Raw genomic sequence first — 121,896 nt, 5'->3', positions numbered from 1 at the left:
CAGAAAAAAAGGCATAATTAATGTAGAATATGATCTAAATAATGAGTTGTTCTGACTCTAGTTAACACAACACATTCCTAAAGAATGTGTGTTTAACCCTTTTTGCTGTAATCAATTCTCAGAATGTTTGAATAAGTTTTCTATAAATAAAAACTGTAATAATTATTAACAGTATTTTCAGATTTGTGATTAGGATGATGCATTGCGCCTCTACTTTATAAAAGTCAGTACAGAGGAGTTGACCTGGATACATACAGGTATTCAGCTTTCAGTCTAGTACTGATTAGATAGTATTGAAAAATCGTTTGGTTTCTGTTGGTGAAACCAATATGTTTTCAAAGATAAATGCCTTTATGTTCTTTAGGCTATTTAATGTTTCACTGTATAATTTCACTGTTAAAGGTGAGCACACGCCTCTTAAGAACCTGCCACAGAAATGTTTGTCATGCTTTCATTTAACTATTTCACATTGACATACCCTTTCCTTTAACAAAAGTTTTATTTATTTTCAAACATGGAATACAAGCTTAAGAGTACATTGCAGGTAGGTTATACTAGATGGTATGGTTTGGAGCATAAATCAACAGATTAAATACAGTAATATGCTCTAAAAGAAAAAGCAGCAATATCTTTGCAGAGATGGCATGGCAAAGAGAGCCGTGAATATGCAATTTGGTATATGTTTAAGACTTGTCAATGTAGAAAAGAGAGATAATGCAAAAAGAGCAAAAGAGGAATGTTTCAAAGACGATTAGAGGAGAGGGAGGAAGAAGGCTTAGAGAGGAGGTGGGTAGCCAGCCGGGTAGAGGAGAGGGAGAGAGAAGTAAAAGAGAGGGGGTGGGTAGCTGGCTGGGTAGGGGTGAGGGAGGGAGAAGGAATAGAGAAGAGGTGGGTAGCCAGCTGGTTAGAGGAGAGAGAGGGAGAAGGAATAGAGAGTGGGTGAGTAGCCAGCCGGGTAGAGGAGATGGTGAGAGAAGTAAAAGAGAGGGGGTGGGTAGCTGGCTGGGTAGGGGAGAGGGAGGGAGAAGGAATAGAGAAGAGGTGGGTAGCCAGCTGGTTAGAGGAGAGGGAGGGAGAAGGAATAGAGAGTGGGTGAGTAGCCAGCCGGGTAGATGAAAGGGAGGGAGTAGGAAAAGAGAGGAGGTAGGTAGCCGACTGGGAAGATGAGAGGGAGGGAGTAGGAAAAGAGAGGGGGTGGGTAGCCAGCTGGTTAGAGGAGAGGGAGGGAGAAGGAATAGAGAGTGGGTGGGTAGCCAGCCGGATAGATGAGAGGGAGGGAGTAGGAAAAGAGAGGGGGTGGGTAGCCGGCCGGGTAGAGGAGAGGGAGGGAGAAGGAAAAGAGAGGGGGTGGGTAGCTGGCCGGGTAGAGGAGAGGGAGGGAGAAGGAAAAAAGAGTGGGTGGGTAGCCGGCTGGGTAGAGGAGAGGGAGGGAGAAGTGAAAGAGAGTGGGTGGGTAGCCGGCTGGGTAGAGGAGAGGGAGGGAGAAGGGAAAGAGAGGGGGGGGTGGGTAGCCAGTTGGGTAGGGGAGTGGGATGGATGGAGAAGGGGTAGAGAGGAGGAGGGTAGCTGGCCTGGTAGGGGAGAGGGAGGGAGAAAGGGTAGAGAGGGGGTGGCTAGCTGGCCGGATAGGGGAGACGGAGGGAGAAGGGGTAGAGAGGGGGTAGGCAGCTGGCCAGGTGGAGGAGAGGGAGGGAGAAGGGGTAGAGAGGAGGTGGGTAGCCGGCTCATAAAAGAAGGAAGGAAAAAGGGGTAGAGAGGAGGTGGTTAGCCAGCATGGTAGATGAAGGGAAAGGAGAAGGGGTAAAGAGGAGGTAGGTGTCATATCAGAGAGAGAGAGAGCAATGATTGATTAAGGTTAGGGTTATAGTTCAACCATGGAGACCATGTTTGTAAGAATTTTGAGTGTTGCTCAAATTTTAATTTTAATTTTAATTTCTCATTAACCATGGTTCCCGTGATCCTCTGTTCCACTTCTGACATGCTGCTAAAATGATTAAAGATACCAATTTCCTCTTTGACCTCGTCAGGTCCAAATTAGGTTTGTGGAGCTGGGCTTACCAGGGACTTTTGGCTAGTGGTTTGTTAAAAGAGAAGTATGGGAATTTTTTTATTTTTTATTTAGACTTACCTAGGTGGATGCAGCATCGGTGCAATGCTGCATCTGTCCCCCACTGGCTCTAAGGCTGAGAACCGAGCAATCAAACACCGCTAGTGAGTATACAGTGCAAATGCAGGTGCAATACAACTCGAAATAATAATTAATAATAAAAGTAAAATCTAAGTGCAATGTCCATTAACAGCCACTAGGTGTCTCCAACCAAGTGCGAATCTTCCTATAAATTCCAACATAAATAGGTGAATATTCCCGCGTCTTCTTTCACCAACATTAAAGCACACACCCTACTCAGCAGAACTGTATGACCCCCATTACAGTTAGTTATAAAAGGCAAGTTGGGGATACCACTCTCAATAGTACTTATACCAGGCACAGAAACGAATCACAATAGCCACCAGTGTTTAGTGAACCCTCATGATTTCAGATACAATTTCAATAAGGAAAGGAAGAACAGATGCTTCTCATAGTGCAGTATGTAAAATTTATTAGACTACACGCATAAAAGTACACTTATAGTACAGACCAGGGGGGGGGAACCTTTTTTCTGCCGAGGGCCATTTGGGTATTTTTAAAATCATTTGGGGGCCGTACACAATTATCAACTTAAAAATGTGCCGGTTATATTTGGTCAAGCATTTCATTAACTCACCCCTAATGTGATGGCTGCAACTGCTTCTCTTTGGTGAGGTGTGTGATGTTAGCTGGTAATGATGATGTTGCTACTGGCAACTAGTTTTCCAGGTTTGCCCCCCCTTAATGCAGAGTGATTAGTGCCCCCATCAATACAGAGTGATTAGTGCCCCAATCAATGCAGAGTGATTAGTGCCCCAATCAATGCAGAGTGATTAGTGCCCCCCATTAATGCAGAGTGATTAGTGCCCCCATCAATTCAGAGTGATTAGTGCCCCCCATCAATGCAGAGTGATTAGTGCCCCCATCAATGTAGAGGGATTAGCGCCCCCCATCAATGCAGAGTGATTAGCGCCCCCCATCAATGCAGAGTGATTAGCGCCCCCCATCAATGCAGAGTGATTAGCGCCCCCCATCAATGCAGAGTGATTAGTGCCCCCCATCAATGCAGAGTGCATGGGGATTAGAGCACCTCCTGATTACACACAGAGCATGGTTCTTCTACTTACCCGGCGTGGGCGCTCTCATACGAAGTCATGCCTCCTGGACCAACTCCTATGGTAGACACCACCACTGTGCTGTCTATCATAGGTAGGAGGTGTGACTTTGTATTACAGCAGCCACGCCGGGTAAGCAGAGGAACCCGTTCTGTGTGTAATCAGGAGGTGCTCCCCCTCCCCTTCCCCTCCGGAGGCAGCCCAATTGCAGGGCCGGAACAGATGGCTTCGGGGGCTGCATATGGCCCGCGGGCCATAGGTTCCCCACCCCTGGTATAGACGATCAAATAAGGCCTGTTAAATAGCAAGGATGCCAATTTGCGTTCCACCTGCGTTTCAAAGATGGCAGAAGTGACAAGTCATGCAAATCCCAACCAATGCATTTCGTCAGCAGCGTCTGACATCATCAGGGATCAAACACTGCTAACCGTTCGTTTCTCTGAGCGCCCTGAACAGGGAGCTGGTGACTGTAAGTCACTGCTCGCTGCTCTGCCCCCTCCAGCACCAACTGGAGTGCTGGGCTGTGGAGAGGGCAGGAGTGGTCGGCTCAGGCTTTCAGTGGCTTGCTGAGAGGCTGAGCCAAGTGCTGGTCCAGGCATGTGGGCGGATCCTGACTATATAGTTGCGATCTTTACTGAGCCTGGACCGCCTATGTGATATCAGCTGACAGCAGGTCTCAGCCCGCTGTCTGCTGAAAACAGGTCACAGGAGTACAGAACAATCTGCACTCCTGTGATCCACAGGAGAAGTACAGCCAATTGAGCTTTGGCTGTACTTCTCCATTAATTTTAATGCAAATCTTATTGTATACTCGTATTCATAACTAGCACATCTGCCTAGCACCACTAGGGTCATTGGTTCAAATCCCAATCCCACAACACTACCTGCCTGGAGTTTGCATGTTCTCCCTGTGCGTGCGAGGGATTTCTCTGGGTAGGGTACTCTGGTCTCCTCCTACACTCCAAAGACATCTAGGTATAATAATTGTCTCATGTCCTAATTGGCCCTAGTATGTGTATGTATGAATGTGAGCTAGGGACCTTAGATTGTGAGCTCCTTGAGGGTAAGGGACTGATGTCAATGTACAATATATACATTATATTACCAAAAGTATTGGGACACCTGCCTTTACATGCACATGAACTTTAATGGCATCCCAGTCTTAGTCTGTAGGTTTCAATATTGAGTTGGCCCACCCTTTGCAGCTATAACAGCTTCAACTCTTCTGGGAAGGCTGTCCACAAGTTTTAGGAGTGTGTCTATGGGAATGTTTGACCATTCTTCCAGAAGCGCATTTGTGAGGTCAGGCACTGATGTTGGATGATGTTGGACGGGAACACCTGAACGTACACAGTCTGCGCTCTAATTTATCCCAAGAGTATTCTATCGGGTTGAGGTCAGGACTCTGTGCAGGCCAGTCAAGTTCATCCACCCCAAACTAAGTCATCCATGTTTTTATGGACCTTGCTTTGTGCGCTGGTGTGCAGTCATGTTGGAACAGGAAGGGCCAACCCCAAACTGTTCCCACAAAGTTGGGAGCATTAAATTGTAGTCACCTTATAAATCTTGTGGAAAGCCTTCCCAGAAGAGTTGAAGCTGTCATAGCTGCAAAGGGTGGGCCAACTCAGTATTGAACCCTACGGACTAAGACTGGGATGCCATTAAAGTCCATGTGTGTAAAGGCAGGCATCCCAATACGTTTCGTAATATAGTGTATGTATAAAGCTTTGCGTAAATTGACAGCGCTATATTAAGTACCTGAAATAAATAAAATAGAATAAATAACTTCTGGGATGTTGGGCATTGCCACCAGATATGAAACAGTGTGCCCTGGGCTCCCCATCCTCTGGATACACAGGGGGGGGGGGGGGGATGGAAATACAAAAGACGTTGCTGATACAGCACACATTAAATCTAGCTTTATTTGTATTGTCTAATGTGTTTCTAATAACATAATAATAATTTCTGTTTGTAATAATTCCATCCTCAGACTGACTGCAACTTGTGAAAGCAGCAACAGAAAAACCCGGGAATAATGGCTTTAGCTCCTGATAAGGTAACAGTTTCAGTCTAATAATGAATTTTCTGGTAGCTTTCAGTATTAGAGCAAATTATCCACTAGGACTTGAGTCAACAGGCTTTTGTTCCCTTCAAGTGGGTTATGTATTTCCATACAAGTCTATAGGAATGTAAGGCAGGCCATACACGATGCAAATTTCGAACGATCCGTCGATCGATAAACTAAAGCGGCGCTCATGTACAGCATGTGAGTATACCATCAATGAGATTCGAAAATCGTACTTCCAAACACTATTTTTTATGCCAGTATGGGAAGTGATGCAATGTTATTTTGACCTTTTAACCACACCTCTACTGTCATACCAACTCTATTCACAACACGTGATGTTTCTTATGTAGTAAATGATTTAAGAAAGGTCCATTCAACATGCACAGACATTTGTGTTTATTCCACTTTACTTGAAGACATGTTGGCACCTCAGCAGACTTTGCTGTAACCTATAGTATTTCCTGCATTATTATCATTATATGGTGAATATATATGTATATGGTTATATATAGAACAATAGTTTGTGTGTTGTTGTTTATTTCGTTATTTTTTCCTTCCGGTTCAGGAATAATGCACAGTTGTGTTTTGCTTGGTCAAATCATACAACTCCCCCATTAATGATACGAAATTTGGCCAATTTTCACAAAAAAACTCAACATGTTGGATCAGTCAATTTCAGCTATCGTACGAAAATCGCATGTCATACATACCACACTAATGATACGAAAAACAAACGATTTTACTTTCAATTTGTATTTTAGTTCGAAATTCGCATTGTGTATGGCCTGCCTAAAACCCACTTATAGAAGATCAAAATGAGGACAAATGAACCTGTCAATGAATTCTGAAGTACCTTAGAAGTGTGTCAAACTGAGGCTTGCGAGACTTGCCCAAAACCCATTGACACAGGCTTTATATATAATCAAAAAATAATTGCGCTAGGACACAAACATAATTATAAATGGTGCAAAGTCCAAAAAGAGCAAATTCTGAGCAGCTGGCACAATGTCCTATTGGTAAAGGATAATCGTACAAATTCAAATAAAATAGCCACGCTAAAAAAATATAGATTCCAATTGATCCCCCAGTGAGATGAAATCAAAATGATATGAAGGTTAAACCGTTGGTGTATCCATCACCAGGAAAGTAGGAAACATGCAGCCTCTTACCAGACGGTCCAGATATACAGCATTCAAAACAAGATAAATCAAGTGGAGCAGACATCAATCGCAGATGATCCAATCAAACCAGCAAGCGAGTGCAATCCAACTGGGCAACATGAACATCAATTGCTTTGGTATTAGAGTCCAGTGAAATGGACCCAACAAATGGATTGATCCTCGTTGTGAATATAAAAGAACAATAAAAAGATCATTGCGCAGACATCCTTTTAGAGTTTTATTAAAACATTGCAGAAGTCTGCACACAAGGTACATGAATTCCAAAGGCAAAAAAAAACCATATAAGTGACAGGCGGTATAAGTTTGTTTCATCCAAAAACATGGCCGACCTCCAGTAGCATGCCAGTGTCATGTGGTTAAGCTCCTCCCAACATGTTTCGTCACAATTGACATCATCAAGGGGCTTTATATAGCTCTTATAGTCTACAAGATATTGGTTTCTATCTGTGTCCCCAATTAGGGGGATTTTCCCTAACTTTCTGTGTGATTATTGGGACGGAAAATAAGGAACGATTTCTCCAATTGGAGGTCATTGGAACATGTGTTTTAATGGAAGATGTGCCCTTAAATAACAATGTAAGAGGGAATTGCCTTTAATTTGGAGAGATTTCCTTCACCTTATGCCTATTACTCTGAAGGTGAGGGGATATCTCCCTGATAGGACACAGACAGCAAATCAAAGCTTGAATAAGTATTATCCATTCTTTACTCTATCCAAAACAAAAAAAAAGTTTGGATTAGAGATACATATTAAAGTGATACTAAACACACACAGTTTAATTTTACATAGTCCCCTCAATTTCTGTATATAGATTATGGCACTGTAATTATTTTAATAAAAAACAACATCTTTAGTACCTTTTTCTAATCAATATACAGATGTCACATGACCCAGATCTATCCCAGCCTGTCTGCTCAGAAACATAGGCAGGATGAGCTTCTAGTCTCTTGCTACTGATCACATGTTAAAAAAAAAACACAGCCTTTGGGATTCAGATAAAAAATAAATTAACATCCATAAACTGTTTTAAATTGTTATACAAATATATATTTGAAATCAAATCCTTATTATTTCTTGGCAATAATTAGACACATGCAGAACGGAAAAATTTGTTTTGTTTTGGATAAATTCCTTAGGTTACTAATTTGATTTCATGGATTTGTTTCAGAATTCGTTTTGTTGGTTTATTCAGTTTCTAACAAATTCCAAATTTTTACAACGATTAGAATTTGAATCGGTGAAAAATTGATTGACCGATCCGAATTCTGTGTGAAGAATAGCTGGTTGTTAAAGAGTGGGCCAGCAAGCTGGCCGCCACATCCTTAACAACTGATGACTCATCAGCTGTCTGTGGGTTTCCCCACTAACAGCTGAATGTAAACAAAAGAATGCTGGCAATGAAAAATAAATGAAAAAAAAAAAAACAGTGTGGGGTCCCCCCTATTCATACCAGGCCCTTCGGCCTCCCCAAAATTTATATCAGTCCCTTATCTGATCATGCAGCCTAGCAGGTCAGGAAAGGGAGGGTTGAGTTTTTGGGAGTGGCCTGGTATAGTTAAGGAGGAGGGGCGGGGCGCTTGCCTGCACCCCCCCCCCCCGTTTCCATACCTTCCGGGCTGCATGCTTGGATAAGGGTCTGGTATGGATTTTGTAGGGGACCCTACGCCATTTTTATTTTTACATTTTGGCATGCTGTTTTTTTTTTTTTCTTTATTTTTCATTGCCAGCATTCTTTTGTTTACATTCAGCTGTCAGTGGGGAAACCCGCTGACCGCTGATGAGTCATCAGCTGTTAAGGACATGACTGCCCCCTCCCTGTCCCGCTCCTTAACAACCAGCTATTCTTCACACAGATTTCAGATTGGTTGATACATTTTCCACCGATTCGAATTTGAATTGTTTGGAAAATTTGGTTAGAAAGAAAATTAACTAAATACATTTTAATGAACTTTGTTACTATTGGTATTTGGAAGTTCGGATAAATCTAAATCTCCAAATAACCAAAAATTCATTTGAATTAAGATTCGGACTGACACAAATTGCACATGACTAGCAATAACATGGTGTGGGCGGATTTCTGCCAGTCACAAGAGTCACACCCCTCCAGCCTGTGTTTTAGAATAAGAGGGAGATTAAGCCTCCATTAATCTACATGTAACATCCCAACCCCATTGTGTTTAGCTGGTTAGTGGGCATGGAGAAGGAGGGAGGGAGTGGGCTGTCATTTACCACTGTGTATACACCCACATGTGTGACTCTACATGGGCTGCTCAGATGTGATAGGGAGTAAATGCTCAGGGTGGAAATACACTAAAAACTGAGCATGTGCAGAGCTGCCAACACTGCTCTGCAAAATCCTTAGCTGAATTGGGAACAAAGTCAGTTAGCCAATTAGGAGAGGGGGGGGCGGGGTCGAGCAGGAGCTCCGTGTCTGAATGGACACACGGAGCTGCAGCTCGGCTCGGGTGCCCCCATAGCAAGCTGCTTGCTGTGGGGGCATTTAACAGGAGGGAGGGGCTAGGAGAAGCAAAGAGGGACCCGAGAAGAGGAGGATCCGGGCTGCTCTTGGCAAAACCAACTGCACAGAGGGGGTAAGTATAACATGTTTGTTATTTAAAAAAAATGAGACTTTACAATCACTTTAACTCCGATTATATGCCAAAAACTTTAATGTCAGTTTTGTTGGTGGACTGACCTTTTGAACTGCTTTTATAGCAGAGAAGATGTAACGATAAAGAAAGAACGCCAGCAGAAGGCTTCGTTAATGAGGGTTGGGAAAGGAAAGTGTAAATACATTTCCTGCTGTCTGCTCTGGCAAACACTACTCAACTGAAGAGGAATGGTCCCCTGAATTCTGCTGTGAAACTGACACTTCCAGGATTGTTGATCACCTTGGTCCCCCACAGATCTCACTGGTTGACCCTGCTGACCTCCACATCCTTGTTGTATCCTGCAGTGAGTGGGGGTCAGAGGGTGGAACCAATAGGAGCTGGAGGGGACACAGGAGACTGACATTCCTAGAAGTAGTAGAAGTTCAATTCTTCTTGTTACACGGTATTTGTCTTGGAATTTCCATAATTCATGACAGGGTCACTTTATTTAAGCAATATGCATAAAAACACATAAATGCTTTGTTCCTATATCAGTTTGTAACATTTGCATACCTGTAATGTTCATTGTGTGATACATACACTATGGTACCAAAAGTATTGGGGTGCCTGCTTTTACACACACATAAACTATAATGGCATCCCAGTCTTAGTCCGTAGGGTTCAATATTGAGTTGGCCCTCCCTTTTCGACTATACCGCTTCAACTCTTCTGGGAAGGCTGTCCACAAGTTTTAGGAGTGTGTCTATGGGAATGTTTGATCATTCTTCCAGAAGCGTATTTGTGAGGTCAGGCACTGATGTGGACGAGAAGACCTGTCTCAAAGTCTCTGCTCGAATTCATAGAAGCATGCTGTGATTGGACAGGTTGAGGATCGGGTTGAGGTCAGGACACTGTGCAGACCAGTCAAGTTCCTCCACCCCAAACTCGCTCATCCATGTCTTTATGGACCTTGCTTTGTGCACTGGTCCAAATCATTTGGTGGATGGGGTGGGCCAACTCAATACTGAACCCTTAGGACTAAGACTGGGATGTCATTAAAGTTCACAGGCGTGTAAAGGCAGGCATCCCAATACTATTGGTAATATAGTGTAGCTTTAGTCCTAAAGCTTAAAATACATGACATAAGGGAATTAGCGCACATTTAAGTTATTATGTATGTGTGTATTTTTTTTCAGAGTGGGAATACACAGTTGCATTATGCTGCCCATGCTGGCAACTTGGAGGCAGTACTCAGCCTGCTGCAGCAGGGATATGACATTTTGGCCCGAAATGCGGTAAGCATGTGTTTGAAAATGCTAGTCACTTAAAACGGAATGTTTTATGGTGTTAGAATGCATTTTAAATAGGGCTCCTGGCTTGAAAGTAAAAACGATCAGAGACTATGTAGCCACTGATCACTTTGACAGTGCAGGTGGCATGGTTTCCCCCTCTTACTGGGAGCCGCAGACCACAACTGCCCACTTCAGGATGGAGAGCAAGGGGGGACCCAGTCACATCCATAAAATAACAAAGAAGGTGCAGCGCTAGGAAGGCAAGTAATATCAGTCCAATAATGCTTGTAAAAAGGTCAGTTGATCAGGCAAAGAAGTAACACCACCACCAACATACCACCAACCACACTGCCTCTTACCATCCGACTGATTGTATCAAAGCCTTTAAAGTATCCCACAGCGGACTCAACCAATACTCCAATGGTACAGATGGTATCTCCAAAATCCAGGGGAGGACAATCGATAGATACCTCAGAGATAGAGAGAAGACTCACAGAGTAGTACGTTCAAACCTTTCAAATTTTATTCATAAAAACGAGGTAGTACACTCACATTATGCAGAGCAGCATCAGTGTTTGAATGTCCGGTTTGCAAACCGAAAAGATGGCCGCTGTGTCCTGGGGGGAAGACGTCGCACATCCCAGTCCCACCCAATGCGTTTTGTCAGCGATGACGTCGTCAGGGGCGGCATCCATGCCTCTATCTCCCCTGTACTAAAAGAAACTGGATGCAACAATGATGTCTCCGCTTCTGGTTTCAGATGCTCCATGGTACAGCCAGGGGAGCATCTAACTGAGCAGATCTGTGCTTGGTTAGATGCTGTCACCTGGCAAGTGCTATCACATGGGATTTTTCTAACCCCCTTGTTATAGCAAAGTAAAAATTACATAAATAAATATATAAATAGTAGAAAAAAATAAACTTATAATAAAATATATTTTAGAAAATTTGTGGTAACCGCCGTTGCCCCGCACATACCCAAAAATGCACACCAAGGGTGTCATGTGTATATAAACCGCGGTGGCACCACAAGTGTGATATATTGCCTCAAATGTCAGAGTAAGAGCAATATTTCTCATACAAAAGGTCCTGGTTAACTCTAAACTGATGAGCCATAAGGGCTTTTAGATTGTCACCTATGGAGATTTTTGAGTACCATAGTTTTTTGCGATGTCACGGGTGCAATATCATTCAAAAGGGAAAGTTCAGCTTTAACCACTTAAGCCCCGGAGGATTTGGCTGCTCAAAGACCAGGGCCTATTTTGGGATTCGGCAATGCGTGATTTTAATGGACAATTGCGCGGTCGTGCCACGCTGTACCCAAATGAAATTGACGTCCTTTTTTCCCCACAAACAGAGCTTTCTTTTGGTTGTATTTTATCACCTGTGCGATTTTTACTTTTTGCGCTATAAACAAAAAAAGAGCGACAATTTTGAAAAAATAACAATATTTTTCAAATTTTTTTTATATGAAATCCCCCCCCCCCCAAAAAAATGTATAAATCAACATTTTTTAACATTTTAAGCCAATTTGTTTTCTGCTACATATTTTTGGTGAAAAAAATCGCAATAAGCATATTTTGATTGGTTTGCGCAAAAGTTATTGTTTTACTAACTAAGGGAAAGATTTATGTCATTTTTATTGTTTTTTTCTTTAACTAGTAATGGCGGTGATCTGCGATTTTTTTTGCGGGACTGCGACTTTGCAGCGGACAGATCTAGCCCCTTGACTGACATTTTTGACACTTGGGGGTACCAGTTACATTACTACAGTAATCAGTGCTATACATATGCACTGTTACTGTAAAAATGACACTGGCAGGGAAGGGGTTAACTTTATTAGACATCCAGGGGTTAAGTGGCATGCTTCTAACTGTAAAGGGGCGTGGCTTTTGATGTAACCACAGAGACATACGATCCTACATAGCAGGATCGTATGATCTCTGCAGTTACACCAGGGAGAATGACAGGCGGCTTCGCCGCCTGCCTTTCTCCCTCTCCAGCGGGAGATCGCGAGTGACCGGCGGACATCGGAGCCGCCGGTCACTCGCGCTGGGATGGCAGTGAACGAGCGGGGGCGGGAGCGTGCCTCCGGCGGCGTGCGCTCGCCCCCTATTGGCTCGCGGGCGAGTGACGTACCCATACATCACTTTGCCCAGGGGGGGCTGACTGCCGCAGTATATGTACTTGCAGCGGTCGGCAAGTGGTTAAGTCCTTCTCCCCCCCTCCTCTACCACATTTAGCATGTCATTTTTTTGGTGGAACGGGTACCTAGTTTTACAGGTAAATGCTCAAACTTCCGCTTAGATCAGACCGAGTGTAAGTTTGCCCCCTCGGTTCACCCACAGCTTTCTGGGATACGTCACAAGTCCTAAAAGGCTGCAGGACCATTTACAAAGTGCAGTACGGCTAGCGGCAGTAGGAAGCCGGTTGTGAAGCTGTCATAGTCGGCTTCCCACACTAAAGATGCTGACACAGGGAACCAGGAGACTAAAAAAAACTAGCCTAGGTGAAGACAGCACTGGATCCCTGGGCAGGTTAGGATTTGTAGCTATTGACTTTATTTTTATTTTTTCTAAAGTGAAGAACCTTTTTAACCACTTGCCGACCGTGCTATAGCAAAATTATGGCTACAGTGTGATAAGCCAGTTCTGGGAGGGCATCATATGATGTCCTCCCGTGATCATGCCCCCCTACATACCCAACACGCTTTGTGATCGCTGTTTCCTTCAGAGACAGATGATCACAGATCAGGTAAAGAGCCAATCACAGCGGCTCTTTAGCATGTGATCAGCTGTGTCCAATCACAGCTGATCAAGATGTAATTACACTTGCCAGTTATCTGATTTTATTTCCTCACGCTGGTAGCAAGAGGAGAGGAGAGAGCCAGTAACCGGCTAGTGTGAAAGGGGACATCTGTATAGATTATCAGGGCACTGATAAACAATGTCTTTATTATCAGTGCCCATAAGTGCTGCCTATCAGTGCCCATCAGTGCTGCCTATAAGTGCCCATCAGTACTACCTATTAGTGCCCATCAGTGCTGCAAATCACTGCTGTCATTCAGTGCTGCCAATCAGTGCTCATCAGTGCTGCCAATCAGTGCCCATCAGTGCTGCCTATTAGTGCCCATCAGTGCCCATGAGTGCCACCTCATTAGTGCAGCCTATCAGTGCTTCCTCACCAGTGCCCATTAGTGCCACCTCATCAGTGCAGCCTACCAGTGCCACCTCATTAGTGCAGCCCATCAGTGCTGCCTCATCATTGCCCATCAGTGCAGCCTATAATTACCCATCAGTGGTGCCTCATCAGTGCCCATCAGTGCAGCCTAATCAGCACACATCAGTAAAGAAGATAAATCACCTGTTTGCAAAATTTTATAAAAGAAACTAAGAAAATGCTTTTTTTTTTTACATTTTTGGTCTTTTTTCGTTTGTTTAGCAAAAGATAAAAACCCAGTGGTGATTAAATACCACCATAAGGAAGCTCTATGTGTGTAAAAAAAAATTATACAAGTTTAATATGGGTACAGTGCTGCATGACAATTATTATTCAAAGTGCAACAGTACTGAAAGCTGGAAATTTGCCTGGGCAGGAAGTGGGTAAAAGTGCCCAGTAGGCAAGTGGTTAACAAATGCAAAAACTGAAGCCCTAATGCAAAAACTGAAAAAAAATGGCTCTGGTAGAAAGGTGGTTAAACATAAAGCAGACAAAAAAGTGTAAAAAAAAAAAGAAATAAGAGGGGCCGACTCGATGGACTACTTGGTCTTTTTCTGCCATCACTTTCGTGTTTCTAAAGTATAACATCGCTTTCATTTAATAAACCCAAGTCTCTTCAGGTCTTTTATATATTGTAGGTGTTTTGGTAGACTTTATGCAATCTTCTATCTCTTCCTGTCTGGTGGTTACTTGCATTAGCATATGCATTTCAGTGACTTCCTCTTTCACAAGTGCTAAATAATTAAATCTGCCTGCTAGAAATACATGAGTTTGAGTGTTGTAGTAAGAGAAAATCAGCTAGCCAATCACATGAGCAGAATAGGACATTTCTGGGGATTTTCTAACTTTATAGGATGCTTTTAGTCAGGGCTGCTGTTAGAAATATTGGAGCCCCGTACAGCCTATACTTTATCAAGACAATATTTCCACTAAAAATACACTAAAATCATTATATATATATATATATATATATATATATATATATATATATATATATTTATTTACAATATGTTATTTTTTTACAGGACAGGGAAGCCAGCAGCACTGTGGTAAGGGGGGAGGGGGTGGCACAGTGATAGGGGCGCACACGGGGAGGGAGGGATCAGAAGCAGGCAGAATAAGGAGGCGGGATCGGTGTCAGAGAAACAATTACAATAACGATGCCCTGTGTCTGTGTCTCTCCCTCCAGCAGCTGAAAGCTGGCAAGAGGGGGGGAGAAACTGGCTTTCAGCTGCTGCACGCAGAGGGCCGCACAGGGCTTCCTTCTGTAATTGGCCCTCTGCCCGACCACACTGATTCCATGTGCTGTTTGGGCCCCCCTGTGTGCCCAGGCCCCCTACTGGAGGACTGGTGGTCCCCCCCTATCAGCGGCCCTGCTTTTGGTTGTCAGCAGAATTTAAAGCTGGCTGTAACTTGAAATTTTTGAAATTATAACAGCACTGAAATACAAAGTGGTTTGTTAGCAGTTCTATATGCTATATGTATGTTTTTGCTAACTGCATTTTTTATAGCAAGTCGGAGATTCAAGACAGGTACAAATGTGTGCATGTACAGCTTACAAGCATGTCTTCGCTGAAATGAAGGTAGCTGGCAGCAAACCATTATGATCTGCAATCAATCTTTTAGGGCCGGTTTAGACTGGTGCGATGCGGGAAACCCTGCGAATCCAGTCGCACCTGAATCGCCGGCAGTTCACACTGCCCTCTGCGAACCACTGAGGGTGTCAATACAAAGGTAATGACACCCCCAGATCGGTTCGTAGATCGCAGTGTGAACTGTGAATTCGGACTGGATTCGGCTGCATAAGTGTGAACAGCCATGCGATCCAATTCTGGTGTGGACAATAAAAAGAGGTCCTGCAAGGGTTTGGGCCAAACGCAATGCGAATTCAGCCATACAGTTTGTATGGCTGAATTCACATCGCACAGATGTAATAATCATAATTGGTAAAAGTAAAATGCATGTTTACGTATTAAGTGCCGATTCACCCTGGTGCGATGCCAGACATCGCATGTGATCTGCACAGCAAAACGATGCGAATCACATGTGATGTCTGGCATCGCACCAGTGTGAACCGGCACTTAATCCGTAAACATGCATTTTACTTTTACCAATTATGATTATTATTAAAATAAAAAAATAATCAGTTCATTACAAATATTTTATCTTTTATCTAACATTTGACAAAACGGAAAATTGTTATCAAATACTTACCGTAATTTTCCTTTCCTGATGGACTCCATGGCAGCTTACGTGTGGGTTAGTCCCGCCTCCTCCTACCTCATAGGACCCTACTCCCATAAATTTTTACTCCGTGCCAGAGGCCGTGTTCCATAAATAGCCTACTCCAGCAGATGGGAGGGGACTCCAGCTGCCATGGAGTCCATCAGGAAAGGAAAATTACGGTAAGTATTTGATAACAATTTTCCGTTTTCCTGACAGACTCCATGGCAGCTTACGTGTGGGAAATAACTAGCCAAACACACAAGGGTGGGAAACTGCTGGACAAAAGAAATTTATTTGCACCATCAACAGACAGTACTTGCAAACCAAAGTTAACAGAAGACAATGAAGCTGGCTCAATACAATAATGAGTCATTAAAGTGTTAATGGAAGACCATGATGCCGCCTTGCATATTACTTCAGGGGCCACATGACAAGAAGCCGCCCAGGACGTGGACACCCCTCTTGTCGAATGCGCGGTCACCGCTTCTGGAGGAGCCAAGCCCTTAGCCTTATATGCCCATTGGATGGTCTGAACAATCCATGCCGCTATGGATCTTGAAGAGGCCCGCAAGCCCTTGTTCTTTCCGTGAAGGAGAACAAATAGATAATCTGAACGCCTGAAGGAAGCTGTTGCATCCAGGTACAGTCTCAGAATTGCACCCACATCTAATGGTTGTGTATCCGAATCATCTGACGATTTGAATGTTGGAAGGACAATCTCCTGGTTCTCGTGGAAAACAGAGACCACCTTGGGGTGTGATCCCAACATGGGGATAAGAACCACACGATCTGGGAAGAAGGTCAGGAATGGTTCTTTGCAACCCAGAGAACTAATCTCGGAGACTCTTTTAGCCGAGGTGACGGCAACTAAGAAGGCCGATATCAGAGACAGATCTTTAATGGAGAGTTGCTCCGTGCGACTTCTTCTGACGTCAGAAAGGAAGTTCAAGACGAGTGGAAGATCCCATTTAGGGAACCTTGGCTTCCTCTGTTGCCTGAGTCTGGAAGCTCCCCGAAAGAGTTGACGAACAAGGGGATGAGACGCCCAAGAAGTTCCTGTGAAGGCCGAAATAGCAGAAACTTGCACACGTAGTGAGCTAACGGATAATGGTAGGTCCAGTCCCGACTGCAGGAAACCAAGAATATGCTGGATATTCAGGTCATTGCATGACCCCCCTTTCTTGGTAACGAAATCCATGAACTTGGACCAGATCCTTCCGTAGACCTTGTTAGTGCCCGCTCTTCTGGCACTTAAGAGAGTAGAAATTGCCCCACTCGGGCAACCTAACGCCTCCAGCCTTTCCCTCTCAAAAACCATGCCTTCAGGTGCAGATGAGCCGGGCATGGGTGTAGAGTTGCTCCCTGGGACAGAAGGTCCGGCCTGATGGGTAGAGGAACTGGATCCCGAAAACTGAGGAGCATCAGCAGTGGAAACCATGGCCTGTTCGGCCAGTATGGGGCTATTGTTAGCACTTCCACATCTTCCATCCTGAGTCTCCCCAGGAACCGGAGAATGACAGGAACTGGGGGAAAGGCATATGCCCTGTGGAATCTCCAATGGTCTGTCAGAGCATCCGTCCCAAAGGCTTGGGGACAACGGAACCTCACATAATACTTCGGAAGCTTGTGATTGCATGGAGATGCAAATAGATCCACTTCCGGGTGAAATTCCAGAGAAGTGAGCCACTGGAAGACATCGTTGTGAAGGCTCCATTCGTTGTTGTCCAAGCGGACTCTTGAGAGGAAGTCCGCTTGAACATTCTGTACCCCTGGAAGAAACACTGCAGTGAGGTTGACCAGGTGTTTCTGGGCCCAATATAAGATTGGATCTACCTCCTTCAACAGGGAGCAACTGCGAGTGCCTCCTTGTCGCTTCACATAGGAAACCGCGGTCGTATTGTCCATCCTCAGGATCACAGAAGTCCCTTCTATTAGGTGACGGAATGCTTTCAGAGCGCAGAACGCGGCTCGCAATTCTAGAGTATTTGACACTACCCTGTGAGCTTGGAAATCCCAGCTGCCCTGGGCTATCTCTGTCTGACAGAGGGCACCCCATCCGGTGTTGCTGGCATCCGTGTTAACTGTGATCCAAGAGATGGACATGATGGAATGGCAATTGAGGAGATTTTTGCTCTGCAGCCACCATGGAAGGTTCTCCCACATTGATGATGTTATGCGAATGAGGTGATTTTAAACTCCTGGACGCCACTGATGGAGAAACCCCACTTGGAAAGGCTGTGGAGTCGTGGCTACCATGGTCCCAACCACTCTTAGACACTGAGATGCTCGAAGATGAGTGGCCGCCATAGCTAGGCGTACCTTGTCCCTGACTACCGGGATCTTCTCGAGGGGCAAAGAAATTGTGCCTTGACTTGTGTCGAACTGAGCTCCCAGAAATATTAACGACTGGGTAGGCTCCAGGTGGCTCTTCTCCATGTTCAGTAACCAGCCGAACTCGCGAAGAGTGGCTATTACCTGAAACCTGTGTACCAGAAGTTGTTCTCGGTCTTGTGACAGCAGGAGCAGGTCGTCCAGATAATGGTGTAGACGGACGCCTTTGGTCCTGATCAAAGCCACCACTGCTAGTAAGACCTTTGAGAATACCCGCGGCGATGTAGTAAGCCAGAGACAGACAAACTGTAGATGATTCTGATCTACTGCGAATCGTAGGAACTTCTGGTAATCTGCTGCCACTGGCACATGGAAATAGGCGTCCTTGAGGTCGATTGACACAAGCCAGTCTGCCGGTTGTATTGCTTGACGGATGGACTTGAATTTCTCCTTCTTGATAAAAGAGTTCAGGTGCGTGAGGTCTATGACCGGTCTCCAAGCACCGCTCTTTTTCTGAACCAAGAAGAGAGGGGAGTATAGAACCTGGAACTTCTCGTTGGTTGGAACTGGAACCACTGCGCCTTGAGCCACCAACAGATCTACGTAAGACAGAAGGCCTTGTCTTTTCTCTTCTGACTGTGGCAATGAGGTTGGAATGAACCTCAGTCTGGGCGGACTGCACAATTTCCAGGAATGGCCTGTTGATACTGTCTTGACGACCCAGAAGTCGTTTATCGAGGCTGCCCAGACGTGTTGGAAGCGTAGTAGCTGAGCCCCGACTTGCTCCGCCTGGGCAGACACAACGTCAAAAAGACTTCGGGGCATCCGGACCACCAGAAGACCCTCCTCTGGGTGCTTTCTGTCCTGAAGGCTGCGGTCTTCTCCAGTTCTTTCGGAATTGACGGCCAGGCTTATATAGGCGGGCATCCCTTGAGCGATCAGCCCCTTGCCTGGGCTGAGACCTCTTCTGGTCCAGCAAGCTATCCTGGGGAAGGAACCCAGACTTACCACCTGTGGCACAGGAAATGGCGCTTTCTAACTTGTTGCTGAATAGGGAGGACCCCTCAAATGGAATTCGGCACCAGGCCTGTTTTGACGCAGGATCGGCCAACCAAGGACGTAACCAAAGAGCCCGTTTTGCAGTAACCAATGAAAGCATCACCCGTGCCGCAAGGCGGACCATGTCTAGGGAGGCCTCCCCCAAAAAAGCCGCCACCAGCCTAAGCTCATGTATTGGCGAATTTCTTGCGACTTCTTCCGACACGCTTCTGAGTGTTGTGTCCACACTGTCTGTCTACACCTCCATTGCTTTAGACAGGGCTGCGAGAGCCAATGCTGGCTTGCATGCCATTCCTGCTGACACATAGATGCGCTTGAGGTCTGAATCAATGCGTCTCTCAAGGCCATCCTTAAAGGTGACTGTGTCTTCAAGCGGAAGGGTGACATGACGCACCAGACGCATCAGTGCTGCATCCACCAGAGGTGCAGATTCCAGGTGTTTAACCTCTTCCGTTTTAAATGGGTACATTTTATTCATTTTGGAGAGTAGAGAGTTTTTTCTCTCTGTGCAGCCCCATTCGTCTGTAATGATTTCGCCGACCTCCCCTAACAGGGGAAAGAAAGGGCGTTCCTTTTTGAGGTGCTTAAAATACTTCTTCTGTTTAGAGGGTGACTCTACCGGCTCATCCCACTTCATGGCTTCCTTCACAGCTTTAACCAAGGAGGGAACCATGGCAAAGTCAAAACCCGCACCAGGGTCGTCTGCTTCAAGCTCACCCTCAGAGTAGTCAGATGAGGAGTGACTGTGCTGGGAAGGCCCAGGGATATGAATATTTTCACCAGCCGGAGTACTCGCCATCCTGGGGGAGGAAGTTCCAGCACGAGCAGGATCCAAGGTTTTTAAGGACTCCTTAACTACTCGCCTGACCAGCGACTCCATCTGCTGGTTGCTGTCTTCCCTTTCGTTTGCAGCATGTGCAAAACAGGGCTCACAGAGCGACTTTCCATCAGGCACCTGTGCCCCACATCCCCAGCAGGATCTTTTGTCAGAGTAGCGGTGTCCTGAAGTAGCTCCAGACTCTTCACCATGTCGCCTAGAGGACGATCGATGGCGCCTGGAACTTGATGATGAATGCCGCGTTTGCGACCTGGGAGGATCTTTATCTTCACGGGCTGAGTGACGTCTTTCAGACCTAGAAGGGCTTTAGGAAAGAAAATAAAGACTCAACAAAACAGCAGAAAAACCCCCCAAACATTACAGGTAGAGGAATAAAACCAATCTTACCTGTAATGTAAGGGCTGGCCATCAGGGGGCGGTGAGACATCCATATCACTTTAGGAAACTGCAAGAGATCATGAATGAGTGACATGCAGAAAGCAGGCAGGAAGCCTATTCAGCATAATCACAGCCATCTCTCACCCTAAAAAGATTCCTGCAGAGCACGGGGAAGCCGCTGGAAACACTGCTGAACAAACCCACAGATAGCTCAAACTGACAGCTATTTGAATTTGCTACTGGAATGTTGTCACCGCCCCCCTCCCCCCACCTGTGCAAACCAAGCCTCGATTCAGATCGAGCCTGGAAGGCACCGCCCCCCCCACCTGTGTGAACCAAGCCTCGATTCAGATCGAGCCTGGAAGACACCAGGAAGCAGTGGAGCGGAGGGGAAGGACGTGGAATGGAACACCATGCATCCCACAGCCAAACTAGACCCCAGGGAGAGATAAGTAACAAACAACAGGAGAATATACACAAACAAACTGCTGCCATAGAATGTAAAGCAGGGTACATCACCACTTCCACGACCAGACCTTGGACCATACGGACACCGCGGCTGCACACACGATGGGGCGTATTAATGGGCCTCCCGCTAATAGCTGGGACGATTGGCCAAATGTTGCTTTGCCTGCCATTGGCCAGGTTTGTAAGCTCTTCTGACAACTGACTCCACGCCGATGTCCTACCCTGCTAATAGCTAGGGCGTGCTAGACATGAAGGGGACACCACTCGATCCAACGTGCAGACCGCCAGGCCTGAATCGGGAATCTTCATGAGGTAAGATTTGACCATAATCCTTTCAGGAGGAGGACAAAAAAGGAACACGGCCTCTGGCACGGAGTAAAAATTTATGGGAGTAGGGTCCTATGAGGTAGGAGGAGGCGGGACTAACCCACACGTAAGCTGCCATGGAGTCTGTCAGGAAATTAGCTTTTTTTTTTGCTTAAATTCTTTTTAAAACAAATTCCAAAAATATCCATTAAACCAAAACAAAAAAAAATCACATAATGCAGTTTACCAGTTCTTAGAATTGTGGCCGCTTTTGTTTTCTTTTTACAAGCTTTTTTTTTACAATCTGGTGATCCTGCCCAGGACACACTTCTGTCACTTACTTATTTGTATCTATAGAGGAGCAACATTGTCACCCCAGGAAAGGAATTTTTTAGAACTGCAGAACACCTCCTCCTCTATACATCTTCATAACATAACAGGAGGTGTTCTGTAGTCCAGGGAAAGAACTGGGAACAATGCTAACTGTTAAGAGTTCAGTACAGTCAGAAAGCATGGGAAGATCTCAGCTCTAAAGATCAACCAGTATTTTCTTTTTTTTTTAATCAATCTGATATAACAAAATTCTTTCAACTGGATACAAAATGGGTCAAATAAGAGACATTCATTGTTGGGGTTTAAATACACTTTAACCCAGCCTTTTTCAACCAGGGTGCCCAGGCACCCTGGGGTGCCTTGAGGTTTCTTCAGGGGTGCCTTGGCAAAATGCCCAAAAATTGTATACAAGCCAGCATGTGGATAAAGCCTGCCTTTTAGTTAAACAAGGCCATTATGAACCATTACAACCTTCTAGCCTCAAGCATCCTAATGACCAATGGCATCACCAGTTGAAAAGGAGGATGTCAGTTGCCTGCACAACATTCTTGTTTGACCCTCCCCTGCCCCTCTATATCAGCTTTGAGGGCACCTTAGTGGGGTGTTGGAGAAAAACTCAGGGAGAAGAGAAACATTGGAATACTAGTCAGAACCAGTTTGCAAAAGTGTAATTGCTTTAGAAGAATAAATCACCTCTAACGTTGGGTGGTCCTACATGTGTGGATGTTTTTGCATTATACAAAACTATTAGAATCATTTTTACATTTTAGAATGGGGTGCCTCAAAACTGTCCATGATTTTGAAAGGGTGCCTTAAGACTGTCCATGATTTTGAAAGGGTGCCTTGATTTAAAAAAGGTTGAGAAACACTGCTTTAACCACCTCCCACCCGTTCACTGCACATACAGTGCCTTGCGAAAGCATTCGGCCCCCTTGAACTTTGAAGCCTGAAATGTGGCAAAAGGTTGCAAACATAAAGATATAAAACTGTATTTTTTTGTGAAGAATCAACAAGTGGGACACAATCATGAAGTGGAACGAAATTTATTGGATATTTCAAACTTTGTTAACAAATAAAAAGTTGAAAAATTGGGCGTGCAAAATTATTCAGCCCCTTTACTTTCAGTGCAGCAAACTCTCTCCAGAAGTTCAGTGAGGATCTCTGAATGATCCAATGTTGACCTAAATGACTAATGATGATAAATAGAATCCACCTGTGTGTAATCAAGTCTCCGTATAAATGCACCTGCACTGTGATAGTCTCAGAGGTCCGTTTAAAGTGCAGAGAGCATCATGAAGAACAAGGAACACACCAGGCAGGTCCGAGATACTGTTGTGGAGAAGTTTAAAGCCGGATTTGGATACAAAAAGAGATGCAGCCAAGAGGCCCATGATCACTCTGGATGAAGTGCAGAGATCTACAACTGAGGTGGGAGACTCTGTCCATAGGACAACAATCAGTCGTATACTGCACAAATCTGGCCTTTATGGAAGAGTGGCCAGAAGAAAGCCATTTCTTAAAGATATCCATAAAAAGTGTTGTTTAAAGTTTGCCACAAGCCACCTGGGAGACACACCAAACATGTGGAAGAAGGTGCTCTGGTCAGATGAAACCAAAATCAAACTTTTTGGCAACAATGCAAAACGTTATGTTTGACGTAAAAGCAACACAGCTCATCACCCTGAACACATCATCCCCACTGTCAAACATGGTGGTGGCAGCATCATGGTTTGGGCCTGCTTTTCTTCAGCAGGGACAGGGAAGATGGTTAAAATTGATGGGAAGATGGATGGAGCCAAATACAGGACCATTCTGGAAGAAAACCTGATGGAGTCTGCAAAAGACCTGAGACTGGGACGGAGATTTGTCTTCCAACAAGACAATGATCCAAAACATAAAGCAAAATCTACAATGGAATGGTTCACAAATAAACATATCCAGGTGTAAGAATGGCCAAGTCAAAGTCCAGTCCTGAATCCAATCGAGAATTTGTGGAAAGAACTGAAAACTGCTGTTCACAATCGCTCTCCATCCAACCTCACTGAGCTCGAGCTGTTTTGCAAGGAGGAATGGGCAAAAATTTCAGTCTCTCGATGTGCAAAACTGATAGAGACATACCCCAAGCGACTTATAGCTGTAATCGCAGCAAAAGGTGGCGCTACAAAGTATTAACTTAAAGGGGCGGAATAATTTTGCACGCCCAATTTGTCAGTTTTTTATTTGTTAAAAAAGTTTGAAATATCCAATAAATTTCGTTCCACTTCATGATTGTGTGCCACTTGTTGTTGATTCTTCACAAAAAATGACAGTTTTATATCTTTATGTTTGAAGCCTGAAATGTGGCAAAAGGTCACAAAGTTCAAGGGGGCAGAATACTTTCGCAAGGCACTGTATAGGGCCGGGTGGGAGCTTCCTCTTCTGAGTGGATGTTCCTGAACGTCCTTCAGAAGAAGGGAGATCGCATGGCCACACGTGGTATAGCCATACTCAGGAAGAGTAGCAGAATTCATTTTGGGGTGTAATTGCAAGTTTGCAAGCAGAAAATATTGTTTTGGTTTTTTTTTTCCCAAATTTTCGCTTTTATCGCAAAAAAACAAAACAAAAACCCAGTGTTGAATAAATAGCATGACTAAGTAATTGTCACTCAAAGTGCAAGAGCACTGGAAGCTGAGAATTGGTCTGGAAAGGAAGGGGGTGAAAGTGCCCAGTATTGAGGTGGTTAATTGATCATCCTATTCCTTACAGACAGCATTCAAGAACTGGATAATAAAGAGGATGCATAGAAGTGTAGATGTGATCCAATTGCCCTCAGGCACTATGCTGCCTTTTGCTAACATTCACACAAGAGCTTTTATGGGCATGCAGAATGGAGGATCGGAGCGTGGCCAAATGCTAGCAGCACTGTTTATCTTGGCCAAGGGAATAATAGCAGCATACATGTTTTTTCCAACCGGTTTGGTCCCTAAAAACGGATCTAAGGCACAAATACTCACTAGGCTCCAACGTTCTGATGCTCACAAGGTCCCTCGCTTGAGCCGATATCTTCTCCCTAGCTTCCTACAGGTGTCAGTCTTTTGATTGGCTGTGGCGGGATGACGTCACTTCTGCACATGCACAGGAGTGCACTCATCCTGACACACTGGCAGTCTGCTTGAATGTGAACTGAGCTGCGCATGCACAGCTCAATGTATACTCTGAAGGGGGTTGCAAACAGGCAGGTAAGTGGATGTTTTTGCAGAAGAGACATTGCATGTGTCTTCTGCAATAAAGAGCCTGTCGGTTGACAGTTGTTCATTTTTTGGCTTTAGCTCCATGTTAAAGGCATTGTCTGCTGAAACCATAGATAAGAGTTTATTGCCTAACCGGACTAAAAGCAGGTGGTCAGTGACTGCCATCTCATGTCAATGGGTACCATAGGCAATCAGACTCTTTCAGCATTAAGCAGAATTAGCCTATAAACTTGCATCACGCTTTTGCTTTTTTAGCTTAATTTAGTCATTTTAATTTTGTATGCCCGGATAATATAATATTATCATAACAATATACAGTATAATAATAATAATTTATTTTTTGGGAGATTGATCTTATCATTTGCAAAATGTATAATATAATCAGCATTGTAACTTATCCTCGTCTATCATTATTTTGCTTTGTATATAAGTACTGTACATTATATTCTATACAGAGTGGCCTAACTCCTTTACATTCTGCGGCTTTTGGAGGAGATCTGAATGTACTTGAAAAGCTTCTTTCCAAGGCTCCTGATGCGATAAATGTCCAAAATATTAAGGTATAACTGGAAATGATGTCAGCAAAATTGAAGCAAGCCTATTTTAGAAATGGAGTTTAACTAGTTTTGTTTTACTAACTTCTATTTTCCTACTCTAACTAACATAATTAATCTCTATATCTATTGTAAATATTGAAATATCTGATTAGTTTCTCATAAGCATGTCCAAAAATGTCTCAATTACTAAAGTACATACTAGCATGACGGAATTGGAGCTGAACCCCAGGAAGGTAAAGAAAAAATATTCCCCCCCCCCAAAATAAATAAAATAATAATAATAATAATGATATATTTATTTATTATGTACTTTATATTACATTAGAGACTAGTTTAAAAAAATCGATATAAATTTTAAATGCAACTAGTTTAAGTAGCTGGATTTGACTTGATATCTTCCCATCTTAACACCGTGCTCAGTGGCAGTACTAGGGGCCAGTCGGGTGTGTTGCATGCAAATGTGCTGACAGGGAACATGCTGACTGGCGGAAAGAGCACAGCAAGCAGAGAGATGATTTTATCTTTCTTTTCAGTGGCGGCCCGTGCATAGGGGGCGCCAGGGCGCCGCCCCCCTACCCCTAAAAAAAAAGAAAAAAACAAAAACAAAACGAACAAATAAAGTTGTTCAAAAAAAAAAAATTGGGTTCGCCGGCCTGAACCCAAGGAACTGGTGGCTGGGGGGGGTGGGGTTACGTCCCAGAAGAGGCGCCGATTGGCTGCCTTCTGGGGGGGTAGGGGGTATCCTGGGCGCAAGTCTTTGCGGTTGGACACCCCCACTTTCTGATATCCTGGCTGTGATTGGTCCAGTCTACAGCCTGGACCAATCATCATCCAGGATATCGCTGACGTCGCAATGGGGGCGGTGCCGGTGCGTGCGTCAGTCACTCACCGTCACCGCCACTCGGAGAAGAGGAGAAGCAGCCCGCCGGTTCCCGCCGCCGAGACGACGAGGGAGAAGGACCCGCCGCAGAAGAGGAGGAAGAAGCTGAGCCGCGCCGCCGCCAGGTAAGTTTGAACGGAGCAGGCCGCCCGCCGGTTCCCGCCGCCAAGACGAGGGAGAAGGACCCGCCGCAGAAGAGGAAGAAGCTGAGCCGCCCCGCCGCCAGGTAAGTTTTAAGGGAGCACGCACGCTGACACTCTGCATCGATTGGGGGGCAATGTTGGCACTCTGCAATCATTGGGGGGCAATGCTGGCACTCTGCAATCATTGGGGGACAATGCTGTGGCACTCTGCAATCATTGGGGGACAAAGCTGTGGCGCTCTGCAATCATTGGGGTACAATGCTGTGGCACTCTGCAATCATTGGGGGACAAAGCTGTGGCACTCTGCAATTATTGGGGGACAAAGCGGTGGCGCTCTGCAATCATTGGGGGACAATGCTGTGGCGCTCTGCAATCATTGGGGGACAATGCTGTGGCGCTCTGCAATCATTGGGGGACAATGTGCTGTGGCGCTCTGCAATCATTGGGGGACAAAGCTGTGGCGCTCTGCAATCATTGGGGGACAATGCTGGCGCTCTGCAATCATTGGGGGACAAAGCTGTGGCGCTCTGCAATCATTGGGGGACAATGCTGGCGCTCTGCAATCATTGGGGGACAATGCTGGCGCTCTGCAATCATTGGGGGACAATGCTGTGGCACTCTGCAATCATTGGGGGACAAAGCTGTGGCACTCTGCAATCATTGGGGGACAAAGCTGTGGCGCTCTGCAATCATTGGGGGACAATGCTGTGGCGCTCTGCAATCATTGGGGGACAATGCTGTGGCGCTCTGCAGTGATTGGGGACAATGCTGTGGCGCTCTGCATTGAAAGGGGCTCGCACGCTGAACTCTGCTTTGATGGGGGCACGGAACAGTTGCATTGAAGGGGGCACGCACGCTGAACTCTGCATTGTGGGGGCACAGCACAGTGTTCATTGCATTGAAGGGGGCACAGCACAGTTGCATTGAAGGGGGCATGCACGCTGAACTCTGCATTGTTGGGGCACAGCACAGAGTTCATTGCATTGAAGGGGGCACAGTGTTTATTGCATTGAAGGGGGCACAGCACAGTGTTTATTGCATTGAAGGGGGCACAGCACAGTGTTTATTGCATTGAAGGGGGCACAGCACAGTTGCATTGAAGGGGCATGCACGCTGAACTCTGCATTCTGGGGGCACAGCACAGTGTTCATTGCATTGAAGGGGGCACAGCACAGTTGCATTGAAGGGGCATGCACGCTGAACTCTGCATTGTGGGGGCACAGCACAGTGTTCATTGCATTGAAGGGGGCACAGCACAGTTGCATTGAAGGGGGCATGCACGCTGAACTCTGCATTGTTGGGGCACAGCACAGTGTTTATTGCATTGAAGGGGGCACAGCACAGTGTTTATTGCATTGAAGGGGGCACAGCACAGTGTTTATTGCATTGAAGGGGGCACAGCACAGTGTTTATTGCATTGAAGGGGGCACAGCACAGTGTTTATTGCATTGAAGGGGGCACAGCACAGTGTTCATTGCATTGAAGGGGGCACAGCACAGTGTTCATTGCATTGAAGGGGGCACAGCACAGTGTTTATTGCATTGAAGGGGGCACAGCACAGTGTTTATTGCATTGAAGGGGGCACAGCACAGTGTTTATTGCATTGAAGGGGGCACAGCACAGTGTTGCATTGAAGGGGGCATGCACGCTGAACTCTGCATTGTTGGGGCACAGCACAGTGTTCATTGCATTGAAGGGGGCATAGCACAGTGTTTATTGCATTGAAGGGGGCACAGCACAGTGTTTATTGCATTGAAGGGGGCACAGCACATTGTTCATTGCATTGAAGGGGGCACAGCACAGTTGCATTGAAGGGGGCATGCACGCTGAACTCTGCATTGTGGGGGCACAGCACAGTGTTTATTGCATTGAAGGGGGCATAGCACAGTGTTTATTGCATTGAAGGGGGCACAGCACAGTGTTTATTGCATTGAAGGGGGCACAGCACAATGTTCATTGCATTGAAGGGGTCACGCATGCTGAACTCTGCATTGAAGGGGGCATGTACACTGGTCTCTGCATTGAAAGGGGGCATGTACGCTGGTCAATGCATTGAAAGGGGGCATATACCATCTCCTGTACCATGACCTGTGACATGCCTATACCATATCTGTGCCATGCCTATACCACCACCTGTGCCATGCCTGTACCATCACCTATGCCATGCCTATACCATCACCTGTGCCATGCCTGTACCATCACCTATGCCATGCCTATACCATCACCTGTGCCATGCCTGTACCATGACTTCAAAGTCACGCAATTTTTTACTGCGTTTTTTGACGCGAAGCAATACCTATTACATTTTTCTTTTTGCGCCCCCCAAAAAATTTTGAGCACCAGCCGCCACTGTTTCTGTTGTGGCTCCTTCTTCATTGTCTAATCACAGACTGGGGGCAGAGAGGGGGTTACAGAGAAAAGTCAAGTCACCAATCTGCCCCTGCTATCTAGTAGGGCGGTGTAAATCTCAGGACTGGCTGAACAAAAATTACAAATACTTTGGTTTATATCATGTATATCACTATAAAGCAATAATAAACACAGTGCTCAAAATCAATCTTCATAAAAAAAAAAAAAGATACTCTGTTCAAATGGAAATACATAGAAATCATGGTAAATTGAATATATAAAATGTGCTTCAAAATGACTGCAAATGGTCCAATAAACAGAAAAAGTCAGGAGAAGAACAGCATTGGTGTTGTATTAGTAAGACCCCTTTCACACTGTCCGCTTCATCAGCAGACTCTGTTTTTCTCAGCAGAGGATCGATCCGCCATTCCGCCGCTGAGCAGGCGGATGGCAGCTCTGTCTTTGTGCTGTGTGCAGAGACAGAGCTGTCAAGTCCCCGCTGTTCTCTATGGGGGAATCGAATGAGGAAACCGCCTGTCCGTTCTCATACGATCCCATCTGATCCGACAGACAGATGGAAAACAGGGTTTCCATCCATCCGGATTTGACAGACAGGATCGGATGGCAGCGGAGACATGTCCGCTGACATCCGCTGCCTTATAGAGATGCATGGGGCATCCGTTCAGATCTGCCTAAAAAACTGACAGGCGGATGTGATCGGTCCGCATGTGTAAAAGGGGCCTAACTGATTTTAATGATGTTTTTTTTTTTTTTTTTTTTGTATCTTGCAATGATGATCAACTCATTTTTCATTCTTCAAGTATAACTAAAGGCAAAACTTTATTTTTTTTGGTTTTGAATAGAGTGGAGAGGGATTAGAACACCTGTCAGGATTTTATTGCTGTCTGTGCCACTGTTAGGATATTCATCATGTTTACAATTAAACTCCCACACTTTGGGTTGTCTCCAGAAAAGTACTAGAGGGAAAATCTTTCTTTCTCTTACGTCCTCCGACAGTCGCCGCCCCTTCCCAAGTCTTCACCAATGGGTATTGACCTTTTCTCCGCAGGAGTAGCTAGGCACAAGATTTGTTAATAACAAAAGCTTTTAGCATAGACACACCCCTAGGGGCTGTCCCCTTAGTCAATACCTCCCTGCACCAGCATTCCCAACTCAGTTTGATCTTGCCTAGCTTAGGAGTAGCAGGCTTTCCTGTGCTGGGGCTTCAGTCTCAGCCTTCTACCCTTTTTTTGATTTTATTTCAAGTATTTTTCTTTCTTTACTAGCTGTTGTTTTGTCAGCTTTAGTTTAGGGATCTTCAGATGAAGATGATCATGCGGAGCTGGGTCTCGGACTGGCCGCCCTGGATCCCAGGGCTGAGGGCCAGATGGATCCCCAGCCTGCCATCGAGCGTTCAGCTATGGTTCGCCCTGGCGCTATGAACGACCCATCCCTGTTCGCTGCAGGGATGCTGCCTGTGAGGTGGCTACCTCACTGGACGCCATTCTGCGGTCTCGTGCTGCAGTCCACTGCGTTCTGGCTGCGGCACTCCCTGTCATCCTGATAGCGGTTTGTCGCTTGAGACGGCTCCCCACGCCATCCGGTACGGTAAGCACCTTTTCTATGTGGGGGCCTCTGTCTGGGGTGTCAGTCTGCTGTACTGTGTGTCCCCTCATGTCTGTGTAGTGGGCTCCCTGATGTATCCCTGCGGGGTTATTATTTATTCACTGTAGTGAGGTGGGGACCCCTCCCTTTCATATGTCACCTTGTGTGTTATGAGTGCAGACATGTATGTGCGGTGACCGCTACGGCTGAGCACCGCGCGGTCCGCCATTTTCACTGTGTGTGACATGTTGGCTTCACCCTGGGCCTTGTACAGGGTTGCAGTGCGGTGCTTTTGGCGCCTATCGCCGACATTTTTGGTGTGTGGCGGGCCGCTCGATCCGAGCACATGTCGGCGGCCATTTTCTAGAAGCCTCCATTGATTCCTATGGGAATCCATTTTCCCTGAGCCAGCAGCAGTGTTATAGTTCAGCCTATCTCTGGAACAGCGATCAGTGGCAATGCTCTGCGAGCTCTGCAGGTGATTTCTCCATGATTCAGCTGTATTCTGCCCCTGTGGGGATCGGTGCTGGTTGTGGGCTTTGCGGTGGGCTGCGCTCGCCGCAGCGCTTAAAGGGCCAGTACCTTTTTGTTCCACACTTGTTTATTGACATGGATTCTCTGGATAACTGGTTCCCCCAGCCTGGTGGGGGACCCTGGGTCTGCTGAACCCCTGCTGTGCTTTACTTGGCCGCTGTAGTGACATTTTTGGTGTCATGGATGGGGGTGCTGATGGCTGAACGTTCTGCATAGTAGCGGGCCAGGTTGTCTATCTCCTCTGTTTCAGATGGTGATGTGGCTGCTGTGACTGGCTTGCCCTTTTCAGGGTCTCGCTCAGCTCTGGCCCTTTTGGGGTCTGGAGGGGAGGCAGAGGTTGAAGGGGTTGATGCGTCTCCCCCAGGCTCGCCTGAAGAGCTTGCGCTCATGGATGTGCTGCTCCCTCCCATGAAAGATCATCCTTTAGGATACATAGAACCCGCTAGTTGGCGCGGGTTTTTTCCCTGCCCTGCTGCATTTAATCACGCTGTGATTGAACAATGGCGCAAATAAAAAAAAAAAGCCCTTATTTCAATTTTACGCTGCTTCACCCTGTTGCGCCCTCCACGGAGGAGCGCTTGTGTGTGGCACCCCAGGTGGCACAGGGTTTCACCTGTTGGCCAGGGTTACCCTGGTTTCCACTGAAGGATACCCCGGTTTTCCGGGATCCTACGGACGGGAGGTTGGGGTCTCTTGCCCGCCATGCTTATATGGTGGCGGGCTCTATGCTCGAACCTATTTCGCTTCTGTCATGGTGGCTCAAGCAGGGACCGCATGGACTGAGGGGCTCTGGCGCACCCTTGTGTCTGCTGCTGCACCGCCAGCTGCGCTGGCTATGGTAGTCCTGCTCCATCAGGGGTCATGTACTTTTGCGATGCGGCCTTGCATGAGGCCCCTCTCGCTGTCTACCATCGACTGATCTGGCTGATGCGTTGGTCGACTGACCAATTGTCACGGAAAACGGTGGATGGTTTTCTCTGTGCTGGGTCTCGCCTTTTTTGGCGAGGCTTTGGATACTCTGGTGAATGGAGTCACTGGGGGCAAGAGCTCTCACGTCCTTTCGCGGCGAGCGGGGCCCCGCATTTGGACCCTCTCAGGGGTCTTTTTCGTGCCCTTAAGTCGCAGTCCAGGGGTAGACCCTTCGTAAGGCCAAGGTGGCCTGAAGGAGCCTTGGGCGGGTAGCGAGAGTCTGGCTGCGCCGGCTCTGCGCCCCATTCCGCTTCTGCCTGAAGGGACGCCCTCACCCACTTCTGGGGTGGGGGAACGTTTGTGCGTTTTTCCTCCAGCCTTGGCTGTCCCGGGACAGGTGGGTTCAGGAAATCGTTCGAATGAGATACAAGATCGGACAGGTTTTTTTCCTCAATTCTTCGGCTGTCTCCTGGGCGCATGCAGGATCTCCTGGCCCAGGGGGTGGTGGTCCCGGTGCCTCACCGGGTCAGGTTTCGGGGGTTTTTACTCCAATTTGCTCACTGTGCCCAGTAAGGAGGGCAAAGTACGTCCGATCCTGGACTTATAAGCTCTGAACCGCTTCGTGCATGTTCGGGAGTTTTGCGTGGAATCCCTGCGCTCGGTGGGGTTGCCCTGTGCCCGGGGGGATTCCTGGCCTTTGTCGGCCTGTTGGATGCGTGCCTGCGCATCCCCATTTTCGAAGGTCGCCAAAAGGGGCCTTCAGTTCGCCATTATGGAGGACCGTTGCCGGTTCGTGGCGTTGCCTTTCGGTCTCGCTTCGGCTCCACGGCTTCTTACCAATTGCTGGCACCTGTTCTGGGCCTGTTGAGAGCCCAGGGCGTTGCGGTCTTGGGTTATCTGGATGATCTCCTGTTTAGATCGAGTGTCAGTCAGGGCCTGCGGAACGCCCTGTCCACTACGGTACAGGCGCTTCAGGAGTTCGGTTGGACCATCAACGTTCCGAAGTCGACGCTGTCTCCTGCGTTTCGCTTTCCCTATCGGGGAATGGTTCTGGACTCTGCTCATGCTAGAGTGTTCCTGCCGGAGGGAGAACTCTGGACTATTCAGAATGAGGTCAGGTCCCTCCGGGACACCCGTTCCTTCTCACTCAGGACCTGTATGCGGTGCCTGGGGTTAGTGGTCTCGGCCTTCGAGGCGATTCCCTTTGATCGGGGTTCACACGCGGTCTCCCCAAGGGGAGATTCTGGCCAAGTGGAGAATGCGTCCTCAGTCTTGGGATCTGAGGGTTTCGTTGAGCGCCGAACCAGAGGAGCTCTTCTGTGGTGGCTCCAGTCCCCGGCTGTGTCGGGGGGCAAGTCTTTTCATCCGTTGCTATGGACGGTGCTCACCGCGGCTGCCAGTCTGTCGGGCTGGGGTGGTGTTCTGGGCATCCTGTTTGCCCAGGGAACTTGGTAGGAGGGGAGATCCTCCCTTCCGATCAGCAATCTGGACTTGGGAGCGATACAGCTTTGCCTTCTCCAGTGGTCGGAACGACTTCAGGGCCGTATGGTTCGGGTTCAGATGGACTATGCCACCGCGGTGGCTTACGTCGACCACCAAGGGGGCACCAGGTGTGCCCGAGCGGCCCAGGAAGTGCCTGACATTCTGTCCTGGGCCGGACCTCACGTCCCGGCGTTCTCGACAGTTCACATTCCGGGGGTGGGGAACTGGCAGGTCGGTTATCTGAGCCGCCAGACCCTGGACCAGGGGGATTGGTCCCCACACCCGGAAATCTTTCAGATGCTGTGCGCGAGGTGAGGATCCCCGGATGTGGATCTGTTTCGTGTCTCGGCTGAACAACCTGGGGGAAAGGTTTGTGGCAAGCACGCGCGATCCTCGGGCGGCCGCCTCGGACGCATTGGTGGCACTTTGGCATCAGTATCGGCTGATGTATGCCTTTCCTCCACTTCAGTTGCGATCCTGGCTCCTTCACGGGTTGGCCTAAAAATCGCACGTGGTGTTTCTGATGGCACCGGACTGGCCTCGCCGGTCCTGGCACATGGACATCGTTCATCTGGCTGTCGTGCCTCCGTGGCGCCTGCCACTGCGGGAAGCCCTTCTGTCTTGTTGACCGATCTTCCTTCCTGCTTTACAGTCGCTGGCTGTAACGTCCTGGCTGTTGGAAGCCAGATCCTGTGGACGGGGGTCTCTCCCCTGCGGTCCTTCCTTCTCTACTCACGGCTAAAAAGCCTTGTCTGGTAACGTTTATTACCGTGCTTGGAAAGCGTACTTTGCCTGGTATGTGTCCAGGGGATTCTCCCCTCGCTCATGCTCGGTGTCGAGAGTGTTGGCTTTCCTTCAGACTGGTGTGGTCCAGCTTTTGGCGCTGGCCCCGATAACGGGCCAGGTTTCTGCACTGGCTGTTCTTTTTCGGCGCCCTATGGCGTCTCATTCCTCATTCGCACCTTTGTTCGAGGTGTGCGTCTTTTGGCCCCTCCTCGGAGGGGGCCCTTACCTCCGTGGGACCTGGACTTGGTTCTGTCCATGTTGCAGCGTGTCCCCTTTGGCAACTTCAAGGGGATATCGTTTGTCTCTGCTGTCTGAAAAGATTGCCTTTTTTAGTGGCGATCACTTCGGATCGCATGGTGTCAGAGTTGGCGGCGTTGTCCTGCCGTTCTCCCTACTCGGTGGTTCACAAGGGTAAGGTGGTCTTGCGACCTCACCCGTCCTTCCTCCCTAAGGTGGCTCTTGCTTTCACCTTGTTGAGGACATAGTCGTGCCTTCGCTCTGTGCGAAGCCCGTGCATCCTAGGGGGTTGCTTTGCATTCCTTGGATGTTGTCGGGGCGCTCAGGGTTCCCCCTGTCGTCCGCTATTTCTTTTCGCGAGTCGGATTCCCTCCTTGTACTTCCTGAGGGTCCTCGGAAGGGCATGGCGGCGTCTGCAGCGACCATTGCCAAATGGATCTGACAGTCCATTGTTCTGGCCTATACTTGCAGGAACGGGTTCCACCCTTCCCTGTTAAGGCGCACTCTACCAGATCTCTGAGTACGTCTTGGGCCTTCCGGCTTCGGGCCTTGGTGCCCCTGGTGTGCGAGGCTGCGACTTGGTCGTCCGTGCACACTTTCTCCACTTTTTATAAGGTGGATGTTCAGGCATCGGCCGATGCCTCCTTTGGCCGTAAGGTTCTCAGTGCGGCAGTGCCTTAGGGACCCTTGTTTTTTGGGTCCTTGGCTGTTGGGGTGTTTTACCCCTGGGTTACTTGTTTTTCCTGGGTTGTTGCTCCTGTTGAGCACGTTTTTCCTGTTGCCCAGTTGGTTCTCTTACTGTGGGTAAGGTTCCTTTCTCTGATGTGGGTACTGCGTTGCTTTTTCTGCGGCTGCGTCTCCCACCCCTCAGGTCTACACTGCTTTGGGACGTCCCATTGGTGAAGACTTGGGAAGGGGCGGCGACTGTCGGAGGACGTAAGAGAAAACGGAATTTTTGTAAAATCTTACCGTAAAATTCCTTTCTCTGAGTCCTCCGGCTGTCGCCACCCCCGCCCCTCTTTTGGGGTTTTTGTGTACTCTTACTGCTATGCTACCAAACTGAGTTGGGAATGCTGGTGCAGGGAGGTATTGACTAAGGGGACAGCCCCTAGGGGTGTGTCTATGCTAAAAGCTTTTTTTATTAACAAATCTTGTGCCTAGCTACTCCTGCGGACAAAGGTCAATACCCATTGGTGAAGACTTGGGAAGGGGCGGCGACTGTCGGAGGACTCAGAGAAAGGAATTTTACGGTAAGATTTTACAAAAATTCCGTTATTGGGGTACTAGTTCTGGTGACCTGGGGGTCCCCAAGGAATTCTCTTAATTTGCAGGGATTTCCTCTCACTTCCTGTTTGGCTATGGGGCAGGAAGTGAAGAAAAATCTCCCCAATGAGACACAGATGGCTGATAAAAAATCTGATAAACCTCCCTTGCTCGATCCAAAATGAAAAAGAAAAGTTTTGCCTATAGTTCCACTTTAACTGCTTTAAATTCTCTACAACCTTGTGTATATTTTGCAATTCTTTGCTATCATTTTCCTTTTCTTTAAAGTTTAATAATCATGTTACTCTTTTCATTTATTTATTCTTCTTGTTTATTGCTGTAGTTTTCCTATTTTGCTGCAAATTTTAAAATGTTTCTATGTTTTAGGGTTCATCCCTTCTTCATGAAGCCATTCAAGGTGAAAGCTTAGCAGTTGTCAATTTCCTACTCGATAAAGGAGCTGACGCAAATCTGCAGGATACGGTGTGTGAGTTCAAACTACTCAAAATCCAATAAAACTATTTATTTTTATTTATTTATTAATGTAATGCAAGCCATTTATGGCCAAGCAGAGAAAATAATATGACCAGTGCATATTTTACTTGTAATAATCAGACCAGTTAGAGAAGTTTCTTATGATGATGAATGATTTCAAAATTGTTTGAAAACCTTAGCGAAAAAGTTGATCACAGACAAAAATGACTCAAGCTGCGATTGCGCCACACATTTTAAATTGACAATTTTAGGTGCTGTCGTTTTTTACCATTTTATAGGTGTGCACAATTTTAAATCTTGGCATGTTTGGTATCTATTTAATCAACAGAACATCCTCTTTTATATTTTATCAAAAAATGTGTATTATATTTTGTTTAGTGTTATTATTATTTTTTAGTGTTTGTGTACACTAATATTCCTTTAAGTGTATTTTTACCTAAATATGAGGTAAACGGCTTTCATGCGAAATAAAAAATTGCAACAACAACCATTTTATTCTTCAGGGCCTATGCTTTCAGATAATATATATATTGTTTGGGGGTTCTAAGTAATTTTCTAGCAAGCATGGCTGATTTTACCATGGCAAATGGTTATATACAGGATATCTCATAAATATCTAAAGGATAAAAAGGATTGCTCAGAAAACATTTCTCCATAATTATGAGGTACTGGTCATAAATGTACCCAGTAAGATAGAGTTGTGATTAAGACTTGATTCACACCTGTGCAGTTTGCGTTTGGGTATTTCTGCAGTGCTTTTTTGCTGTGCGTTTTTGCACACATGATGTTACTGCGATTTTGCCATGATTTGTGCTTTGCATTTTATATATTAATATTAAAATATAAAATTAAAATATTTTCTATTTTAATATATATTATATATTTTTCTGGCTCTGCTTCCGTATAAATAATAATTACAGGGGCTCCTTGGCTCACTTCACAAGCTCAAACTAAAACTATGTATAAACATGTACAGTGGAGGATAAGGATATCCTGCTTCTTTCTAAAGTATGGAAGCATAAGCACATATTGACCTAACTTTGTGTTTGGTCTCAGTGCAGAAGTGCAGACCCTGTTGGGTGGTGGAAGAAAGGTGTACGACATGGCTTCAATGTATATCAATTATTTTATAATGATTTTATATTGTGTAAAATTAGAGATATAAACAGTACTTTAGATCAGTGTTTCTCAACCTTTTTTTAGTTGGGGCGCCCTTCAAAAGTATTTTCAGTCTTGAGGCACCCCTGCCCAAGGTTTGATTCACGTTACTGTGTATCGCAGAACACGTGCAGAATCGTGCTCGTTCCTGACACACAGACAAATGCTCTGCTCTTTAGGGGTGCCTTTAATTCCTAATGGCACCCCACACTTTGGCAAACATGGGGTGCTTTGGGTGAGGCACAAGTTAAAGGGTCAAGGACTTCTTTCCCTACATTTCTGCTGGTAGGGAAGCCCATTGAAGCCCTACACGCAGAACACATACAAAACACAGGGCTTGTTCACATGTCAGTTTGGAGGGGCAGTAAAATCACATGGTTGAGCTGTCTTTACTACCCTCAGCTGCTCCCCCTTTAGCTGCAGAGGCAGCATCTGGGGATGTACACATGTGGTGGCTGCAGCTGGTGGTATACCCAGGGTGAATGGGGCTGCACTGCAACCACCCTGCAACTGTGTGCATGGTTGCGGTGTGGTGGTGCTGCATTTCCGGGCTTAAAACAGGAGGCGAGAAGCAACATATTGCCTCTTTACCACCTGCCAAATGCCTCTGAAAAGTGATCTAAGCAAGGATTGATTTTCAAAGGAGTATCAGCCCTTGCTGCTATCAGAAACAAGCCCTAAAAAGCAGTTCTGACAGTACAGGAATGGGGGTTCAGGATTAAAAATAACATACATACACACACACATATATATACAAAAATACATACACACACATATATATACAAAAATACATACACACACAAATACAAAAAAATGTACAAACACACATGCATACACACATATACAGACACATGCACACACACACACGTACAAACACACATGTACAAACACACAAACACACACTTACAAATGCACACACATGCATAAACATGTATACATGCACACATCCAGACACATGCGCGCACACACATACAAACACATATACAAACACACACATACATACAAATGCACACACATGCATACACACACAAACACATGTACAAATACAAACATATGTATACATGCACACATACAGACACATGTACACACACACACATGCATACACATGTATACATGCACACATATAGACTCATACAAACACATGTACAAACACACAGACACACATGCACATGTGTACACACACACACACACACACACACAAACTTTAAAAGTTCTAGTACAATACTAGTACATTCTAGTACAATAATAGAGTAATTCTAGTACAATACCTTTCCTCACACAGCCGGGTACTGCACTGTAGGGGGAAGCAGAGAGCACAGCACACTCCCCCTCCCTTTACTTTCACTTTCCTGAGGCTGACGGAGCTCCTTCACAGCGCCGATGTACAGTTCGGCAGGGGATCGGGAGATCAGGCTCATCTGACAGCCCTTCTCTACCATGATCCTGCGGCACACCTGAGGACCTCTGGCGGCACACCGGTTGAGAAAGGCTGCTTTAGATAATCCTTTTTCAACCAGGGTGCCCAGGCACCCTGGTGTGCCTTGAGGTTTGTTCAGGGGTGCCTTGGCAAAATGCCTAAAATTTGCCTAAAAATGTATACTAGTCAGCAAATGGATCAAGCCTGCCTTTTAAGGTACACAAAACCAAAGGTTTTTTTGTGCACCATTTCAACCTTCCAGCCACTGGCATCCTAAGAACAAGTGATATCATCAGTGTTGATCGCCTGCACAGCATCCTTGTTTGACCCCCCCCCCCTGCCCCTCTCTATCAACACTGAGGTAACATTAGCTGAGTGATGGAGAGAAACTGAGGGAGAGGAGAAACACTTGAATACTAGTCGGTACTAGTGTGCAAAAGTGTATTTGCTTTGGAAGAATAAATCCCCTCTAATGTTTGGTGTTCTGTGTATATCAATGCTGCCTCAATGTACAACTATAAGAATAGTTTTTTATATTTTAGAATGGGGTGCCTCATGACTGGCCATAATTTTAAAGGGTGCCTTGACTGAAAAAAAAGGTCGAGAAACCCTGCTTTAGATAATAATAGTACTTTTGGACTTCTTAAGAGATGCTTGAATGCTTAGAAGAGTCGTTACTACATGTTACAGTGTCTGTAAAGTCATACATATGTTATGTTAATTTTGCAGCGTGGCAATACTCCTTTACATTTGGCTGCGTCATTAAAATCTGCTGGTAATTCCTCTAACATGTGCCAGGCTTTACTGAGAAAAGGAGCAAATCCTACAATACAAAACCAGGTAAGAATCCATCCTGTAGTAAGAGGAGGTCTTATTCACTATTTGCATTATTTACTTCTTTCATTTTTTAATTATTTCTTTACTACCTTCAATTACAACGTGCAATTAAAGCCCAACAGTCATTAGCGAACGCGGTCTATCTCTCCAAACCCAATCTTTAGTATGACGCAAAGCTCCCCTTCCCCAAAGGCTTTAAATCCAGGTGTCCAATGGCGCCGCAGCTGTCTCAGCCAAACAGGTGGGTGAGCCGCGGACCGCCAAGGGATTCGTTGATATCGCTGGACAGAGATGGGACTCAGATAAGTATAAGGGGTGGTGGGGAGGCTGCTTTACACAGAAGGCTTTTTATCTTAATGCATAGAATGCATTAAGATAAAAAAACCTTCTGACTTAATGACTCCTTTAATAATATTATATAATATCTTATATTATATTACACAAACCATAATTGGTGCCACTTAAGAGCCGGTTCACACTACCAGAAAGTCGCCTCATAAGGGGCGACTTGTTAGCGCGACTTCAGCGCGACTTTAGCGCAACTTGTGAATTATTTTAAGCAACTTATATGATAGACAACTTTGTACGACTTTGTATTTGGCCAATCAGAATATGATGTGTTGTGACCTAATTCCCCTTTTCTGTTTTTTTTCCCTCATTGCCCACCAATGCCACGTATCAGTGTCCACCAGCGCCACTGCCCACCAGTGCAACATATCAGTGTCCACCAGCGCCACTGCCCACCAGTGCAACATATCAGTATCCACCAGTGCCACGTATGTCTCCACCAGTGCCACTGCCCACCAGTGCCACTGCCCACCAGTGCCACGTATGTGTCCACCAGTGCCACTGCCCACCAGTGCCACGTATCAGTGTCCACCAGTGCCACTGCCAAACAGTGCCACGTATCAGTGTCCACCAGTGCCATTGCCCACCAGTGCCACGTATCAGAGCCACGAATCAGTGTCCACCAGTGCCACATATCAGTGCCACGTATCAGTGAAATGAATCAGTGTACACCAGTGCCATGTATCAGTGCCACGAATCAGTGTCCACCAGTGCCACATATCATTGCCATGTATCAGTGCCACGAATCAGTGTCCACCTGTGCCACGTATCAGTGCCACGAATCAGTGTCCACCAGTGCCACATATCAGTGCCACTAATCAGTGTCCACCAGTGCCACGTATCAGTGCCACGTATCAGTGCCACGAATCAGTGTCCACCAGTGCCACATATCAGTGCCACGTATCAGTGCCATGAATCAGTGTCCACCAGTGCCACATATCAGTGGCATGTGTCAGTGCCACGAATCAGTGTCCACCAGTGCCACGTATCAGTGCCATGCATCAGTGCCATGTATCAGTGTCCACCAGTGCCACATATCAGTGCCACGAATCAGTGTCCACCAGTGCCACATATCAGTGCCATGTATCAGTGCCACCAGTGTTCACCAGTGCCATGTATCAGTGTCCACCAGTGCCACTGCCCATCAGTGCCACGAATCAGTGTTCACCAGTGCCACGTATCAGTGTCCACCAGTGCCACTGCCCACCAGTGCCACTTATCTGTGTCCACCAGTGCCACTCACACAGACCAGGCAGAGATAATGGTATATATGAACTGTAGGCATGGCTGCCATGTGGGGAATGCCTGGCTAATTTTCCTTCTTCTTCCTGGAAAGTCGGATCACAGTCGCTTGACAAAACATAAGGATCCAACTTGGAGGCGACTCCCATTGAAGTCTATTGGGACAAGTCGGATACAAGTCGCCTCAAAGTAGTACAGGACCCTTTTCTGAAGTCGGAGCGACTTCAGTAGTGCATATTAAGACGGCTCTCATTGATTTACATTGCATTTGTTATGACAAGCGACTTGGGGCGACTTGAGGGCACACAAGTCGCCTGACAAGTCGCGGCAGTGTGAATGGAGTCTAAATGGCTTTACAGAATTTTTACACCAAGATCCCTAAAGGAAATATAAACCCAATCACTCAAATCTCAAATAAGATTCTATAAGGATCTATTCACATTAGCGCGTTTTAAAAGTCATACATTATTCAGTGCGACTTTGTAGTGCTACTTTGATTCGTCTTTCAGTTTAGTCTTTGATCCAACTTTACATTCAATGGATCTAAGTCGCATCAAAAATCGCAGCAAAGTAGTGCAGAGACCTTTACAAAGTCCCTGCAACTTTAAAGTGTACCAATTTGAACAGGTGCCTTTAAAAAGAATGGGGTGCGACTTGTCATATGACTTTGATGTCCAACGTTGCATGACAAATGGCACAAGTGTATGGAGCCTTAAAATGTTAATGCCACTTTAAAAGTAAATTTGACTCTTTAGATCCAAATACTACATTTAACCACTTTACCACCGGAGGATTTTGCTGTCTTACGTCCAGGCCACTTTTTGCGATTCGGCACTGTGCGACTTTAATTGACAATTGCGCGGTCATGCAACGCCGTTCGCAAACAAAATTTACGTCTTTTTTTTCCCCACAAACAGAGCTTTCTTTTCGGGGTATTTGATCACCTGTGCGATTTTCATTTTTTGTGATATTAATAAAAAAAAGCGACAATTTCGAAAAAATAACAATATTTTTCTACTTTGACAGTTAAAAAATATCCAATATATTCACTTTTTGTCATATATTTAGGCTCTGTTCACATGTAGGCGTTTTGGGGCATTTTTGGGGAGTTTTTCTGCTCTAGGATCAGCTCTCAAAGCGCCCAACAAGACAAATCCTATTAATTTCAATGGCCCCTGTTCACATCTGAGCGTTTTGACGCTGTTAGGCTCCGTTCACATCTAGGCGTTTTGGGACGTTTTTGGGGAGTTTTTCTGCTCTAGGATCAGCTCTCAAAACGCCCGACAAGACAAATCCTATTCATTTCAATGGCCCCTGTTCACATCTGAGCGTTTTGACGCTGTAAGCAAAACGCCCAACGCTCAAAAAAGTACATGAGCTTCTTTTTGGGCAGATTACAGGCGTTTTCCATTGGTATCTATTCAATCAAAAAAACGCCTGCACAAAAAACGCCCGTAAATCGCGGTAAAATCGCGGTAAAAATCACGCAAAAACGCTACGCTCAGGTGTGAATGTAGCCTTAAGCCAAATAGTATTTAGCTACATCTTTGACAAAAAAATTCTCAATGAGCGTATTTTTAACCGCTTTGAGACCGGAAGATTTTACCCCATTCCTGACCAGGCCATATTTTGCGATTCGGCACTGCGTTACTTTAAACGGACAATTGCACGGTCATGCAACGCTGTACCCAAATTAATTTATGTCCCTTTTTCCCCCACAAATAGAGTTTTCTTTTGGTGGTATTTGATCACCTGTGCGATTTTTACTTTTTGCGCTATAAACAAAAAAAGAGCGACAATTTTGAAAAAATAACAATATTTTTTACATTTTTATTTGAATTTGCCCCCCCAAAAAATGTAAAAATAGAAATTTTTTAACATTTCAGGCCAATTTGTTTTATGCTACATATTTTTGGTAAAAAAAATCTCAATAAACGTATTTTGATTGATTTGCGCAAAAGTTATCGCAGCTACTAACTACGGGAAATTTATGTAATTTTTATTGTTTTTTTTTTTTAACTAGTAATGGCGGCGATCTGAGATTTTTTTTTTGTGGGTCTGCGACATTGCGGCGAACAGATCGGACCCTTGACTGACATTTTTGACACTTTTGGGGGTACCAGTGACATTACTACAGTAATCAGTGCTATACATATGCACTGTTACTGTAAAAATGACACTGGCAGGGAAGGAGTTAACTTTTATTGGTGACCAAGGGGTTAATGTATGCCTGGTGCTTACTAACGTGTGTGGGGGGGAGGGGACTATGTGACACAGGCACAGATCGCAGGTTCAGCTATGCTGAATCCTGCAATCTGACCCTGCCTGTCACTTAGGAGATCCGCCCGCTTTGTTTTGTCAGAATATTTATACTGCTCTGAATATAACAGTGTCTATTTATTTCAATAAGCAAAGATCTGTAATGTAGGAGAATCTCCACTTATTTCCACAAATCAATATGTAGCGAATTCTTTTTATTGATTAATTTCTTTTTAAAAGCATATACCAATCTTAGTGAAAACAGTCTACAGTAGGGAATATATAAGTATATTTATTCACAAGACATGTATTCACAATAAATGATCAGACTTGAGATGACACAAAAAGATAACTTTACATAAAATACAAACTTCAAACAATAAATGCAATGTGATTTGTAGCTCAATAATGAAAGTAAAAATAAAGCAAGATTACATGTTTCCCCAGGTATAGTAATAAACCATAAATTAATATTCTATATAATCAGACCACAATTGTCTGCGAATTGTGCAGCCGAAAGTCACTCCACTGCAGATGGAGCGAGAATAGGCCAAGCAAAATGGTAGACTAATACGCTAATAATGCGCTAAATCTGATATTACAGTAATAAAAATGTATAGAAACAAAAATCAGCTTTTTAGAGAAAAATCTACATGGTTCATACAGCTGGGATTGTAATCTCATTACCCTTAAATATGCAATGTAAAACATGTAAGGAAGGAAATAAATGATAGTAAATATTAATCAAATAAAACAGCAAGGTATATTTACCATATTTAAAATGGCTGCTAGCTTAGAATGGTCATTACCAGAGTCCTTAAGATGGCTGCCTTCCCAAAATGGTGGCCAGTTAGGGAGGAGTTTCGTTTGGCGTCCTTCAAAGTTTCAGATGAATGATGGAGCAAGATGGAGTCTGTATAGATGAGTATATGTATGGATGCGAGTAGTGTGTATGTTGTATGTGTAATGAATGTTGTGTAATGGAATGTGTTGTGTCTCTCTCTCATCTGGGCTTCCCTTTTTATATTGTATTGAACAAAAGGGCTGTAAAATTACCATAAGTCAAACCCAGAGGGAGGAACATTATCCCCATTGGTTGAGATAACTTATCCATTAACTGGTGAGGTCATTGGGTGACACCTCTTAACCAGTATATATTGGATATTTAAAACTATATCATAATTTCTCCATTTAAGAATATCATAAAAACAACATAATAATCTATCCATACTCTCATTGATTACATGTACATTTAATATCTCCATCATGCATCTAGGCAAGGAATGAATCTGGTAACACCATCATATAATTAAAGAGGAAGTAAACCCTCCTCTGTAACTTGTACCTATAGGTAAGCCTATGATAAGGCTTACCTATAGGTACTGTAAATATCTCCTAAACATGTACCGTTTAGGAGATATTTACCTTACATGCAGCCAGTGACGTTACTGACGCATGCGCTCTGAAGGAATGGCCGCTCGTGCCGTTCCTTCAGAGCTCCGTGCCGTGACCATTGGTTCCCGCGCGCGTGCGCGGGAGTGACGTCACTGCGGCACCGGCCAATCAGATGGCCGGATGCCGCGATCCCGGAAGATGGGCGACTGGACATGTCGTCCGTCATACAGGTAAGCGGACGGCACGGCGGGGGCTCGTTCTAGGGTAAGTATTTCATAATAAGCTAGTATGCGATGCATACTAGCTCATTATGTGTTTCTCTTGCAGGTTGCAAAAAGAAAAAAAAAATTTTGTTGGGGGTTTACAACCTCTTTAATATATATATCTATATATATTGGAAATGACTGTCTAAACCAAAGACTTCACTTAGCATCAGTCACCAAAGATGGCAGTATTGTATTGCTCTCAGATTCAGTATATAGCAATATAACAAATAAACTTTGAACCTTATATTGACAAAGAGCCTATAATCCCAGACCTTCTAGACTAGACTTCTGGCAAGGTCAGAAAAGTTTTATGATATTACAAAGGTTTACTGAAGCCTTTCTAGACATGCAGAGATCAATATCACTTAAAGCTAGAATTTAGCAAGAATGAAACAACTATAATATATAACGTTTTCCTACATATCTATGTATGTTATTCATATATTTATTTAATTGTTAATATTCTGTTACATAGGATTATAATACATCTTTAAATCTTATTTTTCTAAATGAGTTTAAACACAGAATACTTGACCAGTGTTTTATGGTCCCACACACAGATAAGATTACCTTGGTATAGCGTCAGCTAGACTTTATCTAAAGAAAGTCAACAGGCTATCTATTTATTTAACAGCATGTCTGTGTAAACCTTTTAAAAATCTCCTGAATAGACACTTTTTGCCTAAAAAGAGGTTTGACCTTTCATTAACCTAACAATATGGATGTCACTGCTCTGCTCAAAATTTCTATATAAAACAGAATATGACATATTTCCATTTTTTTTTTTAACCTCCCCAATAATCCTGACAGTTTACACAAGCGGGCGGATTTCCACACTCGATCCCCGACGATCGGGGAAGAGCAGCGGTGATCATCGCCGCTCCTCCCCTGGCCCGCCGCCCACAAGGGGAGGAGTCCAGCAACATAGGTCTATGTCGCTGGACGATAACGAGCTACTTTGCCGCAGTACGGTCAACGAGACCAGTCGGCAAATGGTTAAATAATACTTGGTGATCCTGCCATTAAAATCCTTGTTCAAAGACTTTCTGTCAACAACACTTTGTCCCTGTCTACTAGTTGTGCTCTTGTATTGTCACACAGTCACATGAGCTTCCAATGGAGACTTTAAAGCAGTGGTGGTCAACTTTCTTGATATAGCTCAAAGATGTCCCTTGACATCACCAAAGGGCCGCACATAAAATTCAGTGAATATTCAGTATCAAAAACAGCAGATACACAACAAGATATGACCAAAGGTTATTGACATGACACAAGAGCTGGTCATGCTACAAACATGGTCAGAGACTACCGGCATGCTACAGGATATGGTCAGAGAGTATGGACATGCTACAAATGATGGTCAAGGACTTTAAACATGGTAAAAGAGTTGTTGAAAATTAGGGACATGCTTCAGGAGTCAGACTTTGGCGACACAGAGTAGTGGTCACATGAGCCCGGAGGGCCACACAAATAGTTCCAAAGGGCTGCATATGGCCCCTGGGCCCCAGGTTGGGCGCAAGGGCTTTAAAGTGTTAGAGAAACCCACATTATATGTTTGTTATGTGTTCACATTCACACAGCATATCTAGAAATAATTGTAAAAATATCTGTCCTTTCTAGTTGTTTCTTTGGAGCAGGATTAGGCTTGGTTCACACTGCTGTGATGGCAAAGTCGGATGACTTTGCCCTGCGACATCCTTCCGACTTGACTCGACTTGGATGCTATTTAGGAGCCTGTACAAGGACTGAAATTGCATCAAATCAGACCAAAGTAGTGCAGGAACTTTTTCTAAAGTTGGAGCGACTTGTGTAACATCAGTTTAGATGACTCTCATAGGGAAACATTGAATTTAAGCTGTCATGTGGACTTGGGGTCTTACAAAATTGAGCCTTAGGCCCCATTCACACACTTCGTCCGTCGGACGGACTCCGTTTATCTCAGTAGGGGATCGATATGCCGATCCCCCACTGAGCAGGAGGATGATAGCTGTTCTCCTCACTGTGTGCGGAGACACAGCTGTCAGTTCCCCATACATCTCTATGGGGAAATCGGATGGGAACGGACCGTTGGTCCGTTCTCATCCAATCCCATCCGATCCGCTGGATGGATGGAAAATAGGGTTTCCATCCGCCCAGATTTGACAGATCGGATCAGATCGGATGTCAGCGGACATGTCTCTGCTGACATCCGATGCCCCATAGGGATGTATGGGGGGACCGTTCAGATCCGCAAAAAAAACGGACAGGCAGATCTGAACGGTCCGCCTGTGTGAAAGGGGCCTTATAGAGGACACTGAAGGCAGCTTCTTTTGCTTGAACAAATATCTATATGTGAATCTAGGAGACAGTGAGGGAGCTTTTTTTGTAAGTGAATTAACATATAATGTACCACCAAAGATTTGAGAACTTTAACTCTTCATTAGGACAGACAGCCCAACACTTCTAGTTTACAACTGACAATGAAGATCTGCCTGCACTCTATTAACAGGATTAATTATGGAAAACATAACTCATAAGCCTTTTACTTCACATTATATAGAAGGGGAGAGCTGAATAAAATTTTCAGCAAGTAAAAATTAAGCAACAATTTTTTATTATTTTTTAAAATGATACTATGTGAATGGAAACATGTGACAGATGATAAGGTAAGTCCTATACCAATTTTTGCTGCAAAAGTGGAAATACACTTTAAGTGGCCATTTCAGCATAGATCGCATAGGCATATTGCAGTGTTGTCACCCCCTGGAAACCCACTCTGCATGCTAGCAAGCTGAATGAAAAAAAAAAAAAATCTAATTGTGTATGGTCACATTAAATTTCATTCATTGATGGGTTATGTCTACCTAAACAGACAAACGTGGTTATCGGCTTTACAAATATCCCTGCCTTGTTCTGTTTTGTGTAATGTCTAATCCTTAGACCCAAACTACAAAAACTCTAACATATTTAAATTGTGTGGGGTGACAAATATCTGTGCCCCCTTACTGACTCTTTATAAGGGAAAGTTAACTTATGAACATTCAACATATATGAATAATACACCTACCCCTTCCTCTCTTATCAGCTTCATAAGATGTCATGTACCAGAAGTTCTAAGTAATAAGTGGGCCACAATGCCTCTGTCTTCTTCTTTTATGTTTTGGCATACCCAGGGCCGTAGATAAGAGGGTACCACCAGTCCTCCTGTACGGGGCCCAGGTGTGAATCGGATGTGGGCAGGGAGGGTGATCGCTGGGGCAGGGGGGCAATTACTGGAACTATTCCCCTGTATGGCTTTCTCTGCAGCACCTGAAATCTGGCTTCTTCTCCTCTCCCTCCCGTTGGCTTTCAGCTGTAGCAGAGGGAGCCATACAAAGGATCAGTTCTATTAATGCCCCCGCCACAACGATTACTCTCCCTGTTCACCATACATTTTCTCCTGCTGCCCAGACCCCCCTGTGTGCCCCCCATCCCCACAGCACTGCTGGCTTCCCTCCTCTTCTTCCCGCTGGCAGCTGCAAGCACACAATAGGGTCCTTCAAGCTTGAGAGTGGGGAAAGGGTTAGGTATGTCTTATTTACCAGCTCTTCCTTTCCTGAATGAACACAATGAGTGATCAATACCGATCACCCACTATGTTCATTCATAACTGCATCATTGAGTGTGTGGGGCCCGTGTCAGGTTGTCTGTATGGGCAGCAGCCCTGGGCATACCTCCCAAATTTTGGACTTCAGAATGAGGGACACTTGAGGGAGGAAATGACCTGCGGCACGTGTAGCTCATGCCAAATCAGCACTTAATCATAATGCTTAAGTTTTGATTTGGCATGATATGCGTTACCTGGAAACTCTGCATTGCCCTACTGTGTTCTGTGGAGGTGTTTTTATATGAAGAATGTTTTAATAAAGGTGATTTTACTGTATGTGCGGTCAACCAGATTTTCTTTCATTCCATGTCAGGCTTCAATATATTTATTTTTTGCAGCGGTATTAAGCCCCCAAAAGCAAGCATTTATTATGATGTAACTTACAATTTCTTAGATGTGATAGCTGCATTCTTTTTCTTTTTTTAGGCTTTCTTTCATTTTCATCTGGTGTTCCAGCCAGTAAGCCTGTTTTTCAAAAGAACAAGCTCTCCAGCAATATGTATCAGTTACAGAGATGAGTCAAACCATTTGACAGTAGCAGGGGTACTTACAATAATCATTTTTTTTTTATGTAAAACCTTTATCCCAAAAAAAAAAAAAAAACTGTTTGCTGTAACTGCCTATGAAGTATTAGCTGGAGTTTGGCTTCAGTTTGTTAGTGTATTTAAATCTGCTAGTACATCAGACACTTTCTTCCCCCCTGGGCTGACAATGCTGGTGCCCTCTGCTCATTCATCTAGAACAGGGGAGTCAAACTCAATTTTCTTGTGAGCCACAGCAGCATAATGGTTTCCCTCAAAGGGCTGGTTGTATCTGTAAAACTATATGTCCAGAGCATCCCACTCCCCTTACATCAAATGTCCCCCCTCCCCTCCTGCCATCAGAAGTCAAGAGTCCCTCACCCTCCCTTACATCAAAGTGCACCACCTTCTGTGGGGAAGAAGCTAATGGCGGTGTTCTATCAGATTCAGCAACCGGAAGTGACGTACGGACTAGAACAACTTAATGCACATGCGTTCCAATAGGTCTCCTAATGTGACAGAACACGAAGCAGTGGCGGACATCTTCTTACACCCACGCACGTCTTAAATTTTACATTTATTTCAGCAGTAAACTCACCTTATTTACTGAATCCCACTATTACATTTATAATATTATTGTATTCTAGTAAATATAGCGAGAAACCTGCATGAAAAAGGTGGTGGCGGCCATCTTGGTACACTTCGCACTGCTCAGCGACAAACTGATTATATAGTGAAATAGACTATTTCACTTGATCGCTGTGAAATAATCTATTTCAGTATATAAGGAGAGTTTAATGCTAAAATAAATGTAAAATTCAAGACTTACGTGGGTGTAAGAAGATGTCCGCCTCTGCTTCGTGTTCTGTCACATTAGGAACGCATTGCGTACGCGCAGTAAGTTGTGTAAGAAGATGTCCGCCTCTGCTTCGTGTTCTGTCACATTAGGAACGCATGGTGCACGCGCAGTAAGTTGTTCTCGTTCAAACATCACTTCTGGTTGCAGAATCTGATAGGTAGCGGTATTTTGATAGAACAGCAGAGCTGGGTAGTAGAAAGTGCAGAGTCTGAAGTAGGACCAAGGAGGGCTGGAGTCTGCTGAATGCTGAGACCAGGGACGGTGGCAAGAATGGGGTGCTGCAGTTTCACAGAGAGGCACAGGTTCTGTAGGAGGAGTTCTGTCTTCCTCTCCTGTACTGACCGATAAGATGGGGAGGGGGTGGGGCAGATATGAGCCTCTCCTTAGCTGCATGGAGGATTGCAGGATCTGGTGGAGGAGTTTTGTCCTCTCTGCTGGCGACTGCTGAGACAATGTGAGGGGGTTTTCGCAGCTGCAGGAGAGGTGCGAGGGCCACATAAAATGGCCTGGACATACATGTGATCTAGAACGTAAGCACTTTATACAGGAGGTATGTTACTGGCAGGATCACCAGGTGAAAACAGAGGGAAAAAGCCTAAAAAACAGATGCAGCCACCACATCTAATGATTGGTAAGCTGCAATATATTACATTTTTGGTTTTGGGTTTAATATATTATAATTTATATTAATACTTTCAAGTAATTCTTAGAAATGAAAGCGGTATTCTGATTTATTTGACCTAAGATAGCTAATTGGATGTTATCTGTTCAAAAATGTATATCAATGAGTGGTCTTGTAGGAGACTCAGATTTGCTTGTTGATTTCTAATGAAACACTCACCCTATTGTACTGCTGGCAGACAGATATCTAATGTTGCTAGACACTTACATTTTTTAACAACATTTTTTTAACAGATATGGACAGCAATGTGTGTTAGAACATGACTGGGATAAAAAAAACAGAGAAAAAATAAAATATGAATATGGGATGTTAGTTTACAAACCTAAATGATATTGTATATTACCAATTAAAAAATGCTTGAGGTGATTGTAGCCATATGAGTGCAACTGCAACAAGAACAATTGAATACTGTCCGTGATACTTTTTTTTATTTGCACTAACATTCACATTTTCTGGAAGTCTGCCTGCCCTCTATTTGTACCTTGGTTCCCTGCGGGTTTTACTGCCACAGCTCCCGGGATAGACGTCCCCCTGAGCCTTCTACCTTCAGAACCACCTTGTTCTATTTTGAGCTGATCTGTAAGTAGAAAGGTGGATTATCCTAATAATATGTAGAACTCCCCTTTTTTGTATAATTTTGCCAAACTATATTTCAATTAACTTATTTTCCATAGACATGCATCTGCTCCTGAGGAAGTGGATGTTGCTCCACGAAACACGTCAATATTTTGGATGCAGTTTGGTTTTAATCATGCATTCATATCTGGACCTCATATCTGAATTTATTTTATACTATGAATTTATTTCTTGTAATTTATTTAGGTGGATATAGTATATTTACTACAAATTGGCTCAATAATATTATATTGTCGTTTTAACTGTATTTTGCTTCTATGATATCTGCATACACTTGGAATAATAAACCTGTCATTGTATGGATTTACTATTTGACTACTTGCATGCTTCATTTTAAGTCCCAGGATGTATGTAAAGAATTAGGAATGGAGGCACATGACTCTAGATCAGCCTTTCTCAACCTTTTCAATACAGAGGAACCCTTAAAATAAATTTCTGGTCTCGGGGAACCCCTGCTAAAAATGAAAAATCTACAACTCATGACACGTTAGTGTGACAGTCAGTGGGAAGAAAGCTCCTTACTCTTGTCATCATTGGGAAGAATTCCCCCCTTACAGATAGCTAAAAGGAGCAATGGTGTCATTGGGAACTTATCTGAGAGGCAGAAATTGCCCATTGCTCAAGGAACCCCTAGCAACCTCAGGAGGAACCCTAGTGTTCCACAGAACCCTGGTTGAGAAACCCTGCTCTAGATGGTGCTCTGGGCCACAATGTTTTAAACATTCAAATTTTCAGGACAAGCTTTCAGGTGTACCACCTTCTTCAAAGTCCAAGGTGTACTATTTGTTCATTAATAGTTATACGTGTCAACTTTTAAGTCTATATGTTGTATTAAATGCTATGCTAAGGAACTGAATGTGTTTCCTCATTATTGTCTACATTGAAAACAATTACGTTTTACTGTGTAAATCTTCTTAACAGAACAAAGAGAATTTTGTATTCACCCTTCTGAGAAGAGCAGCCGCCGAGAACATTGAACTTCTGATCACACTTGCTCTGCAATACCAGACTGACCTGCTGAGCAGAAATGCCGTGAGTATTATTGAGAGCGGTATGATATTTTGAAAGTGGATTAAACAGTTCAAAGCTTTTTCCAAAGAATAAATATGGAAAGGTCATGATGCAAAGCCTATACTGAGATCATTATAAACATAACAAAAAAAAGAAATTGAATAGTAATGGATGCATTCTGTTCGGAAAAGTCCTATCTCTTTTGTCCTTTTGGTCCACCATAGCTTTTAGTACAGGCAGTTTTTTTCCCCACTATAACAGTTATGTCTTACTATACTTGTATATAATGATGTATAACTTCATAAAGTGCAGCGCTATCCCAAAATTTCATCCAAAATGCAAAACCAATCTCCAAATCCACAACTGTATTATAGTGAAGCTGCAAAAATACCACTGGACAAAAAAAAAAAAAAATCCCAGCAATGTGAATACTGCACACACCCAAAAAAGTAATATTATTTATAATAAAATAAGCAAAAACTTGTGGGTATAAACCAAGTGTCTTCCTTACCCGCTTGCCACCCGCCCACAGTAGTTGTACTGCGACCGGGCGGCAGCTCCAGCCCGGGCGATGTACCTGTACATTGCGGTTTTCTTCCAGATTCCCAGAAGCATGAGTTTGGCAGCTGATTTCTGCCAATGATTTTGGCTGAAATCAGTTGATAGGCTGTGGCCAATAACACACACAAAAAAAAACCCAGAACTCTGCGTACTACGAACAGTGATCTGGCTGTTTCTTTTTCTGACAAACAACTGGCCCACTGCCCTCACCTATTACTGGCCTTCACAGGAAGGAGCACATGGAAGTGCAACGCATGCAAAACAAAACCAAAGAAAATTCCCAGCTTAACTCACCAGCCAATCTGCAACCATCTGAATTATCCTGTCTAACAGATTGTATCAAAAACAGGTGTTTAGTTAGCACACATTTGCAAATACATGTGTAAGCTGCAGAGCCACTCCGAGGCACATAGCACATAACGCAAACTGTTAGACAGGATAATTCGGTTGGTTGCAGACTGGTTGGGGAGTTGGGCTGGGAAATGTCTTTGCTAATTCTTCTCCCTGCAAAGTTATAGCTGCCTAAATTCAAGTATATATACCATAGATTGTAGGTGCTATATCTTTCGCACAAACCAATATACACTTTTTTTTTTTCTTTACCAAAGACATGTAGCAGAGTACACTTTGGCATGTACACACATTTTGGCAGAGTACCTGAGTACCTGTCTCCAGCCCATCAGAGTACCCGAGTACCTGTCTGTAGCCCATCAAAGTACCCCGTCCCCAGGCCATCAGAGTACCTGAGTACCTGTCTCCAGTCCAGAGTACCCGAGAACTTGTCTCCAGCCCAGAGTACCCGAGAACCTGACTCCAGCCCAGAGTACCCGAGAACCTGTCTCCAGTCCAGAGTACCCGAGAACCTGTCTCCAGCCCAGAGTACCCGAGAACCTGACTCCAGCCCAGAGTACCCGAGAACCTGTCTCCAGTCCAGAGTACCCGAGAACCTGTCTCCAGCCCAGAGTACCCGAGAACCTGTCTCTAGCCCAGAGTACCCAAGTACCTATCTGCAGACCAGCCCAGAGTACCTGACTACCTATCTGCAGCGCATCAGAGTACCCGAGTACCTGTCTTCAGCCCATTACGGTACCCAAGTACCTGTCCCCAACCCATTAGAGTACCCGAGTACCTATATCCGAGTACCCAAGTACCTATCTGCAGCCCATTAGATACCCAAATACCTGTATATTAAAAAAGAATAGCGCACACATGCAAAAGAAATTACTACCAAATTTGAAGACAATCCATAAATAAAAATGGGGATTTGGTCCCACCATATGGCCATATAGTGCTCAAGCCCACCACTACGTCAAAGTACCCCATTATCAGTGGGTCCTACACTATCCATGAAAAAGAGATGAATAAAGCCTTTCTAACCCTTGGAGATAATACTCCTTGCTGGGAAAGATGTGCAAATGCACTACAGGGGACTCCTCCTATATCCACTTGATAGTGGACACCGATAGAGTACAGGTGTGTGTGGGGGGTGGGGTGGGTTGCTCAACCTTGGTAGTCTGGTCAGACCGAATACATAATAAACAAGCAAAAAATTTGGGGGAGCATACCCGTGTATTTCTAAAGCTGGTGCAGCTATGAACCAAAAGACATGTACATTAAAAAACATGTATATTAAAAAAGAATAGCGCACACATGCAAAAGAAATTACTACCAAATTTGAAGACAATCCATAAATAAAAATGGGGATTTGGTCCCACCATATGGCCATATAGTGCTCAAGCCCACCACTACGTCAAAGTACCCCATTATCAGTGGGTCCTACACTATCCATGAAAAAGAAATGAATCCAGTCTTTCTAACCCTTGGAGATAATACTCCTTGCTGGGAAAGATGTGCAAATGCACTACAGGGGACTCCTCCTATATCCACTTGATAGTGGACACCGATAGAGTACAGGTGTGTGTGGGGGGTGGGGTGGGTTGCTCAACCTTGGTAGTCTGGTCAGACCGAATACATAATGAACAAGCAAAAAATTTGGGGGAGCATACCCGTGTATTTCTAAAGCTGGTGCAGCTATGAACCAAAAGACATGTACATTAAAAAACATGTATATTAAAAAAGAATAGCGCACACATGCAAAAGAAATTACTACCAAATTTGAAGACAATCCATAAATAAAAATGGGGATTTGGTCCCACCATATGGCCATATAGTGCTCAAGCCCACCACTACGTCAAAGTACCCCATTATCAGTGGGTCCTACACTATCCATGAAAAAGAAATGAATCCAGCCTTTCTAACCCTTGGAGATAATACTCCTTGCTGGGAAAGATGTGCAAATGCACTACAGGGGACTCCTCCTATATCCACTTGATAGTGGACACCGATAGAGTACAGGTGAGTGTGGGAGGTGGGGTGGGTTGCTCAACCTCGGTAATCTGGTCAGACCGAATACATAATAAACAAGCAAAAAATTTGGGGGAGCATACCCGTGTATTTCTAAAGCTGGTGCAGCTATGGACCAAAAGACATGTATATTAAAAAAGAATAGCGCACACATGCAAAAGAAATTACTACCAAATTTGAAGACAATCCATAAATAAAAATGGGGATTTGGTCCCACCATATGGCCATATAGTGCTCAAGCCCACCACTACGTCAAAGTACCCCATTATCAGTGGGTCCTACACTATCCATGAAAAAGAGATGAATCCAGCCTTTCTAACCCTTGGAGATAATACTCCTTGCTGGGAAAGATGTGCAAATGCACTACAGGGGACTCCTCCTATATCCACTTGATAGTGGACACCGATAGAGTACAGGTGTGTGTGGGGGGTGGGGTGGGTTGCTCAACCTCGGTAGTCTGGTCAGACCGATTACATAATAAACAAGCAAAAAATTTGGGGGAGCATACCCGTGTATTTCTAAAGCTGGTGCAGCTATGAACCAAAAGACATGGATATTAAAAAAGAATAGCGCACACATGCAAAAGAAATTACTACCAAATTTGAAGACAATCCATAAATAAAAATGGGGATTTGGTCCAAGGGTTAGAAAGGCTGGATTCATCTCTTTTTCATGGATAGTGTAGGACCCACTGATAATGGGGTACTTTGACGTAGTGGTGGGCTTGAGAACTATATGGCCATATGGTGGGACCAAATCCCCATTTTTATTTATGGATTGTCTTCAAATTTGGTAGTAATTTTTTTTGCATGTGTGCGCTATTCTTTTTTAATATACATGTCTTTTGGTTCATAGCTGCACCAGCTTTAGAAATACACGGGTATGCTCCCCCAAATTTTTTGCTTGTTTATTACCCAAATACCTGTCTGCAGCCCATCAGAGTACCCAAGTTCCTTTCTGCAGCTCATCAGAGTACCTGAGTACCTATCTGCAGCCCATCAGAGAACCCGAGTACCTGTCTGCAGCCCAAAGTACCTGAGTACCTATCTGCAGCCCATCAGAATACCCAAGTACTTTTCTGCAGCCCAGAGTACCTGTCTGCAGCCCATCAGAGTACCTGAGTACCTATCTTCAGCCCATCAGAGTACCCGAGTACCTATCTGCAGTCCATGTCTCATAAATTATAGGTTGGGGTGTTTACTTTCCAAAATGGGGTAATTTATGTGGGCGTTTCCATGTCCTGGTGCTCCAGGGCCTTCAAAAGTGTGATAGGTAGGAATGAAATTAGATATGTCATTTATGCTCCTAGAAAGCCTGAAGGTGCTACTTGCATGTTGGGCCTCTGTATGTGGCTATGCTGTGACAAAGTCTCACACATGTGGTATCACCATACTCAGTAGGAGTAGTAGAATGTATTTTGGGGTGTAATTTTTGCTATGTACATGCTATTAGTTAGAAATATCTTATAAGGGGGGCGTGGCCTGGCGCAGCATGTGAGAGGACGTGTGTGAGAGGAGCTCCGCCGGACCGATATCCTTTACCGCTAATCCTGCAGCCCTCCGGGCACGATAATCCTCCCTTCACCTCCCGCACACCCACGGCACTGACCCCCGCATGTCTCCGCCGAAGAAAGGCTCTGAAGCTGCGGCAAAACTAGCTGCATTCCGGAGGCTGGAGAAGGAGGCCCCGATCCAAGATGGCGCCGGCCCGTCGCTTGTGGTGGAGGAGCCTGAGAGCCCTGCTACATCCAAGGTTTTGGAAGCGATTGCCACTTGCCAGACCATGCTGACAACTAAAATCGAGGAGGTGAAGGTAGATATATCTTTGATGCGTCAGGATATGCAGAAGCTAAGGGACAGAGTTGGTGAGGCTGAACACAGAATTAGCGAGGTGGAAGACTCCCTCCCCCCATTGCAAAGCTCCTCAGACAGGCTGCAGCAACAAGTACACCTTATCCTCCAAAAACAAGATGACATGGAGAATAGGCTGCGCCGCTGTAACCTGCGGTTCATTGGCCTCCCGGAGGGCTCTGAAGGTGCAGACCCCTCATCCTATTTGGAACAATTGCTCACTCAGACATATGGCAGAGAATCCTTTTCACCCACTTTTGTTGTGGAACGTGCACATCGCCTCTTGGGGCGTCCCCCCCCTCAGGGTGCACCCCCCCGCACATTCATCGCTAAATTCCTGAACTATCGGGACAGAGATGCCATATTACGCCTGGCCAGAGTTAAGGGGAACATTCCATTTGGAAATCACAAAATAGCGATTTTCCCCGACTTCTCTGCTGAGGTCCAGAGGCGCCGCAAGAGCTTTTTGGAGGTCAAACGCAGGCTGCGTATCAAGAATATCAAGTACTCTATGTTGTATCCGGCCCGTCTTAGAGTGGAGGGTGAGGACCGAGCTCACTTCTTTGAGGATCCGGAAGCCGCCATCTCCTGGTTAGAAGGACTGGAAGCTAGAGCCTGACCACCTTGCCCTGGCGACTTCATGATACTTTCTCCCTGATTGCCTATGCCTTACGCTGCTGCAGAGGTGGAGGGGGTTTTGTAGATCCTGCGGAACTCAAGACTTTGCATCCCCCTTCCCCCCCCCTCCCCCCTCATTTCCCTGCACTACTGCTCCTGTGTTTGACCGGCGGAGCGCCCTAGCTCCACAGATGGAACTGATTTTTCTGTTCTCTTCCTATGGATTTCCACCTGCCCATAGGCTTTGCTACCCAGCGATACACCTGTTGGTTTTCGCCCCCTACACCCGCTAAGGCGTGTGTTTGTGCCCAACTCCCCTGTTGCCCCCTGCGACTTCTGTTGGACCTGGGCCCCCGGGCCCCCTTGCTTGTCCTAGTTGTATTTTGCTGTATTTTTGCTGACTATCCTGGGGGTCCCTGGCCTCCTGATCTTGCTCTTTACCAGTCGCATGTGGGCCTGTTCTGGTTGAGGCACTTGTTTGGGAACATGCCCGCACAAGTTGGGGTTGGTGCAGGGCAGGGAGGGGGGATTGGGGTATTACCATTGTTTACAGTTTATATTTGGTACAATCTCTATACTGTTTCTGTTCTATGCACATTGACCTCAAGTAATAACTATCTGCTCTTTTGCTGCCGTTTATTACTGCTAGTGTATGACCGTGGACTTGTTAGTTCTGTGGCCTTATTGCCTGAGATCCTGGGAGCCTCCGCTCCACGCTCCGTATTACCCCTGCCATGGCCGCATTGAAATTGTTGACGTGGAATGTCAGGGGTATGCGCGATAAGATTAAACGGACGGCTGTCTTTAATGTTTTACGCCGTGTACGGGCTGATATTATAGTTCTGGTGGAGACACATTTGGAGGGCCGCGTACAACAGTCTCTCAAACGGCCCTGGGTTGGCTGGGTGCAGCACTCTGCGTATAGCTCGCACTCCAGGGGTGTGGCGCTTCTGGTGGCCAAATCGGTACATTTCCAGCTCCTAGGATCTCAGGTTGACCCAATGGGTAGATATGTCTTTCTCAAAACGTCAGTCTATGGGGAATTGATGCTGCTGATGGCTTTCTATGTGCCCCCCCCTTACTCTGCTGTGATTATTATGGAGGGACTGGCGTTTATGGCACAATGCCCGGGGGCCCCGGTGATCTGGCTGGGCGACTTTAACAATGTGATGGACTCGGGTCTGGATAGATCCGGTGGCGCCTCCCAGGCGCCGCCGGGGTCGTCCCCGACCAGGTTCTCCCGATTGTTGGAGAGCTTTGGTTTGGCCGACTCTTGGCGCAGCAAATACCCCGCTCAGCGTGCGTACTCCTGTTTCTCGGCTGCACACCATTCTATGTCACGCATTGATCTGATATTGTTGTCTCGAACCCTGCTCCCCAGGTTACTGGCGGCAGGCTTCGCCCCACGGACTCTGTCTGATCACTGCCCTTATTGGATACTGTTGTCCTTGCCCTGCAATAGACCTCCCCCGGCCTGGCGCCTGAATCCCGCCTGGCTCCCCTTGGTGTCTGATGGGAACGACATTGAGGGGACCTGGACACAATTCTTTTCTGATAATGAGGGCACTGCCTCCCCGGCTGTAGTGTGGGAGGCATTTAAACTGTTCGCCAGATCCACTATGATTTCCAAAATCAAAGCTGTTAGAGCGCGGGCTGCTGAGGAGATCTCCAGGGCAACAACAAATCTAATTGAAGCTGAACGGGCCTTTATGGCGGACCCGACTCCGACACATGAATCCCAGTATAAATTGACCTCTAAAGTCCTTTCCCAACTTGAATATGAGAAGGCGAAATCTAAGATGTTTTTTCAGAAGCAGAATCTGTTTGCACATGGAGAGCGGGCGGGGAAACTCCTCGCATATTTAGTCCATTGTGAGGATAGGCCCCCGGTAGTTATTACTTTAAAGGATGAACTGGGTAATGAGATCACTGATCCTGCTGCGGTGACACGGTGTTTCCGATCATTTTTTAGTACACTTTACACCTCTAGGGCCCCCGCTGACTGCACTGACATGCATGACTTTCTAGACTCTATTGACTTTCCCACTTTGACACCCGACCAGTTGGCGACCCTCGAGGCACCCATCTCTGTGGAGGAGATTGCAGCAGCCGTGTCCAAGTTCCCTAGATCTAAGGCCCCCGGCCTAGACGGCCTCCCGATTGAATTCTTCTCCCAATATTCGGAACTCCTTTCTCCTAAATTATTGGATTTGTTTCAATCTCTATTCAAAGATGCAACCCTACCCCCTTCTATGCGGGAGGCGCTAATTGTGCTCATCCCCAAGCCGGGCAAGGACTTACACGCCCCAGAGTCTTACCGTCCCATCTCTTTGCTCCCAGTAGACACTAAAATCCTTGCGAAAATTTTATCCCTCCGTCTTAACAAGGTGATCCTTTCACTCATACACTCGGACCAGGCCGGGTTCATGCCTGGGAGGAACACCTCATTTAACCTTCGCCGGTTATTCATGAATCTCCAGGCACAACACGACGGAATGGGTGGCAGGGTGGTGGTCTCATTGGACACGGCTAAAGCATTCGACTCGGTAGAGTGGCCATTTCTATGGACCTGCCTGGCCCGATACGGCTTTGGACCTAATTTTATTAAGTGGGTCAAACTTCTATATAGCGCCCCGGTAGCTAAGGTCCTGGCAAACGGCTGGCAGTCGACCGCCTTCCCTTTATCCCGTGGCACTCGACAGGGGTGCCCCCTCTCCCCCCTGCTGTATGCCCTGGCCGCGGAACCCCTGGCGATGGCCATTAGAGCACATCCCGGGATTCGTGGCCTACGTAAGGGACCGCTGGAGGAGAAGATCAGCATGTATGCGGATGACACTTTGTTATATTTGGAAGACTCTCGAGAATCCCTGCTCACAGCCCTTTCTTTAATTGAACGGTACGGACGATTCTCCGGTTTTCAGATAAACTGGGATAAGTCACAAATTCTCCCGCTTGACGAGAGCCCGCAGGCGATCGCCCCCGCAAACCCGGCCCTACAATGTGTATCCCGCATTGAATACCTAGGGATTCAAGTGACAGCTAACTCAGCAGATTATGTCCCGGATAACGTTCAACCCTTGTTCCCTTTAGCTTAAGGCTAAAATTCAAGTATGGTCCAAATTACCTCTGGGAGTGATGGGTAGAGTCAATTTAATTAAAATGATTCTCCTTCCCAAAATTCTCTATGTTGTATGGCACTCTCCTATTTACCTGCCACTCAGGCTGTTTAAGCAGATGGAATCACTCCTCAAGACCTTTGTGTGGGGTGCTAACCGGCACAAGATCTCCTGGCGCAAACTCAAGAATCCTACAAATCTAGGGGGGTTGGCCCTGCCGGATTTTAATCTGTACTATCTGGCAGCTCAGTTGTCCCAGTTCTTTCACATAGATAAAACGGATAGAGAACGCTTCTTGACCCTGCTCTGCCCTGGGTGGGCTCATCCCCTCGGGGACCCCCTCCTAGTTATCCTTAGGGGCGTCAGGGGCTCGCCGGAGCCCCTGTGCCCCAGATCTCTTCTATACCACTATTGTCGGATCTGGGAGGTGGTAGCGTCCAGGCTTCGGTGCCCCCCATTCCACACATTCACCCCTCTGTGGCATAATAGTACATTGCGTGAGTTCCTCTCCATCCCTGACCTGTCGGTATGGAGTGGGAGGGGTATTCTTCTCCTTAGCCATATCTCCACGACCACTGGTCTACGGTCTTACGAGACCTTGCGAGACCAGTTTGCGCTCCAGGGCCCCATGCACTACAGATACTTACAGCTCTCCCATGCCTATAGATCTCAATTCCCTGACGGCCCTCCTGAGATAGAATCGGTCACCACCCTTGAGATTGTTAAAAGTACAGAACCCAGTCACCTCATTTCCATGTTCTACTCTGAACTTCACACACCTTCCTCGACCACTTTGGCTTTTGCACTTAAGACCCGCTGGGAGCGCAGTGTGGGGGCCATGGAGGATGAGGAATGGGAGGATGCCCTGGAGATGTGCCGCAGAGTGTCGCCAAAACTGTCGGATCGCCTAACCCAGACCTTTATAATACACCAGGCTTATCTCACCCCACTTAGACTGTCCAAATATCACCCTGACTTGGTCCCCTCTTGTCCTATGTGCGGAGACCCTGATGCTTCCTTCTTTCATCTATTGTGGAGCTGTCCCCAATTACAGACTCTATGGCAACAAGTAGTCACATTTCTGCATGACAAGATGGGGTCTCCTCTACAACTCTCCCCTAAGGAGTGTCTCCTGGGGGTCTATCCGGATGGAGAGATGCCCAAATCCACTGTCATATTTCTTCAGGAAACTTTGTTTATAGCACGTAAATTGATAGCCAGGCGGTGGATGAGACCTACTCCTCCTACTCTAGGATTGTGGATTAAGGAAATTAATAGTGTCATCCCATTTCATAAACTTTTATATAAACATAGGGGGTGCCCTCAGAAGTTCAACAAGATTTGGGACAAATGGGTGCAGTGCCCTGATACGGCTCAGTAATGCAGTGGGTAACTACTTTGTGCTGACCGTCCCTGTTAAACCAATATTGTCTGCTTGAGTGTTGGGCCGACAGAAAGTAACTGACTACTGCCTTATTTTTACTATGTCTGTTCTGTTTCTAAGTGTTAATCACTGTGTATATTTGTATTTTTGTACCCCTGTGTGTTATGAATCTGATCGCAGTTTCAATGCACGGTTTATTTTTGTATTGTACCAAAAGTTTCAATAAACCTCACTGTTTTAAAAAAAAAGAAATATCTTATAAATTGGCAACTTTGCATAAAAAAAAAGGTTTTCATTTTCTTTCCACATTTTACAAAAACTTGTGAAAAAAATGACATGTTTGAAAGACTCATAATGCCTCATAGCATACGTTGTGGTGTTTGTTTTGCAAAATGGGGTCATTTTGTGGGTAATTCCACTGTCCTGGTGCTCCAGGGCCTTCAAAAATGTGATCGGTTGTTAAGAAATTATATGTGTAATTTATGCTTCTAGAACACCTGCCAGTGTTCCTTGCATGTTGGGCCTCTGTATGTGGCCAGACTGAAAAAAAAGTCCCACACATGTGGTATTGCCATACTCAGGAAAAGTAGCAGAATGTATTTTGGGATGTAATTGCAAGTATGTTTAACTGACAATTGCACGGTCGTGCGATGCTGTACTCAAATACAATTGATGTCCTTTTTTTCCCACAAATAGAGCTTTCTTTTGGTGGTATTTGATCACCTCTGTGGTTTTTATATTTTGCGCTAAAAACAAAAAAAGAGCGACAATTTAAAAAAAAAAAAAAAAAAAACAAAACACTATATGTTTTACTTTCTGCTATGAAACATTCCCATTAAAAAAAATTGAAAAATTCAAAATTTTCTATCAGTTTAGGCCAATTTGTATTCTGCTACATATTTTTGGTAAAAGAAAATCCCAAAAAGTGTATTTTAATTAGTTTGCGCAAACTTTATAGCGTTTACAAACTACGGGATAGATTTTTGGACTTTTTATATATTTTTTTGTTTTCATTAGTAATGGCGGCAATTAGTGATTTTTAGCAGGACTGCGACATTGCGGTGGACAGATCAGACCCCTAACTAACATTTTTGGGGACCAGTGACATAAATACAGGAATCAGTGCTAAATAATATGCACTGTTACTGTATAAATGACACTGGCAGGGAAGGGGTTAATACTGGGGCTGATCAAAGGGTTAAATGTATGCCTATTTGTGCTTACTAACTGTGGGGGGGGGGCTCTGTAAGAGGGACAGAGAGATCAGTTTAGCTGAAACACATGATCTCTCTGTGCCTGGGTGACAGAAGAGCCGCCTGCTTTGTTTACATAGACAGGCGGCTCTTCTCTCAGTTTCTGTGAAGATCGCAGGAAGCTGGCGGCGATCATGCCCACTGCTCCCGTGGTCTGGCTCCTGCTGTGTCTAATCACAGCGGGAGCGTGGCTCCGGTGGCGCACGCGCGCCGCCGAGACCGCATGCACATAATCATATAGATCTATGTGATTAAGCGCAGCCGACCGCCCTGCCGCAGTAAATCTGTGTGGGGTGGTCAGCAAGTAGTTTAATACCACCAAAAGAAAACTCTATTTGTGTGAAAAAAAATGATACAAATTTTGATTAGGTAAAGCGTTGAATGACTGAGGAATTGTCATTCAAAGTGTGAGAGCACTGAAAGTTGAAAATTGGTCTGGGCAGTAAGTGGCCGAAAGTGCCCAGTTTTGAAGTGGTTAAACCAAACAAGTCTATCCACCAGTGGATGATCTCTTGGTGCAAGTTGACCACCTCCAATTCACAGTGATCCCATTCACCAGTAGATAAACAGTGCACTCACCTTTCTCAAGAGAGGCATATCACTCAAGCAATCTCAGTTTGCAAACCTCCACTGCCTGTGTGCACGGCCGCCTGAGACTCCATAGGGGATGAGGCATGATCAGAAGGAAAGAATCTCACATAGTGTAATATTGTAAAGTAATACCATTTATTAAAAACAAATAAATATATTCATAGCTTCACACCAGTGACACCAGGCAAAATAACAATCCGTCTGGTGAGATTACCAGTAGGTCTGCATTGCTATCTCTCAGACAATTGCTGGCTGCTCTGTATCCATATTCTCCTGCGCTCCGGCACAGAAGGATTCCGCCCACACTGTCACTCCACCTCAAGGCGAGACTATCTTGGTAAAGTTACAATAGTGACGAAATGCGTTGAGGTGGAGCAAATTTATCTGTAATAAAAATACAATACCTTTCTCACCCAGAACCAAAAAAAGCACATCCGACACTACTATTAACATTACACACCTACAGTTTTTTGTGTAGCATGATTGTTGTAGCCAGCTGTCTCCATTTGTTGCCAGGGTGGGGGGGGGGGGGGTAAAACTTGCATGGGTGTTGTTCTTGTCACAATAAGTAAAGAATTTTTCTCTCTAAGGTTATAATTGTTTTTACTTTTTAGGGTGGTCTCACTGCTCTTGATGAAGCACGGAAAATAAATGCCCCTTTTAGCGTTATAAATCTTATCCAAAAGCAAACCCAGGTATGTGACATATAATCAAACAAACAAGGTCAGCTCACCCTGCTATAATTCCTTCAACATCTTCTCTGAGATTGCACAATCCGTGCGCTTTTGCACATTAAGGTGGTTGTAAACCTCTGAAATGAAAAATGAAGAAAGCATATCCTTCTCTAGTGTGTACTTGCCTTAATCTAAAGCATTTCTAAATTTACCAACTCCAAGAGATCCAGAGGAACAAGGGAGGGGGGCTCCAGCACACAGCCCATGACTGACAGCCTCAGCTACGCATGTTTTCTTATGAGAGTGTATAGTGTTCCCTGCTATATGCTTTGCAATGTGTGACATCAGACCCCCACTCCCTGTCATTAGAAATGCTGTGTAAAAATATTGCTGCAGATAAACAGGTGCAACTTATGTAGGAGGATTTGTTTAATAACTGTGCATCACCTGATTCTAGCCACTTCATTGGGCATATGTAAAGTTTTACAACCACTTAGAAGATTCCTCAGAATCTTCACATTCAAAGTATGATAAATATGATGAATAAAGAATTATGGATAGAGGAGAGAAGGGTTAAAAACCCTTTCAGGTTTTTTTTTTGCTCTTTCTGTACCCATTGAACAGATTTCCCTTCACTTGCACACCAGGAAACAATAGGAAATCTCAGAAAATCTCCCTCACATTTTGCTGCAATAACTTTTGATTTATATTCACTTTCTGTATTTTTAACAATGGTTGCAGGACAAATAGAGGGGTTGAATCCCAATGTGGACACAGGCTGCAATAAAAGTTTGCCTAACCTTTCCCTATTCTATGCAAATCAAAACAATGCCTTTACTTATGGCGCTTTTCCACTGCATGGAACCGAACGGTTTAGCTCGCTTTTGTGCTTTTCCACTGCTGGTACCGCATGGTACAGTGTAGGAACGGTTCGGTACAGTACGGTACGGCGGCGCTTTTCCACTGCATGGAACCGAACGGTACGGCTCTCAAAAACAGTACCATCTCGATTGTGGTTCCAAGAGGTACCATACCCGGTACCATATCCCACAATACTTTGCATGCAGTCACTACTAGCCACTGATTGGTCAGAGAATCGTTGTTATCCCACCCACTTAACTTTAGTACTACTTTAGTGGAAAAGCAAACCATACCGTACCGTACGGAACCGTTCCAACACCGTACCATGCGGTACCAGCAGTGGAAAAGCAAACCGGGCCAAGCAGGGCAGAGTAGAGCCGAGCCAGTACTTGCAGTGGAAAAGTGCCAATACACTGTAAAGCTGAAACCTGTAAAGCTGTTTTTTTTTTTTTTGCATAAATACATTGATTCAGTTTGGACCAACAGAAGTGCATTTTCCATTTCTAAGCAACCTCTATGGAAGCAGAGAATCACCGTAGAAGCCAACCAATACTACAGTGATCCCCCATCTTCTGAATCCCGTGTTGAGGGGCTGCCCTGCTCCATAGTAAATACAGGGGGTCACTTTCTCAGCACGGGTGCCATTCACAGAACGCTTTACATTTTTCTTATGATTGCAAAGTGTTCTCTGATTGGACGGAGTGGAGAGGCTGGGCAGTGACATCACAAATTACCTCGTGCAAACAGAGAACTCCTTGTACTCACTGAGAGAAATACAAGGCATTTCCTAATAGTGCCCATGCCTAGTTTTAGAAGTCTCAGCTTCAGCCTGGGAATCACAGGGGGACATTTGGACAGAAAGAAAGAATGGTATGTGCAAGTACCCTGAGGAGCCTGCCATTTGGCCAACAACACATGGTCATATATTTTATTTGGAGACAGGTGCACATTTATTAGCACACTATTAATCACTTAAGGACCACATAACCTCTGAATAGCAATAAAATCAGACACTTGGCTGAGCATTTATGTTTGTGTGAGTGCTGGGCAACGAAAGGGTAGTCCTATGGTAAATTGTCTATGGTAAATTGTTTTTGATCTGTTTAGGAGCAGCAGAAGGTGTTCTTGAAAGAACAGTCTTTGCCTTTACCTGTTATGGAGGCTGGTAATCCTGGTATGGAGGCTGGTAATCCTGGTATGGAGGCTGGTAATCCTGGTATGGAGGCTGGTAATCCCGTCATGGAGGTTTGTACCCAGAGTGGGAAGCCTAGGAAGAAGGTGAAGCTCTTTATCTGTGGGCACAGTGGAGTTGGAAAAACCTCATTTGTCAACACACTAAAAGAGGTAAATGAAAACTATAGAAGCAGAATTTAAATTTCAAATCTTAACATTACATAATTGTTACTGATTTGTCCTACCCTACTACTAGGGTTTTCTAGCTCCTTGATTACAAACGTCACACCTATATATTTGTTGTTTTACTCCCTATTTTTATTTAACAGACTGGGCTACTTTCAAGATTTTTGTATTATTTTAATGGAACTGAATCTCCTCCATCTACAGAAGGGGTGTCCTGTTCACAGACTGATCTAAAAGGTGAGTGGCTACGCATTTAACTTTTTATGTGGTGGTGGTGAAACAACAATAACAGACATTTTGTTGAGTTCAAAATAAATTCCACTATTTTTCCTTTCTGTCCTCTTTCTTCAGATGGTTCCTTGGTTATATGGGACTTTGCTGGGCAAATGGAGTACTGTTTTACTCATTCTCTACTTCTCAACACCAGTGGACCCAACACTATATATTGTGTGGTCTTTAGTCTTAAAGGGATTGAGAGTGACCTGCATGGAGCACAAAGGCAAGCAATTGAGCAGGTACAGAAGTCCCACTGTCTTTGTTATTTTATTTAAAATCTTATTCGCAGACAATTGATAAAGGTTTACAAAGTTCCCATGTTTTCGCTCTTATTTATATGCTTTAGTAAATCAACTTCACTAGTCACAACTAAACATAAGAAACCATAGTGGCATGCTTTTCTACATTGGTGACTTTATCAGCACCATACTTTTTTTTTATAAACTATTTAGATCAAAATATACCTGCTTCTGTAGCATTTTTTTAGCATTCTGTGCATAATCACGTGGATCTACGTGATTATGTGCACACTGTTTCAGCAGCGCGTGCGCTACACACATCGGGGGCTAGACCGCGGGAGGAGCGGGCTCGACGCCGCCAGCCTCCCGCGATTTTCGGCTAGAATGACAGGAGAGCCGCCTGCCTATGTAAACAAAGCAGGCGGCTCTTCTGTCAGAGAGGCAGGGAAAGATCGTGTGATTCAGCTAAGCTGAATTACCAATCTCTCTTTGCCTCTGTTATATCCATCCCCCACACAGTTAGTAAGCACAATAGGGAACACATTTAACCCCTTGATCACCCCCCGTGTTAACCCCTTCCCTGCCACTGTCATTTATACAGTAACAGTGCATATTATTTAGCACTGATTACTGTATTAATGTCACTGGTCCCCAAAAAGTGTAAAAAATGTCAGTTAGGGGTCCGATCTGTCCACAGCAATGTCACAGTCCCGATAAAAATCTCTGATCGCCGCCATTACTAATAAAAAAAAATTAAAAGTCCATAAATCTACCCCATAGTTTGTAAACACTGTAACTTTTGTTCAAACCAATTATTATACGCTTTTTGGGATTTTGTTTATACCAATAATATGTAGCAGAATACAAATTGGGCTAAACTGATAAAAAATTTGATTTTTAAAAAAGTTTTTATTGGGAATGTTTTAGAACAGAAAGTAGAAATTGACACTCTTGTTTTTGTTTATAGCAGAAAAACAAAAAATCGCAGAGGTGATCAACTACCACCAAAAGAAAGCTCTATTTGTGGGGAAAAAAGGACATCAATTGTATTTGGGTATGGCATCTCATGATCATGCAATTGTCAGTTAAAACAACGCAGTGCCGAACTGCAAAAAATGGCCTGGTAATTAAGGGAGTAAAACCTTCCGGAGCTGAAGTGGTTAAAGAACATCTGTCACTTAGCAATGAACAGTACCCTAAGGGATTGGAACAGGAAAGGCAGACATTGTACTTGGTTTCAGTATTGAAAGTTTTAGTGTACTCTCTGAAGAGTAAAGTTAACCACCTAAGCACTGGAAGGTTCTACCCCTTATGACCAGGGAATTTTTTGTTAATCGGCACTGTGCTAATTTAACTAGCAATTGCGCAGTCATGCAACACTGTGTGCAAAAAAAAAATTATGATTTTTTTCAGGCAAATAGAGATTTTGTTTGGTGGTATTTAATCACCAATGGGCTTTTTATTTTTTTGCTATATAATTGAAAAATTACCAAAAATTTTGAAAAAAAAACATGTTTTTCTTAGTTTCTTTTTTTTTTAAAGGTATTTTATTGGTATTTGCATAAAATAAAAAAATAAAAACACACAAACAGTAATTCCAGACCAATGACAACGAATAACAGGCACATCAAATAATAAATGATAGCAGATACAAATCAGGAGTACATACCATCCAAACAACCATCATAATAAAACAGCAAGGAATGGAATCAACAGAAAAATAACCAACCCAAACCCGCCCCCCCCCTCCCTCCCTACCCAACCCTCCGACCATATAGCACCAGAATCTAACAGTAGTACCAGCATAATAGCACATCACACAGGACTAGGCCAATGTCCGACCAACCCCCGTAACATAGGCTCTCCATGGGGACCGCCCAACTACACCTCCAAGGAGCCCGAGACCGAGTTCACCCATACCAACCAAAGCTTGTTAAATTTTTTGGGGCAACCCCTAGCTAGATAGGTAAGTTTATAAAGAGGTAGAGCGCCATTGACAATAGAGACCCAAGCCTCCACAGAGGGAGGGTCAGGACTCTTCCACCGTAGCGCAATCAATTTTTTGGCATAAAAGAACAAAATTCTAGTCAGTACCCTCTGAGACTGGCCAAGGCTCTCCTCGGACAAGTTGCCCAGGAGGCACCTATCCGGAGAACAAATATTCGGAAGAGCCAATTTCTCCTCCATTAGACGACAGACCCCTTTCCAAAAGACCTGAATCATAGGGCAGGTCCACACCATATGAAAAAAGTCCCCCCTAGGGGCCTGGCATCTGGAACATGCAGCAGACGGGAGCCTACCCATACAGTGTAGTCTATGCGGAGTGTAATAAATCCTGTGCAAATAATTAAGCTGAATCACCCTATCACCTGCCGCAATAATCCCTTCAAACTGGGATTCCAGTAGTTCATCCCACGCCTCCTCCTCCAACTGTGGCAAGTCCCTGCCCCACCTTTCCCTAATTTTGGCCATCCTACCGTCTCTATCCAGACTGATCAGAGCATAATATCTGGAAATAAGCTTACAGTGATCGTCAGCCAAGAGCTCCTTCTCCAGGCGGGCCACGGCCAGGTGCACCCCTCTAAGACCAAATTGTACCGCCACTGCATGCCTAAGTTGCTGGTACAGGAACCAGCAAGAAGAGGGAACCCCCAGCTCCAGCCTCAAGATTGGGAACGACTTGAACTCATGGCCTTCGAACAGTTGATGAGCATACTTCAGATCAAAAGACGCCCACCTTCGGGGATCAGATAGCTTGTACAATTCAGGGAGACCAGGGTTATACCACAGCGGAGCATTAGGCGAATTATTAAAGGAGGAACCCCCAATACGTTTGTTGCAGATCATTGTAATTTTATATGAAAGCTTCAGAATCTCCGCACCCCCCGACGGATAGGGACCCCTCCGGTATAAGGAGTTGAGAAGGGCCTCATAGGAACCCATCACCGCTGCCGCGGTCGTAACCGCAGCATTGGGGAGGTCCGGGAAGAACCAGGCATGCACATGGGTCAATTGGGCCGCCAGATAGTACGCCTGAAGGTCAGGGACCGCCAGCCCGCCAGCAGTAGCAGGGAGCTGCAGAGTCCGGAGTGATATCCTCGCCGGCTTCCCCCCCCAAATAAACGTTAGTAATAGAGACTCTATAACCCTAAAAAGAGACTTGGGTAGGTACAGCGGAGCCTGCCAAAATAGATACAGAAAGCGGGGTAAGTATACCATTTTAAAAATATTGACCCTCCCCATCAAATTCAGGGGCAACTTGGTCCACGTGGACAGCGTCAGCTTAAGTCTTTGAATCAGCGGAGTAATATTATGGTCCACGTAGGAGCTGACCGGCTGTTGAACCGTCACCCCCAGATATTTAAATGAGGAGACTACCTTAAGCGGATGCGGAGTATGGATCGTAGGGACAATGGTAGGATCAAATGGAAAAATCACTGATTTGGTCCAGTTGACCCTGAACCCGGAGTATCGGCCAAAATCATTTATCACCTGTAACGCAGCTGTCAGTGAATCAGTACAATCTGCCAGATAGAGCAGCATATCATCAGCATAAAGGGAAGTTTTTTCAACCAGATCCCCTATCCTACAACCCTTTATCCTCCCATCCCCCCTTAGTAGGGATGCCAAAGGTTCAATGGCCATGGCAAACAGCAGGGGAGACAAAGGGCACCCCTGCCTAGTGCCACGGCCCACGGAAAACGAGTCAGAAACAACATTATTAACCCGAATCCGCGCCACTGGTGAGCCATATAATATCTTAACCCATCCTATAAATGTAGGGCCAAAGCCCATCCGAGCAAGGACCGCAAACAGGTATGGCCATTCCACTGAATCAAACGCCTTATGAGTATCCAAGGACACCACCACCCTAGTGTCCACGGCCTCCGAAGGCATCTGGAGATTCGTGAAGAGTCTGCGCAAATTTATCGCCGTAGAGCGCCCGGGAATGAAGCCGGTTTGGTCCGGGTGGATAAGTTTAGAAATAACCGAGTTCACTCTATGGGACAGCACCTTGGCTAGGATCTTAACATCCACATTAATCAATGAAATAGGACGATATGACTCACAGTGTGTGGGATCCTTGCCCGGCTTTGGAATCAAGACAATAAGGGCCTCCCGGAGAGAGGGAGGGAGCTCACCTGCCTCGAAAGCCTCCCTATACATGTTCAACAGACGCGGAGTGAGGAGTTCCGAATAAGCGCGGTACCACTCAACCGGAAATCCATCAAGGCCCGGAGTTTTATTGGCAGCAAAAGAGGCAACCGCGGCCCCAATCTCTTCAGCAGAAATCGGAGCATCCAGTGCCAACCTGTCCTCCGCTTCCAATTCAGGCAGTTGTACCTGCAGCAAGTATTCGTCCAGCTCCGCCGTGGTATAGGAAACCTGAGAGGTATACAAGGACTCGAAGAAGGCCACAAAAGCCGTCTTGATATCCTCCCTAGATGTGCACAAGTGAGACTCCGCATCATACACAGCAGATATGGCCGTAACAGGGTGTTCAGAGCGGGAAAGATAAGCCAAAATTTTACTATTTTTATCCCCATATTCAAATACACGTTGTCTCTGATAGAGAAGTTTTTTCTGAGTTTTTTCAAGGAGTACCAGGTCTAGTTGTCTCGCACTGTCTCGCCAGAGGGAGTAATTAGAGGAGGAAGGGTTCCGAACATATTCTAGTTCCGCAGCCGTCACCTCCCCTTGCAGAGACTCCACCCGCCAGGCCCTATCCTCTCTCAACTGATGGATAATCCCTGCCACCGTACCCCTCATAGAAGCCTTGAAGGCATCCCAGACAATGTCCCCAGCAGCCGTCCCCGGATTAACCCGCCAGAAGTGGGCAATCTCCTTAGCCGTAGCATTAAAAAAGACCTCCTCCGTTAGCCACAAGGGGCTGAGCCGCCATGTTTGGAGGCCACGTGTCACAGAAAGACCAAATCGCAGCAACACAGGAGAATGGTCCGAAATGGCCCTAGGCAGATAGGAGACAGCCACGAGTCTGGGGAGCAAATCCGGAGACAGCAAACACATATCAATCCTAGACAGAGTTTTATGGGTGGCAGAGTAACAGGAATATTCTTTCCCAAGTGGATTCTTCCAACGCCAGCAGTCCACCAGGTTATACCTGGCTAGAGAAGCTGCTAACGATGAAGGAGGACCATCGTCTCCAGGACACCTGTCTAACCCAGGAGACAGTACAGAGTTGAGGTCCCCAGCCACTATCACTGGCCCCTCCGCCACCTGGAGGAGCTGGGACATCAAGGCGTCCCAGAAACCCATGGTAAACGGAGGGGGGACATAGACAGATACAAAGGTATACACCACCCCATTAATGAGTAACAGCAAAATTACATATCGACCATAAACATCAGTGACCACATGTTTAACCGAGCAACCCAAGGAGCGAGCAACCAAGACAGACACTCCCCTAGCATGAGTAGAAAACGTAGCATGAAAGGTGTACGCCACAAAGGCCCGTTTAAGAGCCATAGTCTTGGAGCCAGTCAAATGAGTCTCTTGCAAAAAAATTATATGCGGTTTGTATTTCTGAATATAAGTAAACACCAAAGCCCTCTTAACACGGTCATTCAGTCCCCTGACGTTCCATGACAGGAGTGTCAGCGTCTCCTCAGCCATCCGAGCAGATGAGACAACAACAACCCCCGCCAGGGAAGGCAGCGCCCCCACGGGGACCACAGTAGGAGCTTCCCCTAAAGGCCTCCGGGAAGTCAGCCAGACAGAGAAGAAGAAAAAAAAAAAGCATACTGGTATAGCACAAAAGTACATAGGTCGGATAACAGCCCCCAAAAAAGAAAAAGAGCAAACCCCTCCCTCCCCCCACCCTGTTCATGACCCCAACTGTCACAAACCTACACCCCAAACCAAACCAAAGGTAGAACCGTAGGAAAAGTACATGAATACTCATAGTTCAAGTGGACCTCCGGGGCCACGACAAAGTTCACGGATATGTAGCATCCAGCTTGCAGGAGTATAGAAGCCTCAAACACAGGAGTCCATTGGTTCCAGCAGCCGAAAAAAAAAAAAAAAAAATTAATAATAATACAAAGATCAGTGCTCATTAACGTCCCAAAAACAACAAGACTGTGGAAAAGGAACCTGGGCAACAAATCTCCCGAAGCAGTAAAGCCTCCCGGCAAGGGAGGAAGCACAGCACAGTAGGTATCGCATGACATTCAGCAAGGGATTAGGCTCTACCCAACGAATCCATCCATTGGTCAGCATCAGCAGGATCCAGGAAAAAATGCACTTTGCCTCCGTGCACCACTCTTAGTTTCGCAGGATAAAGCATACTATAGGGGAGATGACGGTCCCGGAGCCTTTTCTTCACTCCCATAAAGGCTGCACGCTGTTTTTGCGTAGAAGCAGAGAAGTCAGGGAATATAGTAATAATACTGTTGTTGAATCTCAGATCAGGAAGGTCCCTGGCTCTGCGCAGGGCCGCGTCTCTATCCCTGAAGTGCAGGATACGTGCCAGTAACGGTCTGGGCCTAGCCCCGGGGACAGGGGCCCTGGAGGGGACCCTGTGCGCCCTTTCGATTGCAAAGAGCGGGGAGAAAGTGTCAGGACCCAGGGACCTACGCAGCCAGTCCATCAGGAAATCCACTGCTTGACCCCCCTCAGCCCCCTCAGGGAATCCTAAAAAGCGGAGGTTGTTACGGCGCAGGCGGTCCTCCATATCGCCCAGCTTAGCAGCCTGCGTCCTCTGCTCATGCTGTAGATCCCGGATGGCAGCGGGGAGGGGGAAGACATCATCCTCCACAGCGCTAATCCTCTGCTCCGCAGTCGTCACCCTCTGCCTAATTTTACTCACGTCTTCCTTCAGGAGTGAGAAGTCCACACGGAGGGTGTCTATCTGAGACGTCAGGGAGGCCTGGCACCCCTTAATAGCGTCCATGATCTGGCGCAACGTGGGCTCTACCGACCGTCCAGATGACTTGCCATTCGCCCCCCCCGGAAGGCCAGGGGAAGGCGACAGTGCCGGCCACTCACCCCCCTCATCCGACCACGGCAGGAGTGGGCTATTAGAGGCCTCCAGGCCCGGCGACCGCGGGTGGCCGCCATCTTGGGCCTGCTCCGGATGGTCCGAGCTGCAGCCTGCCGGGGACGGGGGCACATCCCTGCCGTATTTTACCATCTCAGCACAGGTCCGGGTGGTTCCAGGAGTAGAAGAGAGGCCGATCCAGGTAAGTATATCGGCGGATGGAGCAGGATTGCTGAAAGGATTAGTCAGTGGCAGCGGAGCTCTCTAGAAACGCTCCTCACATCCCGGAAGTCGGACACGCCCCCTGTTTTTCTTAGTTTCTGCTATAACATTTTGCATACAAATAATTTTTCTTCATAACTTTAGGCCAAAATGTAGTCTACTACATTTCTTTGGTAAAAATAACCAAAATCAGTGTATATTATTTAGTCTATGTGAAAGGTATAGAGTCTACAAGCTATGGTGCCAATCATTAAAAATGGATCACACCTGATGCACTGATGCCAGGACAGTATAAATACCCTCCAAATTACCCCTATTTGGAAAGTAGACAGTCTGAGGTATTTAGTAAGAGGCATGGCAAGTTGTAATTTTTTGTCAGAATTTTATGGAAAATTAAGAAATGACATACATTTTTTTCACATACTGTCACCAGTGCAGTACAGCATCCTCATATAACTGGTGTGGTGGTGTTCAGGGATACTGACTAGTGACAGTATGTCACTAAAAAAAAAAAAAAATGAATCTTGTCATCAGAGCCATTCAGTGTCACCATAATAACATTGTACTACTCTGGGGGGGGGATCAGTGATTTTTTTTTACACTATTATTGCTTTTAACAGTGGTGATCACTGTTATAAGCAATAGCTTTAGCTGTCATAAATGGTTTTCATTTATGACAGCTTGATTACTATTGTGATCTGTTATTGGCTACAGCTAATCGCATGGTACAGAGTGCTGTGATTGGCCCATGTACCATGTAATACTGTCGGCCAGTCACAGTATCACAATACTAAGCAAAACAACCATAAATGGAAGCCATTCATGACTGTTTTGCGGACATTCTTATTTTGTATTTGCTATGACCAATCATAGTGATTACATGATAACAGCGGCTGGGTACCAATCACAGGTCAGAAATTTGTGCGCTAGGGGATGCGCCATTGCACATGCTTACTGCAATTCACCAGTATGTCGCGGTGACTACAGTTGCTGCCCGCTTGCAGTACATTTACTGTGAGTGGGTCAGCAAGAGGTTAAAGTAAAACTAAAGGCAACATTTTTTTTTTCATTCTAGACAAGGATGGTAACACCTATAAGATTTTTATTCTGCGATCTGTGTCCCGCTGGGGAGATTTCAATTTACATCTTGTCCCATAGCCAGAACAAGAAGGTAGCAAAAAAAACCCCAAAATGAGTGAAATCCCTGGTGGGCCCTAGGATTATCAGATCTATTATCCCCATTGGAAGATTTCCCCCCTATTTCCTGTTCTGGGGACAACTCATAATTTGGGACACAGACAGCAATAACAACCTGACAGGTGTTCTAATACCTCTCTACTTTATCCAAAACCAAAAAAAAAAAAAAAAAAAATTGCCTTTAGTGACACTTTAACCACTTTAAGATTTGACCCCCTCCTGACCAGGCCCTATTTTGCGATTCGGCACTGAGTTACTTTAACGGACAATTACGAGGTCGTGCGACGCTATACCCAAATAAAATTAACGTCCTTTTTGTCCCCACAAATAGAGCTTTCTTTTGGTGGTATTTGATCCCCTTTTCGATTTTTAATTTTTGTGCTATAAACAAAAAAAGCTACAATTTTGAAAAAAAAACCAATATGTTTCACATTCTGCTATATAACATTCCAAAAAAAAAAAAAATTAAAAATCAAAATTTTTTAACATTTTAGGCCAATTTGTTTTCTGCTACATATTTTTGGTAAAACCAAAATCGTAATAAGCGTATTTTGATTGGTCATTTTATTGTTTTTTTGTTTTCTTTTACTAGTAATGGCGGCGATCTGCGATTTTTTTTTGCGTGACTGCGACATTGCGGCGGACAGATCGGACCCCTATCTTACACTTTTGACACTTTTGGGGGGACCAATGACAGTACTACAGTAATCAGTGCTAAAAATATGCACTGTTATGGTAATAATGACACTGGCAGGGAAGGGGTTAACCCTATGGGTGATCAAAGGGTTAAATGTATGCCTCATGCTTACTGACGTGTGTGTGTGTGTGTGTGGGGGGGTTCTGTGACACAGACAGAGATCGCAGGTTCAGCTATGCTGAATCCTGTGATCTCTCCTTGTCTGTCACTGAGAAGATCCGTCTGCTTTGTTTACATAAGCAGGCGGGTCTTCTCACACTTTCCCCGACAATCGGGGAAGAGAGGCGTCGATCGCTGCCTCTCCTCCTCCGGCCAAGATCGCTAGGGGGAGGGGAGCCGTACTGCCGCAGTAGGATTACTGTCGGCAGTCGGCAAGTGGTTACACTTATTTCTCTGGGCTTACATCCCAATAGCCAGTACTGGCATTTGGATGGAAAGTGACATGGTAGCAATTGGAGTAGTAGAGAAATTGACTGTTCTTGGGCCATTACCTTGGGTTAGACCTGCCTGTGACAGTGATTCACTCACCAAGGAAGTATCATTGCAATGTGCTTATTAGCTAGAGCGTGTTGTCATGCTCATAAGTTTGTTATACCTATAATTGCATGCTATGTTGAGATGCTCATATTTATGTTTTTGAATTAGGTCTCTAAACAATTTAGTGCCACTGCTGCCAATATGTCAATTTGTAAATGAATATGTTGGATAAATGAATGTGTTTCTCATTAAATGTACCTTTTTTAATACTGTCACTGTTTCTAATATCTTTCTGCATGTGTTCTCTTTTAATATTTTCTATAAGATGATTTTTTGGCTGCGATTCCTGAGCTTAGCCCATAACCCTGATGCTTTGCCACATGTTATACTCATAGGAAGCCATTTAGATACCCTGCCTGAAGAAAACCACATGCTGATAGGTAAGAAAAATGAGAACCTGTAAGAAAAACTTCAGCTCACGAAGTGCCTCGTATGTTAAAAAATGTTACCCTTACCCTTTAGCCCCCTCTGGCCTTAACAGTTCTTCTGACCCCTAAAGCCAGTGATAGACAGATCAAAATTCAGCCAGTTCAGCAGGAATTGATACATTTCAATCCATCTATGGGCAGGCTTGTTCTACTGAAGTTGATCTAATTATCAGCTTCAGCATCTAGCCTGTGGGTGTCTTTTGTATGATCACTGCCCCTGGCTACAGACGGCAGCAATGACCCTTGTATTCTGAAGGCGGGGAAACCTCCAACTGTCAGGATACAGTTGAGCAGAGGGAAGGTTTCTCCCATCAAAAATGACTCTGCGATTTTCTTTCCTGTGGTTGAAGGAAAGAAAATTGCATAATGTATGGCCAGTCTAATTCTTACTTCCCTCTAACAGTTAATTTTTGCTTTAACATCAAAACCCAAACACTTAACCTGAGCCTAAAATGTAGTTTTTTCCTAAATACTACATGACAGCTCAGCGGCCATAGGTTCCCTAACTTGTCTGTATGCTTTTTTTTTAGCATGAATTATGAGTGTGGATGTTATTAAGGATACCAAATGTTGGTTGTTACAGCACCTGCATTAGGGCATATACTCATTGTTTTTTTTAATTTGAATTCCTTATTTTAATATCAATACAGGAGTGAGGCATCCAGTTGAAAAAAGACACTACAATTTCCATAGATACAAACAAATTTTACAGAAAGAGTCATTGTGTGGCTAGGAGCTGGCACAAGGACCCCCTTTAAAAAAAATAATGCAAAGATGAACTTAGCAGAATTATTATTGTGAGACAACAAGTCCCGGCATTCCTGCTCGCAATGTTCCTGTTGGCTCTTTATGTCCTCCCCTGATTGGTCGATATTTGACTAGGAGGAGGAGATGCTGTTAAAAAAAGGATTGTGGGAGATGTAGTTTCACTATGTACAGGCAGCACTGCATTACAACTGGAAGGGAACTACAGTTCCCAGAGAACTATGCGGCCTGGGAGCAGGACTGGAGAGTAGCTCAGTGAACATCTCGGGGAGGTTCAGGACACTTGGCTCCAGACCGAGGAAGAAAGCAGACGTCCAGGCTAAAGAGCCTAGCCCTCAAGGCATTCACCTTCCAGCCTGGCCTAAACAGCAGCATCTCCAGCAGGACAGAGCAGGTTCACCGATCTCCTTTCTGCATCTCCAGCAGTACAGAGCAGGTTCGCTGGAGTTCAAGGCATCAATCCATGATTGGCCCCTCCACCATCGGCATCTACAGCTGAAGTGCAGAATTATTGAGAGAGTTGTCAACCCATCACACACACACACTGTGCAGCAGAAATTGAAAGTTTAGGCCAACGCAGCCTTATCCTCCCGCTTCCTAGGAATTACCTTCCTGTTTAGTGCACCACCAAGTACTACCATATCACCCCATTCTAGGTTGCCTCCCTAATCCAGAAATACCTTTACTCCTTCTTTTGCAACCTAACATCACCAAACACCTCCTCAATATTTCAACCTCTTGAACTGAAAGCAGATGGAAGCCACCAAGCATCACCAATTGTGCACCATTTTAAGGTCCCCAACAAAACTGGCAGAAGTAATTATTTTGAGACTACCCCATTCTGTCCCATTTGCACAAGTCTTACCATCTTTTTTTTCTTTCATTTGAGGATTGCTTTTTTGCTTACATAGTAAAGCCCTGCAGGCAGATTTGGACCTAGAGGGCTTATCAATCTAGTGGCACTTTCAGGAGTGTGCTACAATAGATAGTCATGTATACAGAGTAATCACAGCAAATCTAACACCAGAGGATGGGACTAACATTTTTAAGTGTCTTTTAACTATCAATTTAGTATTAATGGTTGGCCCCAACAATGGGAGTGACAGCTGCCATGAAGTGGCAATCCCATAGCCTTCTCCAAATTTTACTAAAGGAAAAAAGGAGATCCAGGCCACACCTACAGTCCTGGGCCACCCCTACAGAGGCAGAGGAAGATATTAAAAGATCACCTGGGTTGGGAAAAGGGACAGGTCTCAGATCGTAGATCCACAAAAAAGCAAGGTACCCATAGTAATAGGAAAAGAGGGGGAAAAAAAGGGGGGGGATTAGTGGGACGATGAGGGGAATAGATTCCAAACATTTAAAAAGTCCTGGGGGTTGGGCTTATCTCCAGTAAAGGCATTCCCAAACTCTGAGAATAAGGTTTAGTGCAAGATTATTCAACCTCAACTACTATGTAAGGTAAAGTGCCTCCAGTAAAACCATGTTTTACTGGGTAGAAGAGCAAAGTTATCCATGGTGTATAAATCCTGAATTTTCAAGAACCACGTACCCAAAAAGGGTGAAGATTGTTTCTATTTGAGTGGGATACATGCTCTTGCTGCATTGATCATGTGATCCAAAAGGGAGTTTTTGTAGTATCGTTTTTTGATAAATGATTTAGATGAAGTAGAAACACAGCAAGATTGTTCCCCAGGTCAACATCAGTAAGCTTTTTAATATAGGCTTGTACCCCACTCGAGAAGAGGAGGACATTCCCAAAATATGTGTAGGAATGTATAGTCTCCTTTCCACATTGCCAACAAACTGGAGAGAACCGTGGATAATATTTGTGAAAGATTATGGGCACTGTACCATCAAGAGAGAAGTTTAAAGCCCAACTCTTTAATCTCTTTGGCAATAGATGACTTGTGGGCAAAGTAGATAGTTTTGTCACATTGGTCAGGTATGAAAGAGATTCCCAGGTCTCTATCCCATTTGAACAGAAACGGTGGGGCATAATCTGATGAAGTGCGTTCTGTGTACTCCGGTTTAATGTGCAATGGGAATACCCTTTTCATCTCCCCAGTGGGGACACATACCACAATAAAAACCTGGCAGGGCTTATGCTTCTTCCCTACTCTGAATAAGCCTAAAAAAAGTTTTGGCTGGAGCTGCACTTTATATTACTATTGTCTTGAATATCATACAAACCATGTTAGAGTAAGGGATTGGCAAATCTAGGGTGACATCTGTGAACCCCAAACTTAGAGCCAAATCTCACTGAGTCTATGGGAGCTGAGTCTTGTTGTTTTCATTTTTAAGGTTAATAGACACCCTATTGTTTAAAAAAAAGGACACGGGGAGCTGGGCACTGCCATGGGGGGCATGTACCAATGAAAAAGAATAAAGAAAATATGGTTTAGCGGGGAGAGGGTCTGTTCCTGTAGCTAAAAGGTAATAATATACTAATCCTTTGAAAAACAAGCTTTTTAGACAAGGCAACATGTCTTTCAACATTGAGAAGGGTATCTTGCAGGGTAGGTGGCAAAGCCCAATGTTGAGGGACAAGGGCCTCTGCCTCACATCTAATGCCTCAAGAAGCAAGTCATAAAGACATGTGACATTGCTATAATAGGCTTGTCCATGGAAAAATGTTAGGAAGTTCAGGGAAAATATTGTCACAAATGTCCGTTATAGGTATGATTTCAGAAATTGCTTTGTCTGCCAAATCATGAAGTTTTAAAATGGTTCTTAAAGTTCCTGCTAAGTCATTTCTACTTTTATGTTATCTGATGAAGTAAAAGGATAAAACATTCTGGTAAATTATTTTACAGCACAACGCTTTTATAAAAATGTGATGGAGAGACAGACAGAGCTGTTCAATTGTTTTCAGAAACGGTTTTTCCCAATAAACTGTAAAAAGAAGACTGATGTGGAGCCCATCAAAGACATCCTGGAAAAAATTGTTGCAGAAATGAAACAGGTAATCACATCTGTTGCGCCATGATTATAGGGTCTAGTTTTTCAAGGATTTGTCTGCATTTCAATTAAACTATCAACAAAGGGAGATAAAATTACTAATTAATGGGTGCCAGCCATGTGGTAGCAAATTATATAAAACTGCAAAACGTGGAGATGAAAACAGTCACTATACTTTTTGTAGTTATGAAGGTATTTATAGATTTTGTACATATGCATTTATGTATGTATAGTTTCAAGTTTAGTTTATATACACTGCTCAAAAAAATTAAAGGAACACCTTTTAATCAGAGTATAGCATCAAGTCAAACTTCCGCTCATTTGTTTCCTCCCCCCCCTCTGGTGCCACATTTGGCACCTTTCAGGGGTGAGGGGGGAACAGCTACCTGTTTTTGACAGGTACCCTTCCCCACTTCCAGGAGACGGCGCCGTCCCTCGGAAGTTTGGCCCCTTCTCCTTACCCCTGCCGCCGAGCCAATCCGAATGCACAGCGCGTTTCGCGCATGCGCAGTAGGGACCCGCCGGGGAAGCCGCAACCGGGTTCCCTTACCGGCAAGCAGCACCCAACAGCTGATGTGGTGCTGACATCCCTGGACTCCAGGACACGTAAGTGTCCTAATATTAAAAGTCAGCAGCTACAGTATGTGTAGCTGACTTTTAATTTTTGGAGGGGGGTAGAACTCCGCGGAACTCCGCTTTAAGTAATAAACTTAAATAATAAATAAAGGTAATTGGTGAGGCGCTGCTACTCATTAGTACACAATCAAATATTATTAATACAATACTATACTAATAAAATTAAATTGTGCTCAATTGTCAATATTAATTAATAATAAGTGCTATATGATCAGTGCTAAACAGTCAGTGCAATTAGAAGTGCTAAATGAATTAATGTAAAAAATATTGTGAATATTGTACAAAGCATCAAAAATCTTCTAAAAAAAAAAAACTTCTAAAAATAAAAAGTGCAAATTACAAAAATATTAGTGCTACATAAAAATGTATAGTGCAAATGAATATAGGTGTATTCAATAATAAACGTTAGCTTCATGCACAGCCCAGTGCCACTTTGAAAGGTGATTTGAGTGCCCAATGTCTCTTCAAAATAAATTATGAATCAAGCAAATGGTGATCAATACATAAAGTCCATCTAAAACAGTTATACCAAGTGGTAGGTGTTCCTATTAAAAATTTGTGCTGGTGTTGCTTGTTCCGCCAACTAGTGTAGGATTGGCCACTCACCAAATGCACTCAGGCCACTAAGGACCTATAGTGCCTGTAGTATCCCTTTAGCTGGATGGCAAATCCACCTATGACAACCAGGGTTCCATACAGGGAGTGTCACAATCCCAGGATATATTCTCTCAGGAAAAAAAGTAAGACGACTTCAATGCCCTTTATTAAAAATTCAAATACCACTCGGATACCTCAATGCATTTCACTGGAAAAGGCGTCATTAGGAAGTTGTAACTTCCTGATGATGCCTTTTCGGGTGAAATACATTGAGGTATCCGATGACGCCTTTTCCGGTGAAATGCATTGAGGTATCCGAGTGACATCACTTCCGGTTCGCGGCAGGTCCTAGTGGGGTGGAATGCACGCTAGATGCGGAGCCACGATTCCTTCTTCGATCAGTTTATGCATGCAGAGAGTGCCACTGGAGGCACTCTTAAATGTGAGTGTATCTGGATTTTACTTGCTATTTGAATTTGAATGGCATCCTTTCGTTCCTAACACATTACCCAGTCCATATCAGTATAGATATCCAGCATGAGATTTTTCCCCATTGAGATCTGATGTGTTTTCAAAGTGTTTATTTAATTTTTTTGAGCAGTGTATTTAAAGCGAGTGGATTTAAATGAACATTGACGTATTCTGACATTTAAGCCAGTCATAGATGGATCAAATCTCAGCCGGTTCAGCAGGGGCTGGCCGAGATTCTGTTCATCTATGAGCAGGCTGGTTGTACTGAAGTCAATCCATCAATCAACTTCAGTACGACAGGCCTGTCTGATTTTTCATGTGATCACTGCTGGTGGCTATAGCTGCCAGCAGTGGTCATTGTGTTCCCTCAGTGGGGAAGGCTCCCTGCCAACAGAACACAATAGTGCTGTCGGAGCGATTCAAGCTATTTTCTTTCCTTCCACCAGTGCACCAGGCCTAGAGAAGGGGGCTCTTGTTCCTGGGAAAGTAAGACCCAGCCACATGGCTGTGGGCTTTCCTACGAGCTTCACCTTGGACTGCAGCACTTTTTTGGGGTCCCAGCTACAGCTTGGCTGATGGACCTCTGCCCTATCCTTCTTAGAGTATTCTTTGAAAGTCCACAAAAAGATCCAAGAAACAGGCTGCTGGAGTACTGAAGTTTGTTGACACTGCTCATGGCTGCCTGGTAATCAGAAACAATGAGTACCAGCCTCTGGGATCTAGAGACTTTCCTAACCTCCTCTGAAAGATCTTTAGCTACAACGTTCCGCATTCAGGGCTGCATCTCTATTGGGATTCCAAACTGCCAGACCAATCCTGTCTGTGCGCTACATAATAGTATTACACAATCACATGTATCATTACAAATCAGTCCATAAGGTTTATCAGCTATATAATGTTCAGGTACCATCTAAACTTCCACTTATACTGTATATACATTCATATTCAACTTAACAAGCGGTATCATGGAGTGCAATACCAGACAGGGAGACCAGAGTTTTTCTATTTTTTTTGAGTATCCTTGAGCCTCATATACTAATTTATATGTAGGGACTATTTGGTTAACAGGTCTGACCCATTGAGCTAGGGTAGGAGGATCGTGTGATTTTCAATGAATTGCTATAGTCTTTTTGGCCTGAAAATAAAAGTCTTACTAAAGGGCCATACACACTATAAGATTTTCTGAAGACTTTTTCCTTTAGATTTACCAAAACCATATAATATGAGGTCAGACCTAAACACTTTAAATTTGTATGCAATCTGGCAGGCCCTTCACTACATAGAAAAGGTAAATCTGAAGGAAAAAGTCTTCAGAAAATCTTCTAGTGTGTATGGCCCTTAAGAGTTGTATGCAGTTAGGTAAATCAGTCCTCCAAATACCCCAACAGACATCCACAGGAGTTGCATATGTTAGGTGTTTGAAGGATGAAGCTCTTGAAGTCTGTATTAGCAGACCAAAAGTAATATAACAGGACATTCCTGGACCATATAATAAAACGTGTAATTTTCATATGGGCATTTAGGGCAAGGAGGGGAGGATTGTTTACCTATTTTGAATAGAATATACAGAGTGCAATATGCATGATGTAGAAACTTTACCTGGTAAACCTTATCGCTGGAGGAGATGACTGTGGATACCTGTGAGGGCAGAATTTCCTGCTAGTCATCTGATAATTCAGGTATATCTTGTTCCCAGCAAGATTTAGTTTACATAAGCCTTTTAGTTTTGCACTGGAGTAGTGAGGATAAGTACTTTGAGATTAATTTACTGTGACCTGGTTGAGAAAGCAAATTCTCTAGCCTGGAAGTTTACATTCGTTACAGTTTGTAATCTTTAGTTTAAAGCGTTACTAAACCCACAATAGTAAAATCAGTGTGTATATGCGGTAAAGCATGCTAGTTATACTCACTGTGGAACCTAAAGGGGTTAATCCTCTGCATTGTGTAAAAAGGCTGTTTGTTCCTGTATGCACAGATCCTCCTCTTCTTCCACTGACTCCAGAACATGTCCAAATAAGACAGAGCCTTTGGAGTCAGGCTGCACATGCTCAGTTTGGTGTGTATTGCTAGAGATTTTTTTTTTTTTTTGGAGAGTGCATGTAATCATCACAGGGCCAATCAGCACTGTCCAGACAGAAGGTCAGGGGTCCTGCATCCTGATAAGACAGCTAGTGCAGTATGAGAACTCCTCCTACACGGTTTAACCAGGCACTGATAGAAGTCACAAGACTGCCATATACTGCTGATGAGAGAAGGTATTTAGAAGTTTATATTTACTAAAATAATTGCATTTCCATGTTCGGTGTACTGTGGGAGACCAGATATAGTGGATAGTAACACTTTAAGCGTTATAAGTGTGCCCTGGGTTTATATTACTTTTATGTGTAAATATCTTGCTTGTGTTCTAAGAAGAGGAAAAATAAGCCAGTTGATCCATAGGTAGGCAGAAAAAATATGTTATAACACAACATGATCATTATCATTCTAACAGGAAAAAAATGTCTTCCTGTTCCCAAAGGTAATCGGATACTCCCTAGATCAAATGTGATTTCTTATTAATAGTAATATTCTCCTACCTTAACATCTGTGCTTCTAGGAATGTGTCGAGTCTACAATTCTACGAGTCTATGATTAGGAAAAAAAACTGTTATGATGTCTAATTCTTTAAGTTTATCCATCCATACTGAGGTCTGCAGCTATATCATTGAGGCTTTGGGCATTACATAGTGGAATGAGAGAAGGGCACGTATATATTTCCCACCTCTAAAAAATGGAGAAATAACGGGGGAAGGGGGGGAGCAGGGCTTCAGGCAACAATAAAGTAGTAAATGTTCAGATAAAAGATATGTATGGAAAATCATTTGGTCCTACCCTAACAAATTTACTTTACAAGAAATTTGTACTAAGACCGACAAATACAAAAGCCGCTATTGCTGGCCTCCTAAAAAAAGCTAGTTGCCTGGTTGCTCTTGGATTCAGTGTTTTCTGAGTCACCAACCTGTTAGAAGTAAGCAGATAAGAATGTCAGTGAAGTTCAGAACCCCTGGTCATACTTGTTCCTTGTCAGAATAGAAAATATTGAAACTATGATTGCCATGATAGCCCACATATTTAGAGATAGTCGTATTTAATGGCAACCTCTATATGTCTTTCAGGCCAGGTCTTCTCTAGGAATTAATGGATCATTTTAGAAGAATTTCTGAGATTACATGTTGTCAATCATCAGGGCCTTCACAGGCGAAGGTGCATTTTGCTGACCCACCCACCCTCCAGCCCCTACATAATGCAACCCCCACCAGTTGCACCACCGCAAATATTACAATATGCTCCATTAAGGTTACATTTGCTCCACCACGAATACTGTAGTATACTCCACAAATATTACCGTTGCTCCATCACAAATATTACAGTATGCTCCACTAAGAGTACAGTTGGTCCATCACTAATATTACAGTATGCTCCACTAAGAGTACAGTTGCTCCACCACTAATATTACAGTATGCTCCACTAAGTGTACAGTTGGTCCACCACTAATATTACACTATGCTCCACTAAGTGTACAGTTGGTCCACCACTAATATTACAGTATGCTCCACTAAGGGTACAGTTGGTCCACCACTAATATTACACTATGCTCCACTAAGAGTACAGTTGGTCCACCACTAATATTACACTATGCTCCACTAAGAGTACAGTTGCTCCACCACTAATAATACAGTATGCTCCACTAAGAGTACAGTTGGTCCACCACTAATATTACAGTATGCTCCACTAAGAATACAGTTGCTCCCCCACGAATACTGCAGGATGCTCCACAAATATTACAGTTGCTCCATCACAAATATTAAAATATGCTCCTCTACAAATATTACAGTATGCTCCAGAAATATTACAGTATGCTCCACAACAAATATTACAGTTTCTCCACCACAAATATTACACTTGCTCCACCACAAATATTACAGTATGCTCCACAAATAGAACAGCCCACCTCCGTATCCACCAGCACTCTTCCGTATCCCCAGCACATCTCTGCACCTCCAGAACAACCCATACCCCCCCAACAAACCTCCATTACTTCTTTGTAGCCCCAGAACACCTCCGTGCCCCTAGCACCTGTATATACCCACCACAAACTTCTGTACCCCTTAGCACATCTCTGCACCCCCCATAATGCCTCAGAACCCCTTAGCATGCCTCCGTGCCCCCAGCACATCTCTTTACTCCCAGAAAATCTCTGCACCCCCCAGGTTACCTCCATAACTCCTTGCACATCTCTGCAACCCCCCCCCCCCCCAGAATCTCTGCACCCCCTTCCACACCTTCCACAGCCCCATCACACTTCCATACCCTCACACACCTCTGCACTCCTCAGAATCCTTTGTATCCCCAAGTACACCTTCATGCCCCCAGCAGGTCTTTGTACCCCCTGCACACCTCTGCACCTTCCCACACACCTCTGCACCCACAGCATGCCTCTGCAACCCAAGCACACAGCCATACTCCCTTGTACACCTCTGCATCCCGCACACACCTGATTCTGCATTTTGACAAGAGATATTGTATGTACAATAATATTTCCAGTTTAATAGTACTTATGAATAACTGTCTAACTTTGTCTTTAATGCCAGGAACCTAAGCCTAAAATATGTCAGCTTGTCATGGATCATCTGGTCCAGCAGAATGTAAGTGATGATATGCTTTATGACATTTTATCCACACACGTAATTGGGAGTCCTTTTGTAACATCTACTGTACGTCAGAAGTCGGACCCAGCTCTGAACTTGTGACCTCTGCTTTGTCTGCCGATGTCTCTTCTTGCTGAGCCATGACTAATTAGTGCCTTTTTTAAATCCAATCTCGATAATGCACATTAAATATGCAAAAGGAAACCACCACCTTTTCTGTTGTGTTAATGGGCAAGTCATGTATGCAACCTTACTGGTTTACTGTCCTCCCTGTACAGCTTTGCTGTTATTCATTCTCTGGCCTCTGGTAAGAGAGTGAGTAACCAGTAGGAATTACTTATTTACCCCTTTGGATAGGTGCCAGTGCATTTTGAGTTTGCCTCCACACTATCTGTCATAACCGCTTTAGGTTGACAATAGAATATGTGGTTACACTGTTTTCTTTAAAGCGGATTTCCCTGCATCCAATTCGCATGAAAGGAGACTGTGACCTGCTCTCAATGGAGCCGGTTCACACACTTCCGGGGGGCTGAAATTACTTTAGTAATGTCATTGGTCCCCCCAAAAGTGTCAAAAATGGCAGTTAGGAGTCCGATCTGTCCGCCGCAATGTCGCAGTCCCGCAAAAAATCGCAGATCACCGCCATTACTAGTAAAAAAAAAAAAAACAATAAAAATGACATAAATCTTTCCCGTAGTTAGTAAACGCGATAACTTTTGCGCAAACCAATCAAAATACGCTTATTGCGATCTTTTTTTACCAAAAATATGTAGCAGAAAACAAATTGGCCTAAAATGTTAAAAAATATTGATTTTAAATTTTTTTTTCGGGAATGTTATATAGCAGAATGTGAAAAATATTGTTTTTTTTTTTTTAAATTGTCGCTCTTTTTTTGTTTATAGAACAAAAATTAAAAATCGCACAGGTGATCAAATACCACCAAAAGAAAGCTCTATTTGTGGGAAAAAAAGGATGTCAATTTTATTTGGGTACAGCGTCGCACGACCGCGCAATTGACCATTAAAATAAAGCAGTGACGAATCGCAAAATAGGGCCTGGTCAGGAAGGGGGTCAAATCTTCCTGTCTTAAAGTGGTTAAAAATTGAATAGAAGGTTTAGCACGGTAAAACACTTTTTGATAGAGAAGTAGTGCATTTTATTTACATAATAAGGAAATAATTCTGGATGGCTGCACTTCCAAAAATCTTTTTATTGAAGCTTCATATGAAAAGTGGTTGACAGATGGAGCACGTGATAAAGAGGTAGACGCGTTTCGCGCAAATGTAAGCACTTAGTCAATACCTTAGTGCATTTTATATACAGTTATATAGATCAGACCAAAATGAGGGAAGGAGGAACAGAGGGACTTTGTTCCAAATCAGGGACAGTCCCTCAAAAACAGGGGCAGTTCGGAGCTATGGTCTGGTAGGATCAATGCAGGGGCTGTGGTGAAGACTTGTATCAGCGACTGCATCTGTTTTTTTTTTGGTACAGTATAAACTACCTTTACTCTGTGAATGCATCATCTTAAAATAGACAACCATTTCCAGACAATATTATAATTTCTCTTTGCTTGCTTTGTTGTCAGTTTTAGTTAAATTTAACTATTTTCCTGATGTCACAACATAATAATATAACAATACCATGTGGTCATTCTGAGATGCCCATTTATCCAAAATTTCCTTGAGCGTACCACTGTACCAGTATAAAACTCTGCTTTTTATCTTGTACCCACAGATAAGCCTATAAAAAGGCTTACCTGTAGGTACAGTAGATATCTCCAAAACATGCCCTGTTTAGGACATAATAACATGTGTAGCAGCTGGTGACGTCACCAGCGCATGCGCACTGTGCTCTCAATGAACGACATGCCGTTCATTGAGAGAGCTGTACCACCGACATGACTTCCCTGCACACGTGCTGGAGTGACGTCATCACAGCTTGGCTGTTCAAAAGGCCAGAACCTGTGAACCCAGAAGGTAGACCAGGTAAAAATGGAATTCCGGTCAGTGGATGACAGAGCACTGCTGGAGGGATCCGTTTTCTAGGTAAGTCTGTCACAATGTACTAGTATGCTGTACATACTAGCACATTATAACATGAGCCTGTGGGGGGGGGGGGGGGGGGGACGTTTTTTTTTTTTTATTTAACTAGTTTACTACTGCTTTAACATGCTGCATGGTCAACTTTTAAGGGTTGCCAGTTAAACCTATTTCATAATCCATTTACTTTCTAGGTTCGCTTCCTGCGCTGGCAAGAATTTATTAACAGTATTACACAATGGCTTGAAGCAAGAGAATTCCAACCAGTCAGCTCTCCTACTTTACTAACAGCTGTGGAATATCTGCACAACATCTCTGAGGTATTTAGAAATATGACAGCAGTGGACATGGGTGTTCTAACTAATATATCACCTACAGAAAATTTTAGTTTCTTGTTTGGTAAATATTCCTTAAAATGCAGTTTATGATTGCTCTATGTACACAGGGCCGACGCCACCTGTAAGGCGAACCAAGCAGCCGCCTAGGGCGCAACTCAGCAGGGGGCGCCAGCATCCTGCCTTCTGCACCCGTTCCTGGAATCAGTATGGACCGGCGGGTGCGGTCGGCGCCCCTCATGCTGTGCTGTGCCGCCGCCTGCTTGGGAGCTTTTGTGAGCTGAGTCAGGGGGCTGAGGGCTCCAGCATTGCAGAAAAGGCAAACTCTTAATAGGAAAGCATTGAGGTGGTGCCGCAAATGCGCATTAGGTTTCCCCCGCCGACGACGTCAGCCAGCGGGGGAGACCTAATGCGCATACGCGACAAAGGAGAGCGGGAAAGCCTGACCCAGCGCTGACTCCGCCCAGCGAGGCAAGTCACTCACTGAAGGGGTTTTAACCCCTTCAGCAACTTGGAATGGGGGGGCGGTAGCACTGGAAGGGAGAGAACGGCCCTGCCACAAGTTTAAATTAAAACTGCCAGTCTGCCACACACCCCCTGTTACATGGTCTGACTGTAACAGACTGAAGTTTAATGCAATAGTAAAACGTTTTAGGCCCCTACACTTTAGTAATGTGTTTGGGCCTAAAACGTTTTACTATGCATTAAACTTCAGTCTGTTACAGTCAGGCCATGTAGTGTAATACACTACACATACACTTCCATAACATGATGGTAATGTGACATTACCATTATGGAAGTGTATGTGTAGTGTACTACACTACATGGTCTAACTGTAACAGACTAAAGTTTAATGCATAGTAAAACGTTTTAGGCTTATGGAAGTGTATGTGTACTAATGCGCATTGTGCTGCACATTAATGAGGATATGGGGGGGGGGGGCGTCAATTTTCTATTTTGCCTAGGGCGCCAAAAATCCTTGCACCGGCCCTGTATGTACAAGTGGCATATCAAGATCAAGGGTTATTTTAGATACTGTTATCAAATATGTGGCCGTTCATAAGTAGCACACAATTAGTAGTGTGTACAGGTCTTTCTGTAATCGCAATATAAGGAAGGGCATTTTCAGAATGTGTTCTTCCTGTAACAAGTACCTACCTTATAGGGAAACTCTATAGGTTGTGAGTTATTATTATTTTAGTTTTTTTCTTAGTTTATCCACTTCCTGACCGGCCCATGTAGCTTTACTGCTACAGCGCGGCTGCTCTGCGCAGAATCACGTACTGTATATACTGAATTTGTGATTCTGCACTTCCAAGTAGGGGGCGCTGCGACGCCGTCAGTGCTGTGATTAGTCACAGCACAACCTGATCAAAGCCTGCCAGCCATTGGATGACTGCCGACATCTGCTGATCCGTGAAGAAGAAGACAGGACAGAGCTCTGTCAATGTAAACAGCAGGAATGTGCTGGCTTTTGTTTCCCTGCAAAGCAGGGAATAAAAGCTGACACATCCCTTAGTAAAAGCACCTCATAGTATACACATAAACACTGTTTAGGCACCCATTTAACCCTTTGATCGCCCTAGATGTTAATCCCTTCCCAGCCAATGTCATTAGTACAGTGACAGTGCATATTTTTAGCACCGATCACTGTATTAGTGTCATTGGTTTCCACAAAGTGTTAGTTAGTGTAAGACTGCTGGCCATACTTTCTCAGTCCCACTGATCATTGCCATTACTGGTATATAAAAAACAATAATAATTCCAGTATATACTGTATACCAGTGGTCTTCAAACTATGGCCCTCCAGTTGTTTAGGAACTACAATTCCCATCATGCCTAGCCATGTCTGTGAATGTCAGAGTTTTACAATGCCTCATGGGACTTGGAGTTCTGCAACAGCTGGAGGGACGTAGTTTGAAGATCCCTGCTGTATACCATAGTTTGTAGATGCTAGAACGTTCAATATATGCTTATTGGGACTTTTTTTTTTTTACCAAAAATATTTGGCAGAATACACATTGGCCTAAATTTATGAAGAAATTTGATTTTTAAAATATTTTTATTGGATATGTTTTATAGCAGAAAAAAAAAATATAGTTTTTTTATAGTCTTTTTTCATTTATTGCACAAAAAAAAAAACCCCAATCATTATCAGATTACCACTAAAAAAAAGCTCTATGTGTGTGGAAAAAAAAATGATATCAATTTTGCTTGAGTACAGCATTGCATGACTGCGCAATTGTCAGTTAAGGTAGCGATGTGCCAAAAAGCAAAAAATTGCCTGGTCATGAAGGGGGGTAAATCTTCCGGAGGGCAAGTGGTTATACATGTTTAACTGTTGCAGCAGTCAGGCCTTGTAACCGCACCACTCATTGATGAAGTACTGCAATGTGAGGAAGAAAGACCCCATATGTCATTTCTGAGGCTAGGTTCAAACTTATGCTTAGGCTCAGTTTCAGGCCTGAATTCAGGCAAAAATTTGGGCCTGATTTGTCCCTGAAACTGAGAACAGAGACGCACCGGATCAATGCATAGGTATTAGGTGTGAACCCAGCCTTAAGGTCCCTCCTGTGAGGTAAACTAAGTTCTTTGCCCTGTATCTACCAGGTACAGACACAGTGTAATGAAACATCAGACTTTGATAGCTCACTTTTGTTTGGAAGTCTGGTTCTATCGAAGAAAGGGGCTGATATGGAGGACGTTTGGGTGCTTGAGGCAGTAAATAAATGGTCCAAAAAAATATGTAAAAAATGTAGCGCCAAAGGATAAATACAATAAATATACGCAAAGTGTGTCAAATGACAAAACATATATATCTGTGAATAAATAAATACATATAGAAATGTTTCACAATAAAGGTGCAAGTGCTCTTGAATAATGTGATAATACAATAATCCAGTTGATAAGAACTATTTCAGTGGATAAAATAATTTATGTAATAAATGACTAATGTCACAATAAGTGTTCGTGAAAATTAAAAATAGATCACATATATGCATACACTAGTGTAAATAGAAATAGGCGCAAAAGTCCATAAAAGTGGATAATATCGTCTATGCTGTGTTGCTATCAAGAGACCAAGTGCTGCTGCTTGAATAACTTAAAGTGCCTTGGTGCATAAATAGAAAAGCTGGCTGCTCACCTCCTGGTTTGGCTCACAAGTTATAAAATAATGAGCCAAACCCGCATTTTGCGCACACAGGTGCCAATAGGTATGGATAGGTAGCTTCCTCCTGTCTTCCCTCTGGATAAAGGTGCTTCAGGTAAGATAAAAATGGCCAGATCCGCAGTGTCGCTGACACAATGAAGGGGATAGGGTGGTCACCTCCTCACACTCCTCTCTCCACCATCATGATACTGTAAGGGTAATCCCAAAACTCACGGGTTTCAATAACATTTTGACTGTTGTAGCCAGAATGAAAATTATATTTATTTAGACAAACATGTAGATAAAATGACATGTTTGGAGAGCAAGTCAATCACATTACATTCTGTTGGCTTAATGAACATTGCTCTAACTGGCTAGGGTTTGTAATACACTTTTATACACTACAATGGGTGGCACCTAGCTATCTAATTTCTTTTGAAGTTCCATCTGTTGACATTTTGGAGTCTTTTGGTATGCGGACGGCCATTCACATAGATGTGTGACTTCTAGTTTCGTTCCTTGAACAAATCTTTAAAGACTTGAGATACCAATCTTGCAAATGAAGGGCTGAACACAACAGCTGCTCTAAAATATGACTTCTCACACAATATATATCCAATATATCTGCTTAATCACAAATCCATGCCCGATAATAAGTAAATATTTAATAAACAAAATGGCTGCTTCCCTTTTCCTCATCAATATGATACATGTATAAAAAAAAACACAGCGATCTAGTGCTCTCTGAAATGACTAGTTTATTGGGGTAAAATAAAACAGCAAAACACTCACATGAGTGGTGGTTCCCTGCTGAGGAAGTCGTGGTTTTGACGTAACGCGTACGGGGGAGGATCCTGCACACGCTGTAGCACCCATATCGCTGTCCATGCCCGCACTGGCTGAGTGCCAGTTCATGTGAGTGTTTTGCTGTTTTATTTTACCCCAATAAACTAGTTGTTTTAGAGAGCACTATATCGCTGTGTTTATTTTATACATATATCGTATCATGATGGTGGAGAGAGGAGTGTGAGGAGGTGACCACCCTATCCCCTTCATTGTGTCAGCGACACTGCGGACCTGGCCATTTTTATCTTACCTGAAGCACCTTTATCCAGAGGGAGGACAGGAGGAAGCTACCCATCTATACCTATTGGCACCTGTGTGTGCAAAAAGCGGGTTTGGTTCATTATAACTTGTGAGCCAAACCAGAAGCGGCCAGCTTTACTATTTATGCACCAAGGCACTTTAATTTATTCAAGCACCAGCACTTGGTCTCTTGATAGCAACACAGCATAGACGATATTATCCACTTTTATGGACTTTTGCACCTATTTCTATTTACACTAGTGTATGCATATGTGTGATCTATATTTATTTGCACGAGCACTTATTGTGACAATAGTCATTTATTACATAAATTGTTTTATCCACTGAAATAGTTCTTATCACCTGGATTATTGTATTATCACATTATTCAAGAGCACTTGCACCTTTATTGTGCTACATTTCTATATGTATTTATTCATTCACAGATATATATGTTTTGTCATTTGACACACATATTTTTTGTATATTTATTGTATTTATCCTTTGGCGCTACATTTTTATATATTTTTTCGGATCGTTTTGGTGTTAGGTGAATGCACTTTTATGTTGGCAGCCATCGGTCCCCTTATCTGGCTATTTAGCAATTAATTGGGGTCACTCGTTTTTTATTGGTTAGCGCTGATTAATCACTTTTATTAGTTAATGAATGGTGCTGAATCCAGAGTGTATTTTTTTAAAATTATTATCCAATAGTGTGGAGGGGTTGTTAATATTCATATATACTAGTGGTTTCTGCACACTGAAGAGCTTCCACATTTACCTTGGGATGTGACTGAAATGAGTGAATCTAGAATTGAAGCACCACAATCAGATGTCATAGGCCTGATATAAGTTTATTCCAGTGTAAAATCAGATGGAAGACTGTACGCAAAGACTGGTCTTTATATACAGTCTACTATCTGATTTTACATTCAAATAAACTTTTATTTAGATACAATTCCAGATTTACTTGTGGGAGAAGTGTGGAAAAGGACATAAATGAATGTATGTGTTTGTGACAGCAGCCTCATGAACTGATAGTCTAGCTTAGAAGACACTGCACATTGGTACATGAGGTGAAAAGAGAAGGCACTACTAGAGAGTGTGAGAAGTTTGGGCCAAACAGAGAGCACAGGTAAAAGACATTTGAGAAAACACTGGGGGGAAAAAGAAAGAGGCATCAAAGAATAGAAGAATAACGCCGGCCATACACTGTCCGAATCTCGGCCGGTTCAGCAGGAAGAATAAGGCCGGCCATACACTGTTCGAATCTCGGCAGGTTCAGCAGGAAGAATAAGGCCGGCCATACACTGTCCGAATCTCGGCTGGTTCAGCAGGAAGAATAAGGCCGGCCATACACTGTCCGAATCTCGGCCGATTCAGCAGGAAGAATAAGGCCGGCCATACACTATTTGAATCTCGGCCGGTTCAGCAGGAAGAATAAGGCCGGCCATACACTATTCGAATCTCGGCCGGTTCAGCAGGAACTGATTTTGAGGGACTGTCTCTCATTTTGAACAAAGTCCCTATGCCCCTCTTTCCTTTCATTTGTCCCTCATTTTGGTCTGATTTATATAGTTGTATATACAATATGCACTTTTTATCTTTCCAAAAGTGTTTTACAATGCAAAATCTTTCATTCAACTTCTAAATTGCAGCATCTGTAAATTCCAAAAGCCAATATAAAGGAATAGTGGTGGTAAAAAACAAACAAAAAAACACTTGTGGATTTAACCAATCATTTTTTGTATAATTCTCCTTTAAGGGAGTGTGGCAAGAGGTGTGCCCTATACCTAAATACTTTTGCTAGTAAGTGTCTCTCATTCCCATCTCAGAAAGTTGGGAGGTATGTAAATGTACCAAGTTGATCAATCAATCAACTTGGGTACAACAAGCCTGCTGGATTCACTTCCGATTATCACAAGCAGCTGCTATAGCCGCTAGCAATAATCACTGTCTTCTCCCGCCACCGGCAGGTACAGCTTTCCCCCCTGCTGGGAGAAGACAATTGCTTGCCAGGAGGGATTCCCCTATCGACACTGTATTGATAGAGCTGCCTAGCACATATATGAAGAGAGCATAAGGAGTATATCGGGCGCAGGAATATTAGGTAAACATCATGGGTATAGCCACAGTTATAGTGCTTCGGGATCACATGCAAAGCTGTGTCTCTTAGCCCCGGTTCAAACTGCCATGACTTTGAAGTCAAATCCCAGCGCAACTTCGGCACGACTTCTTTAACAGAAGTCAATGCAAGTCGTACCGAAGTAGGACCAAAAGTAGTGCAGGAACCTTTTTCTAAGTTGGAGCTTGCACCGATTAGAATGGTTCCATTGCACTGCGACTTCTGATGCGACATGTGCTCCAAAGTCAGAGCAATTGTCCCATCAGTGTTAATCGGGCCTTAAACATAAAAAGCCTTTATTTTCTTTAAGGCAAATAAAAACAGAGCATCCAGCAGCAAACATAAAAAATAGCTTATCTTCAGCAACACAAAACAAAAGTCCACTTCTCTGCGGCACAAATGAAACATAACACGTGCAAATTTCACAGTGGATTAACCTAAAGTTAGTAAAGTCCAGATTCAGTTGTTTAAGCGGCTTCCAACAGCCATGCAGCACTCAGACTGGTGTCTCCTCTCCCAAACTCCTACTCCTCCACCTCTGCATTAGGAGCTACCTGTCTTAAGTGCTGCTTCCTGGAAGTAAGCTTAAAGCGGAAGTCCAGCCTAATACCTTAAATTCTCCCCTGCAATCATTAATGTGAGCGGAGTTCAGCCTTTTTTACCTGAATTTTGCAGTTTTCAGTGCTGTCACATGACTTCAATTCCACTTCCTGCTGAGTCCAATAGAAGCAAGTGGGTGTGGTTACTGAGAGCTAGTGACATCACTTCAAGGGAGGGGAACTGTTCCTGTGTAGCCAGTGGGTGTATACAAAATGGGAGGAGCTGATCATAGGTTCCCATCCAGTGTTCTCTCATCAGTAAGGATGCATTGTACATTCCAATTCATGAGAAAATTAAGAAATAATCCACACAGGACACGGGGGAGGGGCACATATACAGTATAGCTGTGCTGGGCATTGAATGCAGACTACCATAGGAGAAGGAAGCTGGACACGGGGGAAGGGGGACGGGGACTGTCAGTGTAGCTGGAAGTTCTCGGGGGTCTTAGCTCACAGTCTACAATGATCATAGTACAGGCAACCACACTAAGTCTATATGTCCACTAGTGCGATTAATCAATGGCACCCGTGCCCATCTACGCGGATTTAAAAAAATCAGCGTCCCCCTCCCCTCTATCTGGCTCCTATCTGTTTCTTACCTTCTCTATCTCCCTTCTAAGTTTCTGCTCTGCACTATGTTTTCCTTTCTTTCATGTCTCTGACACCTTAAAAAGGCTTGGGAGTGACAGTTGGGAAAGAACAATTATCTTACCGACATTTTTCTGTACGGTAAATTGCCTTATTTTGATGTGTCCCAGACCCATGCGGAGGGCCTTCTCCCAGATGCGGGGGCTGGCTTTAGGGTTGTTATTGGCACTTGGTTAAACTCGGTCTTAAATGTATGTTTTGTACTGTTAGCATTCAAATCTTGTGATTGTTGTTCCTTTCTGACAAATGTGCACTTTTCCACTGTTATGCCTTTCTAAATAAAATATTGAAAATGAAAAAAAAATAAGCGACTTTGAAAAGGTGCCTGCACTACTTAGATGCAACTTTTGATGCGACTTTACTCCAGAGAGTGTAAAGTTGGATCAAAGTTGCAGCAAAATCGCACTCTAAATCACAATAGTGGAAATGTAGACTAAGGCTCCGTTTCCACTAGTGTGACTTGTCATGTGACTTTGGACACACAAAAACGCATGAAAAGTCACAGCCCATTGATTTCAATGGCACCCGTTCCCATCTATGCAACTTAGAAAATCAGCGACCTTGGAAAGGTGCCTGCACTACTTTGATGCAGTTTTTGATGTGACTTTGATCCAGAGAGTGTAAAGTTGGATCAAAGTCACGCCAAACTCGCACTCTAAATCGCAATAGTGGAAATGTAGAGTAAAGCTCCATTTCCACTAGTGTGACTTGTCATGCAACTTTGGACACACAAAGTTGCATGAAAAGTCACAGCCCATTTTAATGGCACCCGTTCCCATCTAGGGGATGAAAATCAGTGACTTTAAAAAGGTACCTGCACTACTTTGATGCAACTTTTGATGCGACTTTGATCCAGAGAGTATAAAGTTGGATCAAATTTTCATCAAGTCGAACTCTAAGTTGCAATAGTGGAAACGTAGACTAAGACCTCTTTCACACTTGTGTGACTTGTCCTCCCTTTTGGGACTGCAAAGTCGCATGACAAGTCTCACTCCATAATTTCAAATTGAGTACCATTCATATCTGTGCGACTTCAAGTTGCAACAACTTCAAAGTTGTCCCTGCACTACTTTGGTCTGACTTTGATGCATTGTGAGGTCCAAAGACATAGGCATTGCTTCAAGCCCAGTTAAAATCACAGAAAAAAATTTGCGGTAAAATTGCGTCACAATTGCGCGACTTTTACGCCGCACAAGTGTGAAAAGGGCCTTAACCACTTCTGGACCAGGCCTTTTTCTGACACTTGTTGTTTACAAGGTAAAATCAGTTTTTTTTTCTATAAAACTACTTAGAACTCCCAAACATTATATATATAGTTTTTAGCAGAGACCTTAGAGAATAAAATGGAGATCGTTGCAATATTTTTTATCACACCGCATTTGCGAAGCGGTCTTTCAAACGCAATTTATTTTGGAAAAAATTCACTTTTTTGAATAAAAAAATAAGAAAATATTAAAGTTAGCCCAATTTTTTTCAATAATGTGAAAGATAATGTTACGCCGAATAAATAGATACCCACCATGTCATGCTTCAAAATTGCGCACGCTCGCGGAATGGCGACAAACATTGGTACTTAAAAATCCCCATAGGCGACATTTTAAAAACTTCTACAGGTTACCAGCTTAGAGTTACAAAGGAGATCTAGGGCTCAAATTATTGCTCTCGCTCTAATGATCGCGGCAATACCTCACATGTGTGGTTTGAACACCGTTTACATATGTGACTGCGACTTGCGTATGTGTTTGCTTCTGCACGCGATCTAACAGGGACGGGGCGCTTTAATTTTTTTTCCTATTTATTTTATTTTTTATTTTTTTATTTTAAACATTTTTTTTAATTTATTACTTTTAATACATGTCATGCTTCAAAATTGCGCACGCTCGCGGAATGGCGACAAACATTGGTACTTAAAAATCCCCATAGGCGACATTTTAAAAACTTCTACAGGTTACTAGCTTAGAGTTACAAAGGAGGTCTAGGGCTCAAATTATTGCTCTCGCTCTAACGTTCGCGGCAATATCTCACATGTGTGGTTTGAACACCGTTTACATATGTGGCTTATGCGTTTGCTTCTGCAGGGACGGGCCGCTTTAATTTTTTTTCCTATTTATTTTATTTCTTATTTTTTTATTTTAAACAGTTTTTTTTTTTTAATTTATTACTTTTATTCCTATTACAAGGAATATAAACATCCCTTGTAACAGAAATAAGCATGACAGCACCTCAAAAAGACCTCAGATCTCACATTTACACTAGAAGAAAAGAGCACAGAAAGGAAAGTATTCTGATTACCAGAGATGTATAGTAACTAAGTAGAACTACTTCACTACTGTACTTAAGTACCGAAAGGCGGTATCTGTACTTTCCTAGAGTAGAATTTTTTTCTCCTACTTCCACTTTTACTTCACTACATTTTTTCAATGATTTCAATACTTCTACTCCGATATTTTTTTTTTTGTGCTGCATAGTTACTCGTTACTATTATAAAAATTACCACTGCCAGAACAGTAGATGGCAGGTTTCATGAAGCTCAAAACATGTGTATTATCAGCGCATACGAAAATAAAAGCTACTGTATGTATAAATAAAAGCTGCATTTGAAATAATAAAAAACAATATGATGTTCAAACTTTTGAGTTCTTTCTTTAATAACTACATAACACAGTACTTGTACTTTCACTTTCGGTACTTGAGTAGAAATTTTTTTTCCAAAACTACTGGTACTTTTACTTTCAGTACTTGAGTAGCAAAATTTTTTAAAAAACTACTTGCAATACTTAACCGGTTGCTGACCGCCGCACGACTATATACTGCGGCGGTCAGCCCCGGCCAGGCAGAGTGACGTATCGGTACGTCACTCGCCTGTCACTGACTTGCGAGCCTATAGCGAGCGGGCGCGCACCCGCCGAGGCGCGCGCCCGCCGCGGCTCGTTCACAGGCAAGTCAGTGCGTGTGACCGGCGGACTCGATGTCCGCCAGTCACACTGCGATCGCTCCTGTGAAGGGAGAAAGACAGAGCAGCTTGTGTAAACAAGCTGCCTGTCAGTTCTCCCTGTGTAAAAGTAAAGATCTGACCGTTCTACTATGTAGAACGGTTGATCTTTGCTTTTACACCAATAGCAATGTCCCTACACAGTAGAAAGCACGCCCCTAGGACACACTTAACCCCTCCCTGTCCAATAAAGTTAACCCCTTCCCTGCCAGTGTCATTTTTGCAGTAACAGTGCATATGTATAGCACTGATTACTGCAGTAATGTCACTGGTAACCCCAAAAGTGTCAAAAATGTCAGTCAAGGGTCCGATCTGTCCGCCGCAATGTCGCAGTACCGAAAAAAAAATCGCAGATCGCCGCCATTACGCGTTAAAAAAAAAAAACACCAAAAATGACAAAAATCTCTCTCTTTGTTAGTAAACGCGATAACTTTTGCGCAAACCAATCAAAATACGCTTTTTGCGATTTTTTTTACCAAACATAGGTAGCATAAAACAAATTGGCCGAAAAATGTTAAAAAATTTTGATTTTTACTTTTTTTTTGGGGGAATTTCATATAAAAAAATGTGAAAAATATTGTTATTTTTGCAAAATTTACGCTCTTTTTTTGTTTATAGCGCGTGATCAAAAAATCGCACAGGTGATCAAATACCACCAAAAGAAAGCTCTGTTTGTGGGAAAAAAAGGACGTCAAATTCGTTTAGGTACAGCGTCGCACGACCGCGCAATTGTCCGTTAAAGTCACGCAGTAAAAAATCGCAAAAAAACCCCTGGTCCTTTAGCAGCCAAATCCTCCGGGGCTTAAGTGGTTAAGTACAAAAAATGTTGAATACTTTAGTACTTCTACTCAAGTCACTTTTTGATCGAGCACTTGTACTTTTACTCAAGTATGGGTTTCGAGTACTTTATACAACTCTGCTGATTACACATGGTAAGAGAAATATAGGGTGCAGAGAAGGAGACTAGGGACAATAAGGTTGGCAGAGGAAACATGCTAAGGGATGGATGAGAAAACAAGAACAAAGCTTGAGTACTCTGAATTAAAGCATGGTAGAAAAAAACATGAACAATTGCTGCAGAGAAGGATAACTAGTGGAGTCACAATTGAGGGATTGCAATTTTTAGGATAACAGCAAAGAGAAACATAGTTAGAACAATTTGATGAAGGCTACTTTAAATAATATCTGTTTTTAAATTGTTGCTTGATCTTTGTTCTCTTTTTTAACAGTTGCTGTACTTGCCTCAGTATGGTTCTTCCAGAATAATCTTATCAGCCAATCAAGGCTCTATGGTTCCAGCGCCATCAGGTGTGATTATCTTGGACATGAACTGGCTCCTACAGAAAATCTTTGCTAGATTTGGCAATTTTGCTTTGAGCCCCGCATCCGGAACAGACAATCAATTATGGAGGTTTGAGCAGGTGGTTGGAGCCCTCGAGTTGACTGTTGGTGAAGGAGATGCTATGGCTGTTTTGGAGTTGCTGGAGACATTGGAACTCCTTTTAAGGACAACAGAAGGGGATTATGTTGTGCCAGCTTGGTTGAGAAGAGGGGGACTTCAGAGACGAAGATGGGAAAATCTGCGAGGGGTAGTATATCGCTGGAAAAATGACAGCAGAATATTTTTTAGTCATTTCTTTGTTGGCAGACTTCAGATTCAACTTATTCGCATTTTGGGAAAAGACATATGTAAACTGTGGAAGGAAGGAGCACTGTTAGTCACAGAGGCTCAGGTAAGAATTGAGGTCTCGGAAGACAAGAGATCTTTATACCTAATTGGATGCTGGGGAGACAAAAACAAAGAGGGTGACTGTTACAATCTCTTGGAGAAGATAGAAAAAGAAGTTGAGACCCTTCTTAGGAATGGGTTGGATCAAAGCTATGAAAAGTTGCACCTTTGTCCTATTGATCTACATGATATAACTGAGGCATTATGTGCAAATTGTGATGAGGAACATCAACTATCAATGCAATCTGGCATAACTGAAGAAATCAAAGGATATAGTTTTGACCAGATCCTGAATGCTGAAAAGAACAATGCTGCCCTTTGTGGTAATAATGTTCGAACATGGGAAGTCTTGTTTCCACAGCATGACACAAGAATGTTACACCATCTTGGATGGAATTGCTACACACATTTTATTGAAGGTTCAACATTAGAAACACTTTGCGACCTGCTGGACAAGATACGTCCAACTGTAGATGATTGGAGAGGGCTGGCAGAATCGCTTGGGAAAGCAACCATCAGTATTGTCAAACAGATCGAGGAAGAAGCTACAAAAAAAAGATTATCACCAACAAGACTTGTCTTAAATCGGTATCCTGTGACTATTTCACAGCTAAAGCAGACTTTAAGCACATTGAAGAGAGAAGATTGCCTACCTGAGATTGAAAATATGATGATACGTTTATGTAACTGAGTGACCTAAGAATACAACTTCAACTATGACCAATGTTTTTTGTTATTTTTTTTTGGATAGAGCGGGGAAAGTAGTTGATCATCTGTTGGGTTATTATTGCTTTTGTGTGTTTATTGGGGAGATTTTTCCTCAATGGGTATGGTTACTGGGACAAGAAATAAGCAGAATCTCTCCAGAGATGGGAGGGTTTAGAACCTATGTAATGTTCTTATTGGTGTAAGCTTTGGTGAGATTATTTTCTCTTCTAAACTCTAGGGAAATTTTCCAAATATAAGTGCTCTGCCAGGTATAACAACCCAACTAGTTCTAACCCTCTATTTGTTACTGAAACCAAGAAAAAAACATGTTGGCTGACATTAGGGTGTAAAGAGTTTTTAGTTATGATTCTCAATGACCTAAAGTAAATCTGTGATACATCTAGCCAACTCCCTCTGGCATACCATATGATGAAATAATTTGTAAGTAGAGGTTACCTTTAGTGAAAGAGTAACTTTATACCCCCAATTCCCAGAGTTAAATTTGCTATTTACGCCTCTTTACCTTTTGCACTGGATTCTTGCATCTAGCCCCCGATGATGCAGGAAAATAAAGGGAATCCTGGCCACAGAATTGTTTCCTTTTGGTTTATGTCACTGTGTGCAATATTTTATAAGGAATAATACCTAATATTTTACTGGTTACATTATGCACTTTTCATTTTAAGCCTATGCTATTTAGAATGAATGTCAAGTTTTTGTAAGGTATCACAATGCACATATTTTGCATACATTTTCGTGGCATAAAATATGTACACATACTGTATTCTTAAAGTGATATTAAAGGCAAGTTGTTTTTTTTTTTTTTTTTTAATAATAAACATGTCATACGTACCTGCTCTGTACACTGGTTTTGCACAGAGCAGCCCCGATCCTCCTCTTCTTCGGTCCCACCGCCGATATTCCTGGCCCCTCCCTCTTGCCTAGTGCCCCGAGAGCAAGCAGCTTGCTATGGGGGCACCTAAGCAGGCTCGCTCTAGAGGCAGTTCTCTGTGTGTCCATTCACACACAGAGCCATGGCTTAGCCCCACCCCCTCTCTCTCCTCATTGGTTCACTGGCTGTGATCTCAGCCAATGAGGAGGGAGAGTCCCTGGAGAGAGGAAAAGTTATTCTTAAAATGGCTTGTAATTGATAATAGATTTAAATGCCTATTCTAATTTATTGCAGTTGGAAGACAATTGCCCTCATTCAAACATTTAGGCCTCAGACACACTGGTTTATTTTAAATGCTGTTTCTCCTGGCAAGAGGAAATCAGCGTTAAAAACTCACCTATGTGGGGGTGTGGCCTGGACGGCAATAGAGTAGGATGCACATGCTCTGAGCTCCGCTCTCGGTTGATCCTGCATCTAATATCCTGCATGCCCTAACCTCTCTAACTGCTACCAGACCCGTGTGGTACATTACCTCCGCTATCCCCGCCATGTCGCCGCCTCGTAAAGCCACCTCTGCTGAGTCCCTGCAGAGGCAGCTGCAACAGCTTGCTCAAAAACAAGATGACCTGGAGAACAGGCCTGCCGCTGTAACATCAGATTTGTTGGCCTTCTCTTCCACTTTTGCAGTTGAGAGGGCTCACCGCATGCCTGCGCGCTGCCCCCTGAGGGAGCCCCAGCAAGGACCTTTATTGCTAAACTTTTGAACTAACGTGATCTTGTCAAGGTCTTGCGCTTAACCCGGGATCGTGGTAATATTCCCTACCAGAATGTGCAGGTTATGGCATTTTCGGACTTTTCCATCGAGGTCCAAAACCAGCGTTCCCGTTTCATGGATGTTAAAAGGAGACTCCACATCCACTCGGATGGTATACCCCTAGACTTTTATGCCTCATACTCAGACGTCTTAACCTCTGAACTACTGACACTTTATAATCACGCGTACGATACCGACACCTTACCAGACTCGATGCAGGAAGCCACTATTATTGTGATTCCTAAGCCTAGCAAAGACCCCCACTACCCTGAGTCCTATCGCCCGATCTCCCTCTTACAGGCTGACATTAAGATCCCGGCTAAGGTTCTTGCCAGATGTCTTGGTCGTGTTATCCTCTCCCTCATACACTCAGACCAGAAGGGTTTCATGCTGTGAAAAACACGGCAATGAATACTCAACGCCTATACCTCAATATTCAGGCGCAACACAATCAGATGGGTACTAGAGCGGTGGTGGCCCTAGATGCGGCTAAAGCCTTTGACTCTGTAGAGTGGGGTTACCTTTGGGAATGTTTAGCAAACTTTGGCTTTGGCCCCTCTAGCCTTTGGTGGGTCAAACTGCTATATTACCGCCCAGTTGCTAGAGTGGCTGTGAATGGTTGGTTGTCGGACCCTTTTTCTTTAAGCCGTGGTACCTGTCAAGGCTGCCCGCTGTCTCTGCTGTTAAATGCCGTGGCTGTAGAACCCCTGGCCATTACGCTTAGGGCACACTCCGGTGTGCAAGGCCTGCGTATGGGACCCCTTACTGAGACGGTGGGCCTATACGCGCATGATATGCTGCTATACCTAGAGGACACTGGCCCATCGCTCCATGCCGCTCTCCAAACTCTTAATGACTTAGGGCAGCACTCGGTCCGGCACATTAACTGGGTGAAATCGCAAATTCTGCCGTTAGACCCCTCCCCCCCACGGATGCCTCTGCCCTGCTTCCGTTAACTAGGGTTTTGCAGATACATTACCTAGGCCTGCTAGTCACTAATACCTGCAGACTATGTTTCAGATAATATTGAGCCCCTCGTCTCTATGCTAAAGTTGCGTGTTCAAACCTGGGCCAGGCTTCACCTGGGAGAGACAGGTAGAGTAAATCTCCTTAAGATAATCATTCTGCCCAAATTCCTCTACGTATTCTGGCACTCAATAATCACAATCCCCCTCAAAATATTTAAAGTTATTGATAGCATTCTCAATTCCTTTGTGTGGGGACGGAGCCGACATAAACTTCCCTGGCTTACACTTAAAAATCCAACTACAAGCGGAGGCGTGGCTATGCCGGATTTTCATGCATACTACTTGGTGTCCCAATTGTCCCACTTTCACCCTTTTCCATAACTCTGAGGCTGACCGCTACCGCGCTCTGTTTTGCGGACGACCGGATCGGGCTTCTCACACCCCCTTGCAAGTAATACTTCATGGCCATGGACTGACACCCCAGATGACTACCCCTGACTCCCCGGTGGCAGTACACAGACGGGTTTGGGAACTGAACCTTAAGAAATTGGAATTTACACATATTCATAGATATACCCCCCTCTGGCACAACCCCCACCTGGCTGAACTGTCCTTACTTCTGGATGCTGAGATCTGGGCGGCTAGGGGTGTGACATTCCTTCACCTGGTCATTTGTGGGACTGGAGTGAGGTCTTTTCAATCTCTGAAAGATACATTTGGCTTGCCGCCCTACATGTTTTTCAGATATTTTCAGTTACGGGATGCGCTCCAGACTCAGTTCCCGGTTCAGTTCCCTGCCATGTCCAAAATACCAATCTTTGATAATGTTATGGGGGACGATCCAACCAAACTGATATCTGCAATTTATCTTGAGATACGCTCCAAGGCAGTTGACAAAGTGGTTGGGGGGATGCAGGGAAAATGGGAGGGTGATGCTGGTCCTCTTAATAAGACAGACTGGGACACAATTCTCGACAGCAGCAAATTGTCCTCTCCCAAACTCTCGGATCGCTTGACACAACTGTACATCCTACATAGGTCCTACCTAACCCCTCTTAGAGCCTCCAAGTATCGGGTGGATATGGATTCAAACTGCCCCAGATGCCATATGCAACCAGGCACCTTTATGCATTTACTATGGACATGTCCTGCTATTCAGTCCTTTTGGCTACAGATAATCACATTTCTACACGACCATATGGGCTCCCCACTTCAACAACTGGACCCTAAGCCATGCCTCCTTGGTCTCTTCCCCGATGATAATATTGACAAATTTCTGACCATATTTCTTCATGAAACGCTCTTTCACGCCCATAAGCTCATAGCAAAGCTGTGGATGCATGCACAGCCCTCTACCTTACAGGCATGGCTGTCAGAAGTCAACTCCACCCTCCCATATAAAAGAATGATTTATCGTCATAGAGGTTGCCCAACAAATATGACAGGGTTTGGGGACAGTGGCTGAAAAGCTCTCTCACATGTGGTAACTAGAGTCTGGAGGGAACCCCACTAGTTCTCAGGAACTGCAGCTGATGGGTGCAGACTGTACTTTCACATATGATGGCCCACGTGAGTTCTTCTTTTGGCTTTGAGCCTTGTTGCTCTTTTTTTTTTTATACTAATTTAACTTGTCTTCACTGTATCCTGTACGTGCTAGCTGTTTCAGTGTAGTTGCTGCTGTTGTCCTTAAAGTCTTACCATGTACCTTGTTCCAATTTGTTTTGAACTGTGTTATACCATGCTGTTATGCTTTCATCTCAATAAACTTTGTTTTGAAATCGAAAAAACTCAGCTATGCTGCATTTTTTTTTTCAAAACAGTTTAGGAGAGTTTAGCAGCAGTTGGTGTTTGGACATTTATTTGTTTATTTGGCCAGACTTTTAATTTATTTTGGCCAATAAAATGAATAAACACAGAAGTGCTAAACGCGCCTAGATCTTAGGCACGTTTAGATGCGTTTAGCCAAGTTTGGCGGTTTTTATACACAAAAACTCCTCTCCTGAACGCAATTCTTCCTTCAGGAGAAAGAGCTTTGACTTTCTTTAAACTGCTGCTCCTAAACTATGGTAAAAGCTTATGTGTGAATGTTTTTTAGTGAGTTGAGTTCAGGGGCTTTGGCAAAAAAAAGGCAAAAAGCTCCTAAACGTGAGTTTAGGAGCAGCATTGTGCATGAAGCCTTAGAGGTATATTTATAAAGCAGTAAATGTGACTGTGACGAGACCCTTGCTCGCTCGCTCGCTTCCGCTCTCCCGACACTCCTCTGTTTCTAGTGAGTCAGCTTGCAGATCGCAACGTCTGATGGTTCGGTCAACCAAGGATCCGGGATCCGAACTACAGCTATGTGCCTTCCGGAATCCATTAGAACAAACACCAAGCAGACTGTATGTAAGTTCAAACAGGAAGACCACTTATTGGAAGAACAGAGCACACTTTTATACAGAATTTGGAACATCCTGCCCCCAATAACCGCCCTCCCATTGGTCAATTGCAAAGTACCTGCAGTTCCCCTTTAGGTCCTCTCCAGCCATGCAAATGAGGACTTGAAAATGAGTCAGCAGGGATTGGTCAAGCTTGGATAGCTTGACCATAAGGACTGTTATGTGCAATGAGACCGAAGCCCCAGGGGGCAATCAATGTACACAATAGCCAGACACAGAACAATGGTTCCCTAACGAGCCCCCAATACACATTACTCTGAGTGTCTATACATCCCCTAGCAGACAACAGGTGAGTTCATTAGCACACCCGACAATAGGTGAATGGAAAGCCACCTCAGACAAAAGCAACATTGCCAGACAGTCCGTCTCCTCATTGAACTTCCTGGAATGACCATATTAGGAGTTGTACTTCCTGGCCAGAGATCTCATGGCAAATGGGAACAAATGACCTTGCTGACAAATATGAAGCAATTCAAACCATCACCCATCTGTCCTTAAATTCCAGTGACGGTGAACACCATCACATATCTTCCCCTCGGGAAACAGTCCAACAGCCACAGTGGGACCCCGAACGGGTCAACTCGAGGATGTTGGAAAAGTAGTCTTAAGGTTCCAGGTCTGTCTGCCGGGATAACCCATCCGCATTCCCATTTTGAGGCCCTGGCCGATATTGTATGGTGAAATTGTATGGTTGCAAAGCCAGGCTCCACCGTAGTAATCACCTGCTCTCTCCCGCCACCCGGTTAAGCCATATCAAGGGATTGTGGTCCGTCATGACGGTAAAAGAGCGTCCATACACATAGGGCTGCAATTTCTTTAAAGCCCAGACTAAGGCCAAACACTCTTTTTCCATGGCAGCATATCCAACTTCCCGGGGTAACAACTTGCGGCTGAGATACACCACCGGGTGCTCTTTCCCGTTCTCACCAATTTGGCTTAGTACAGCTCCCAGTCCGAACATGGAGGCATCTGTATGAACGACAAAGCGTTTGTTAGGATTGGGTGCCGCCAGTATGGGAGCTTGCGTTAGGGTGGTTTTTAACTGATGAAAGGCTGTCTCGCACTCCGAGGACCACAGGACCTGTTTAGGGAGAGTCTTTTTGGTCAGGTCCATTAGGGGTTTGGCTATGTCACTATAGTGGGCTACAAACTTCCTGTAGTACCTTGCTGTCCCTAAAAATGCAAGTACCTGGGTCTTGGTTCTGGGAACCGGCCAGTTTAGGACGGCCTCTATTTTTGCAGGTTCTGGCCTCTGCTTCCCACATCCCACTCTATGTCCCAGATATTGCACCTCAGACATCCAGATATTACATTTGTCTGGCTTTAGGGTCAGGTTTGCGGCTCGGATTCTATCTAGCACTATTCCCAGGTGTCTAAGATGTTTCTCCCAGGTCTGGCTATAGATTGCGATGTCGTCAAGATATGCACATGCAAAATCTTGCAGACCATCGAGGAGTTCATCTATCATCCGCTGGAAGGTAGCCGGAGCATTCTTCATCCCAAATGGCATCACCAGAAACTGGTAAAGGCCGAACAGGGTGATGAAGGCCGACTTCGGAATTGCTTCCGCGTCCAAGGAAATCTGCCAGTAGCCCTTACACAAGTCAATAGTCGTCAGATAATGTCTCTGGGCTATTTTGTCCAGCAATTCGTCCACTCGGGGCATAGGGTAGGCATCTGTCACAGTACAGTCATTCAGTCGCCTATAGTCCACACAAAATCAGGTCGTGCCATCCCGTTTTGGGACTAATACTACAGGGGACGCCCAGGGGCTTGCTAATGGTTCGATCACCCCTAACTCAAGCATTTCCCTAATCTCCACTCTCATCCCTTCTTGCACTGCTCCGGGAATCCTATAGGCTGGTTGTCTCAGGGGCTTCTGCCCAGGAGTCTCTACCTTGTGCACAGCTATGTGAGTGTACCCAGGGAGTGCCGAGAACATCTCCTGTCGGTCCTGGAGTAATTCTCTGGCCTGTTCTCGTTCTTGGGATCCTAATCTATCTCCTAGCCATATATCCTCCACCCCCCGGAACAGTTATTGATTTCGGAAAGCTCCAGCATTGGTAGATATTCAGAGTCCCCGGTGGCCGGAGCGCATATGGCGGCTACTGCCTCAGCCCTCTCATTAAAGGCCTTCATCATATTAATGTGGAACGTCCTCTTAATGTTTGTGTCTGCACAGCTGGCAACCACGTAGGTGGTATCGCACAGCTGTTTTACCAGCTGATAGGGGCCCTGCCAGGAGGCCTGTAATTTATTTTGCTTCAGGGGTTTTAGTACCAGGACTTTCTGTCCAATATAAAAGGTGCGATTCCAGGCAGACCGATCATACCAAACCTTCTGCTGACTCTGGGCTGATTGCATATTCTCATGGACTAGCTCAGTAAGGTCCCGCAGTCGCTCCCTGAGTTCCAAGACATAACTAAGGATGAGGAGGCCTTCCGGATCCTCTGCCCCCTCCCACTGGGCCCTTACTAAGTCTAAGGGGTCCCCTAACCCTTCGCCCATATAACAGCTCAAATGGGGAAACCCTGTGGACTCTTGGGGTACCTCTCTATATGCAAACAGTAGATGGGGAAGGTATTTCTCCCAATCCTTCCTACTCTCCACGAAGGCCCGAAGCAGCTGCTTCAGGGTCCAGTTAAATCTCTCACACAGCCCATTAGTCTGAGGGTAGTAGGGAGAGGTTTAATCCCACAGAGACGCCAGAGCTGTTGCATCAGCTCAGCTGTGAACTGGGTACCCTGATCGGACAATATCTCCTGGGGAAACCCTACCCTAATAAATACCCACAGTAAGGCATCTGCTACTGTATCCGCCTGGATGTTGGATAAGGGAATGGCCTCCGGGTAGTGGGTGGCATAATCCACCACCTTAAGAATATACTTCTTTCCGGTGGCACTGGGGCGGGCCAGTGGGCCTATAATATCTACCGCTATGCGGCTAAAGGGTTCTCTAATAATTGGCAGGGGTTGCAACGAGGCTTTTGGGTGATCCCCTGTCTTCCTTACTTTCTGACAAGTCTCACAGGTCCGGCAATATTCTCGCACCTCAGCATGTAATCTGGGCCAGAAGAAAGCGTGAGACAACCGACTCCAGGTCTTGGCTATCCCTAAATGTCTGGCCAAGGGGATGTCATGAGCCAGTCGCAATAGGTCCCGTCTGTACTTCTGGGGTACAACTAGCTGTACGTGGGGGCCCTGTCGCTTCCCAGTGCCCATTCCCTCAGTGTAACGTTAAAGAAACCCCCCCCTCCCACTCTATTCTGTCTTCCCCCACCCCACCTGGATCCTTGCCCGCCCTGTCCCGATAACCCGCTAAAGTTGGGTCACTCTGAGTCTCTTGCCTAACGTCAGAGGGAGAATCCCAGGACACGGTGTTGTCAATTCGGGGTAACGTAGGAGGATTTGGTCTTACCTGGGTCCCCATAGGAGTGGAGTTGCCTTGGAGTTGGCTCTGACGTCTGGTGGTCACGGCCATGGCGGCCTCTGGGGCATACGAGGAAGTTAAATGGCCCAAATCGTTCCCCAAAAGTACTTCTGCAGGTAACTCGCGTAGTAATCCCACTCGCACATGTCGCTCCCCTGAGCCCCAATCCAAGAGGACTTGGGCAGTGGATAAACGTAGCACCTTGCCCCCTGCTACCCTGACTGCAACAGTCTAGCCGGTCCGGGCTGACTGGGGAATCATGTGAGGCTGGATGAGGGTAATCGTAGCCCCGGAATCACGGAGTCCCTGGGCCGGCTGCCCATTAACCCATACTGCCTGGCGATGGTGCTGCCGATTATCTCCGGCAGCAGCTTGGACAGGATCTGCTTCGAAAAGTTTGCCGAACTCTTCCTGAACATCTCGATGGTTGGGCTCATTCTGGTAGCAATGAGCCGCTGGTCTGGATGGATGATTAGTCTCTCGATACCTCATGGATTGGCTAGGGCAATATCGTTCCAGATGACCAGTTCGGTTACAGGTATAGCACTTAGGTCCGGTAGGAGGGTTGGGCTGGGGGTCTAGAGGCAGACCACGGAGGTACTGAAGTCGGCTTAGAGGCTGGTAAACTGGGCCGAGATAGTGGATAGCGCTAGTTTTCGCCTGACCTTCGAGAGTCCAGATATTCATCGGCCAGAGTAGCCGCTTGCTGTACCGTCTGTGGTTGTTTATCTCGCACCCAATCCCGTACTACTGGAGGGGTGTGGTTAAAGAACTGTTCTAATAGTACTAGCTGGGTGATGTCCTCTATGGTATGAGCGTGGCTTCCCTGGAACCAGCTCTTAAGGTTCCGCTGCAGACGATGTGCCCACTCCACGTATGTTGTGTTGGTTTGTTTCCGGGATTCTCGAAACTTTATATGGCTGGCTTCAGATATAATGGCAAATCGGGCTAGCAAAGCTTCTTTTACCCGGTCGTAGTCTTTAGCGTCTTCGTCCTCCAGGGCCCGATATGCATCCTCCGCTCTGCCAATTAAGTTACTCGCCAGTAAGACGACCCAATCTTGGGACAGTACTTCATGTATCTGGCATAGTCTCTCAAAGTCCTGCAGGAATGCGTCAATTTCCTCCTCTCCTTCCTTAAATAGTTTGAACGCCCGAAAGGGCAACTTACGGAAAGTCGCTGCATCTTTAGGCGTTTTCTCAGATTGCCGTATTTCTGCCATTCTCTGCTCATGTTGCCGCTCTCGTTCCCTCTCTTGCCGTTCATCCTGCAGCTGGATGTCTCTAATGGCATTCTGTATGGCGGTCTCTGATGGATTAGCACCACATAATGCCAACCGCTCTCAAACTCGTTGCTGAAATAAGTCTTCAACTGACCGGGGTCCTGCATCACCATCCCTCTTATTCATCTCGGATAGCTCACTGATCAGGGTGGCCTTGCTCTTTGTCCCACCGGTCCCTCCGCGGCTCTCAAGTAAGTCTTTCAGCGTGGCTCTCCTGCATGCTGCATAGCTGGTCATTGACTGTGGTGGTTTGGAGTGTCCCGGTAACTGGAGAGCAAATCCCACCGCTGCCAACCGATGTGACGAGACCCTTGCTCGTTCGCTTCCGCTCTCCGACACTCCTCTGTTTCTAGTGAGTCAGCTTGCAGATTGCACGTCTGATGGTTCGGTCAACCAAGGATCCGGGATCTGAACTACAGCTATGTGCCGTCCGGAATCCATTAGAACAAACACCAAGCAGGCTGTATGTAAGTTCAAACAGGAAGACCACTTATTGGAAGAACACAGCACGCTTTTATACAGAATTTGGAACATCCTGCCCCCAACAACCGCCCTCTCATTGGTCAATTGCAAAGTACCTGCAGTTCCCCCTTCAGGTCCTCTCCAGCCATGCAAATGAGGACTTGAAAATGAGTCAGCGGGGATTGGTCCAGCTTGGATAGCTTGACCAGAAGGACTGTTATGTGCAATGAGACAAAAGCCCCAAGGGGCAATCAATGTACACAATAGCCAGACACAGAACAATAGTTCCCTAACGAGCCCCCAATACACATTACTCTGAGTGTCAATACATCCCCTAGCAGCCAACAGGTGAGTTCATTAGCACACCCGACAATAGGTGAATGGAAAGCCACCTCAGACAAAAGCAACATTGCCAGACAGTCCGTCTCCTCATTGAACTTCCTGGAATGACCATATTAGGAGTTGTACTTCCTGGCCAGAGACCTCATGGCAAATGGGAACAAATGACCTTGCTGACAAATATGAAGCAATTCAAACCATCACCCATCTGTCCTTAAATTCCAGTGACGGTGAACACCATCACAGTGACATTCACTGAATGAATGTTCACTACAGGTAATTCAATTGAGACACATGCACAAGGAAGATACACCTGCAGTGAATGTTTGGTGAATGTCACATTCACTGCTTTACAAAAAAGCCACTTAGTCTACAAGTTGATTCATTTTATACCAGTCAGTACTACTAAATTAGGAGTCTACTGTAGTAATATTCTTCTTAATGTTCTTAAATATTTAGCGCAAAAAGCTGCATTTTAGATCCTTCAGTTTGCAAATCCATAACCATTTGAATCATTACAGTCAACTGCACTTGGGTTTATAGTTACGTGCCATTAAAGTCACCTACTGTATTTTAAAGCTATCTAGTATATGACATTTCATCCTGTAAAAATCTAAAGTAATTCAACAGAATACATCAACAGTTTTCTTTGCTTGTCCTCCCACTTAGCTCCCCTTGAGAGATTCCAAGACATTGCCAGGCCAGCTGGGACATAGAATCCTGTTCTGGACTTGTCCAAAGGTTTTTGTCAGTTCTAAAACGCCCACATCATAAAATCTCTTAAAATGAAGGAGCTACTGTTGTATTCTAGGAAACCCTGTAAGAAGTATTTTTTTTAGATACATATTTTTCAATTCTCTTTTTTGGTAATTTTGAACACATGAAAGGGAAGTAGAGGATACAACAGTAACTGCTATTTCCTTTTTTTTTTTTTAAAGTTTGTAAATTCCCTCTTGAATAAATATACTTGAGTGTGATGTACAACTCGAAGTGAAAGTAACATGCATTTTATGGATACTATTTTTAGTAAAATTTCTAAGAATTAAATTAAAAGGAACTTTTTGTAAAATTCTGCTCAGATGGTGCATATTATTTAAAATCAATCAAAGAATTTTCCGCAGCCATGCATTATGGGATCTATAAGCCAAAAACCCACACTTCATATATCCAGCGTGGGAGAGCAGCACACCAATGTCTGAATGCAGGATCAAAACGAAATAACTAAAAATAGGTGTGCTATTCCTTAAAAATATTATTCAGTGGTGCAAAGATGGAAAAATGTCAGAATCAGCACAGTACATATGCAAAAATAAATAATCAATAATTAATTAAAAGAATAAAGCAAACCAATGCAGATAAAAAAAAAAATGTGTGTAGTGCTACCCCCGCAGGGGGATGCTGGTAAAAACTGGTTGTTCCCAAATAGTAGAGACTGCCTGTCCCCACCATCACCTGTCCATAAACACCAGCTCCAATAAATCAGCATAGGGGATGACTTTTTGTTATTTAATGCTTGAAGAACTTTAAACAGGAGGGGAGTTAGGGTGTGGCATACTCCAAAATGCTGCACACTACAGCAGGACAATTTTCCCTAGGCTCCCATTTAGAGATTTTGCTTTGGACACAGGGGAATGGCCAGTACTCTGAAACCCTATAAGAGCTGTCTCAGTCTATAGCCACCCCTGGCACTTACAGTTGTGCTGATAAGTTTACATACCCTGGCAGAATGTATGATTTCTTGGTTGGTTTTTCAGAGAATTTGAATGATGACACAAAAACGTTTCTTTCACTCATGGTTAGTGTTTGGCTGAAGCCATTTATTATCAGTCAACTGTGTTTACTCTTTTTAAATCATAATGACAAACAGAAACTACCCAAATGACCCTACAAAGGTTTACATACCCTAGTTCTTAATCCTGTGTATTGCCCCCTTTAACATTAATGACAACTTGAAGTATTTTGTAGTATTTGTGGATGAGGCTCTTTATCTTCTCATATGGTAAAGCTGCCCATTCTTCCTGGCAAAAAGCCTCCAGTTCCTGTAAATTCTTTGGCTGTCTCGCATGAACTGCACATTAGAGATCTCCCCAGAGTGGCTCAATGATATTGAGGTCAGGAGAGTGAGATGGCCACTCCAGGCCCTTCGCTTTATTCTGCTGTAGCCAATGACAGGTTGACTTGGCCTTGTGGTTAGGATCATTGTCATGTTGGAATGTCCAAGTACGTCCAAATGCACAGCTTCTGGGCTGATGAATGCAAATTTTCTTCCAGTATTTTTTGATAACATACCGCATTCATCTTGCCATCAATTCTGACCACATTTCCTGTGCCTTTGTAGCTCACACATCCCCAAAACATTAGCCACCCGCCTCTGTGTTTCACAGTAGGAATGGTGTACCTTTCATCATAGGCCTTGTTGACCCCTCTCCAAATGTAGCGTTTATGGTTGTTGTCAAAAAGCTAAATTTTGGTCTCATCACTCCAAATGAGTTTGTGCCAGAAGGTTGTCTCTGTGCAGTTTGGCGTATTGTAAGACGGATACTTTGTGGCATTTGCATAGTAATGACTTTCTTCTGGTGACTCGACCATGCAGCCCATCTTTCAAGTGCCTCCTTATTGTGCATCTTGAAACAGCCACACCACATATTTTCAGAGAGTCCTGTATTTCACCTGAAGTTATTTGTGGGTTTTTCTTTGCATCCCGAACAATTTTCCTAGCAGTTGTGGCTGAAATTTTAGTTGGTCTACCTGACCGTGGTTTGGTTTCAACAGAACCCCTCATTTTCCACTTTTTGATTAGAGTTTAACACTGCTGATTGGCATTCTCAATTCCTTGGATATCTTTTTATATCTCTTTCCTGTTTTATACAGTTCAACTACCTTTTCCTGCAGATCCTTTGACAATTCTTTTACTTTCCCCGTGACTCAGAATCCAGAAACGCTAAGTGCGGCACTGGATGAAAGATGCAAGGGTCTGTCAGGAGTCCAGAAATGTATTGACCTTTTTTTTTACACACACACACTAATTACAAGCAAACAGATCACAGGTGAGGATGGTTACCTTTAATAGCCATTCAAAAAAACCCTTTGTGTCAACTTGTGTGCGTATTATCAGGTCAAAATCACCAGGGTATGTAAACTTTTGATCAGGGTCATTTGGGTAGTTTCTGTTGTTAAAATTAGTAAACACAGTTGATTGATAATATATGGCTTCAGCCAAACACTAACCATGAATGAAATAAAAGTTTTTGTGTTATCATTCAGATTCTCTGAAAAATGGCCAAGAAATCATAAATTCTGCCAGGGTATGTAAACTTATGAGCACAACTGCACATTCCAAAAACACACAGTCATCAGAGAACACAACTCAGGGTCAGTGCTCACAAGTCCCCAGGACAGCTGCACTATTTCCAAATTCCTCCAGACACACCCCAATCCTTCTCAAGATCAGATCCTGTAAGATGAGCTATGCAGCCCACAGGCTGCCTCAGGGAGCAGCAGCCACAGAGGCTTTAGAACCCTCCCTGATGAGTGAAGAACACTCTCTCCAGGGTCCCAAACTATTTATCACCCCCCCCCTCAGCCATCTCCTTGCAAGCCCCTCCCCTCCAGGGATTTTCCTAGGACATGATAAATATTCAGGCTAATCATTTGCCTCTCTCAGCCCCATATTCTGGAAACTTCCTCCAGAAGCAATGGATAGCAGTCAAACTGTCATCCTGTGAAACCCTGAACAAACCAGACCAAACAATTACTACAGATGGAGCCAAAAACTCATAAGTGAAAGTTCATAAGTGAAAAAAATGTTTGCCCTCATAGAGTTGATGTGTCCAAATCACACTGTGCACAGGTGCACACCAAAATAGTGCCCAAGCTCCCTACCAGATGCGGGTTATCTCTAAATTATAAGAGATCAACAATGCATGAAAACAGAAAATTGTATCAGATACTTCAAAATAAAAGTAACAGTGTAACACTTTAAAGGTAGCGCTGTGAACATCAAAAGGAATATTAATATTCCAATAAATCCGTAAAGTATAATTGAAAGTCCATGAAACTCGAAAGTCCATAAACATAAACATACCTCATTGGGCAGTATTACTCATAAGTAATTATTTATTGATAAGATCCAAAATACTCAAACAGAAGCATAATAACCGCATGTAAGTCATAGCTGATGTTTCTATTCAACAGTATGGCCAACTAACCAGCGTAGCGACGTCACGTGACCTAGCTCCTTCCAACGCATTTCACCATAAGCAAACATCATCAGGGGCGTGGTATTCGCGATCATGCCGACCATGCGAATGGAAGGCAACATTAGCTGGTGAGTTTGACATTCATTGGGATTAGGATCACTTGCACCTGATTTGGTGGTTTGAAACTAGCCCTTGGAATAAGGAGGATACCACTAAACCTTAATGAGCTTTTCACCAATCTTTTTCATGAAGACCAGCACTGGGTGTTTATGTTTATGGACTTTCGAGTTTCATGGACTTTCAATTATAATTTATGGTTTTATTGGAATATTAATATTTCTTTTGATTTTCACAGCGCTAACTTTAAAGTGTTATACTGTTACTTTTATTTTGGTATATTTGGAAATTTATGGTGGCAGCAGTGTGTTATTGTTGAGTATTTTATTCATGATAAATATAGTGAGTGTTATTGCATACTATGCACAGTATACAGTCAGGTCCATAAATATTGGGACATCGACACAATTCTAATCTTTTTGGCTCTATACACCACCACAATGGATTTGAAATGAAACAAATATGATGTGCATTAACTGCAGACTTTCAGCTTTAAATTGAGGGTATTTACATCCAAATCAGGTGAACGGTGTAGGAATTACAACAGTTTGTATATGTGCCTCCCACTTTTTAAGGGACCAAAAGTAATGGGACAGATTAACAACCATAAATCAAACTTTCACTTTTTAATACTTGGTTGCAAATCCTTTGCAGTCAATTACAGCCTGAAGTCTGGAACGCATAGACATCACCAGATACTGGGTTTCATCCCTGGTGATGCTCTGCCAAGCCTCTACTGCAACTGTCTTCAATTCCTGCTTGTTCTTGGGGCATTTTCCCTTCAGTTTTGTCTTCAGCAAGGGAAATGCATGCTCAATCGGATTCAGATCAAGTGATTGACTTGGCCATTGCATAACATTCCACTTCTTTCTCAAAAACTCTTTGATTGCTTTCGCAGTATGCTTCAGGTCATTGTCCATCTGCACTGTGAAGCGCCGTCCAATGAGTTCTGAAGCATTTGGCTGAATATGATCAGATAATATTGGCCGAAACACTTCAGAATTCATCCTGCTGCTTTTGTCAGCAGTCACATCATCAATAAATAAAAGAGAACCAGTTCCATTGGCAGCCATACATGCCCACGCCATGACACTACCGCTAGTTTAGCGCAATCTTTTTATTTAGTAATAAGTATCCATTTTTGTCATTTATCACGATCACGTGTTGATTGCTGCTTCTAATTTGGGTCGTCCCACACTAATATATATTAATATTTTGTTTTCCACTATTTAGTTCTATTTAGTTTTCGTTATTCCATTTGCGCGGGTCTTTGGTTCATTACCATATTTCACATTTCACCCTCATTTGTTGCCTACCACTCTCGTGGATAAGGCAAATTTCGCTGTGTATATTACTGTTGGCTGTGGTATTCCACCAAGGCAATGCAGACAGCGGTCCTCATATAAACCAGAAGGTTGGGGATAATCCTTAGCTCCAAACCATGTGGAAAAAACATATAACAGAGGGACCCCACTGGTGCAGTACCATTAAAACACTTTATTAAATCCACAAAAACAATATAGAATGCCCGTACATGTATTTAACTTGCCAAGCGCAAATATACATCCAATAAACAAATGAGAGGGATAGGGGAGCTCACTCTAGTCCTGGATGCTGCAGCATGAAGTACATCATGTCCACGATGCAGATGAATCACCCTGCTGACCTCGATCACTCCTTCAGTCTGTCATGTAGCCACGCCCCTAACGTTTCGTCACTTCCTGACTTTGTAAAAGGGGGGTCCAGAGGATGGCCCAAGTCTTCCAATCCTTTCCTCTCAATTTCCAGTCCATCCTGGGACAGATGTTGTGGAAACACTGGTAGCAGAAATGCATGTTCCTGACTAGGTTCCATGGCTAGGGCAAACCGAAGGCCTGCGGGCCAGTAGTCATGCTTGCTATCACAGTGAGACCCTCAGTCGAAAGTCTCCCCATGAACTTCATGACCGAAGGCAGTAGAGGAAAGGCATATGCTAGGTGACTATTCCATGGGTGAGTGAGAATGTCCACTTCCTCCACCATAGGCTGAGGGTAGCAAGAGAGGCACCTTGTGAATGGATGGTGATGCAAACAGACTCAGCTGAGGGCAGCCCCATACTTGAGTGATATGGGCAAGATCTTCTAAATAAAGAACAATTCACTGGGAACCAAGTGCTGGCCTCAGTGGGGACAATGGTCCAGGATAATGAATCTACTGGACATGATCTATTGAGGATCCCCTGACATACCCATCACCAGAGGCTCCTGCGCATCTGAGGAGAAGCGCTTTGAATTGGCTTACCTATAGGTACTGTAAATATCTCCTAAACTTGCACCGTTTAGGAGATATTTACATTTCATGCAGCCGATGATGTCATCAGCGCATGCGCTCTGAAGAAATTACCGCCCGTGCTGGTTCTTCAGAGCCCTGTGCTGGGACCGGCGGCTCCCGTGCGCATGCGCAGGAGTGATGTCACGCGGCTCCCGCTTAGTAGCATAGCCCGAGTCTGCAGACCAGGAAGGAAGACGGCTGAAGATGGATGCGGCCGCCAACGGGGACGACAAGGGCTTCATTTGGAGGTAAATGTCACATAATGTGCTAGTATGCAATGCATACTAGCACATTATGCATTTACTTTGCAGGGAAGAAAAAAAAAAAAAAAAAGGAAGAGTTTACTTCCTTTTTAACTGCCCTAATGAATGACTGGACTCTAGAGACAGTCAAAACCTGCTTAGCCTCTTTAAGTCTATAAGGAGGATGACCAAACTTCTTCTTCTAATGAAGCCAGGTGTAAGGCAGTGGTGAATTGCTTGGATAAAGGTGCCCTCACAGCCGGAATAAAGATGGCTGTAATGGGCGTCTAAGTCTCGGCAGCAATATCCACATACATGTTAGCCTGGTAAAAGGTCCGCGCTGCAGGTCCAACACTTCTTACCCTTTTGTTGCTGTTAGCGTTCAGGGGAGGAGTAATGACAACATTTACTGGTAACTTGTTGCGCCTCCTGGGTGAGACTTGTAGGGCTGGATGAGCCACTGTCCACAATGGACTTATCATGACATGGCGACGCTCTTTTAGCTTGAAATTTAAGCAAGTTTGACAGTGGGCTGGGTTGCACAGGAAGACGAAGGCCACCCTCGTGGAAAGGCACTCTTTTTCCTCTTCTTACTTACCAGACTGATGGTCCCTACCTAAGCACATGGAGGTCTTGGCTATGTGGGAGAAAATTCCTATCGGAGCAAGGATGTCAGCACTTTGCAGAAAGAAAATGAAAGCGACTCTGAGAAAGAAGCAAACAGATCATAGACGTGCCTAATTGCCTTTATCCTCCCCCCGTTCACTTGCAGCATAAGCAACAGAAAACAGAAGGTGTTTCTAGTGAAAAACCCACCTCACGCATGCGAGAGCCTAGACATGCCCGAACAAAGATGGCCACCACATGAGGCCCTCTGCACAGTGCATGCATGGATGCCATAGCGGTCCTGAGACTGGAAACAGCTACAAAACCTGGACCTGACCGTGCACACACGCTGGTCACAGGAAAAGCCAAAGATGAAAGTAAAAAACTGCAGACAAAAGAAAAAAACCCTAAACCGCTCCCACAAAGGAAAAATGACGAAGCCTAATGAAGGTAGAGGCAAGGGAGGAAAAACAAAAAGGAGAGCACAAACCTGTGGGAGAAAAGAAAAGGCAGCACTAACTCCAGCACCAGGATTCAGCTCAGGTGTGCAAAGAAACAAATGCAGCATGGATTACAGCAACCAAACACTAGCTCAGGTGTGCAGCAAAAACACATGTAGCATGGACTCAAGAAAACAAATCACCAGCTCAGGTGTGCAGATAAACATATGCAGCATGGGTTCCAATAACCAAGCCAACAGCTCAGGTGTGCAGAGAAAACACATGCAGTATGGACTCCAGCAACCAAACCATCAGCTCAGGTGTGCATAGAAACACAT

At 44.3% G+C, this 121,896-nt stretch overlaps 1 protein-coding gene across 1 annotated transcript; it reads left to right on the top strand.

Annotated features, from left to right (window-relative positions):
- The first annotated feature begins 5,230 nt into the window (after positions 1-5,230).
- LOC309554107 (death-associated protein kinase 1-like) lies at positions 5,231-103,365 on the top strand. The gene is made up of 15 exons (XM_082255653.1): positions 5,231-5,299; positions 10,281-10,379; positions 25,220-25,324; positions 35,897-35,992; positions 39,309-39,419; positions 52,171-52,281; positions 64,612-64,692; positions 66,640-66,876; positions 67,035-67,128; positions 67,243-67,406; positions 77,325-77,439; positions 81,069-81,217; positions 87,549-87,602; positions 89,842-89,967; positions 101,813-103,365. Exons 1-15 carry the CDS (start codon positions 5,279-5,281, stop codon positions 103,001-103,003), a joined length of 2,754 nt encoding a protein of 917 aa, XP_082111779.1. The 5' UTR covers positions 5,231-5,278; the 3' UTR covers positions 103,004-103,365.
- The last annotated feature ends 18,531 nt before the right edge of the window (positions 103,366-121,896 follow it).

This window comes from Pelophylax lessonae, assembly GCF_965119305.1.
Source record: "Pelophylax lessonae genome assembly, chromosome: 4".
Classification (NCBI taxonomy): Eukaryota; Metazoa; Chordata; class Amphibia; order Anura; family Ranidae; genus Pelophylax; species Pelophylax lessonae.
The sequence above is the reverse complement of the archived record's forward strand: the minus strand, read 5'-3'. Positions and strand labels throughout refer to the sequence as shown.

Bases quoted from the DNA above. Each gene is read 5' to 3' on its own strand.
- LOC309554107 (XM_082255653.1), top strand. From the start codon at position 5,279: ATGGCTTTAGCTCCTGATAAG. The intron at 67,407-77,324 runs GTACAGAAGTCC...ATTTTCTATAAG, and splicing joins AAAGGCAAGCAATTGAGCAG to ATGATTTTTTGGCTGCGATT. The intron at 81,218-87,548 runs GTAATCACATCT...CTTTAATGCCAG, and splicing joins TTGTTGCAGAAATGAAACAG to GAACCTAAGCCTAAAATATG.